The 144179-nt window shown below is 40.7% G+C and overlaps 1 protein-coding gene across 2 annotated transcripts; it reads left to right on the top strand.

The window, feature by feature from the left end:
- Positions 1-59627: 59627 nt before the first annotated feature.
- STAC (SH3 and cysteine rich domain) lies at positions 59628-134425 on the top strand. 2 transcript variants are annotated; one of them, XM_072851416.1, is made up of 11 exons: positions 59628-59744; positions 84706-84982; positions 105937-106037; positions 108122-108203; positions 109946-110061; positions 114492-114573; positions 120082-120146; positions 121053-121141; positions 124840-124891; positions 125021-125158; positions 134084-134425. In XM_072851416.1, exons 1-11 carry the CDS (start codon positions 59628-59630, stop codon positions 134180-134182), a joined length of 1218 nt encoding a protein of 405 aa, XP_072707517.1. In that variant the 3' UTR covers positions 134183-134425. The 2 variants fall into 2 exon arrangements, with proteins under 2 accessions (XP_072707517.1, XP_072707518.1); XM_072851417.1 differs by lacking the exons at positions 105937-106037; positions 108122-108203.
- The last annotated feature ends 9754 nt before the right edge of the window (positions 134426-144179 follow it).

Below are 144179 nucleotides of genomic sequence, written 5' to 3'. Positions count from 1 at the left end.
ATGTGGAAATAAAGTCTCTGGTGGACACATAAGTAGTATTTTGTTGTTTCGCGGTTGTGCCTTCATTCGTTTTCAGGTGTTTGTTTAGGGCCTGGCAAAAGAGAATTTTTTTTCTCATTGCACATTGGGAGTGATTTTCTTTTCATTGTATGATTTTCTTTGAAGAACAGGTATTGAATTGAGAATATAAAGAGAAGAGGGATGCAAAGTATGATAGGGCACAGCAGGTGAGATAAATGTTTCTTCAAATACATAAATTCATCTGCCTTGCTAGCTATTAATATAGCTATTGTAGGACTAGAACATCCTCCTACTGTAAACCCTGAACAACTTCTTATTGAAGATCCTAGTTTAATGGAAACTAGGAACTTTTGCTAAAACATTGGGGTTTTTCCCCTATAAAGCTTGTCGTCTTGTTTAAAAAAAAAAAAAAAAAAGAGGAGCAGGAGGGGCTAGGGGCTAGAAAGTGATGTTGCCCAATGAGGCTGTGGAGACTCCATCCATAGAGGTTTAAAAACCCAAATGGACAAGGCCCTGGGCAACCTGCTCTAGCAGATGCTGTTTTGAGCAGGGGGGGGTTGACTATAAACCTCCAGAGTCCTGTTCAACCTCAGCTATTCTGTGATTCTACAATGGCATTCACTACTTTGCCAGTTGTGCAGGATAAAGGGAAGATGACCTCCAGGCAGCACTGAGAAGCCTGTGTTCCAGATTAAACCAATGGAGATGATGCCAGCCTACCTTACTTGCCAGCAGACCTTATCTCTGAGAACTCATGTAATTTGTGGTAATAAAGTGGCTGGTCTAAATGCATTTGCAACTCTAAAAATAACATTTCAGTTCAAAATTAGCATATTTTCAATTAAGGCTCTCCTGTCTATTACAAAACAAGAAACATGCACATTAACTACTAATTGTTTTGTCATGGAAAAATATATAAATTAACCTGACAAATGTAGGAATAGAGCGCTCTGTAAGTACAAGAGTGGTATGTGTGAAAGCTGTGAAACAGAGCAAGAAGAAGATTGAAAATGGGTTGAATATAAGCTGGCACTGGAAGAAGGGGGGAAAATGAAGGAGGCAATATAGCCATCAAGGCACAGTACTGACTTTTTTAAGCACAGATCTTGGTGTTGGTTATCTTTCAAAATGTTAAGGTGTTCTGAAGATTTCTGAAGACAACCTGCTGAGAAATCATCTGTGTCACTGCTGCAGAGTTTGAATACCCAGAAGCTACTTGGAAAATATATGAAATTGTGCTGTGCATGCATTGATAATATGTGTAGTCAGCCTCAACTGCTGGCCAAAGATGATTTTGAATTTATTGTGAGCAGAGTCCTGTGTTCCTTTACCTTAAAATACGGATTTATATTCTGATCACTTTTCTTAAGCTATAGCAAACCACTTCGGGCTACCCTGTGCTATGTAGGTACTGCTCTGTGCTGGGGATGCTCAGTATCAGCCTGTCTAGATGAGCCCTGTGGGAGTGATGGTCTGTGCAGACCACTAGACCCCTTCAGGAGGTACCACTTCCCCGGGCCATGCCAGGTTTGGACACCCAATTCCATTCCCCCTCTCTAGGCCCACAGAAAAGTGGAGAGGATATTGGTAATTCACTAAGCCAAGCTGTCACTTGTAGCTGTGCCTTGAAATTTCTAGCTTAAATCCTATAAATGAATGCTCCCAAGACCAGACTTTGAGCTTGTAAATGGGTTCTGATTGTGGAAGGGCATGAAAAATTAACCTACTAATAAACAAATTATACGTCTTATCTGAAAAACTGGAACCAAGCAAAGAATAGCAACTATGCAAGAATTTTAGAAGTGAGGAAGAATGGAAACTTGGGGAAGAAAAAGGATAATCTGGTAATTAATTGGTATCTTTAGATTTGTACTTGGTCCTTGCTGTTACTTGAGCAGAAACACAGGCCAGGTTTTTATTTATTAATTTGTTTTGGAATTCTTTTGCGTAGTATTGTCTGGACTTTGAGATTATGCCTGTTAATAGTTATGCAACCTGTGACCGTTGTTGCCTGGATCAATCTGTTGTGGGTTGGGGGTTTTTTTGTTTTGTTTTGTTTTTTGTTGAAATGCTGCATGCCTCTAAAAAAACAAAGCTTCAGTGTTTAGAACCAAGCTTTCAAAACTGGAGATAAGATTACGGGCGTTTCTTTGACTGCTTAGGCTTACCAGCATCGAATACTTTATTTGTTGCAAATTATTTGCTCAGTTGTCATAATGAGAATAACCTTCATGATCTCTTTCAATGCAAATATGATCGAGACAGATGGTGACATCACCAAGAAACTTCTCTCTGAAAGGTTAATCTGCTTCCTAACTAGGAAACCTCATTAGCCAAGAGCTGTCATTCTAACTCCAAAGCTCGCACCTGTAGTAGGGGAAATTGCCAAGTGGCACATAGACTCGTAGACATTAATCACCTTTCAGCCAAATGCCTTCTTTCCAGTAAGTTCTTGCATTGCTGTTTCCTATCTGTTGCTAAGCATTGATATTTTAATATTTGCCCTTTGCAACGTAATTTATTGGCTATCTAATTTAACGTCAATACATTTAGACTGAAGCTTAATCTGGGTTCTGAAATTCGATCTACCTGTGCAAATAGTTATTTTTCCCCAGCTGAGCTCACACACACACACATGCTATTGAGACTAGCAAATTAAATCACGATGGTGTAGAAAGGTATGAATGACCCTTACTGTGATCTGTTTTAACTGAGCCACTTCAGTACCATTGACTAATCCATAATACATTCAGGCTGGGCAATACATTGCATTGATGCTTATGTCAAAACCCCAGATGCACATTTTGCAGGAATTTGATTTTTGTTTGTTTGCTTTCTCTAGCTCAGGCTTTAATACTCCGATCAATAAGTCTGTAACACCTTCACCTTTCTCCTTTAACGTTTACACTGTTCAAAAGATAGTACCCTCACCACCATTTCTTTTAGTATAAGAGGCATGTTTACAGGTAGTGTCAAGAAGATAGAAAAGCTAAGGACTAGTCATAGATACAAGGTGGGTGGATGGGCAGCCAGCCAGCCTAATCAAGCTGAGATCATAGGCACAAGATACTGCCCTCCTCCAGTGTTTTCTCACCATGCTACCCCTCGCAAAGAACTTCTCAAAATACACAGCATTATAGCACTGGGCTCTGAACTCCTAGTGTCCAGCTTTAACTGTGTTTGATTATCATGCTAAAATATCTATAAACATTCTTTCTAGGGGTGAAATAATCTGCACTGGAATAGGTTGATTAAGTGCTATAATACATATAATTACTTATTTATGCATTATATATGTATAATCAATTTCAGATGGCCAGCCTAAACTCTCCATGAGAAAAGTTCCCTGATCTGAATGTGACCTTCAAAGTGAATAATTGTAAAATAGTTATTGTACTTTTAATGTTGCTACTGAAAAGACTCTTGATACTGCTTTAATTAGTACTTGTTTGTTTGTTTATTTAATTGCTTACAATGGTTGTATGTTTCAAGATGAGCTTGCCCTCTAAGCAGTACTGTGCTTAGCTCTACCAACACTTTCCAGGTATGAGGTGGGGCTACAGCTTTATTGGATGATCTATTAAGATAGGAACAGCAAAGGCCAGAATTGCTTGTGAGGGAAGCAGAGGGCAAGTAAAGACTGGAAGGTTTGTTTGGGTTTTATTTTCCTTCCCTTCTTAGGAGAAAATCTGAGAGACCTGAGGAGAGAGCAAAGAGTTGAGAGGACTTGAAGAAGGTGCATAAGGTTAAAGAGAAGTAGGAAGAGCAGGGGCTCCTGCCAGCAGCTACTGTTCTTCCTAGCAGAGACTGGGAGATTCCATCTTTCACCTAAATGCTATTTTCTGTTACTAAGTGAAATCACAGAAAGAAAGACCAGAAGAAATAACCTGCTGTGCTGGTCTGGTGGGGACAATACAAAGAGCAGGCAGTCTGAAAATGTCAGATACTGCTGTTTTAAGAAATTTCAGTTTGGAAAAAGGTTGTGGGGAATGTTTTCTTTCAAACAACACATGAAGGAGGTAAACACAAACATACTTGATGGTAGTAGGAGGGCTGTTTACGAAAGTTGGTAGACAGCTGGCATGACTATAATGGGTCAATGTAGGCAAACTTCTGGATTGATCAAGAAGCAACTAAACACTTTATTAGATAAATAATTTAAATTTGGCTATTTGGTACAAAATTTTAAAAAAAGGGTGGGGGGTGGAGGTTTTTTGGGGGGGATGGGGGGGTCCTGTTTTGGCTCTTTACCACACCTGATTGAATCAAGCTCTCATATGTCTCTTGGCCTCATTTTTCTGCTTATGAAACCTCTTAGAAAACCGTGCCCTGGACTCCAGCTGCCAAGCTGCATCTAAAGCAACATGATTTATTAGCAGAACAAGTAGACCTCATTGGATTGTAGTAGAATGGTGAATACTTTACCTTCCTAAACATTGCCGTTTGTTTCAAACTTAAGGAGCATTTGTCCACGTGTGACACAATGTAATAATTGGTGCTTTTCTGTACATTTGGCGTTGGATTTTTTTAATGGTTTGCTTGGTTTTATCTACCTTGATCCTGATCCAATGCCCATGAAAGTAAACGGAAAGCTGGTATTCCTTCTGTGGCTTTTTTTCCCCCCTCTGCCACTCCTTTCAAAAGACTCATTTAAAACAAAGAATTTTCCCCTCTGGGTCATCAGGAGAGAGATATTCAGGGATAAGTGTCTCAAATAACATATTATTTTGGCTAAATGCCTTGTGCTTTATTTTAATTAGATTATAATTTTTAACATGCTTAAAATATCTCATAAAGTTTGGCCACTACTTGGAAAAGTTATGGCAAAAGTGTATCTGCTCACCCACATGAGAATTGAAGGCAGAAGTTCTCATGGGAGCAAAGTGGTTGCTGAGAGGAGTAACAGGTTCACCCTAAAAGATTTGTAAGAATAGTGGACTGATTGTTTAACTACTAACACGTGAAGAAAACGGCTCTTCCACACCTTCTCATTCCCCAGATAATAATTTCTGCCTAGAGGGTGTATAATATGTTTCACAGTGTTTTCTTAGGGCTTGGGTGCAGACATGTGATCCTCATACACTGCGCTCTCACTGGAATTTTCTTTGTAATGTATCTTACTGCTATTTATGAAAATCTGGAAGAACACACTTTGGATTGTTTCAATTTCGCTTATCATTCAGAATGGTGACTAACTAGACCCTGCTAATTTAGGGAGCTGTGTTCACATGGTCAAGTGCAGACAGCCTCATACTAGCTTTGTCCAGGTCCAAAATAATCAGGTGCAAATCAATTCTCCAGTCCTAGTTCTGAGTGCTGCTACTTGCAGGCCTTGCCCATGCTGTTAGCTCCTGCCCCCGGGGGTGCTTCGCATAGAGCAAGGCTGATGCTTGTAATGTGGTTGTGTGGAGTCAGGATGTCAAACTGGAGAGACGGATGAGGCTGATATTTTTACCTTATATCAAGTTGTAAATAACACAGACTTGTTGCAAACTAAGTTTCTGTCACTGCAGCCAACGTAAATAGTTTGGGCCATTTATAGGGAATGGGTGATGATGCACAAATATCAGCACTTCCAGCTCAACCGTTCAGTGACTGATACCACTTTGCTTTACTTCTGCGTGTAACTAGCAGTCAGAGTGAATAGAAACCTGAGTCTAAATAACTGTGAATGGATAAAGTCAAGTAGACAGACACAAATACCGCCATTTATAGAGCATCAGAGCATGAGAGCTAGGGTTACCTACAGACAGGATGTGCTAAAAGCTTTGTTAAGCTGCTAAGAACTTCAGTAGGTAGGTAACAGCAGTTCCCTCGTAACCTTAAGCACTGGGTGAAGGCAGAAATACTTTCATTAGGAATGTTATAGACCACCAGCATAGGGATGTTATCTTGTAGTCATGATGCAGTGCCATGGGGAGCATTCAAGTGTTTCTTATACTGCTAGGAAAATAAGCATTAGCAATCTTTAATGCTTCTGATTCACTGAATCTTAATACAATTGCTATAACAAGACCTTGGGTTTGCCTCATACCAACAATTTCTCAGTTTTATTGTCCATTAAAATGATTTTATAACTTGAAACCTCTGAGTCCATAACAGGAGAATTTAACTTTTCTTTTATCTACGTGTGTGTGCATGTTGTGTTCCACGTCTTCCCTGTCCTGTCCCTCAGAAAAATTTTCACAGTTATTGTTGCACGTGGTAGAAGTTCACTGTCAGTAAAAATGATGCAGAGTTAAGAAACAGTCACTGAACTGCAGTGTTAGATGTCTCATTTCTGAATAGATGTTACCAAAACGTAGCTTAAAATATTGTTGCACCTAGGAGTCTGAATGCTACTGTAGGCATACTTTTTCCCCCATCCTACAAAAACATTTGCTAAAAGATGAAACATAGTACACAGTATTGAGTAGACTTGGTGACGCTGAAAGAAAAATGAGATGGGCATAAGCAGGTAGTTAGTTTGACGTCTCTGAGTTTACAGATGATCTTTGTCAGAAACATGAACCACAATAATGTGTATGGGTTTTCTAATTTGAAGAAGTAGGGTAATTTGAGCAGTTGCCCAGACAAGAAACTATTCCATGATGCTGATCATGTATCATGACATCAAGACAGATGATTGAAGGAGTTAGGCTTGACACCAATGATCAAACTCATATATTTCCAGAGGGGAATTAATGACATATTACCCAGCAGTCTGATGTGGTGAGAGAAACAGGCAAATCTGCTCTGTGAGGCCTTGTACTAGTTCAGTAACACTTATGAATAAGATGAATAGAGTTGTCTGAAATGTGCTAGCCCCAAATCGAAGTGGGCCTCTTTTGTCGGGAGAAACCAGTAACTGTCACAGATCATTCCTACTCTAAGACCAAAATGAATTAGTATTTGAGGTGCTGTACGTACAATATCCTTAGTTTGCATACACAATTTATCATCTCTCTTGAGTTCTTCTGGGCTCTGCTAGTGAATGTTGTGCTACTGTTGCCTTGGTTTCTCACCTGATTTTCTCACAAGCTGAAGAATTTGGCTCCTTCGTGGACAGAAGAGTGCAGAATTTGTGCAAACCATGTGTTTTACAATATCCCTACCTTCTTTGTCTGCAATACTGACTTGGTAATAAACCAGTGCATTAAGTTGAGTTGTCCCTTAGCCATCATCTCGAACCTTCCATCATGTCTTCCTCTTAATATAAGCAAAGAATGTCCCAAGGCAAAGGTGGCACTTCTGAGTTCTTGCTAAATGATATTGCAGGTCACTTGCAGGGACCAAGTGAGATAAGCTTGTTATCTCTTGAACCTAAACATGGTTTCCTGCCTTCTCATTTCTTGCTGCACTGAACTCTGTCTAAAGTAATGTGCTTAAAAATGTTTGAATTGCATCCCAGTAAGCCCCTGTAAAGCCTGAAAGAATAAAATGCAGTGTGTGTGTAACTACACATACACACAATATAGTTCAGTAATAACTTGGGAGGAGTTCAGCATTAATTTTCTGCATCATGGAGTGACCTCTGCCACCTTCTACTTTTTACTTTTTGGTATGTGTGTGTGTATATATATATATATATTAGGTGCATGAATAGTTGTGGTTTTGCTTTCCTTCCTTCCTTTTATTTTTTGCTTAAGAAACGAGGTACCTTGGGTTACAGCAGCAGGTACAAGCTAGCAGTTAATTTGTATTCTGTCAGGGCGGGGAGAAATACAAACTTGCAATTCATAATTAGCTATGAGACACTTAGAAAACTATACTCAAGTTGATGGAATCATTTTTAATTTTACTCTTCACAGTGGTTCTACTTTAAATTCCTCTTTGGGCTCTGCTACAGACTGTGCTGTGGATCTCATACTAGGTTTTGCCAGGAACCAGTCGGCAGCTTGGGGCCCTTAGGATGTGATCCGATAAACCTTTGCTCTCCTCATAGTAGTAGGATTTGCAAAAGGCTGTCTTCAGGAGCTGGTTATGCAAACACATCTTTCTCTGCGTTTCAGTGGCCTGGGCATATACATACAGTTTGTTGTTAGATTTCAGCAGAGTTTCATTAAATTCTTAACAGCACAAGTACATGCTCCAATGTATTATCCAAATGTGGTCTTTCTATCAGTATGCCTGTGTTTATTACAGTTGTGGGTTGTTTAGCTGTTTTCTTTTTTGCCTTTTTTTTTCCTTTACTGATCTATGGTACAGTCCCAAGCACCCTTGTAGCTGTACACATATAAAACTTTTGTAACATTATATCCTAATCTTCTTCTAATGCTAGGGATATTGTAGTGATAAATGTTGTTAGATCCATATGGCGTATAGGCAAGGCTTATATTTTTTTGATTTCTAAAGACAAGTAAAGAGAAGTAGGTTTCTAAGTTTTTCTTCAAAATCATATTACGCTGCACCTGCTTGTATCACCTTACTACCAACCAACTACACCAACCAAGATTATCTGCTAGGCGACCTCTGGGGACTCTTGCACTGTCTACCCATGGAAAAACATGAAACGATCTTCTGCTCAGATAACTCTCTTCTAATTGCAATGTGAAAACAGAATTGTTGGGTGACTTATTTTGTTTTTCAATGAACCAGGAAGCTTAACATCCTGCTTTGCATTTTGCAGCATGCTTTCTATTGTACATGCCAGATGGGTCCAGGTGCCTGTAGGGAGCTTTGGTGAAGCTAACAAGCTTGGTGATGCGGAGATATCCAACAGATTAGGACCTCTGTTGAGACTGAAACTGTCCCAATGCACAGGCCAACTTAAACAGGAAATAATGTAATGAATTCCTGTCTTCTATGTTTATTTATCGTTGTGGGTTTTTTTCCAGAATTTTCTCTTTGTCTTTGGTACTCAAGCATTTAAGCATTTGCGTTGTATTTTTCAGAAAGCACTCTGAGTCATGTTCTGTGAACGCTGCTGTGTAAATCATGTATTTGAATTAACAGTTTAAAGCCTTCTTTCCTTAGAGCAGTTGCTAAAATTAGTGACACCAAAAAAAGACTGTCTGTAAACTATGATAATGTCTTTGAAATAAAACATTAAGTTATTCACTTGGAGTTTAAGTTTATGCACGCTATTCTGGTTTTGTTCAGGGTGGGTTCTCAAGGAGATTAGATTGCGTTAGTCCATAATTAATGAACATAGGGTGCTTTGAGACCTGTCAATGAAAAATAGCTGTAACAACTTCTCACTATTACATTTGTTCACAATCAGAAAATCCAGCATTTTACAATTAGTCTGGATGATTTCATTAACTATAATCTTGATGTGGAATGTTATGAACAAGAGCTCCAATCTGAGCGCTTTCAGAGTTCCTACTATAGAGATGATTAAGGAAAGTGTGTCTGTTTTGTAATGACATTTAAAATGCATTTTTACTTGGTTATTTTGCAGGAATCAAAATGAAACACTTCCATCTTCCAAAATTATGCAAAAATCTTCTACAATCTGCTGTTTCTCTTGTTCTTTCCTCCTTCCTGTTCCCATAACTGAATATATTAAAAGTGAAGTTAATGGCAAAAAACCTCTAAAACTCCAACCTTTCTGAAACCGGACAAAATTTGAAAGTGTTAAAAAAAAAAATTACATCCCAGTTGGTAGTAAGAGGAGAGAATGATTTGTATTTTACAATGCAATTCTAATTTTTTCTGTGCAGCAGTTCTTGGTCACGTTTCAGCTTCAGATAATTTTTTCTTTTCAGTAAGGTCTAATGTTTTCTGGCATGTTTAGTCCTGCATTGGTAGGAGGAAATTCCTATTTCTCTAGAACACAATTCAGCTTTTTCAAACACTTACTAGTTCTTCTTTGAGATCAAACATTCAGGGTGCAAGAAGAACTCTTCATTCCTCATTAAGAAAGTAATGATACTGAGGAACTAGTACATACCTTCAGCTGGCTGTTCTTCTGGCCCTTCTTTCTTTCTGAGCCCAGAACAGAATTAAAACAGCCGTTTTTTACCTTCCGAATACATCTGCAGGCTAAATCCCATCAGCCTAACTCTATTGTTGATTCACAGTAATGAGCCCAGAATGAAAAAGAGAAGGACAGCACAGTGGGCAAACACACTTCTATGATCAACTCACCTGAAAGGTAAGGTAATACTTTCCTGCTGGCAGTGCATTTCCTGCTGGCAGTGCATATACACAGCATGTGCGGTGGGGACGTGTGGCTGCTTTGCACACATTTTCCCATGCTTTGCTTTTCCTTGACTTTGAATGGGCTAATTGTCAGTGGGTATTCGGTTGAGCCTTGATGCCTAAAGGATTGCACAACTGAACAGTTGTCTATTCGAAGTACAAAAATATATTCCTACCCTTTGTTACGTGCATTAGAGCTGAGCATGCAAGATGCAGATGTGGGAATACACATCACAACATTCATCATGGCACACTGCATAACTATAGCCATCAGTAGCAAGAACTCATCCTTTGTGTACCTCAGCAGGCAAAGGACATGGCGAAGCCAACTGTTTTGCTCACAGGCTGTAGAAAGTTACAAATACATCCTCCTTAGTTGCTGTAATCTGGTGCAGAAACATCGATGATGATTTACACCAAAGGCATACCTGGTAAATTTGTGGTCTTTGCAGAGAGCATGCTTTCCTCTTTAGCTTTCATTTAACTCTTCATGGGGAATCGGAGTACTCTAAAGCTTTCTAGGCTATACAATTCATCAGTGGGCTTGACTACCATTTGGTGTGAGTTGGCATATATCAGACCGATGTGAAACTACTGTGCTAAATATCAGGTGGCCACATGGCTTATATTTATTATAGCTAGTAATGTCATTGTAATGGTACTGAACTTTCAAGGAAGAGCTCCAAAGTTTAATGTAATACCCATCTGGGCTATCTGTGTCATGAATATGGGACATGTAGTCAAGGTTTTCCCCATGCACTATGTAGAAATCCCTTTTGCTGTAAGAGGTGAGGTTTTTTGCAAATTACGTATATCTGTTAGTTGGAGCACCGAAGATGATGTCAAATTTTGAGAGAGAATCATGCAAGTGTTGTTGGATAGATGTGGAAAGGAAGGATCCTCCCAATTGTTCTTGTTGCAGAGCATAAGTAAGAAAGGGTGTTGATGAGTCTTTTCCTTCTCCCATATAGGTTAGATATCTGTAGACATACTGAAGATGGGCAGTAGAAGATGCAGTACAACACCTACTAGGAATTTTCAAAAGTAATTATCTGCATCTTTAAGTAACTAAATACTTCAAAAAAATTATAAACTTCTCCATTTCTTCAATTATTTTGATTTCTTTACTATAAGAGAGTCTTCAGTGCTGAAATAAAAAGGTCAGAGTGCCATAGCAACAGTTTCCGTTGTGTACTATAATGACCAGAACCCAAACCTGTGGAGCATTGCGCTATGTTAGCCTGTCTCTAGCCTGCCATTGAAGTCTTTCTCCTTTGCAATTCAGCAAGCCATGTTTGTCAGCTCGATAACTGTTCTCTCAGAGATTTGTGGCATGCAAGCCACTGTTTATGCCTGTTTAGGACACTGCTATCTATTGCCATACAGTCCTTAAGGATATTCCAGTAGAAGCATGCAGTCATTTTGTGCAGTTTGGTGTTGATAACTGTAGGTACTTCCCTAAGGCTAACAATCTCCATTTCTTTTCAAACCAGAGACTTCAAACATCAGCATGAATTTCTTTTGCTCTCACTTTCCTCTACCCTCTATAGTATTTACCGAATTATTGCATTGGGTAGGTGGAATCTTGCCTTTTCTCCCAGAGCATCTGTGACATCCATAGTAAAATGTTGACTTAGAAATTTTGTAATTTCACTCCTTTACTCTGACCATTCCATAGACTGGAGATAGCATGGCAAATTCTTCACAGGTGTGGGTGAGCACAAAACTGGAAACTTTAGGGAGCCTTAGGGATTTACACAAATATATACTATGACTCTGTAGTGTAGTATGTAGTTTGCATTAGGATGGCAGTCGTCCTGTAATGCTCCAGTACTCTAAAAAGTCATTAGTAAGTGCTATTCAGGCTTCTCCATCAATGTAAAGCTGCAAGACAAAGCATATTTGTTTGAAAAGAATTGCCAAATATACCCTTTTCAGTCACACTGCTGATCAGTCTCTTCTTTCCTATCAGAGTGCACTTCCCGAGAGTATGTCTGTGCAAACAGTTCCTGGAGCAAAGATCCAGCTAGCCCCACGTGCAATCTTTGACAGTGGTCAGAAGCTGATTCTTAGGGAGATATAGAAGAATAGGGGAAGTATGTCATGGTACTTCTTTCAAAGACTCTCTCAGCTTCCAAATAGCCTGGGGCTCTGCCACAAAGGGATTTTTTTAGTGAAGATGTCTTTTTAATTGCTCCAAATTGATTCAGTTTCCATGAACCTTTTCAATTAGGCCTTGAGCCTGTGCCAGCTTTTAGCACCTACAATATTGTGCAGCAAGAAGTTTCAGTTAATACATATGATCCAAGGCACTACTTTTTTGTTTGTCTTGAGCCTGCCGCCTGTTAGCTTTGGTCTCTGCTCTTGGGGACACTTGATGATTATCCATGCTTTCTCTTCATGCCCATCTTATTTAGTTAAAAGAGCTTTGTGGCAGTCTCTTCCTGCCTCCCCTCTGCCCATGTCCCTGCAGTGACCTCCTGGCTTGAGAACTTGAGCTTCAGAAAAGTAGTAAACACTTCTCACTCTGTCACAATTCTTTTTTTATCAGGCAATATGTTCATCATAAATGGTGTAGCTGTTTAAGAACGTTAATTGGGAAAGGTGATTAGGTTGCACCTAATCCATAACCACCTTAAATTTTCACATCATCCTCTCTATGTTTGTCAGCTAATGTTGTTCTGACACACTTTGAGTGATGATCACTGTACAAAACAAGTCTCTCTCCTTCAATGTTCATGTTTCAGAAACTTATTCATATGTCTCCCAAGGTTTTTTGCATAGTCTTACTCTTTTGACTGTTTTGGTAATGAATCTGGGTCCTGGTATTTGATCAGAGTGACTGATGTCTGCTGGGTTATCACTGGGAGGAGTAAAATGCACAAAATAAAAAGAGAATCCATAAGAAAAACATCAGGCTGGGGGTGGGTGGGTGGAGTGTTGATGCCCTGTCCCTTTATAGATGAGCTTTGTCTCCCAAGCAGGAACTGTAGGATAGTCCCTTCATCAAAGGGACAGCAGCATCCACAATCATTGTGTTAGGGAAGTAATAGGGCACCTTTCTGGCTGTCCCCTTTCGTTTACAGTCATGTTGTCTCCTAGAGTTTGAGTGTATAGAGAAACTCCATTGGTAATAAATTCTTTGTTCTTATCCAAATGCTCTCTTTCTAGAGAGCTCTAGTTCCTTTACAAACCAGGTATTTTCTTATTTTTAAGAGAAATAACTTGGTGGGAAAGGGGAAGGGTGGCAGGAAGGAGGAGGGGGAAGAGGGTGGGGAGAGAGAAGAAAGTCACTGTATCGTATGGCCTAACATAACTTTGTAACTGTAGGTACTGAATTTACTTTTTCCAGTTAAGTTTTCTTTCTGACATTATTCTGTTCCTTGTAACTTTCCTCAATATTATTTCACTAACATTCACCTTCCGTTTTTGTTAGGATAATTTACTTTTTCTTCCTCCCATCCCATTTTCATGTTTAATTCTGATACTCATAAACTAAAATTGCATTCTGTTTGGGTGTAGTAAGCAAACAACTCTCTAGTTGTTGTGAATTTAAGCAAGCTGTATTCAAAATACATTTCAGTAATCCTGGGATCATTCAGGTGGAAGGGACCTTACAAGGTAATCATCTAGTCCAACCTCCTGCTCAAAATGGGGTCACTATATGCCTTTTTCACTTCATTAGAGAATTTGCATTAGTTAAGCACAGGTGGATGAGTCTTTAGCCACCATACTTTGAGATCATGCATTAGCCAGTTTGTACAGGATAAAATTAAGTTGTAAATTTTGCTGGCATGGTATGAATTCGTCACTGTTGGCATCTTGGCTAGGATCATAAATTTGTGGTGACAACTCTCTCTGCAGTCAGCATGCTGATCTTGTGGGAGAGCAATTAACATATTTGCAGGGCCTGTTCATTATCTTCCTCCTAACTGCCCTCTTCTTTCTCTCTTTATCTTTATAAAAAAAGAACAGGGCATTAAATTTTCCTAGGGACCTTTGCACCTTGCACATTCCTAACTGGAAAGTGAGGTGGAAGATTCTAACACAACCATATTGTTGTCAGGCACAGGACAACTCCTAAGCAAGCTGCACACATCTCCTCATCCAAAGGGGTTACTTCTATCTGCCTAGCATTCTGAGAGAAAGTCATAAGGGAGAAGAAAAACAATTTTATATGCAACGTGACACCCACCTCAGGCCAAAGGGCTTGGTTAACTTGATCCTGAGGATGGGATGGTGCAGCATTAAATGGAGACATGTTTTACAGTTACTTAAGTCACTTTGCTGGTATCTTGGTTAGCTTAGAGCATATACACACTGTGAATCCACAGCAGTGAGTGCTAAAAGTCTGACTAGCTACAAGCATGACTGCAGCAAACTTCTTCCTTGCGCTTCAGATCACTTTCATTTATATTGCAGTGTAGCCGAAGATACAGATATCTCCAAGGACTGTGAGTATGCTGCTAGGAGCAGAGAACTGATACATTGCTAATAGGTTGTGTGTCAAGAAGAGGACCTTACTAGAATTGTGTTAAAAACTTCATAGGTTTGGAGGAGAGAAAGGGGAATAAAAAAAGCTTTGGGACTATGAAGCAGCTTCTTCGCAAACCACTTCCATATTTTTTTGACAGAGTTGCTTTGCAATGCCACTTTCTGTCTCTGAACTCCATTCAGCGTGGAGTGTGGAAGCTGTAAGGCAGAAAGACAGATTTCATATGGTTTTGCACTCTTTAATTGGCTGGATCTCCACTGTGCAATCAGCAGTATATTTCTTCCTGAGATAAAGAGTAAGATGAAAGGCAAGAGAAGCTCTTGCTCTGATATCTAAATAAAGATTTTTTAAAACGTGGAGCCCTCAGCACCAGAATACCATCTCTTCCTTCCCTCATTTGGTGTTTCCCCTTTGGAATTAATAAGGCTCTGTGCAACCCAATGTCGCTTTGAAATTGGCCCAGACTGTGCAGTGAGTTTGCATCAGATCACCTCCAAAGGTTCCTTCCAACCTAAATTATTCTATTATTCTAAAAACAAACAAAAAAAACCAAACAAAAACCCCTACCCCAAATCCCTAGTCTTAATCCTATCTAGTAGTGGAAAGTAGATGCTTTCTTATTCTTCTTTTTGCTTTATTTTACTGCAAAAAATTAATGCTTAGCCTAGAATTTTGGATACCTAGAGTTTTTCCAAGGACCGAGGGGCACAAGGTGTGAATCTAGAAAGCAGTCTAAGTCCAGAGCTTAGGGTCCCTCAAAGTCTGGCATTATATCTTGTCAAGGATGACATTCTAGGGAAAGCAGGTTGTTGTTTGAAATGTATGATAGCTGTTGATTCTAGCTTCTCATGCAATTCCCATATTGTGCAAAGGGTCAGGCAAGCAAAGAGGCAACTTGGATTGCAAGTCTGTTATGTCTTCTTCTCTCTGACCCTTTTTGTGAGCTGATATGAGTGTCAGAGGAAGAAGTAAATCTGTACCTCTATCTTTGAGTGTGTGGGACCTGAATTACGAGCAGACTTTTGAGCACATTTATCTAGAATGTACTGTTAGTTGTTCTGACAGAGAGTAGTTGGGAGGATGTTCCAGTGGATATAATTATATGGGCAATGGGCCATATGGGCCATTATATTCCATGGGCCATGATGAAGACAAAGGAAATATGGGGAAAATATTGAGGAAAGCTTATTATTTATTCAGTACATTATAGCATCCTAGAGAACTTAAAGCTTACGTTGGTACTTGAAGAAACAACAGAGCAGAGAGGTGGGGACTGAAGCAGAATGACAGCAAATCACTGAGATAATATTACGCAAGTTAGAAAGGCGGGTGCAAAGTACATGTAATAAAATAAAACTGTCTTGGTTGACTCACTCTTTTATTGGCTACTAGAAAGAAGTGGGACTTTACGGGTGTTCAAAATCATGCTGAGAAGTATTTGAATCCAGTCCTCCAAACACCTCCAGGGTATCAGCTGGCTAACACTTCCCAGATTACCTCAGCCTGCCTCTACATTGGCATCAGATCTGAAATGAGTAATGCTAATTTGGAATCAACAGCAACAACAAAGGAACAGTGTTAAAAATTAAGATGATTTTCAGCCAGATTGTAGTTTGAAGCATCTGAAAAGGAAAGTGTTCATCAAGCTTTCCAATGGCTGCCTTTACTACTAACTTGACCACTTTGTCTTCTGCCTTGCTTCTCAACAGGAAAAGTGGTCACTATGTACCTTAAGGAGTACATCTTGCGGCATTCCTAGAAAGTGTGGTTTGTCTTCCTTTCTTTTATTTCCTGCAGGACTTAAGGAGAAAAAGGTTCTGGCATCAATATTTTCCATAAACAGAATTTTTCTTTTCCTAGATCCTGGTTTCAAAACCTCTACAGCACGTTCTCTTGCATCTAATACTTGCAGGAAGGAATCATGTATTGAAGGATGTAACTTCAAAAAGCATATTGGCTCATCGAGAGCAAGGTATTTCCAGCCATGTGCTGCACTGTATAAGCAGCGCAGTGTACTTGTGGTGCCTACTATTTTTGCTTTGAGATCAGTTTTATTTGTAGGTGTCTAAGTAGAAAATACTTTCAAAATTACACATCTGGGGTAAGCAGCAGGAGAGAAGAGAGGAATGGGGAGAAGCAGAATTTAAGTGTGTGTCTGATCCCATACATTACTTGCCTACAATTCTCCATTGCTAGGACCTAGTGCTCTCATTTTAGAGGGCAAACATGAGAATGCCATCGTGCAAGAACAGTGGTACTTAATATCCACTTTGTACAAATGTGACTGACTATGTGAGATGAAGACAAATATAGCCTGAGCCTCTGCATGTGCAGGGTTTTTTCTTCCTACCCTACCAAAGAAAATCTGACCTGGGGAGTGAATAGAGCAGTGCTTTGTGTTTCTAATTCCTTACTTTCTTTTCCTGCAACATATACTTTTTCTTCTGAAAGTTTATCTGAACTTCTCTTCTGCTTGTGATCCTCGTACTGACAGATGATGACAGAACCATGTAAAATATTGCCAAAAATTTTTAATACATGGTACATCATCTATCATCTAGCGTTTATATGTTCTAAAGTCATTGCCGTTCTTTATTTAAATGTAATGTGAAATCATAGCTTTTTGAGAGCTATGAAATACTACCCACACCTTTTTCAATACTAAGGATGTAGTATGAGTCACTGTTTCATTTAATTCAGCCAGTGACAGCTGTGTTCATGCAGCCTTAAAGCAGGCAGAGTAATCTTACACAGTCCTCGAACAAAGCGCATTGTGGGAAGCGTCATAGAAAGCCTCTGTAGAGTGACTGGGCAGCCGTCTTGGAGGGCTTTGTTTGGGAAGTGGAAGAACAGCATCAGTTAAAGGAGAGGGCTTGTTCAGCTTTGTTACTGCAGCCGGTTGATTTGGTTGAGTAACCAGAGACTAGAGTCTGAAAAGCAATTACAAAAATGAACTTGTAGGGTGGTGCTCTGTGAAAACCCACTTTGCCTTGAAATTGTTTTTGTTGCACAACCCTTTTACAGAACCACCTGTCTTTCCTTTTAGTCATTGCTACTGGGCGAGTCTGGTGCTGTGGAGGTAGTTACATTACAAAGACATCTGGGAGGTAAGGGAAAGCACGGACTACTTTCTGTTTCTTTGCATTTAGGGGAGTCAGTGTTGCTCATAAGCAGGTAGCACTTGGGCATGACAGTTGTTCAGGTTCACATTCTCCTCCTGCAGCAAATAAGATGCTTAAAATATTAACTTCAGCCTCACAGAAATGCAGTTGTCGTGTCTGAGGCATTTGGGCACAAGACTGATGATGACTGAGGAGGAAGAGGCCAAGTGTATGTCTATACCTGGGACCCTGCAGGTACATCCCAAATACGTAGCAGGGGGGAAGTGTGAGGGCACAAGTGTACATGTAACCTCAGCAGACAAAAGGGTGATGGTTTTACTGCTTTCTATTAAGGAAATAGGAAATTATAATGGGATGTTCAGAGGGACACACAAGACTAAGGTTTCTCAGGCTCTGACTTTGCCTGGTTCTTTTCCTCCCACCTGAGACGTCTTCACTGGCTTGGTAGAGTGACTGTGGCATTCACACAGCCATTGCTAACCAAAATCTCTAGACCACTGGAGAAATTACACATTGACTTAGACTGGCCACTAGTGTGGCCATGGGCACAGAAGGTCTCACCTCACTGCTAAAGAAAATACTGAGTTCTCAGGTAGCATCCCAAACAGGGCACTAGTGGCTCAAGATAGGTGAGAAATCTTTTGATAATGGCTAAAATCCCCTGCAGTGTGTATGTGTTATTTATAACCGAGATTTTTTTAAACCCTACAAATTGACATATTTGGCTGCCTTGAAGATGATTCTGCTAAAAACACAGATTGTGTGATACAAAGATTTGCCTCATCGAATTTATGAATATCAAGTGTAGGAAAATCTGCTTTGCTCAGAATTTGTAATAATTCAGCATATGTTATTTTGTCACAGACTTTCATTTGAAAAGAGGAAATTGCTCTTAAACTGTTAGCATGGAGGGCCCATATATATGGATATGTGTTTGAGAAATAATTTCTATTCTTGTATGAGTTTTTTGGCTACCTCTGGGCTTATCTCTTTGGGTTGCCTGTTTCTATTACAGAGAATTCAGACAGGATATAATTCTATTATAGCTGAACTGTATTATACCTTTTTGTGGACTTTTCCTTGGTGAATGAAATGGCTGAAGTTAAGCTTGTTTCATTTTATTCCCTTTTTAAGGGAAGCTGAATGCTGGCTGCTCTTACACTGAATAAGTGTTCACCTATGGGTTTTAAGACTGTGTGGCCAATCAACATTAAAAAATATTCCAGGTGAACTTCCCTGACTATCCTAACATATATTAACTCTAATGTCTAAGATTTTTTTCCCATCTGGGAAGTTGTGGCATTTGTTTGCACCATTTTTGCTGGCTGAATCCATAGCTGCTAGTTATGTACCTCATAGTTCTGCTGTCTGAGCTGTCCATGAAATTGCTTTGTAGTCTCTTTAAAGTCTAAGTCAAGTTATCACAGACCTATGAATTACATTGTTTATTCTAATTAGGCTGTCTGACTGAGGAGGGTATATGTGCAAAGGCCTATGGTACAAATGTTTCAAAGTAAGCATGTTCACAGTTGAATTGTATTGATGGTATGGGATACACAGCATTGTATGTATAGACTGGCAGACTCTCACAAAAGCTGCATACAGACCAGGCCTGGATTCACTGTCTTCTGTTCTTTTCAGCAGTTTCTGCAGAGCTTTTATATAAATCTTTCCTCCTCTTTTCTCACCCCCAAATAATTCTGAATTTTTCCACTCTACAAGTATTTCTTTCCACCTCCACTTTCCTCCCCTCCCCAAATCCCAGTGCTGTGGATGGAGCTTAAATTATCTTTGCTATTTTTATTTGATAACTTGAGTCTGCAGTACATAGCACCTTATTTGACAAAACATCGCATTTGTGCACAAGCATCCAGAGTGATACCAGCAGAGATCTGAAAATAGTGTGTGCTTGCTAACGTTTTTATTAATTGTTAAAATCTCTTCCCATTACTCTCTCCCACCACCCATGGTCTTTATTAAGAAACAGTCCTCTGAAGTCTGAAACTTGGAAGTAATCCCTTAATAATTTTACTGATGGCTTCTTGTGCCAGTTTTAAATGGAGGACAAAGAAAAAATAGAAAAGAGCACGCTATTGCAGGTCAAGGTAGCAGCCTCTCTAACTTTAGACCTCAGTCACTTACTTACTTTATTTTCCTCTCCCTAGTTAGATGTAGAAGGCTCTGAGTTCTGGCTCATGTGCAGTTTGATGGTTCCCTTTTATCGTGCAGCTTTGCAAGTCAGAAGGTCTTGTATCCGCTTTAACTTTGGTACTGCTGGATTAAACCAGCAGCCCAGGAAGAGGTTTCATGGATGCCATTGCTGTTCTGTCCCTGGCTTAGGGGAGAGGAGTAAGAGAGGGGAGTTTTGGAAAGTTGTTCCAAATCTCAAATCTTAAGGCCAGCCCTGGCTCCTGGAGGAGTCAGAGCTGCTTCTAGTCTGTATTAATTCATGCTATAGAGACATAGTCCCAATTGATCTTGGTGCTGCCATGGATGTGAGGAATTCCTCTGCACCCTTAAGCCTGATACAGGTCCCAGTGGGAAGAGCAGAAGGAGGCTCTGACATGGCTTCCCTGTACTTCTAGAGTTTTCCACTCCAGCTGTTTCTATAATGCTTGCAGACTTCTTCCAAAACTGTGTCCTACCTCAGCTCCATGCTTCGAATCCAGGATGAAAACTGGAAAATATTTTGCAGTTTGATTGAAGGATAAGAAATTGAGAACTAGGGGTCCAAATGGCCCTCTTTTATTTAGGGGCTTGTTTGCAGAAGCTGAGCCATTTGCAATGGCTTTAATGGTAACACTCTTTTCAATTTCCAGACTACTCTGTAGCCAGTCGATCAATTCATGGGGAAAGAAATGAAAGTAAAAACACAAGCCTAAATTTTTTTCAAGTGTCCAAATGAGAAAGCCACAGCATCCAAAGTCTTGTGCTAGGCATTCCAGCAATCCATTTCCTGATTCAGAGTGACAAAACTCAGCCCTAATAAAGTACTGCCATGCAATTAGAGTCATCTCATGAAGATTAAGCTGTTCTGCCCTCTGAGCAACACTGCGTTTATCTCATTAAGGATTCTTGCCACTTTACAATTAATAAAAGGCAAAAGCTTCACCTCTGTTGCAGATGGAAAATAACTTGAGAGGAACATACGCAGTCATGTTGCCAGACAAAGGCTCACCTGCATTCAGAGGTATGTTGGTAGCACTGAGCTGCCAGCCCCTGCACTGGATGCAAGGAATTATGTGACTGTGGCTTCCACCAGAGAATTTTAAATGTTTTGGCAGGACTGAAATGATAGCAACTTAGCAACTATAATCAAAAGAGGTTGCTTTTCCCTATCAAGATTTTTAATTCAGAAATATGTTTTGTGACCATTTTATCTAGAGTACTCCCTGTCTCCTTTTCACAACATTTTTACTTCCCCTGTGATGAAAGGCATTGAAAAAAAACCGTGCAATATGCTAGCTAAAACGCTCTGATAGCGTTAAGTGGTGAGCATGGACTTTGATAGTACATGCCTCCACTGAGCAAACTGCTAATACTCATCCATTTCTTCCTTTGCCATTGTAACCCAAAACAAGTCTGCACTGATGGTGATTTCACCACAGGTTTACACTGCACTTGGGTACTACTTTGCAGCAAAGGATCTCTGCTACTGACTCTACAGATACTTGGAGCATGTACTAAATCTTGTCTTCAGCTTGTTTGTTTATGAAAGGAAGTAAATCAAACCAAATATAGTTCAGAGTGGTGAAGAACTCTCATTTTTTTATTTGGTAACACCTATTGCAAAGCATGAGCTTGTTCATGCTAGATGCAGGAAGATGCTGCCTCTGCTTACAACATCCTGTGGTGCAATATGTGACGTGCAGTAACCATGCATGGGAAGTAAGGAGAAAAATAAGGTCTAGAATTGAAAATCTATGTAGTTTACATTAGACTGCTCTGATCTAGAACTGGTTAATGGCAATGGACATCTTCCAGTGATTCGTATGAGATCTAGATGAGAATTCAACTGTCCACCATGAGGCTTTTGAATCACTTAAATGAAAAAGGTAGCCTTAAAATTAATGTTAGTGTATCTGTGTCTCATAGTATTGGATTTTTATGAACTTCTTATCCTATTGTTTGAATACTCTTAAAAATTTGGTAAAGAGTACTAAGATTCTTGTTAATGGTGATCATTTGATTCTTTGAACCTACACGTTGAACAATGGTCAGTCAAGTGTTTGAATATTTGTCCATCTTTCTTTACTGGGAGAAAGGATTAAGAGCATATAGATGGATAAAATTTGTTCATTTTGATATGATTTCAAGAACGTATATATAATTTCCTCCTTGTTCCATTTGATCCAGCAAGCTGGGGCTGTTTGTTGCTAAAACATGAATTAGACCATAGAGACAATTTCTTGAAGTTTTCAAAATGCAAATGGATATTGCAAACAGGGCAATGCTGTCCTTAAACATCCTGGTAGACGTGCAACCTCTTTCTGGAGATGAGATGTGAAATGTTGCATGAAACCTTGTGTGTATGTGAGCTGGAGGGGAACTAGCATTCAATTTCTATAAGGAAATCGGAGGTGTTTTAACAGGCTTTTGTTACAATGATTGCAACAATAAAACAAACAAAAAAATCCCACTAAATTGGTGGTTTGCTGTGGTTCTTAATCCTGATCTATTTCTTTTCATAAATCCAAGGAATTTTGCAGAAAGAGGCTGGAATATCCCCTGCAGAAGACATTAATTAGGATAATGAATGACACGACAAATACTTGACATACAAAATGCTTATGTTTACTACCACTCATTCACTGTCTGCCAATTCAAATCACATCCTGTCTTTAGATCATTTCATTTCCTGCTGGTACTCAATGTATACAAACAATTAGCACTTTGTAATGCCTTTTAGGCCTTTTGGTTACATACTGAGTTAATTGGTAGTTTGTTTCGATGGCCACCATGATGCTATCTTTAGATGAAGAAACATGCTTATTTTTAAGTCAGAAGTGGGACCCTTCAAGAAAACTTGTCCAATATTTTTTTACTGTATGTATAGTTAGAACATGCTGCAGCCTTTGATTTTGAAGATGTAGCAATGCTTATTCTCAAGTACTAATACAGTAGAAGAGCCATAGCTGATAATCAAGTTGGTCCTTGCATGGCGCCTTGGGAGTACAAGACCAGCTTTCTGGAAACTTTCAGAGGTACATATTACCTTGGGTATTTTTCTGGACTGAGCTACTCTGAAATCTGTTTCCCTCAGCTCCATTCCAGATGTAAAAGAGGTGGTTCTCTCTCTTGTATCTCATCTTCTCTGGTGATTTTTCACTGTTCTGCTAGTATTATCCTCATTCTATATCCAGAGAAGCATAAGTCTGGGTCAGCTGAAACCAAAGCCTCAGTGTTTGAGAACTTGCCCATGGGCACATCTTAAATAAAAACTGTTTTAAAGTGTCCACAGAAAGGTTTTCAAAAGAATAAAATCATATTTTTAGATTCATTCAGTAGCTACCATGATGAGCTCTTCTGTAAAGCTTACCATTTTTTCTGGCAAATGAATGCTAAACCTTTGAAGAAATTCATCCCCAGTTATGTCTGCTAAAATCTTTCAGATATAGATGATCAATTTAGCAAAGTATGATAAATAGTTAATCTAATCTACATGTGTGTCACTTCAATATTGAAGTGAAAACAGGAAATCTCTAACTGAGAGAAGATGCATGGCTGTCTTTTGTTCACAAACAGCATCTCCAAGAGTTGTCAACAAATTAGTGTGGGAGTTAGCCAAAAGAGTTAACAGGAAGTTGCTGCCAATAGTTGCCTATTAGTATAATCTCACACTTCTCTGTAACTGTTTCTGTGACAGGTATACTTACTTGGTTTTCTCTTTTACCATTTTTTCATTATACAGGATGCTGCTCCATAGCTGTGAAAAACATGGAAAGCCCAGATTTCAAATGCTTTAAGTACTGTGAAAGAGGTTGTAGTTGGTAGTGTTCTAAGTGTAGGAAGAGATTTCATGATTAAAGGATATTACTTATAATTCATGTGGCTAGGATCTCAAGGTACAGTTTAGGCTCACCTTATACTATATGCTATACAAATAGTTAGCAATATCTTTTCCCCAGAGTTTAGGATAGAAATGCAAGATAGATGAAGACAAGTTTGAAGATGCAAAGAAATACTTTGATGATGATGAATGGATTTAGCACATCTGTGGCCTAATATTCATGTTTAGTTGTGAATGTGTAGGAGACAGGAGAGGAATGGGCACTAATTTGTGCCTCTTTGTAACCATTGGAGTGAGAGTTTTAGGGAAGTCAGTGGAGGTGGATAAGAATGTAATACTGCAGTTATTAATAGGTTGTTCTTTTCACCCTTCAGATGTAGAATAGAGGAAAGGACACAGTAAGATTATTTTCCTATTTACCAGGGGAGCAGTGAAAGCCAGCAACATGGGCTGAGAAGTTACATCCCTCCTTGCTTGGTATGAAATTGGAGATGAAAGGTTGGGCAGGCAAGTTGAGAAGGAGCTGACTGAAAACAAGAGGAATAAGTTTTCCGGTTGTTACAAGACCAAACCATAAAGTATGGAGTATCACAAGGATAGGGAAGGTGACATGCTAAAATAAACAGGCTAGAAAAAATGTCTCTGTCTTTTGGTATTCTCACTAGGAACACATTAAGACTGTGCTTCTCTGGGCAAGGGATATGGTGTTTGAATTACAGACTTAACTGATCATGATTTTTGGGGCTTTGTTCTGGCAGCAGGAGTTTCATTTCCTAATAGTCCGTTACTCCAGGTATGTTTAATTTGACATAGAATAAAGGTGTCGTTGTACCCTATAATACAACTTTGTTTTCAATTTAATTTATTAGTTTCTAAAAAAAGACTGTGTTGCTTACACACAAAATTTTCAGTTCAGCCTGCTTATAAAAATGACATGGAAACTAGGTAGCTGTTAGGTCATCTTGATAATAAGTCTCATATCTCAGTAGACTTAGAACTTCAGCAAATTTTCACTAGCATGCAAAATGACATTAATATTCCATATTTCCACAGAAAGCATAATGACTTCCAGTATACAGATACACATTCAGAGCTCATTTGCTGTAATTCCTCCAGTGCATATAATGTGTTTACATGCAAGAACAAACTGCAGTTTTGAAGAGTGGCACTTACTGTGAGCACTAAGAGTTTGAAAGACAATTAAAGTAGTTACATGAAGCACTACGTGTGACCCTAGGGAACAAGAGTATCTCAGGACCAGGTTTGGGGAATGTATCAGCTGCATTAGGACAATTACCTTATAAAATGACTATTTAGATTGTTCTCATTGACTGCTATGGCTTATTCTAGATTGATGGAATAAGCCTGAAATATTTTTGGTTTTCTATTACTGTACACCATTATTTAAGTAACCTCTGCACTCTGACTTGTATTTCAGTGTGACGGCTTAAGTATCTGATGCATAATAGATGTTTAACTCGGTAGACATGTTTAAATATTAAAACCAGTCTCCAGAGACATTTTTTCCCTTTTTTTTAGTTTCTCGCCATACCCTACCCCCCCCCCCCCCCCTTTTTTTTTTAATATATTATTGGAGCCAGTTTCTCTGGCATGACCCAACTCTCTTGTGTCAACAAACACAAAAGTGACAGAGGAATTGTCGACAGCTCTGTGATTCTCTACTTGGCTGGAGACTAACCTTGCCACAGAATAGGCCAACTTCAAGACTTCTCTAAAACTGTCCAAAATTTGCATTCAAAACATTTGATGGGGAGGGGTCCAGTCTTTCCACCACACCCATCTGTTCATGCTCAACATATTCCAAGTCCAGACATACAGTAAATCAATCCTAAAGGACCTATACAATCAAACCAGCAAACTTTGGGAGTACCAGGATGACTCTTCTGATAATGCCTTGTTCAGTCACTGCTTTATGAATACTTTATTATTTTTTCTTTTAACATTTCTGGCCACATTTCTTTTTTTTTCATCTTACACTCTGAGGTACATTTTAAAGGACTAGCCACAATTGTTCAATAATATTAATTAAAGTATATCTTCTTGCAAGTGCTAGAATCCATGGCCTTAACCCTTTTCCATTAAATATATCAGTTTCTGCTAGCTTTTTAAGTCACTTATTCATTGAGAGACCACAACTTGAGCACAAGCATTGCATGCTGTTCTTTCCTGTATTGAGGCCATCGGAAGGGGCAGTCCCATGGCTGAAGGCATAGTCTAGAAATCAGATATAAACTCCACTTGCCAGAACCTTTCTTTGAGATTTTGGACAAGTCATCTGATGTCTTCTCACCTTTTTCTCAAACCCAGGTTAAAAAAAAAAAAAAAAAAAAAAAAAAAAAGAATAGCGAGGGATTTAATTGCCTGCTTCTTTCATTTATCTGAAGTGCTATTTTGATGCATGGGTATTTATGAAGAGAGATTTCTGATGACTTGGATGCCTAGCTGGAGACCATTGAGGGGAGTTGGTTTTGGAAAAGCTGAATGATCAAGCTCGTTATAAAGTGTTACAGATTAAATGTGTAAAATGGCTAATGACTGGGTTTTTTTCCCAAGATACTTTCAGTACTTTTGGTAATTAGTTTTCCTAATGCAATATAGTCAGTCCTCTCTGAAATTTTCTTTTGATGCCTAGGGACACATTATGTCAAAACCTGATGAGTGCTATAAGCTTATGTATGCAAAAGATGATTCATAGTCAAGCTCTATACCAACATAGTGAAGAAAGGAAGGACTAGAACAATAATCTTTTTGACATCCCCAGCAGGAAACCCAATTTGTTCTTCTTCCATTATAAGATTAATGTCTTACAATACTATGAACCATAGACATTTACCCACAGCCACTGAGCATGGCAAGTGTTTTCCATCTTTCACTTCTTCTGGTGGATCATCATCTGTGTTCAGGAGTGGATGTATCAGCCATGTACACTGATCTCCAGATAGCAGCTGGAGTAGAAAAAAACAACTATTTTTTTAGATTTTTTTTACAGCCAAAAATTGTAGCTTTGACTTGACCAAATTAATTTTTCAAATTTGTTTATTTTGCTGAACTGCTTGGAAAAAAAAAAAAGGATTAGAATATTTAGTTTGATGCTTCTTTCAGTGACATTTTCCAAACTGATAATACCTTATGTGTCTAAGTATACTTTGCTGTGAATAGCATGGTGAAAGCAATCAACTTTCTTTGATGGAACCTGGGGTTTGTTTGGGTTTTTTAAATTTGTTTGCACACTAGGGAACTTGCTGTACCCCATAAAAGATTGGAAAAGTCTAACTACCCAAAACAGAACTTTACCCAAAACAGAAAACAGAAGTGCTAAGTCCATCCCTTGAATATGTTAAATTGCTTTGTTAAATTATTTTAGTTGCAGCTTATCTTATTATACTCCTTGAGTATCTATCTAACTTGAAAGCACTACACAAAGGTTAATAAGATATTTCTATACATGCTTTCTAATGACATTGAAATAAAAACCCAAAGGATTTCTATCTCATAGAAAACTATAGGATATTTTGCCAGTTGGTGAAAGTGGAAAAAATGGAATAGCTGTGAGGTAAAAATTCTCAAAAGTCATCCAATTTAGAAATGCTTCAGCAGTTCCAATTAAAAATCTCAAAGATTGATTCCTTTGAAATTACACAATACTTTGAGGTAACTTATTACAGTACATATTCTCATGAGCATAAATTTTAAAAAAAGAAAAAAGTTTAGAATGCAGGTCCTTCTGGATCTCCATCCAGAGGGAGCATCCATCCCATGGGATGCATTTCCCATAATACTCCCATCCCTTGGGTATAGTGAATCAATAGCGTTAGATGGATGGCTGCAGGGGGCATTACACAGGGACAGCCTGAGGGTATGCTGCACTTGGGGCTCAGATCAGACAGAGATGCTCTGGTCCCCAGCTGCTCTTTCTGCTCCCCTGTGCTGATGCAGATTTTGCGGGACACAATGTAAATCAGATTAAAAATAGGCTTCCAATACAGTTGTCATAGTCTGGATCAGCCCAGTTATCCAGGTTAGAGCACAATCACCTGGCGGATGGCACGGGAGGCAGAGAACAGGAACAGGCAGGTGCTGGAACTTGTCATACAATTTTTGCTATAGAAGGAAGATTACTGTATAACCTTACCTGAAAGAATTACACTTCTAGGAAATGCAACACATGGGGAAAAAATCAGACCCTGAACTCTTTTTTCTCAAGTCTATGCTCTGATATGAGGGACACTTCAGTGTAATGTTTTATCAAACCAATATGCGGTTAATGCTTTTGGACGAATTGGATAAATTGAAATATTCTGGGTTGAACAGGCACAAACCACAATATTTCCTTTTCTTCACATAAAATCAGTTTTTTCTTGTTGAAAAACTTTTGACTTTTTTTTCCCCAAAAAAATCTACACTTTGTCAATAAGTTGTTCCAATAGAAAATTCCCCACTGGTTCTAATTAAGTAATCTAAATATAAAATATAATGGAAACATTAAATGAAGTTTTTAATGTTTGTGGAGCATTTGCCAGATCCAGTAAGTGTGCTCCATTTTAAGTGCAGAGATAGTGGTACAACTCGTAATACCCCTAAAATGGGAACGAACTAAAATGAACTAATTACAACATTGTTTATAGCAGGCAGAAAAGAACAAACCACAAGTATGTCAGTCAAAATGTTTTGTTTTGTTAATTTTTTTGGTTCACGTTAAGGAAAATAAGAACAAAGAAGAAAAGACTAGTCATTGTGTTCTCACTTGTGGACACAATCTAATATTGTGCCTCAAAAACAAAAAGCAAAGCAGCAGATTTCCTGAAACTGAGAAAATGAGACCTCAGCATTTAAAAGAGCTCATGAAAAGAGAATATTAAAGCAGTTTCTCGTTTCATTTGCATAGCACATTTCTGCAGCTGTAGCTCAGCTATATCAAGGCAGGGGTTTGTGGTGAATGGGATACAGAAAAGATGGGATTAGCAGTTAGCCTGTGGCATAGATATTGGACTAAGTGAGGGGCTGGTGCCTTGCAGTCTGGCTGTGACCCATATGTCCAGTTCCCCTTTCCATGGAAAGCTCACCAAAGGGATGGAAGACAGAAAATGGTCTTCCTCTAACCTACAGTGAAAATGCCACCAGGTTGAGCTCTCAGCGCTGGGAAGTGACTCCCGCAGTTTACCTGCAAATTTCTAGCCTCAGATGTCTCCTACACAAAACCACGGCAAACACTTTCCTTGGCGTCCTCTCTGTGCTGGATGTGGATGTGCGCTGAGGATTTTAAGGCAGTCTTCTTCATAGCATGAAACACAGTTGCTCAAGGCCGTAAACACTGTCAGTGTGGGTATTTTAAGTGGGCATTTTTATCATGGGTGATGTTCTTCCATGTATTTTTCATTCATTGACTCTCTTGTTTAGGGATATTTCCTTTTATAGATTTCAAAGGCAAGGAGGCCGGGGATGGGACATTTAGTCCATGAAGCTGAGGAGAGGATTAGTCTAATTGCGTTCCAAGTAGCCAATACAGTTATTGAGCACAATTTCAGTACATTTAGAGATTGTTACATAACATGCAAGAAACCCCCTGCTATACTTCACACCTTCATTCTGTAGGAAAAAGTATGGGTTTGGCACAGCTCCATTGCAACATGGGTCCAGCTGATCCTTTTTGCCCTTTGTACTGTTAAAGAAGGGGTGACCATTTTGCATTGCAAGAATCTCCTCTCTTTCACCAAGATCAAACTTCATTTTAGAAGCTCTCTGCCTGAGCACAAAAATGGGGAGGTTTCCTTAGGCAACCTTTCAATCCCTTAAGCAACAAATAAGTTCCCCAATTTTGGCCAGTGCTAAAAGAACCAAAATCGAGCTCCACACCAAAGATAAAGCACACAAAGGGATGGGGACTAGCTTCACTTAAAGCCTTGACTGGAAATATTGATGGTTAACAGAACTAATAAAGTCTTTGGCATTTACACCATTTTAGGCTTAGGGGGAAGAAAGAGCCTTTCTCTTATATCCTAACACTTTCAGATTTGCTCAAAAACTTGGAAAAAATGATGATCGGCTTAGCCTCTTAAATTAATAGAGGATCTGAGAGGAACACTTTGATGTAAACCCATTCAGCCCTCTCTCTACCAACACTGTGATCTCTTTAATTACAGCCACAGTATGTTTTATAAATCTTTGTTTACAGTCCCCTGCATGGAAGCACAGGGAAAAGATGGAAAGAAATTTGTATAATTACAGTTTAATGATCTGCATTTTAATTGAGATTTTACCAAATAATTTTGTAGGAAGTCAGGAATGCTCCAATAATGCTGATGTATGGTTAGACACTTGGAGTTTGAATTCTCCTGCTTTGTTATATTAGCACTTATAAGGGCATGAAGACAGGGCATTAAAATATTTTTTAAAGTTATGAATTTTTTTTCTCACTCATATTTGTGGTATTCTAGAAAAACATGTCTTCTTTTCTTATGTCTGGCTGCTTCTGACCAAAGTGCATTACACAGTGTTTTGAAGAAGCACTTTAAGTTGATAGTGAGGTCTTATACGTACTTGCAAAACACTTAGCTGTGCTTCTGTTACTCTCTGAGATGCCCTCTCACTAATTCTTCTTCTCTGAAGACAAAACCACACTTTATTTATTTTGCATTTGCCTACTCCTCCAGTTTCTGCCCTATTTTCCCAACTAATGCTTACTTGTCAGATAATTTCACTTACCGAATAGAGAGTTAAGAATGAGGTAGTAGAGGAAGCTGCCAGAACCACTCCTAAGATATCTTTTTGCCTGATTTATGATAGTGTGACAGTTGCCGTGTTGGCTAAGCAAGCAGGAATTGAACCAAGATCTCTAATGGCCTGTGATGCTACTATTTCATCCTTATTTGGAGCTGTAACACTCTTCTCCCCTGTCACTTTGGTCCAGAGGACAAACATACACTCAGTAATGCTAAAATTAATGCTCTCCCCATTAAATGGTGTTGGAGACTAATTTCCCAGAGGGTTTTGCTGCATTTCCTAGGACAACAAAGTGTTGATGATCACAAAGTCTGGCTACAAATCTCCTCCCTTTCACTTATCCCTGGTAACTTTGATACCATTATCAAATCTTAACCAAACTTGCCAGAAGCATGGAACTTTTTGTGACAACAAGCTGGGTGGGAAAGGGACGTCCAAGCTCGTGTCACTCTGGGAGAGGTGGTGACTTTGCTCTGTGTTAACCACATCTGTGCAGGTTCCCATACTTCAGATGCAGATCTGCTGGAAATCAGGTCTTGTTAGGTGAGGTATTGACAAAGCAATTACCATTCTGTGTTTTGCTGCTTTCATTATAACTCTTTTTTTGTGTGTGTGTCCATATTTCAGATCAAACACTGAGAAAAATACCAAATGAATGCAGCTCACTGTTTTCAAAGTGGTCCTCTGTAGTAATTCTTGTTTCCCTACTGCTATGTTCATGGGGCCAGGGTTATCAACTTAAACGTACTTCTTTTCTTTGTGATTTTTCTTTGCTGCCAACTGCTAAGGCCCACTTATCAATTGCTAAAAACACATGGTTTGTGATTTCTCAATTACTACAGGTGCTGGGATTTTTTTTTTTTTAATAGTATAATAACAGTAAATCAGAATGTTCTTGGCAAGTGCACCAAATAAAAATGCAGCTCTTCCCACCTTCAAGGATAAAACCATTTGAACATCTCCCTCTGGATATGGTCATTTTCCAGATGTGCAGAGGTGTTGCTACCCTTTTGGACTGAAAAGTCACAACTGGGCACAAGACCTACTGGGAATGGATTGAAAATTGTGTTTGAATTTGGTTTTTGTAGAGATAAGGTTGTAATGTAACTTTTTATGTGCCACTTCTAGTTTTCCCAGAAACCTTTTCCTCTTCAGTATCTCACCTCCACTGTCCAGCCTTGCCTTTCCTCTTGTGAGCTCTCATCCATTTAAAATAGTAATCTTCGTCCATGGAGCCATAAACAGAAAATTAGAGTATAGTCCCTTCTGGGCATCGAGATTTGCAATGTGTGAATATTCACTGAGCTCTACCATACCTCTCCCAAGTCTTAGAATACTCTTTATTTCAGTGCAGACTTGAGTGGCTAGCATTAAATATTAGACTTGGAAGAATCACCTCTGTCACATAAAGTACATGATGAGCAGAAAGCTTATGCTTATTTCTCTGCAGGTACTTTTCCAGCTGTGTGTGTGTGCATGTAAAAATAGGTTATGTACTTAAATTATGCATAGAATTCATCCATAAATAACTTTCTCTTTTGGTTAAGAAACATCCCTCATGCAATACACACATCTCTCTCTTTTGCATATAGCTTTTGTAATAGACGTCTAGGATATTATCCTGTACCTGATTTTACTGGGTATCTTTCAGGTTAAATATCTTTTGTGCTTTATGACCTTTCTCTGTGCTTTATCTTTTTTGTAAGATAAGTTTTTTCTCCCAGGCACAATGTATAGCTATCTCTAGGTAGATTGTAGCTGAGAGTCTCTGGCTTTCACTTCTTGTGATTACCTTTGTTTCCTGTTTTCCAGTAATGTCTTCTATGCTTTGTCATATGCTAAGCAGCCGGCCTGATGAAAAATATACAATCACCAAATAAACTGGTACTTAAAAACAGGAAAATCAATGTTGCAACTAATTATCTGTACTCTCATTTAACCCTATCTGATACTCTATTAGATTTTGATCCAAGCTTCCAGCAAGCGCGTATGCACCCCAGGAAACAATTAGTAGAGAGTAATACTGCATTCTTTTCCACAATGAAAATATAATCTCATCACTGCAAAACAGTATTGGTTACTATTGGTATTCCATCTAGGCTGATAAAAAGAATGCTCAGTTGTATTAAACAAAATTCAATGTCATGAAGGGTCTGAAGTGTAGTACCTTAGAAAGACATTTTGCAAAGGACAGGCTAGTCCATAATACATATTTTTTGCCTTTCTTTATATCAACCTACTGACCAGTGGTGGAAAAAAAGATAACGGGGTAGAGGGAACATCATTGTGGTATCCTAAAGATAATTCATATCAGATCAGACTAAAATATAACTAGTTGAACCGTTCTTCCTGTACTGAAATCAGCAGCAAAGTTTCCAGTGGGATTGGGGCAAAGCGGATGAGTTGCTTACTGCAAGCCATAATTCTTAGGAAAAAAGAGGGGTCAAACTATGACATTGTCACATGACTAAATATAGGGGAAAACGAAGCCTTTCTGTCTTGTTTGTACTATTGTAGATTTGTGAAATCCTTAGAGGATGAAAGGACAGATCTGAGTGTGAAAGCGCGTGATATTTTTCTGCGCGAGTGATGTTAGTTTTATGAATCTAAATATAGGGGGTGGACAGACTGCGTAACAGTCACAAACTCCTAAACTCAGTGTGAGAGAATTATAATTACCATGAGTGTAGAATTGCTGTTTATGTAATGTCAAGAGTCCTGACCCGCACCAGAGAGAAAGAAAGGAGCCAGCATTTTCAGAAAGTCTTATTCACTGATGGGAACTCCTAACGTAGGCAGAAGGATGTGTCCTGTCTCGTGAGAATGGATTTCCTACATAGAAGGTAGATATGTATAGAAAATGAGATGATGAGAATATGCAACTTTTTTCGAGGACTCAGGATTCAAAAGATTAGCTGCAGAAACTGAATGTAAACAAACACCACTCTGCTCTGAAATTGTCTTTATACAGAAAGCCAGATTGTATTCCAGAGCCTTTTAGACTTTTTCTCTCACTTTTCCCCCTGACACACATTTGCTGATACCAGGAAGCATGGAGCAAATTAATCTTATTCTTCTCGTCTTCTTCAGAGCAAGAATTAGTCTGCATGGAATTTTCTTCTTTTATGCTGCCTCCTTCGTCTCCTTCGATGCTATTGGTTTCACACTGAATGTTATAGTAAAGCTTGGGTAGGTTGCCTGAGAGAGTTTTGTGGGGAGGCATTGGCTTTTTGGTTGTGAAGATTGCATAGCTGTCAGTAAAGAAGGTAGATATACTGTAACTTTGCACAGCTTCTTACCCAGGGAAAACTATATAGATGGCCATAAAATGAGAAGTGATGAGTGTGAGAAACTCCCTTTCAGTCTAGGGGGAGGGTGGTTACTTCACACTCTAGTGGTCTTCCCTTTCGTGCTGCCAACAGCTATTTCTCTTCTATTGACAAGAGAGAGAAACCACGACTGCTCTTATGCTTACTGCTGTCCCCATTCATTTGTTCATACTGTGGGGAATCAGGCGAGAAGCTTTTGTTCCTCTTATTAAATGCAGAATTTGTCTGCCAGGGGCTGAGTGGGGTGATGTTGCATTGAACATACCCCACTGCTCTGATCCGTTGCACTCAGGGAGGGCTGTTGAATCATGTGCCTTTGAAATAAAAGTTTTGTTCCCTCTCTACTGCTAGGATTTTTTCCAAAGCCAACAGCATGAATGGCTAGTGAGTTTGGTGTGAGTTGCTAGTTAGAGAACAGTTAGAGAGAATTATTTACCTAGAGGGAAACTCATTTAAAAATCCTTCCAAACCAAAACGCTGTGTCTGTTCTCTAGCCCTCTTTTTTTTAAAAAAAAATTTTTTTTTTTACTTTGGTCATAAAATACAAAAATAATGATGAAAAGCTAAAGGGGAAACGTTGAGATGGTGAAAAAAATAAGTTGATGGCCCTAATGAGTCATAGCACTGCTTTGCTTATTATCTTTTCCAGTTTCTTATTAGCAGCCAAATGGACATACACACAGGAACATTTCCTCACACTGGTTTACAGCAGAGCTGTAAGTTCAGCTGCTTACAATCCGTCAGCCAGTCATCTCCTCTGCCTTTGTATAAATGAATCCTCAGGATGCTATTGCAATAGTTGGATGTTTTCGCCATTTCCAAAAATAATCCCGTGTGAATGTCCCTGAGTTTTTAAATGAATCATTTCAGACTGAATCACTCAGATGTGCTACCAAGGGAAAACAATAGCCCCAATCAGTTGTAGTTAAATTTACAACTAAAAAGCTACAAACCCAAGGCTTACAGAAACAGGATTCTAATTTGGTGAAATACTCCAAACCCAAGATGGAGAGAGAGGACAACAGCTGCCTCTGAGCACCTTATTTTCAAGCTGTATAAGCTGTTGTCTGTGGTTTGGGGTGTTGAGCTGCAAAGCTGTCCCATCCTGCTCTTAGGAGATGCAAGTCTTCAGCCTCCTCTTCCACCCGCTGTTTAGCAGAGCAAAGATGGGACACTCGCATCTCCTGGGAAGCATTCAGATCTTGTTTAATTCCCAGCAGGTGCAGCCAGTAATGACACTGATGGCTGTGACTTGGATGTGTATTTCAGGCATGGTCTAACGTGGCATCACCTGCTAGCATTGCCTGGCATAGCTGCAGCATGTAATTTGCCCTAATTAAGGCAAATGAGAAAGTGCATCTCCAAAAGAAGATTCTTTTGCACTAGTTCCATGAGTTGGTAACATCAGCCATAACCTAGTAGTGTCAGTTTTAATAAGATTGTTGACATCTTCAAATGGACAAATACAATAAAATAGTTCTCTTGGCTACAGAAATTGCTATGATTTATGCCAAAGAAGCTCAATAGGCCCCAAGGCCATTAGAGACTGTTTGAATTTCTGCTACACACTACTGTTCTTCAGCTTCATCAGTGAACTGCAGGTAAAGGCAGGGAAATGGCATCCTTATTAATTATCACTTTATATGTGTATGTGCTTTTCTCAGGAGGAACACATTATGGTGTACTTGCCATAGAGCACAGAGCCAGGATATAAAGGGTTTTATAATCCTTTTTATCCCCTCTTCTTTAGATCACAGAAAAGTATGGTTACACATTAATTGTCCATTTTATCTTCCTAATCCTTTTTTATCTCCTCCCAGCCATATTGGGACTATCTGCCCTGTTCCTAACTCTTTTATTAACCAGCTGCATTTTTGTACATTGTTACATACAGGTTGTTTTGGGGTTTTTTCCAGCATTGTAATTCTGTAGGAGTGGATTTTTTTCTGTCCTGGTATTCTGTAGACCTTCTTAAAATGCATGTCAGATGTGCCCCTAAATGGCATCTGCACATTTTTTAAAGTGCACAGAAAGTTAAGTGTGGGCATTTGTCTGTAAGCATATTTTATAAATACATTACTGTGTGTGGAGAAATGTGTTTTCTTCCATGATTCCTCATTTTTCATATATGGTATGATATTCCATTTAGAGGACCTGAGGGCCCAGTGTGTTAATGTCTGTTAGTGGGTGCTAATAAACTCTTGGGAATGTGCAATCAGAAAACACCAAAGCTTTTAATACACTTCATATAAATGTATGGTTACAGAAATACATATGATTTAGTTGGATGTTCGATTATGACTTGATTGAATGACATATCTGATGGTAGTCTTTAAGTAAATGTTAAGAAATCTGGAAAGTAACCTATGAAATGAGGTTAGGAGAGCTGAACTGGTTTTGACAAAATCGGATGTAATGTTAGATTTAGGCAAAAGTTTTCAGCCACATTGTTTACTAGCTGAAAAATCAATTTCTGCATGACCTAAACAATCTCCCAGTGGGGAAGTAAGTTCAGAAGAAAATTTCCTTTGGGAAAATTGAGGACCTTATCATAACATTCCTTTTCATATTTCATGCAGCATTTTCAAAGTGAAAACACTTTCTCTTTTGAAATCCACATTTTAGATTATGATAAATGAAATTAAAATTTAGGAAAGAGATAACCAATGCCAACAGAAAAGTGCAGCTTTAAATTCTAAAAATGTTTTTGCTTTTTTTATGTAGTGAGAAGTTGGAGAAGGAAATATTACAGTTCAGAGCACCTCATCCAGATTAGATTTTGTTTGTTGCTGGCTGGTTTATAGTTTCAGTCACTAACTCCAAATAATCAATTATTTCTGCAGTTCCATCTTTCCAAGTGCTATGCTGAAAAACAGCTTAAAAGTTTTGAGACTTTCATTAATTATTCCTACAGCTATGGACTTTTGCCTTCATACAGAACTTGTAAAATAGCAGAAGGAAAGCTGACAGTCTTGCTTTTATGTCTGGGACTAGAAGGATGAGTCTGAGAAACTCATGAGATGACCTATTTTACTAGGCATGGAGAACTTGTCAAAGTTGGACAAAAAAAAAAAAAAAAGCTGCAAGACCTTCAGAAGTATTCAAACAGCCTCATCCTGCTGTAACTGATTCCTGAGCTTCTCACCTTCTGAGATTCTGCCAACCTTTGATGAACTTGTTTCATTTAAGCAAAAATAACCTCCTCGTCTCCACCACTCCCAAAAGGAATCAACCGTAGGGAAGAATATAAATTGTTAACATATAGGTTTTTGGCCGGGAGTTCAAATTAATTCTTCCATGTGTTTTATTGCATTCCTCATGAAAAGAAATGCCATTTTAGAAAAGTGTTCTTGATTATGAACTGATATAAAATTTGCTATAATAGCAAGTCAGTTTCTTTAATCTTCTTTTTGTGTTTTTGTCCTAGTAAATACACTGTTTTGGCTATCTTAATAAAGAGTGAGAAAAAAAAATTTATAACAGGAATTCATCATACAATTTCCTTGTCAATCTAGTTAGAAATTATCTGTCAACTTAAAAAAAAAAAAGATAAAAAACCCAACACGCATTCATGCTAGCACAAAATAATACCAAAACACTAGAAGAGCTTATCTGAGACCTTGCTGTTTATCCTTCTGGCTGTGAATCTGTAGAAGTGAAAAGCATTTTGACATTTTATGGTAGTGGCTGTGTCTACATAGTCCTGTAAAGACATCCCCAGCAGCAAGTCAAGGCCAAATATCTCAACTGCCTGCTGTGAAATTCTGGGAACTGTCATGCAAGCACAGCACCTGATATGCCAGGAGTCCACAGAGGATATTTTCAGTGCACCTTGCCCCTGTTGTGCTGACAGTAGGAGCCGGTATGAACAGCATGGCTGATGCTTGCTCAGAAAGGCCACTACTGCTCCCTCCTGGGGCTGTGCACCCTTGGAGCACTGTGCTGACCATGCCCCTTGAGAAACCTTGGGCCTTACCACCCTTCGCCTTAGTGGGCAACGCACAGGGCTGTGGCAAGACCAGGCTTTCTGCTAGAGCCATGACTTTTGCCGGCGCCTTTCATACTGCCCTCACCATGGGAGAAACATGTCCCATCCACATGTCACCTGAACTTGCTTTGCAGCTACCTCCCATGTGCAACAAACTACCCTAAAGAACTCACCATTTGCAAAGGCGACTGGCGCACCTCTGAAGGCCTTTTTTACTACATAGGTTGCCTTTGCACAGAAGCTAGGTTTGTTTGGGGATCAAAATCTCAGTGTGTGATCCCAGGGTGGCATTGGGCATCCCCCTGTGCCTTTTTGCAGATGTGCTTGTGTACTTTATATTATATCGGGCCTATTCAGCTTCTTTGCATGGCCATGACAGCTGCCATCATCTCAGCCTTGCCTCTCTCTCTTCTCATCCTCACCAGCAGACCCCAATCCAGACAATCTTACTAGTTTCAAATAGGTACCAGTTTTGCTTCTGGCAAAGAGCTATAGAAAAGTTTAACCATTATAGTCTTCCCTGACATGCACCAGTCCCTCTTTGCCTAAACTGAGCCATGCTCATCTGCTCATCTGCTCCACTTCTCTGAGCTGCTACTGGCTTCTGCTGGCAAACTTAACAGCTCTGTCACCTTCCTCATAAAAACAGTTTCAGGAAAATCTCCTTCCACCTAATGGTGGTTGAAGTCAAGTAAAGGGATTGAGCCAGACCTACAGATGCCCTCAAGAAGCAGGGAAACAGACATTTGTTAGAAGGCCAGTTTTCTACCCCAACTTTTTTTGTTTTTCTTTTTTTAGTTTAATGAAATATTAATTAGTTTTAGAAGTGCTTGTATCTCTTGCCTGTTTTAGTCAGTGGTTCTTAGACCATTTGTCTTTGGGAATCTAATCTGAACAAAAGTTAGGTGGTCCTCACGTCCTGGGCCAAACTGATTTAACTCACGGTAAGCATTTAGGCACCAGGCTAAGAGGCTGGATTTTCGAAAGAGCTCAAGAAGTTGGATTGTGTAGATGCTTAAAATTCCACCACAAATGCTACAGCAGGAAGTTGTCGAGAGGTCTCTAGTTTTCAAAACAAACACACAAACAAAAAATAAATTATTTGTCTTGGTAAGGGAAGAGATAATTTGAAAAATCCTCCTATATTTGCAGACACTAATTCCTGGAAATGGTACTGGAAATACTCTTGGATTGATTGTCCAATATACTTGATGAAAACCCAGTTCTTCCTGTCACTAACAGAGAATTGCAAGAGTCCTGCGTGTTCTGGTAGCAGAGGAAGTTTGTATGGCCTTGTTGACAAGTTTTCTATATTTTGTTTGTCAGAATTTAAATCAAACTTGTTTTGCAATCCAAAAAAATGTTCAGGTCAGTGCATTTTCACTTCTAGTTTAATTGGAGGGCAGTGTATCTGGCTGGCTTTGTTTGTTTGATGGGGTTTTCAATTCCTTGAGGTTACAGTGATTTGTGATGTCTTTTACTTGTAAGTACTTAAAGGCACAGTCAGCATACAAGCTTTTTTTCAGGCCTTGTAATTCTAGTATAAAGCTACCATGTTCATAAAGGAGTCAGTGCCTATTGATAATGAGCAACAATCAATACTGTCGTGTAGCAAAGTCACCCTCTTCCTCTTCCTGTCTTTTTATTTTGTCTTCAAAGTCCCCTTCTCTCTCCAAATATTCCACTTGGGCTAAACAGTTGCTGGTGCTCAGTGAACACAAAAATAGTGACGCTGGCCTACAAGGTAGGATGGATCTCTAATGTGTCACTGGGAGGGCAAGGCTTTAGCATAAGCCATTCCCAACGTACAGGATTAGATTTGCACTTGGGATCACAGGCCAGAAGGGTGCTGGCAGCACGCTACAAGGTTAAGGAAAACTGTGCAAGTGTTGATGCTGGCTGGAAATGATGACTCACTCCTTTCCAAGCATGACGCACCACACTCTAATGCTGTTGTGGAGGATTTCCTGAGAGTCCCCTTGTTCTCAAATTTCCTTTATAGACTCAAGTTATATACTGCTCATGCATCATTACATGGGTATGTTGCCAACCCTAAAATAAACATTAACAGAGTGGCTCTTCAACTCCGCTTACAGAAGAGGAAGGTTTCAGTTTTGTATTGATTATAAATGTATTGTTTCCACAAAGTGGTAGCATTAAGAAAAAGTCTCCATCAAGCCACTAAAATGTCCTGTATGCAGCTGGGAAGGAATGAGGACTGGGGAAAGAGGAAATAGGGAGGAAGTGTAGAAAATTGAATCAGAAGACTATAAGACCAGAACTGAGTGCCATTTTAGTCCCTTTTGATAATTTAAAGAGAGAATTTTGAAATACCCACTCCTTTCCTTTTCCCCCTTTCTGCCTTTCCCCCTTTCCCCTTAACAAAAATCAGTTGTTCTTACATGCCCTGTTAGAGACTTTGTTCTGTTTCTTTGTAGTCTCTGGCACATTAAGGATCCTTGCCTTCAGTTCTTATAGCTGGTATTAACAGCCATTTTTCAGGAAGCTTTCTGTAGAGACATCCTCACAGAAACACTCTAAGTCTGCTACTCAGGAGAGAATTATCAAGCAATGAGAACAGCACAGCAGGCAAGCATTTCAAAATGGAGTCAAAGCTGTAGTGAAACATTTGCCTCAAGCTAAAATAAGCCAGGTAGACTAGAACTAAAGCAATCGCATGGTGCAGACACATGCTGAGTAGATGTAGCATTGCTATTTTATCATAAAATCTTCCACACTTCATTGTGTAAGCATAAAAAGGCATCAGCTACTCAGCACTATCATTCTCTACTCTCTCATGGCAGATTAGCACCATGTACTGGCCTAGGGCTCTCCAGGTATCATCCAGATACACATACATATAAAGTCACTCAGAGTGAACCCAATGCATGCTGGATATTTAAGACATACTGTTCATATGGAAGTTGATCCTACAGTGAATGCATCTGTGTTTCTATCTGGGACTGTGATTTAGTCTATTAGGTGGACATTTAGGTTATATTACAGTTGTCCCAGGGCAAGTCTGTCCCACCCAGGGCATCCAGGCTCTGTACCTGCGTGACGTATACATGACTGCTGCCTGTAGAAGGGCTGTCCAGACCTCTAGATTTTGGGTAGTCCACTCAGACTTAGTGCTTCAAGGAGAATTCTGCGTATGTTGAAATCCCAGGAGAGTAGCTAAATGCCCTATCTCTTCCTGAACAAAATGTATGAGGGACAAGAGGTTATGCCAGGAAAATTCAGACTCATGGTAACTTTGTCCTGGGAGAAACAGGTTCATCATTTAATATACACGCGTTCTGTATATTCACGATCTTTCTGATTTCAGAAGGATCATTCTTTTTTTTTTACATTTTTTTTTTTTTTAATTCTGCTGTTGTCTTTCTCTCCACTATTTGTTTTTAACCAAAACTATTGCTATAGAAATTTTGGCCAGAGCACCCAGCAGGGCAGTGCGGGTGAAACACGCTGATCTTCGGCTGAAATTAATAAGAGGGCTTTCAATAGCAGCAGGGATCCTGTCATGCTTGTCTGGCTCCACAGAGAAGCCTGTGAGCTGGATGCTGGCTTTTAAGTCAGAGTCCTGGTGTCTGGCTACTCGCAGGCAGTGGGAGTGCAATCTTTTTCTCTCCATTAGAAGTGCTCTCCTCCTTCTGTGTGTGGACCTGTTGTATGGGCAGCGGAAAGGGAAGAAAGCCCTGTAAGGGAAGAAAGCGGGATGTTTATCCTGCTTCCCCCTCATGAGAGTAAGAGTGAAGGAATAGTTTCTGAATGACCTAAAAATACAGGGATTGCTCTTGTTGGCTGACCCCCTCAACTGGCTGCTTGCAGGGACGAAAAGTCTGCAACTGAGAGATGTCAGAAGGGTAGCTGAGGTTGTTTTTCTCTTTTTAGTTGGCAGTATAGAGGCATAATAGCACTTGAGCTTATATCGTTCTGCATGATCTTTAAAAACATCATCACCAGTTAGCTCTGGAGAGAGACTTGCACCCTTTTACTGTAATGTATACATACATTCTTTCTGCATGGCAGATGAAAACAATTGTTTGTTTTAATTGTGCAGCAAAAGAGGAAGAAGTATGTATTAATACTTACTTTTACTACCTTTAACCCTCCTGACCATATATAAGGAGATGCTAGTATTTGAGAGCAATTGAGCTTCTTCTGGTCATACTCTAAATAGATGAGAGTAGTAGTCGTTTCTAACATTCCCATTCTTAAATGTTACAACAGTACTTGAAATGACTCAAAGTTCAGTGTAAATGTTATGTGCTGGCTGCTCTATGTTGATATTACAGTGGCATATTTTCCAGTAGCAAAGTAAATAATTAGCACATGGGAAGAGGTTATTTTGTTAATAAACACCATACAGTGCCAGTTCATCCAATATAAACCTATTGCATCTGTCTCTCTAGACAGCACATATACTCCACAGGGGCATGGCCTCATAAATTCATAAATCTGGCCAGGGTAAGGGTGGTTGCTAAGTGGCTGGAAACCTGGAACGATGCAGGAAGAGATGATTCAATAGTTGTGCTTCTTCCTCAAATTCACCAACGATCCAAAGTAGCTGTAGGGGATACTCTGCCTCTGGACATGGTGCCAGATTAATCACATTTAAAGCAAAGGCCTTGATGAACAACAGGCATAACATAGTCTTATATGCCTTGCCATGAGAGCGGAGTTTCCTATCCATCCCAGTAAGGATAATTGTATTAATGCCCATCTCAAGTTCTCCTTCCAGTCAAACTGAACATGATGCAGTATAACTGCCTGTGTAAATTGGAGCAGACCTACTTATGTCACACAGGAAAGGGCAGTTTAATTCAGCAGAGGATGCAGTGCAGAAGCCTTAGAAAAAGTTTCCTAGCAAACCCTGTAGTACAGCTGGATTTGGCTGAACGGTTGGTCTCTAACCCTCCTCCAACCTCTTTGAGAAAATGTGAGGATCTGCCTTTTCATACAGGTGTCATTGTCTGGGAGGAGGAGCCGGAGACTGGAGCCCACCTGCCTGGCAGGCCACCCGTTGAGTTCACTCTGTGAGTGCAAGGAGGGAGACCTGATTATCAAGAGTAGGGCTATCACCCCTTTTAAATCAATTCACAGTGATCCAGACAACATTAACAGAGATGTTTCAGCCCCTGAACTTCTCGCTACTTAATGATGAAAGGAACAAAAGCACCAGTAAATTTGGAGAGCATCCAGAGCCCAGAGACGCATGTTTTGAGTTGTCATTTGCCCAAATGTGAGACATGAGGAAGCGGGGAAGGTGTAATGGGATGGCAGTGAGGTTCAAAAGAAATAGGTGAATTAAGATAGCTCCTTTCCTAATAGAACCAATGGGAATGAGTTTGATTTTTCTTGAAGACACAGCTTTCCAAAATCTGTGACACTCTTAGGCTGTGGCTTCTTAGGGCTGTTTCTTTTTCTTTCCATCTGTCATGCAGTCATCATATGAAAGCGTAGTTGCTACAAACTTGAAAGTGAAGCTTCCCTTACCTTAAAAGTACTATTTCTCACTCGTCTTTGTCATGCTTTGAATCACTGTGACAAGCAAAACTGCTAACCTTAGCTCTCGTCCTCCTAATTGGGCAACAGTGTTAAAACTCGTTATTAATGCCACCCCTCCTGGGTGGTTGCAGATATATATACTTTCACACAGTAATTGCTTTCTGGCCCTCATTTTAATTGGAGTCAGTGGGGGGCCTGTGGAATTCCACTGCTTTCATCTCCAGCCAGCTCATTGTGCATGTGACACAAATTTAGAAACGGAACTACTTTCCAGGTCTGCATCTGAAAGAATGTGTGAGGGGAAAAAAAACAACAACATCACTGAGATGTAAGAGGAATTAGACTGGGAGAAAACAAAGTCTTTCACTTTTGTTCCTTTTTTCACTGGGGGGGGGCGGGGGCATGGGGAAGAAACAAATTGGTGAAAAAGGTTTTCCGCATTTCTGTTTTCTGGCTTTTGTCTCATGTGGCGCAGCTTATAACTAGGTTAACCAGATCCTGAAGGAGTTTAAAAAGCATGTAAAGCTAATCTTAAATGTTAGTTAAGGTTACACCTATTTTGCAGAAATGACCCTCAGTTTTCTGGGTCCTTGGAGTCTCAGACAAAGTGTGTAGGGAGAGGTAACATCACGGCACAAGGGAAATGCAATACACGATATTACAAACCCAAATATGAAAGGAATTGCTGCTCCCAATTCAGATTTTTTCAACTTTAGCTTCAGAAAAATGTTTTAGTTTTATTGAACATTCATATTTCATTGGAAATGGACCCCTGTTGAGGAGGGGAAAGAAACCATTTGCCAGAAGAAAACATTTCTGTCAAAGAAACTCCAACAAACAGCCTCAAGTTGCACCAGGGGAGGTCTGGATGGGATATTAGGAAAAATTTCTTCCCTGAAAGGGTTGTCAAGCACTGGAACAGGCTGCCCAGGGAAGTGGTGGAGTCACCATCTCTGGAGGTATTTAAAAGACGTGTAGATGTGGTGCTTAGGAACATGGTTTAATGGTGGACTTGGCAGTGTTAACAGTTGGACTCTATGATCTTAAAGGTCTTTTCCAACCTAAGTGATTCTATAAGAATATCTGTTCATACTTGATTACACAAAGTATACTTAGGGGATTTTTTATGCTTAGAGAGAATATAAGTTTGAGATATGAGCTTTAGCTAGATATCTCAAATGAAATGAATGGTAGTGAAATGGTAACAGTATTGTTATTATCAGTCTTCAGAGTTAATATATGCTAAGGTGGATGAAGTAATTAATATCCATCCAAGCTATTGTTTCAGTGACTGCAGACACTTCTACTCTGTATAGTGTTCCAATTAATGTTTTCTAAATTATAGTCATAATCATAAGGCCTGGAAACTATAATTATTCAAAAAAGTGTGCGGATACGACAGCATGAAAAGAAATTCTGTCTCTTATTTCAACATTTTTAAATAAGTTTTGTTCAATTCTTTTTATATTAAAACAGAAATAACTTCATAAAACTGCAGGAATAGAATTGCCTTTTTTGGAGCTTTTTTTTTTTCAACATCTCACACTTTTGACAGTTTTCAATTAATTCTGCTAGAACTTACATGCATCCTTCATTCTTCTTTTTCTCCTTTCTCAGGAAGGCTAGCTACTGGAGCACAGTTTCACAACAACCTAAAAATTCCCCAGTGCTGCACACACAGATACACATGGCTCTGCACCTGAGTGTCATTCAGTGGTAATTGCGGTGCTAATGTTTTGCTTCTTGTCTCTGATAAAAGGCTGATTACTGTTGCCAGCTCTAGGCACAGTTGGGTGTTTCTAGAGAGGACAGTAGCTCCTCATCCTGTCTGTCTAATTAGGCTGATTGGTTCACAGTGCTGAGCCAACCTGATTGAGAGGTGTGCTTGGCTCAGTGTCCTTATTTCTAACTGCTTTCGTCTTGCATTAAATGAACCTTTTCTGAGGCCCTTCATGAGCCACTCTTCCAGCTAGAAGCAAAGGTGCATAACCAATGTAATGCTGAAGAAGTAAAACCTGTCCTGCTGACATGCTGTGAGTAAGCTATGCCACAAATACACTGAGGTCTTAGTTTCAAGTTGTGGCTGCGTTGAGACTAAAAATGGCTGGTGGGGTTCGCAGATTAAGGACTTGGAAGGACCTTCACAAAACAGTGATCTGTACGTGGAGATTAGTGCAGGTTGATTAATCTGGTTTTCCATTTAAAGGTAGTTTGGCCATCCCAGATTGCTTTAAATCTGTATTGTAGAAGGTATAAACAAAAGACTTGAGAGGACTGTGCTTTTTTCAGAGGCTGTGAGGCTACAGCAGATGTAGTTTTGGGCCCCAGTTCTTGCAGCCCTTTCATAATTCAGTGATCCCATTCAATTCTCCTCCAGGGACTGAGGCATTTTGCTTAGACGCTGACCTCAGAAATGCAGCTTCCAGTGTTGCATAAGAAATAGATTTTGTTGTAGCAGCAGCATGAGGGTATGCTTGATAAGTTACAGTGGAGCAGCAAGAAGGATGGGATAGGGTTGTGCTGGAACGAGCTGCCTGACTTTTGTGCTGCAAAATCAAGAGGGAAGCAGGGGAGAGGAGGAGGCGACTGCATGGTGTGAAGCAGAATTCAGATGTTGGTTTGTCTTTTAAATCCTAAACTTTGAGTTGTTTAGATTTGTGAGATTTATTCACTCCATAGTGGTGGCCCAGGAGCTAATTCTCTGTTGGCTGTAATTCTTGTAATCAAAACAATTAGTACAGCACACCATGCCCAGAAAAGCATTTGCAGCATTCATATATATCTATATATAAAATTGGATTTTGAACTCTCTCCTAAATGTGGGATTGCCCTACTCGCAAAGAAAATGTAGCTCTTACATTACAGCCTTTAAATTATCCATTGATTCTGACAAGCAGTCACAGGAATGCTGTGATAACATTGAATTTAATATGGGCAAATGTTCTTTTTTGTTGACCCTTGTAAGGAAAATGGCTCTCAGTGTCTGGAAACCTAAATCTATCAGGTGGTCTACTGGGTTCAAGTTCTGTTACAGTTAAGTTGCAGTTAATGTCAAGTGCATCAAAATTTGCAGGAATCACGTTCCTCTAAAATAGATGAACCACCTGACAGATTTACATCAAAATCACAGACACATTTTTCAGTTTCATTTGATTGCATGTTAGAGTGTTTCATAATCCGATATTCTGCTGTGCAAATGTAGAGTGCTGCCATTAGCTTTGAAAGCACTGCAGTAAATTCCACCATCCGTGTATCTGACCCAGCAAAACTAAACCCAAACCCCACCTTCCTTGCCAAGATCTGAGTTCTTAATATTCTGCTCTTTTACCTTTATTTTTTCTTAAGGGATTAAAAAAAAAAAATCAAATTGTTCCATTTTGGAAGACAAGGAAGCTGATACAGCTGCAGCACTGTGCAACATTTGATCCATTTTCCATTTCAAATACGCATCTGTAGGTACAGCTGATGTCCAAGAAGAATTTTACATTCAGAATTAAAAGGTCATTTGAACACAGTATACCCAGTGCCTTCCCACCTTTTACAGAAAGACCATTGCTCATAAGCAGTTGCCTAGAAAAAGGCTTACTTCAGACACACAACAGATAAGAAAGCAAAGCATTTCTACAAGCACACTCCTTCCTCCTTTCATGAGCTTACATGGCTTGATCAAGCTCTAATGACTCACAGGTTTGAAAGGCTTTGTCCATGTCATAAATGATAAACACTGGAGAGATTTGCCTGAAGAGATAAGAGAAATTATGCACAACTTCCAATCAAAGGCTAAGGTAGAGTGTGGGTGGGAAAGAGTAGTTTGCACTGGTCTGAGTGAGGGAATTGGGATATATGGTTGGTGGTTCAATAAGTAGATATAGGTATTAGCCTTGAGAGTGTATTACCTAATGTCTTCATGCCAACATGACTAAGGCATTACAACTGAAAAGCTGGGCTTAGGAAAAGCTCAACAGTCATTGTCAGGATACTTTACGTTGTTGATTTAGAATTTCAAGGAGTAAAAAAACACTTATTCCTCTTCAGTTTGAATGACAGACCTTCATGCTAGCATCAAGCCAAAAGGGGCCAATGAGTCTATGGTGGATTTCTAATAAATAGGAAGCAGTTATTCTTCTCGCCTCCATCTAAGGAGGCAGCTAATCAGTGTCCAAACCCTAGCTTTTTCCTAAACATGTTCTGAAACTTGCCTGCAGTCCATTCCTGAGTCCACATGGTGTGAACACAAGCATACAGGTTTTGTGTAGACAAAATGCTCTGTAACTCCATGTTCTTTCCTTCCCCACCTTGGGAGGAAGGGAAGATCCTCTGGCCATGGCTCAAAGGGGCATGCTTACATACATTCAGAACCTGTCCCCCAAGAAGCCTTACTGTTGATGGCTCTCTACCAGGTCTGCAATGAGTCTTTAATAAAGGCCAAGACACCAGCAGTGCTCTCACTAAGCAGCAATTCGCCTCCTCCATGTTGGGAAAACCTATCCAGCTGGTTACAACACTGCCTAAGCTGACAACCATGCTTCTCTACATCTCCCAGTAAATCCCAATAGAGATTATAGTGTAGTGGTATTCTCTGAGTGAAAAAAATAGTAGGTTAAATTTGTTGGAGAGCCCTGACAAACTGTTTGTTAGATAAGGCCCCCAGTATCAAAGCTAGCCTTATGGGGAATATATAAACCATGTACATGTCCAGGACTGATACTGGAATATGAGTTGATAACTAAGGTGACTAATTAAAGCAGAAACTCCTTGTTTTCTGAACTAACATGTAACATTTGAAGGGAATTAATAGGCACCCCTGAGGGTGAAATAGGGACATGGCTTTTAAATTGTGCTGAGATGCGTTGGAATAGTTACACTTCTTTGTGACACAGACTATATAGAAAAATACAGAAAATAGGAAAGTGTGTGCTAAAAGCAGGGACTGTCCTTTCTGAGTAGGAATGTCTGACAGCTAAGACGAATTGATTTGGCTTTGTCATTTAAAATAGTAACTGATATTTTGTCAAGTTGCTCCCTCACGGGTAGACTTACAAAATGAGAGCGATGATTCCATTAATTTGTGTCTCTTCTGTGGTCCCAGGTGATGTAGTTAATATAGTTTCTGTAATGTCAAGTTAATGCTTATTCCTCCTTTTGGTGCATTCTTCTATATATTTGCCCTCAGCTCATATTATACCCTCTGGTAGTAGAGAAGTTGAAAGTTGAGGACGGAGACTTTAGGTGTGATCTAAAGAAAATTATAAGAGCTATCAAAATGAAACTTCTATATGTTTCTTCAGATGCAACTTAGGTTCTGGCTCACCTGCTTTCTAATGCTACTTCATGCTTCTAAACCCATTTGTGTAAATTAACACAGCTTCATAAATTCAGTTGAGCTATGGCTGTTTAACCCAGCTAAATACCAATCAATATCGGGCCAACCCAATACCTGGATGTTTCACAGAATTTTCCCTCTTCTTCCATTTACCTTTGTCTTCACTTTTTTTTTTTTGGAGTGCTAAATTTTTAAAGGAAAAAAGTGTGAAGAGCACAGTCCCATAGCATCGTGACTCATGAGAATGACAAGGTATTTCAGCAGGAAACCTTGGGACAAAGTTGCCAAATGCAAACCTGCTCTTGACTTGGATAATGGTCCCCACGAGGCTTGGAGAAATAGCTGGTCCTCAGTCCAGGGAACCTCTAGCAGGAAGATGGAAAGGAACCTAGTAATATTGGTCATCAGAAGATCTCCTAACTCAGCCATTTCATTTCTTGAATTAGGTGAAACAAGCCAAACATGTATGCAGAGAAAACTTATGTTTTCAGGAAGGAATTTCACCTAAACTTGAATTTCTGTTTTAGATATCAATCACAATTGATGAGATTAAATAGTTAACACAGCAGTTATTGATATTCTTCATGGCTCTAGGAATTTGTGAGTGGTCTTCTCAGAGGTGAAATGAATACTCGTGTAAAACTGTATTTCACAATTAATTTTGTATGTTTCCAGGGATGCTTCTTTCACAATAACTGAAAGAAAAAAATAACCAGGGTAACTTGGTACAGTCAGATGGTACAAGAAGCACTGGTAAGAGGTAAGCATTTGAAAGTAATATACCCCAGGACGATTTTTTCCTTTTTTTCATGCCACTTGAAAAAAGACCCCACAGTTAAAACAGTAAAAATTGATGTTGATCTCTCAGGCTAACATTGTCATGAGTGAAAACTTCAGGGAAGTTTGGCTGTATTCCATTTTTTCAGTTCCATGCTCTTTTAGGAATTTTAATTTTTTCTTGGATAATTAGATCTCTAACATTAGACGCATATAATTAACAGGGAAAATGGTTTGCATGCTGACTATAATAGCACTGTCTGATCTATTTGCCAGATAACTGTTACAGCCTGGTTTTTCAGAATCATTTTATTCCCACAGATAGCAGCAGCCATGCCTAACTGGAACCACCTGGATTTGTTTGCAGGGATGAAATCCTGGGACCTTTACTGATTTCAGCTGTTCCAGGATTTTGCATGCATCCTCAAAATTTCCCTTTAAGATAATCCTCTTTTAAAATATTTATTCTTTTGATAGTTGAATGGGAATGACTCCCCCTTGTCAATAGAATAATAGAACTGAAACTTCATGTGCAAAGTTGTATTGCTCAGGGAAGATGTTTTTTAGAATTGGCACAGAAGGTTTTACTGTAATTTTCAAAATGTGCCTCTCTGGGTGGGAGGGAGATGTGTTCTCTTTAAACTAAAAATTAGCTTTATCTGTCTTTTGTTAACCAAAGTTCAGGACTCAGGACATGAATGGTGTCATTCATGTCTTTTGGAAAATTGTCCCCAAGTCTTTTTTAATAACCTGTTTACCAGCTCAACACCTAAGCAAACAACACCTAACAATAAAGGACTGGAAGAAAAATGGTTGCAGCTGCTTGTTATCATGTATTTTATGCTACTTATAACTTTTTGCATTTAGATCAGATAAAGTTTTGATTCAGCAGAATAAAGCTTTCAATCCTGACTTTTTAAGGAGTAAAAATATGGACATGAGGTGAGTGAAGCCAGCACCAGATTACTTTTATTTTTGTTTTTGAGCATGGGGTCCAGGAGTAATTTTTAGGGGCCTAATAATAAAAAACCCAATAATAACAAGGAAAATAGACCTAGACTGTTTTGGACCAAAGTGGTGTTAGGATTTTCAGCTAAGTGCTCGATCATGGTCCAACTTTGCTGTCCAGGTCAAAGGAAGGCAACTTTCACATCTGTGGAAGAAGAGAAAGGTCCATGAAGCATTTTTGAAAAATCTCATGATTATTTGAGCACAGTGTATTTCAGTCCATGGAGAAATGGCTTTTAAGATATATTGCAAGCATCCTTATAACTCCACTGGCTGCAATGGGATTTAAAAAATATCCCAAAGAAGTCAAAACCTTTACCAGCTATCTGCAGTTAAAGCATATCATTCACAGCTCTGCACATTCTTTGCTTTTCTATGTGGAAGATAAAAATAGATTTCCTACACAAAGCTCTCATTAGGGGGTCACACAAATACACAGCAGACATTTTTTTCTAAATCAGGTCATTCTCTACACTACTACTTTTGATGTATGGAGTCCTTACTGCAGCGATCTTTCCCCTATCTTTCCTGAGCATTACTGCCTATTATTGTCTGTCATTCAACATGGCTACAATATATGAAGCCATTACTGTGCTAAGTATGCAGCATATGAACATATATTTATATATAAAAACCCTACTGTTTAGCTTCTACTTTTTTTACTTCAATGTCTTTGTTTAAGCTTTCAGTCTTGAAAATACCATTGTGGTTTCTTTTTTCATTTTTAAAAATGTTTTTATACTTCTTCTTCCAGTTTCTAATAATCAGTGCAGAAAAGCAGAACTTTGTTTATAATAACAGAATGGAGGCGGGGGAGCAGGAGGAAAGCAAAGGGAAAATTTTGGTGATAAAATCTTTGAACACAGCCAAATATTGCACAAGTTAGATTTACAGTGCCGCTGGGATTGAGTAGACACACATCCACTTTTTAAAATTTTTATTTGTTTGTTTTACTGTAATACCTAAGACCAGGCAGAAGGCAAAACTAGCTGCTAGATGCTATACAAACTCAAAATAGAAGGACGGTATCTAGCCTGAAGAGCTCACAATTTAGATATAAACTTTCTGTGTTTGCAGGAGTTCATATCTGAGGGCTGGTCACATCCCCTTGGAAAGACAATCTCATCTGTTGTATTCTAGCTCGATACTAGTACTTTCCTTTTCATATTTTCTCATGAATCAAAGTTTTTTTCTGACTGAAGTTGTATCTTCCTAATTGTCTGCATCTCTTGAATGTTCTGAGCATGTGGACTACCAATTCTGCTGGATTTCTTTGTACCTGGGATTCCAAAAGAATGCCCCAGTTTGAAACAATCCCTGGCATTATGAGATAATGGCTATCCCTTCTGCCATAAACTGCTGCTTTCTTTAATTGTTAGTCCCCTGAATTTCTATATGTCCAACCACCTGTGCTCAGTTCTGTTAGTTCTGCTTTTGGCTAAATTAAAGAATCACAAATATTAGTCCTCTCTAGGAATTTGTAGTAACTTGCTTTTCCTCCAGATTTCAGCCGCCCTGATGCTCATTGCTCAGCAGTCTCTTCTTTCCTCATGGTCCAGTAAAAGAGACTAATAAGACACAAAAGTATTATGGACTACAAAATGAAAACAGAATTTTAAAATCATACAGAGATATATTAGCTAAATCATCATTCATGTAACTTTGTCTCGGTTATCTTATCAAAATCAATGTGACCAATTATATGGATAAATCTACAAGATACTTCATTACTCTGCTTACTCAAAGACTGAAACCATAGAGCTCAGTTATTAGGCATTTGAATTTGAGATAACCCATTCTATGGAAACAGCAGGAGAGGTCCAGCTCTTACTGGGTCTGGTGTGCAGTCCCTTTCTGCCTGAACACTTCAGACACTTTGAGGCATCAGAAGGACAATTATAGAGTGGTATTACTGCAGGTGGTATGACTAACAAACATAAGGAAACCGTAAGTGATTTTTTTCTTAAATCCAATGAAGAATAGAAATAGTTATGAACGTGGAAGGTAAAGGCACTCATACTTTGGACCGTTTTCCCCTCATTTTTCTTTTATTTCTCTTCTTTTCTGACGTTGGCAGTTCTAAAAATCTTTACTATGTTTGCTAGTGAAATCATTTGCTCTTGCAGCTGAGCTTGACCCCTTTGAATAATAAGAGGCAGTGATATGTACTTATCAAAAGAAGCAATGACTCCAGAATGCTCTGTGTTGAGATTTCAAATGGAAGTAAGTGATCATATTCTTTCCTATTGCTTTAAGCAACAATATATAACAATTGTATGCACTGGAGCACTTTAAAAAATGGATGCTATTTCTATGAAAAAATCTGGTTGGAAAGGTTCTCAACTACAATGCTTAGTGGTCTTATCACTGCTTGTAGACTTAACAGTGAGATCTGATTTTTTATATGTAAATTGACCTGAATCCTTTTAAAAAGGTATTGATTATATTTGATAGGCTCATAGGATAGGGATAGTCTTGTTTTTACCAAGGTGACAAACTTATCTTCCTATTATAATTTTGCACTGGATTCTAAGGCTTTTTATTGCTTTAAATAAAATGATACAAATCATTATAGATAACCTCTTTCAGTGTTTTTAAGGTTTACCTTTATTTTTTGCTCAATTTAAATTTTACTTCCCATTTTTATTTTGAACTGGTAACTATGTAGAGAGGTAACAACTGATATACCATCAATATCTTTCAAATTTTGCATGTTATCAAGATTCAAGGAACAAAACCAACCTATTTGGGCTGTAAGATATTCACTTTCCCATCAGATTTAGAATAAGATGAACATTTATTTTCTTTATTCTTGTTTAAGAGCTGTAATAGATCATTATAATAAGTTATATAATTGTGGGCAACCTTCATCATACACACTTCTATTCCAGTTGACACATGCACTAATCTGATAGAGTGGAATGTTAATCTAGATAATAATAATTTCTGATATTTCTACAAAGCTTTTCATCCTATAGGGTCCGAAGGCATTTAAAAGATTTGCTCTGCATAACTGAGTTCTACCACACCCTGTAGAAAAGCCTCAGTTTCCTGACAAAGGTCATTAGCACACTGAGAAATCCTTTTTTCTTCCAAAGCAAAATATGATAGCACAACTGTTGCAGGTTTGCAGTTGACAGTGAGGTTCATTTTGCATTCAGCATGCATGTTTGTGCCTAAATATTACAGTGACAGGCACGCTGTAACTACCTAAGACAGGAAATACTGTGCACTCACAGCCTTTTAAAAATTGGTGCATAGCCATAATATATCTGTATGGAAAAAAATGTATATACATATCCTTGTGTTCACCACCAGCTATGCTGGGAATGTTTGCCAGATCTTATTTTGGATTCTATTTACAGTCTAAGCAAAACATTGCTCTCGATGCATTTTCACTGACATTAGTTAAGAAATAGCTCATGATGATGGTATTCAATACCAGGGTGAATGGAGAAAACAGGAACCTGAGACAAATCCAGTGAAGCCGTGCAAGCTGTAATACCCAGCTCATGCCTGGAAAGGCTAACAAGGAATTTAAGGGACAATTTAAGGGACAAAGGAATTTAAGGGACAATTTAATGGACAAAGGAATTTAAGGGACAATTCAGGTCAAGGAAGGTCTAGGAAAGCAAGAGGCAATTGAAAGCTCCCTTCTATCAAAAGCCTTTCAGAAAAAAAAATAAGCCCAAGATCCAGGGTGGTGACCCTGTGGGGGATTCCTCCTGACCCCACCCTGGAAAAGGCTGAGGAAAAGAGGTAGACAGAGCTGGCTGAGATGGTATGATTATATGAGACCCTTCTGAGAGATACTGAGAGCCATCACAAAGAATCTTAATGACTATCCAAAGAAACAGAAGTGAGGTTAAAGCAGAGTCCAGAAAGAGTGGAGGAGATTATGTTAATTATCATATCTTTGTTATCTCTCTAAATATTTGGAGCATGGGTACCCTGAAAGGATTTAGTACATGGCTAAATCACCACTGCAGCAACCCGTTGAACTGGTTCAGGGCATGCCTGCTACAGTCATATTGGACCGAGTCAGTAAATGGTTATTAAATGGCAGGAATTTCTAGGAGCATCTGTGAGTTGCAGGAAGTGGTGCTACTGATTCCACGGGCCTCTTCTTTTTATATCGCATTCCTATAAAAAGTGAGAAGGAATCATATTGCCAGCAGAGATGTAAAATCAGGTCGGGACTGTCGCTGGTTATTTAAAGGTATTGCAATGCTTTTTGTAAGACTGAACATATTACATGCTGTATCTTGGCTAAATTCCATCTTTCATAATTACATCCTCTTCTCCCCTTCTCAAACATTTCTTGCTGTCACAAGAGGATGCAGCATTCTTTTTTCTCCTGGTCTAGATGTCTGGGTAGCAGCGTTTCAATCTCATCATGATCTCTCTGAAAGACAGATTCAGGTTGCCCAAGATGCAATGTGATCTCTGCATCACTCCTGGTAGCATTGCTGTGGATTGAGAGAAAGAGGGTTTTGAAATTAATACTCAGGCAGAGGTTCCATTTTTCTCCATGCTTAAGTACAAGCACAAATCTGTTGGTTTGGCTTCCTCCACCGTTACTCGTTTGCTACAGTATAATCACTCCCTGGAGCAGTGGGAGGCTTAATACTTTAACTCTAAAAAGTACTTTGAGATCATTTTAGTCAAAATGCAAACCACCAGTATCCCATTAGTACTGGGAATGCTTTCAAAACATTGATCAGCTTGTGCTTCCAGCTTGATGAGGTGGTGATTGTAGCCCTTAGATGGCATTTTGATAAGTGGAATCCAGGGGGGTTGTTACTCTGTTAGCTGCTCGATGAACTGTCAAGATTGTACTGAAAGCAAACAAGGGGGGTGTGACTATAAACAAAAAAAAGCCACCTGATACTATTTTAATATCATTTTCTCTATGGGTACAATGCTTGCTGGTGAGAAGTGCCCACAAGCCTGTTACTTGGAAACACAGGCAGGTACTTCACTAGAGCAATGGCCTGGTCTTTGCAGTCTGGTAGCCAGCTGTGGGCGATAGTGGATATTTGAGAGCAGAGCCTACTGAAAGACGTCCGCCAGTACAACTGGCCAAATGCACCATGCCAAAAGTAAAATTCCCATCACAAATGGTACTAGATGGGTATCCTGTTGCCAGTTTCCACAAAGACAGAATTGAATTGACTAAGAAATAAAGCTACTATTCTCACCTGGAACACAAATGCAATTGAGGGACTTGGGGAGAGGCTGATCAAGCCTGTGCAAGTGCCACTGCAAGTGCCAGAACTACAACCTTTTTTCTGTGTCTAATAGTTTTCTGTGGCACTCAGTCTGCATCCTCTTGGAAGCTGGACTCTCAGTAGACTTAATTCCTCTTTCCTTTGAGGGCTCTGCTTTGGTGGCAACAGCTTGATTCCTCACTGCTATGTACATTTCTAGAGAGGGGTACATAGTGGTTTAAACCAGTGCCATTTATCAGTTGTATTGACTCTATATGCTCCTTTATACCCTCTTTGCTCAGGAGAAGTGATATGGTTTATGCACCAGGCAGTGAATAATGACAACTGTAGTTCCCTCTCTCCTTTTTACTTCTTATTTTTCTCTAGTAAATGCATGGGATCTAAAAGGGAATAACATCTTTTGATAAGTACTGATTTCATATCTTTCTTTTGGTGAAATCCAGCTCTACTCATGTACCTCTTCTGCAGAAAGATGCTCAAATATTTCAGAGGAATGTCTGTACCGGAAGAAGGTGAAAGAACGTGGCATGGGCCAAAACCTCTACATCAGCTTAATCTTGCTACTGTGGAGCTCTACAGCAGGTAGGACTTGGCAGTACAGCAGTGTGTATACGTTCCTGGTGCCAGGAGCCTCTGGGACGCTCTTATTGTGCGGGTTGCAGCCAGAGCTTAGGAAGAACTGCTGGAGCCCCGGTGCAGAGGAGTGCTCTGCATCACACGCTGTAACCTTTGTGTGTGTGGCCAGAGAGCGGGAGGGAGGGAGGACGGGCAAGGTGTAGGACCCATGCAGTCAGCCTCAGACCACCCAGCAGGGGAATGCTTGGTGGTGAATCCAGGCAAAATTCAAGTGCCTTTACACAGTGCAACAACTTCAGCTGGGGGCTGAGAATCGACTCTCATGTTTTATGCATACAAATTGCCTTTCCCCACTCCAGAAATCTACACTTATCTCTTCACTAGATTTCCTCTTGTTTAGCACTGTGCGGCAGTGCTCACATTTCCGCCGAGTACCTTCACTTGGAGACTGATCGGCAGTAATCACAAGTCCAACTTCTCAGGAGTGAAGCGTGGGAGGGAGAGGGAGATGTAGGTTCATCTAATTTGATCAGTCTGTTTTGTTATACCGAATGTTTGATTTTCAATAGCCAGCTCCTGTGGAAAGAAATAAAAATATAAGAAATCCAGCTTCTTTTCCTTTTTGCTTTTTTGGTAAGATTTTAGGTTTGACTCATCTTTCCCAGGCTAATTGTCAGGAAACTGACAGATCAGTCGTGGTTGACAAGTGAGTAATTGGGAGAAGAGAGGGAGTGCAGCAGGTGTTAGTACTAATTTGGTAAAACAACAAAAAAAAAGAGTAGAGAGTGGTATGATAGTCACTTACACAGTCATGACGTTACAAGCTTTTCATACAAAATGTGTGCAGGATTTTACAACACTTAGAGCATTAACTATTAACCAGCCACTCCAGGTCCATTTCAAACGTGACCTACAAGTTCACCAGAAGAAGATGTTTTTGAGCCTCTTAACAGGAAAGACTGGTTCACAACGCTGCTGGGGAACTGGACAAAAATTAGTTTCATGATTCTCACCTGTCACATTGCTGGGCACACAGAACAGTCCTTGTGGAGGGCAGACCCCATGCCCTGGCCCTGACTTGGCTGTGCTAGGCTGGACCATCAGGGAAGGATACCACTGCCAGACCTGGAGCGTTCAATTGCTGTCGCTCTGCCAAGATCTCCATTGCCCACAGCTGCCCTAATTCTCCCAAACTGTGACTCTGCCCAGTCCCCACTCTTTGCTAAGAGGCTGATTATACAGCAAAGCCCAAATCTCACTTGCTGAGTGGAAGAAATCAGCTTTGCACCTTGAGAATTCCTCCGGCTCTGAAGAGAACAGTCTAAGATGCTGCTGTATTTTAGAAATCAAACCCTTGGAAATAAATTCTTTTACTTACCTGCCAAATCTGCCCCTCTGAGCTCTGTATTTCCTTGCTTCAATCTCAATTGTCACTGACACTGCCTCAACAGCAACCAGTGTTCTCTTTTTGATCTCTGTAATGGTGTTAGCGACTACAGGCCAAATGATAGGTTCTACTGGCAGACTCCTAAAATGCACTTTTGCTCCGAAGTAGTTGTACAAATAGCTTTGCAGCATTTCATATTCATTGTCTGCTAAAGATTTCAGTATCTTATATGCTCTATTTCAAAGAAATAAAGCTTTTTTTCCCCATCTAACTGCCAGTCCTGAAAATTCACCATGGATTCAAGGAAAAGCTGATTTTTTTCCTGGTTTCTGCATAGTTATTAAGAATACAGAGGCTGCAGGGCAACTTCTGCTCTGGCTTTCAACCGTATAACCCCTACTATCTTGAAAACTTGCCTTCACTTTTGCGCATGGATTATTTGAGGTGGAGGGGGCCTGCAAGGCAGCTCCAGGTAGCAGTTTTGTTTCTAAGGGATGGGACTGGAAGGGAATCTGGTACCCTCTCCCAGAGCTACAAGGTACTGAAGCTCCTCTCTGACTCAGACCTCAGCAAATCACCTCCAAACACCTGTACCTCCAGTACAGATCAACTGTGCAACCATTTTTTTCTTCTCACTTTCCAGGATGTAAGTATTGCTTATTGGAAACGTGTTTGGGTTGCTTTTTTCTGTTTTCTTTAAATGAAAGAGGCATCTCCACCAGCCATATGGAGTGGCTCCCTCTCTGCAAAGCATCTGTCTGGTGGGGAGCGCATCCATTCAACCTTTCACAATACAGACCTTAATTCAGCAGGGAAGAGAGCTGACAGGCATCTTTGCAGCAGATTTAAATCAGAGGTAAAAACTCAAGCAATATAAAGCAAACTGAGCCAGCCAGCAAAATCATGCTGACCTTCTGTCGCTATTACTGCAGCCCCAAGCATGACTTCAGGTGCTGCATCCTCGGGAATGACAGCACTGGGGGAAGCCAGCAGGCCCTTCCCGACGGCTGCCTCTGGTCTGTTGCTGCCCGATGGAGTGTTATCACTATGACAACCTACAGGTATAGGATGTGCGCTGTAGCGGGAGCTCCAGCTGACCCTGATTGTGTGCGCATGGCTCAGAGCTGGGCTTCCCTGCCTGGGAGGGGAGCAAAGAACACATAGATCCACAGGTGACTCTCCCCTGACTCCTGTCCTGACGCTTGCTAGCAAGTTTGGGATATGAGGCAAGGTGGGAGCTTTAGAGACGCTGGGTAGCTAGGATTTTAAATAATCTTCTCTGGAACAAGGTAAGGGAAGACTCATTTTTCTCCTCTGTTTCTAGAGTCCTTCTTCAGGAAAGGTCTTGTAAGAATATAAAGCTGCCCTTCAAACTCTGCCTTCTCTAGCCTGTTAAAAGGTAGAATGCTTCCAAACCTCATATACCCTGCCTGCCTCTCTGTGTGGACGTGTGTGTGTGTGTGTGTGTGTGCATGCGCGCATTACTTTCTTTCACTACTATGACAGCACATGCTCCTCCAAAGCTATTCACAGCATTAGAAATACAACTCCTCCCTCCGGTGCCCCGCGTGTGTGCGCGTGGCTCGGGCTTTCTGCTTCAGCTCACTCCCTTCTGATCGCAGGGCTGACGGTCACGACTCTGCTCCACACCTCCAGGCTTCACACGGAGGGGAGGAGGATCAGGGAAAACACAGAAGCAGGCACACAACTGACCTACAGAGCCATCGATAACTTACTTTCCTCGCAGCAGAATTGCATAGGGGAGGGGAGGAAGGAAGGAGGGAGAGGAGAAAGAGGGGGAGGAGGAGGGGGAGAGGAAAAAAAAGAAAATCCAGAGAATTCTAGTCTTGCACATGTAGTGAAACCGAGCGGTCGGAGTTCATTTGCTCTAGAAGAGCAGAGAAGAAAGAGGACATTAAATGAAAAAAAAGCAAGAAAGGTCTGTAGCTTTTTTCCTCATAGTAGCAGTGTTTTAGAGGTAAAATGATTCCTCCGAGCAGCACGACTGAAGTCAGCGTGGATAGTGTGGAGAAAGAGAATGAAGTGGAGAGCACAGAGCAGCCCCCCTCTCCAGCATCAACTACCAGCCAGGAATCAAAGGTACTCAGAGAATGAGATCTTTCCTTTTTTTTTTTTCTTTTACTCTTTCTTTGTTTTGAAGAGAGATGTGTTGCTTTGATTTTTATTTGGACCCCTGTGCCAGGATCAGCGGTAGAGTGCTATGAGCCACCTCTGATTGCGGTGCCTGCTCTGACACTCCTACTTCTGAATTTTCCCTGTCACCTGGGCAGCTCAGGAGTCTGAACTGGGAAAATACCTGCCTTTTGAGATGTTTGGGTTTGGGGATTTTTGCTTGTGTTTTCTCCTCCTTCTTACAGTAAGGGCCTGGGGGAGTGGTGGGGCTCAGGGAGGGGATCGATGCCAATATGTGTTGTTAGCTATTTTCACACCAAGCATGAGATCTCTTAAAGGGTTTTGTTCATGGTTGGAAAGACTGATTTTTCTCACAGGTTCAGAGAAGAAAATTTTGCCTGGGGGCTTGGGGTGTTTCACCTGCCTTACCTTCTCTGGCAGACCCATCAGTGAACTTTCACTGTTTAACGAGCCAGCAGTTGAAACAGGATGTAAGTGACAGTTTTGGCACAATAATCCTTATTGTACACCACCCAGAAAAGGATTTTTTTTCACAGCCTTTTATTTATTTATTAATTTTTAAATGTGATTCAGTTTACCTTACTAAAAACCAACTTCCAGCTCAAATGGCACAGCCTCTGAATTTATAACTGACTTGCATATGAAAAGTTTTTCTGCTTACCAGTATGTTACTTGGAAGACAGAGAGGTAAAGGGAGAAAAGTAGTAACCTTACATAATGAATGTTCTTTGCAGCTTACCTGGATAATGTGCTTTTACTGATCCTCTATTACTTACTTATGACTGATATCATGCTAGCACTTGACAGATCTTCCTGTGAACTTCATAGTGCTGCTGTGTGCTGTGTAAACATGTAAAAACAGGGAGGTCCTTGTCACTAGGAGCTTACAGCTGGGTAGAGCCTTAGGAGATACTGTATGAGCAAAACAGCTGCTTGACAGGGAAGGTTTGTGCTGGCCTGAGTTTAAAGGCAGTGGCTGCCTGGGTCTAACGTAGGAAGACTGCTACATTATTCTGCAGTTCTAGCTAGGTTTCTGGAGAGTGAGATGAAATTATCTGTCTGTGTGGGTAGAGTTCTGACGTGGGCTTTGAGATTTTTTTTTTTTTTTTATTAGATGCTGTACTCCAAGGAGGAGAGCTAAGGTATTCCCTATGTAAAACAGCCCCTTTAAAAGAAAAGAGCTCTCCCAGCAGCAATAGCATACACTATTCACTATGCACATTCAGCACTACTGGGACACCACTACGGTATTCCTGGTTAATGGGAAATGAAAAGTAAATGGGTTATTGGTTTAACCCCAGGCTCTAAAAGGATCCGGTTGATCAGTACCTAAATCCCCCCATCCCCCCCCCAACCCCCACCCCCAGACCACTTGTCTGGAATTGCTGAATTGTTATTTGGCCAGTGGGAAGCTCAGCCCCCCAGGTGAGGTCCCAAAAGTAACTGGAACCTTCACTGCGCTGCCAGCACCAGCAGCTCATGTGCTGGGCTGCGCACAGGGCCTGGATGGCTGTGTGCTCCCCATGCTCCCAGCTGTGGTCCTCACCCAGTGCCGGGCAAGTGGTTATGGAGTTTGAGGTGCCACTCACATGGTCAGGCATTTCATTACAGTGGTGCTTGAGGGACTTTCCCACTTAGTCACAGAGCACTGTGCCCAAAACAAACTGACCAGCATGAATCCTAAACTGAGAGAAAGTGAGGTGCTGCATGTAGGGTTCCTTCTTGCTGTTTGTGCATCCATGCTCTTGCAAGGATGACAACAGGAATTAGGCACACCTGGCCAGAGAACAAATAGACTACAAACTGGTTTATAATCAAACATTATTATCATCAATCTTTCCAGTCTTGTGAGCATTTGAAACACTACACTGGAATAGGCAAAAGCTATGACTGTGCACTTGATGCCATTACTTGCATACAGATATTTTTAGTAAACATATAATCTGCCTATTTACATTTTAGAACTGCAAATATGATCAGAAAGCATGCTGTATTGTCGACGTAGATGGAGTCAAAAGAACCTTCTGATCACTGGGGTAATGAGATAAGCTTTCTTTTTTTGGTCCTAGTAAACAGCAGGATGGAAAAATTCTCAATTATTTCATAAAGATGTTGTTTGTGCTGGTTGTTTTTTTTTTTTTTTCCTAAGAGAATTGATGTACTTCAAAAGCTAAAGACTTTGACAAAGGCATAAGTCAGTGTGTGCCAAAGGCCTGTGTCCAAGCTCTTATCCCACAGTTTCCCCTGCTGAGGGAGCTATCCTGTCATTCACAGAGGGCTAAGATTTCTTCAGGTTAGGTTGCATAGGTTAACAAGTTCATGTCTGCTGCAGTTACTGCAGAACAGTTTGTGCAGTATCTGATTACCCCACAATGACTTGTTTCTGTGGCAAAACACTATTATGACTCCAAATATAGGAACAGAAACAACATGGATAATAGCAACCTTCAAAATGCATTTGAAAACACTTCAGTGGAAAAACAATTTTGAAAAACTAATGTAGAATTAATGTAGCAAGCTTACTTCCAGTCCTGTGTAATCGTAGATAACTGTGGCACATAGTCCCTTGTAGTACCAAAGTCCAGAAAAAGAGTTTTATCTATCACACTCCAGACTGTACTCAGAAGATGATACACAGGAGATATTGCAATTCCTGACTAGCATGAGTTTGAGATGCAGAACTTCGGGCTGCTACCAAGTAGCTGAAATTTGGAAGAATGACTCTCACGTGTTAGTCACACGCCCCTGCCACAGGAAAGCAACTCACTCTTTAATAAATGCTAAAGCCTCCCACCACCTTTTCCTATAGATTAGGAGCATAGTTACAGGTGAGCACACTTGGATGCTGAAAGCTGAAAGACTAGACTCTCATGCATGTCCTCCTCATCATGAACACCTTAACACCTGGACTTCAGTACAACTGCTCAGAATGAGGAAATTCAAATACAGTTTCAACTCACCATGTTTCCTGGGCCCTAAGAGCAAATCCATTTACATGTTCTAAGTACGTTTGCCTTATGGCATAGTGTATATGTATTGCTGTATAACGTGACTGTGTCTTTTGCGTTATGTGTCCTGAAGTACTTTACACATAGCACCTCCAGCGTACTGTCTCATTAATATAACTTCAAATAGGTGTTCAGAGGGTAGCAAACACGCTGTAACTGGGCCATCCTGTAGAACTATATATACTGCTACTGTGCTAAAAACCCTAGAGCTTGAATGGTTAAGAATGTTGCAAAACTAATAATTAATTTATTAAATTAATTTATTGGCTCTTGAAAACGTTCACTTCACACCTAAGTATGACTTGAGTGGATACTTAAAGTTTATTAGGATAATAATTTTATGAGGGTGTCATACAAATACATGTAATTGCTGATTCTATTACATGCATATGTTTGTAGTTATGGCTCCCACCTGTTTGGGTCCTTCACATCTGGCTTCCACAAAGGCAAATGACCAGTTTGCCAAAGACTTTTGTAGATTTACCACTCAGTGAGGGAGGAAGTCATTAGCTAATGAATCCTAAGGAAAATTTCTTCCTGGTGGTAGCAATTAAGGACACACTGCACACTTGTACAATCACTAACTTAGCAATATAAGCAGAAATCTAGTGGCAGCAATCAGAGATCATATTTCTGATGTCTCTTATATAAAGGTACCTTGGAATTTAGTAAAGAAAACTAAAATTTGAGGGAATATGTGTCTAAAGAAAAGATTCCTACACCTGGCAATATTTCTTTATGTTTTGGCATAGTTGGCACACAACCCTGTTAGCTTTATCCTTCTTATATTTAACTGGCATTTCTATATGAAGAGGAAAGAGCCCATCTGCTGGTTTCTTTAGGTGTGAGTCAAGTCATTATCCCTGTATTGTGAATAATGGCTGGGGGTATTCATAGACAATAAGTACATCTTAGAAAATTCCCTACCACTTTTAAGTTTTAAGGGGTCCCGAGCATCTATGATGTTTGAGCTAGCAGGGTTGCAGGGTTGGTCAGCACTGCTGATCTTTAAGCTATTAGTGTTTCATTTCAAGCATGTTAAACATCTTTCAGGCTCTCTCATACACCCCAGAAGGGGTATCAAGCCCTGCCCCTGCCATTGCAGGTAATCTGTCATGTAAAAGTTACTTATTTGTATATATCAGTGGATATCAGTGGGCCTGTGTGAACCTCATGAGGTTCAACAAGGCCAAGTGCAGGGTCGTACACCTGGGTCGGGGCAATCCTCGGTTTCAATACAGGCTGGGGGATGATGTGATCAAGAGCAGCCCTGTGGAAAAGGACTTGGGGGTACTGATGGACGAAAAGATGGACATGAGCCAACAATGTGCGCTCACAGCCCAGAAGCCAACCCTATCCTGGGCTGCATCAAAAGAAGCGTGGCCAGCAGGTCGAGGGAGGTGATTCTGCCCCTCTACTCTGCTCTGGTGAGACCTCACCTGGAGTACTGCGTCCAGCTGTGGAGCCCTCAGCACAGGAGGGACATGGAGCTGTTGGAGCGAGTCCAGAGGAGGACCATGAAAATGATCCGAGGGCTGGAGCACCTCTCCTACGAGGACAGGCTGAGAGAGTTGGGGTTGTTCAGCCTGGAGAAGAGAAGGCTGCGGGGGAGTCCTTATAGCAGCCTTCCAGTACTTGAAGGGGGCCTATAGGAAAGACGGGGACAGACTTTTTAGCAAGGCCTGTTGTGACAGGACAAGGAGCAATGGTTTTAAACTAAGGGAGGGCAGATATAGACTGGAATTCAGAAAGAAATTTTTTACAATGAGGGTGGTGAGGCACTGGGACAGGTTGCCCAGAGAGGTAGTGGAGGCCCCATCCCTGGAAACATTCAAGGTCAGGTTGGATGGGGCTCTGAGCAACCTGATCTAGTTAAAGATGGCCCTGCTCTTGCCCGGGGGTTGGACTAGATGACCTGTAAAGGGCCCTTCCAATCCAAAGCATTCTATGATTCTATGATTCTATATCTGTGAAGACCAAATGTTTTTTTCACAGCTTTGCCCTTTTCCATCTCCTTTTTATAAAGTCCACCTACAATTGTTATGTATTGCAGTCACACATCTTTGGTGTGATAGCTTCAAAATTTTCCTCTGAACCACAAATTCATGGGCCTAACAAATTGCTTACACTCAGGTCAGTTAGGTAAGTTGAGTAGCTGAAAAACCAAAAATAAAAAAAAAGAGGAACTAGAACTCCAAATAAATATAGCATCTGGACTATGTATTTCACAAAATAAATGTGTCTGTCTCAGTCTGACACTTGCATATACTGACTATCCAGTGGCCAGTATTCAGGGAAATGCAGACCATTATCTTCAAATTCAGGTATGGCAATTCAAGAGATGTAGCACAATTGTTCAAACACTAGCTAACCTGATATGTGTTACATAAAATGGAAGTTGCTGAAAAGTAGCAAGCCAAGAAAAGGATTAAGCATTGAAGTTCAAGATGTAACCTTCATTTATGTATATCCCCACATCGGTCAAGAAGATTGAACTTACTTTCCCCTGTCCTGCTGGTCCAATACAGCAATATTGCTTACATGAGGTTTCAAAACCAGGTGTTAATATTAGATATGGAACTAATGTAAACAGCTTGAAACTCTTTGGATTTTAATAGGATTGCGTGGGATTTAAATCATGTAGGATTTGTGCTATGCTGTTAAGCAGAGATCTTCCCCGCTTAAAGAGTTAATACTTTATGAGGCTCCATAGATGGTTACTCGTCAATTAATATTTTAAAAGGGCAGGGAGTATGGTGTACAGTTAGTGTTTCACCCTCCACACCAGTGATAAATATCCACTATGTAAACTACTCCTGTAGTCTTCAAAGGAATACCAAACAGCTTAAAAAAATCCTGTGAAAGGGGAAGAAAAAAAACGGTTCTCCTTCTTAATCTTACCTCCATGCCTCTGCGTAAAATGGTGAGTACATACTGTGAAGGTAAGACTAAGGGAAAGAAATGAGCTTAAGTATTTTTATGTGTTTTAATTAAGTATTAGGACAAATTATGTACAGGAAGATTTCATTAAGAGCAGGAAAGTAATACTCTACCCTATCAATAATTTCTTGAGCAGGCTTGTTCTTGTATTTACATTTATTTTGACTTTTCTCTCTTTCTTACTCTTTTTCTGACTAAAACACTCTGGTATTGTTTTCGCTTTGATATATATGTCAGATCAGTTCCTAGGCACATTGAGATATCTAAGGCAAAACAGATATGTGATCAGTTCATTCTCTTCTATGCACACTTTCGACGTAGCCAAAATGAAGAAAATGTCTATTACCTTTCAGCAACTAAAGATGACTGGACTGAAATCTGGTGTGGTAAAAAAATGGATTTACTAAAAACTGCAAATTTTCACTGAAACAAAACAAGTTGTTTTCAAAACTGGAAGACAGTCCAGTCCTACCATCTCAGTCTTTTGTGCTGTATTCTTTTTCATGAAGTAATCCTGTTGAATTCATGTTTTGCCACTACTTTTAAAAGGCTTTCCCAACATCTGGATGCTCTGATGCCTAAGGGATGACCGCTGCCCCTCGCCCCCTTCTAATTCCAGTCTAAGTTTATTTCTGGCCAGCTTATGTAGCATTGTAATTTTGATAATGTTGCTTTAGCTTAACATCTTTTTTCCATTCTTGGTCCAGGTTTCCATCATGTAAGAATAGACTTTTATATCTCTTCCCATCTTTTTATTTTCTATACTAAACAAGCCAGGCTGACATAAGATAAACTCTCTGTTCTTCATCTCATTCTAGTAGTAGATCCATGCACCTATTTCAATTTTGAATAATCTTTCTTGAATAAGGGTGGCTGAATTTGTGTATGGTATTCTACATGAGATCTTGTACAGTATCACTAATGCTTCACTAACTGTCCCAGAAACCGTGCTTCTGAAGTTTGTGTCTCCTTGTCACCCCTTGGTCAACCAGAGGTCGCCATGCTATTTCTCTGTAATTTCCAGTGGATCCAGGATAGATTTTTCTGTCCTCATCTAGAGTGGTTTGGATCAGGTCTCAGGTGCACAAGCTTGCATTTCCACAGCTGAATTTCATCACATTTCTATGACTCCATCCCTCAACCCCCAGGCCTCCTCAGTTTTGACAATGCCTCCAACCTCATGTCAGAGGGAAATGGCCTTATGACCTGCCTAATCTTTGCATCAAATTCAGTAATAAAAATACAGACAGCAAGATTGACCCTAAGACTAGGCCAGTGTTGTTCCTTGAAGAACTCCACCAACAACCTTCTTTAAAGCTAGTACTTCTTCTTTCAACAGTAACCATCTCCCATTGAACTTTCTTTAAAATTTCTTCACTACTTCCCATCTTTTCACTCTTGGCTAATAGATACCCTTTTGGTAGCATACTCAATAATTTTAATGAAATCCAAATAGAGGGAATCTGCCTTTGACTTAAAACATTTTCTTTGTCTAGAAAATTGTTCGTCTTATCCAAGACAACTAGTCTAGGAGGATCTACCTTTTTTTTTTTCTTTTTTTCATTTTTGTCAAGCATTATTGAGGTCAGATCTACAAATCTACATTTGCTGAGGTTGCTTTTCCTATTTCTTGAAACAGGCTTCTATTTTACTTTGTATCATTTCTGGCTTGATAAAGCTTGTTAAGAAAACTTGTTCCTAGACTTCCAAAGTAAAATTTTGTAACGGAGTTTAACTGGTTTCTTTTCTCCCTTTCACCTCAGCAGACACACTGAACTGCTTTTTTTAATGTCATACCATCCATTTCTGCAACCTCTTTCCTATTATTCCTATTATTTTGCCCCAGGATCATTGTTCTGGGAAGAAAGTAGGATGAAGTGTTTGTTAAGTTCTGAGCCAGCCTTTTATCCCATCCTTACTGTACCACAGCCTGTTTCTTCTTTTGCTTTCCCTAGCCTGAATCAATCCATTGACATTTCCTTAAATACCTTTTGCAAGGACTCACTCAGCTTTTCTTGACAATTAACATGCTTACACCTAGGAACTGTGCTTGAAAGCTCCAGTTTTATTTGCACACCAGGTTTTTTTCTCTTTTTCTTTCCTCTTGTTCCCCTCCCCACCATTCTTTGTGGACTCTTTGCTTATTCCAAATTTCCTTTTTGAGGTAACTATTTTCATGCAGTTTGCCAGGAGCACACATTCACAGAATCTTTTTATTTCTTTTCATTTCATATTCCAGGTAGTATTTACAGATTTGCTTTGAAGAAATTCTATGCCTCTTACACATCCAAGGACATCTAAGCATCTGACCATTTCTGATCAGTCATCTTTATCAAAGAAGCATGTCCCTAACCTGATACCTCAAGGCTAGCAGAGGCCAAGGCTGTTCCATAACCCATGGTCATCTGGGTTCATCAGCACTCAGTACTTGCTGAGAGCCAGCACTTGTTAGCAGATGCAGTGACCTGCTTACGCAGCTGTGCTGCTTTCCAGACCACAGCTAAGCCCTTCATGTCTTCAGACAGACACTAGCTTAGGTCCTTCTGTGTCACACTCAAAAGTGTGATGTGGTCTAAAATATATCCCTCAGGAGCTGAGAGTGCTGAAGGCTTGGAATTTCTTCAAGGGAACATAGCACATCAAAGGCTATCCTCTTGAAATCCAAAACTTGGCTTAGAGGTTCATTTTTCTTTTACACTTTATTTAATTTAAATGGAAGTAAATCATAAACACCTGGTAGAAAACTGTAATTCCTTATATGATGAGCATTTCTCCTATCGCCTACCTGAGTCATTGTTGTATACTGTTGATAGGTAGAAGACTGCATATTTGATAAATTTGTGCTCGTGTTTGTCAGGCAGAGGATTAATCTTTCAGATGCGAGCACATGAGTTGAATGTTCTTAACACAGTATGCAGTCCTGCACAACTTCCAGTTGCATATGCAAATGGTCATTCAATGTTAAATGAGCACTGCCTTTTCCAGGCAAGCAAATGTCTATATTCTAGCTGAAGCATAAGCAGACTTTGCATGTTCATTAGCAAAGAGGACTAGCTGTGAAAATGAGAAATCTATGTGTGAATGACTGAGCTAACTTGATCTTGTTTTCCTTTCCTTCCTATGCCTCTGCTCGAGGAAACTCCCTTGATTCAGTAGACCAACTGATACAATACATGTTCCTTGTCAGGGAATTCAATTCAGGAACCCTGCAAAACATATTTACAATGGATGTCTAAAAAGCAGACTTCTTGTGTCTTTGACATCAGCAGTTAAAGATGACAAATGGCTTGCATATCTTCTTATTTAAAAAAATGAGTCTCATGTCTGTAAGCCTCACATAAATGTGCTAGATGCTCATAGAAGTTTTCCCATTGACAGGTCAGCGTTTCTTAGCTGACCTGTTTTTAACTGATGAGAGTAGTTTGCTAAGCACTGTCAAATGGAAGTGTTACAATTTAGGGGCTGCAGTGGTGAAACTTAAAAATACCATAGCATGAATAATTGTGAGAGAGAGGAGTTTCCCAGCCGCAGGAGGCTGCAAGTTCAATATGGAATTGCAGACAGAGTCCTTTAGGCAAGTAACAGTGACAACTTGAATGCTTTTCTTTTCTGTAGACATAATATGCTCCATTTCTGAGTGCCATTTAAAAGCTTTATTAAAATGCCACACATGCACTGCTTTATTAATAAAGATCATTTTAGCAGTCTAGTGTTCTGAAAAGCAAAATGCAGCTGACCTGTATAGTAACTGATGATTAGGTTTAATTCAGAAAGGAGCAAAATACTATAAACTGGTATTCACAAAGCCATTAAAATCAGCATTTAGAATATATTTTTTCTTAGCTTATTCATCAGAGTGAGACAAAGAAATGTATGCTATGGAGGCACAGCTCAGGTGAGAGAGCAAAGTCAACCTGACAGGTAGTTATAGCAAATACTGTTGAATATGATCTTAGGGACAGACTTGCATCTCCATTACCCCAATATTTAACTTCATTTGTTTTTTACAAAAATTGCTCATGCATAGTGAAGGGAGGCACTGGCGCTTGTTGGCCAAGAGTCAGATTTCTGGCGTAATGCATACAAGTCACCTCCTCAAACATCGCATATATAGCTATACTATTCGTTATTGATTTGCCAGCGTTTTCCCTGCCAGTTTAAATGCTGTGGTAGTGATTCTCAGAACCAAAGTGTCTTGGGATTAAACTGAGAGGCTGAAAACTTTGACCCAGCCTCACTTGCCTTTGTGCATACACAAGGTGAGAAATGGCCTTAGACTGGGCATCTCTGTCCTCACAAGTAAACAAAATATACTAAATATACTAAGCAAATTTCAACATGGTAAACTTGGCAGAGTGCCACTGACTTCTGTGCAGGTAAATTGACGATCCAGTTGTTAAGACATTCAGGTCCATGTGTGTTTTTAAAATGCACCTACTCTTAAGTTACCAACCAGTATCAATCAACTCAAGGATGCAGCATACACAATTTTTGTTGTACCTCAGTGTACTTATTTATATTATTTATAAGTCCGTGTAGCTCATTTCTCACTTATGTTCACACATCCTCTTTTAATTCAAATTCTCTAATTAAGGAATTATTTACAAATAAATATAAGGTGACTTGTAATGATTTGCCAGACATTTCTGGTAATGAAAATTCCAGTGAAATGTGTGCTTGTTGAGTGGGGTTTTTTTAATGCCTTTTTTTAATATGTCACAACTTCTGTTTTTGAGGAAGTGTTCAGTTTTCTTGATTGTGCAAACTTTTGTCAGGAAGCTTTCCCTGGTTGCAGCTGAAATTTCCAGTCAAAAGAGGATAAAAATGCATCCCAGGTTAAATCGTACAGCCTTAGCTGTAATTAGAGACCAACTTTAGGCAGTTAAGTTAGTAGTTCAGTCTCCCTGTGTTATAAATGGAACACAGACCGAAATTGCTTTATCAAAGGTGATTTAGAGGAAAAGCGTACCTTATGTGCTCTAAATTAGCCTCTCTGAGGGGAAATCTTTTTCCATTGACCATAGTAGGCAGCTACAGCTGAGTTAAAAGCTTGAATTTAAGTAGGGTGAACACCACTGTGAATCTGTCAGAGCGAGGTCTTGAACCTTGCCTACAAAAACTGGTCAGTCATCTGTTCCCCTGACAGGTTAGTCTGTCTGACTTTCCCCTCTTCTGCCCACAGCTCTCTCAAAGACATTTTGAAAGGCTGCAGTTGTTTTTTATGTCAACGTGGAACAAAATCATTCAAACTTTGAAAATTTTTGCTAAGTGGAACTGCTGTTTTCCAGCCAGCCCTATAATGGAAAGTTATGCACCTATGACAAAAAGAAAGAAAAATGTGAGCCTATCCAGGCTTCAAAATGTGAACTGCTGCTATTAAACTGTAGCCGCAAGATGAATCATGTACCAGTTTCATGAAGTATGGGCACACAGGAGTCTTTGGCAGCTTCACAGCAGTTAGATCTGTCTCCTGTAGTTAGTCGTAATGACAAATGGACTTCATCCTCCTGGCTGTTAAAGATCCAGGTGAACAGTTAACTTTTTTGCTAGCTCACCCACTCGTGCTCTGCCTTTCAATGTTTCTGTCTGTCTTTCCTCTTTGTTCCTATTCTCCCTCAAAATGCTTTAATCCAGGACCAGGCTCTCTGATACAATGAGCCAATGCAAGGTCTGTCTTTACAGGAAAAAATTCCAGGTTTCCAAGCTTAGCCAAGTTTAAAGATTCCTGTTAAGAAAATGGATGGTGGCTCTTCTGTTAGGGGGAGGGACCTTTTATAAACACGGTGTGGATGCTGGCGCTCATGCCATAAGTATGCTTGGAAAAAAGCAAACCCTACAGTTTGCACTTTCCCTTTCACCTATACCCAAGCCATGCTTACTTTATTGACAAATAAATGTTTTAAGTCACATTTTAGTTTCCTTACATTGTCTGGTATTATGCGGTCTGTTCTTTGCATGTGGATGCCTGTTTATCTCTTGATGTAACCTTATGTTTTCTTTATATGTATATGCAGGAAACTGTACATCAATTTAAAACCTAGGCAATGAGGTAACAGAAAACATTCCTTATGAAGAAGAAATTAAGCCCTCTTCTTAGTCTCCCCTGTCTTCTTAGTCTCCTCCTTTCTGGGTAGGTAGTTGAAGACCAATGCAACTCAGGAGATCCCTTTTCAACTGCACTGCCAGCGGAGGGCTTTTGAGCTCCTGCCTTCCCAGCAGCTTAGGCTCCCACAGACTTCCCTGGGCTGCAATTCTGTGCTTCGACAGCACTGGATTTTTAGCAGTTCCTGCCTGGTATCCAAGAAAAATGCTCTGGACAAATGATTGCTTAGAGATTACCAAAGCTAAAATGAATGCCAACAGCTGTAATAGACCTACTTGAATCCTGCTAGAATGTAGATAAATTAAAAACATTTCACAAAGGTTAAAAAAATGACAGCCAAGCCTTAAAACAAAAATCTTAACAGTGTGATTTACCTTTGAGGAGAACTCAGCTATGACTAGATGCTGGCCATAAGAAGTAGCCACTCAGTCTGGTCAAAAAAAGTCAGACCTTTTTTAAACAAGATGAGAAAGCTAACCTATTTTTTCACACTGCAATAAATACAATATTCCTGAAGTAGCAATACAGGCAACATCATTTGGTCTTTACTGCCAGCTGCTGAGTTCCAGAAAAAAAATCTCCTTTCCATGAGTTATCATCCCGCCAGTACAGTTGTACTCATAGCCACTACTGCATATAAAAAAACCCCAAAACCTACTGACAGGAGAAAATGGATATAAATCTCAGAAGTTAGCACCGTGCTTGCTCTTCAGTTCAGCAGTGGTCAGGAGCTCTGATTCCTGCTGTAGTATGTCATGCTCCTTATAAGTCAGTGCTACTATGTTGATACCAAGAATTGTGCCTGCTGTGACAGTAGAATAGACTAGAGAAAGTGAGGCATTTCATAGAAATTCCCTCTCTTACACAGGACTCATATTCATATTCTTTAAAACTCTCTCTGTCCTAACTAGACTTTCCTTTCCTCTTCCTTGCTCTATTCTCCTGCTCACCTGCCTGCCTGAATCCCTCATGCAGCCCCATGCAATATGCAGTTCCTGTTGAAGTCATTGATCATTTTTTGTCAGACAAGGCTTCACAGTTTCACTGGTTCAAGATCCCTCACTTTCCTATTAAATAAGTAACTCCTATTAAATCGGTTGGTATCTTATGTCAATACCAACAGCTCTTTTCTCTCTCATCACCAAAAATAGGAAGTTTGGATATACTTCATTTATTAGGTAAGCACAAGCTCGTGACAGTGTTACAAGCTTTTTTCTTTTTTTATTATTAGCTGTTTGTGTGCAGGATTTCATTAGCAACAGTTTAACTTCAGAGGATTCTGAGGGACTTAAAATATATTTTAGCATTCAGAAAAAAAACCTGAGGTCTTCAGAAAGTTATAGTCTTAAATTCTCTACCTTTCTGTTTGTGGTATTCTGTATGTAACTCTTTTTACATTAAGCTAGCTATCTCAGTATAAAAACACATTTTTGCAGTTCAGACAGTCATTTTAATCTTGAAACTTCGATAGAGGTAATTTGAGGAGGAAAGTTGTGCAGCTGGTGAGGATAAAAATAAAATGTTTTTGTTTTGCAGGGTTGATCTTGAAACAATAGCTGGCTAAAGATGTTCAGCATCTTGGAGGTTTAGGAAAAAATATAAAAAAATGGATTAGCATGATGCAAAAGGAGTCAAAGATGAGATAAATCTCATACGTAACAACTCTTGCCAATTAACATCTTGAAATATATGTATTTACATTGTCAACTTCTTGAAGCAGTGTTTAGGCCTTCAAGCATCTTCATAAAGTGCCAAGTAACTGTATGTCATATATACGACAGTATCATCAAGTTAAACAGATTCTTCATGTGGAGAATTGGCCTATTCTTTATGTAGGACACTGAATACAGTTTTTGCTGGGCACGACTAACATGTAATAACAAGAAGACAAAAGACAGACTGAGATGGAAACTTTCTGTACTAGTAACAGGTTCCTTGGAAACTGGTACTACAGGCGTAATTTTGCCCAAAATGATTTGGAAGTACTTTTTGAAAGTTAGACAACGACTAGAGTAGACGTGTTGAAAGGGATAAATGCATGCCATAAGTTACACTTTGAGAAGAGCTTTAGCAAAAAATGTGCCAGATCTGGACTGGATCTGGAAATAAACAGATCTCTGCCATGGTGGACAGTAAGATAACTGGATGCAGAACAAATAACAAGGAAGATGTTATCGAGGTAGTTAAAAATTTTAATTGGCACAGCATTTGTTATGTATCTGGTAGCTGCTGTAGGACTTTAGAACTGGAAATACGAGATGAAGGAAACTCGGTGGGTACCAAGGTGAAGCATGAAGAAGCCCAGAGGAATTAACTAGCTTTGTTCGACCTGTGCTGTCAGCAGTTCCCCCAGATCCAGGGCTTCAGGCCAGAGTGGTGCCAGGGCAGGGACATGGCTCCTCACCAGGACCATATGGGTCCTGTTGGACTTGTGGTGTCAGAACAGGCAATGCCAGGGCGACTGCATGCCCCGGCCTCCAGAGTGGCTGGCAAGAAGCACTGTTCACAGGATGGGACAGTGTCAGTCTTTGGGAGAGAGAAAAAGAAGATGGAAGGCAGCAAATTTGCTACCAGATTGCAAAAATATGCACAAGAAGGGGAAGGGAACTGTGAAAAAGAAAAATTGGAAGTGAACCAACAAACATTGCTAATATTCTGTAAGGCATAAGTTCCTACCCCATCTCCCACTTAGAAGAGTTTGAAATGGAAAGATGGAAACAAGTTGTAAAATTTCGATCTGAATCTCTGTGAACAGGCAGCAAAGAAGGGAGTGCAGAAACCTGTGGGATCAAATAAGCCAAAATGTCTATGTTTGGGGGCTTTTTTTAAGCCAATAGGCCATATAGCACCCTAATTCTGGCATTGTGTTTCTGGTTCTTTCTTTGATCAGAAAACGAGGTAACATCATCTCAGAGTTAAAGCACAATAGCTGAGCGAGAAGTTTGGGCAGAATTAATTCACACAAAGTATGAATTTGAAACAAGTGCCTAGGAAAGACAAAAGAAGCAAGAAGCATAGGTGTCCCCCTGCTTCTATCTACATTTGGTTGTGGAGGAGCAGAGACTGACAGAGATGGTTTAAAAAAAGAGGGAATTGAGAAGGGTGGGATAAAGTCAGACAGATAACGGGATGCCAAATGTGGCCAGGTGTTTTTTCATGCTGCATGCAGAAAGACTTTGTTTTTAATGCACAGTGTAAAACAGTAAAAAAAAGTTTTGTTTCAAAACAAAAAAAACAACAACCCAGCCAAACCCCAAGCCTTTACTCAGGAAACATGCTCACTGAAGTCAGCGGGAGTTAGCAGTAAGCAAAGACCTTAGGATTTGGCCCAGTGACAACAACTTTGTTGTAGAGCTGAGCACTTACATGTTTTCATTGCGAAGCAATTTTAACAGCGTAAGTTTGGAACCCCAGAAGTAGGAGTGGAAACACTGACAGAATATTAACTATAACAACTCCCAGTAGATCTCAGTCTTCCTTTTTGTTTTAAGACGGTACAAATGTGATTATACAGTATGTGGGATCTGGTGCTGATGTTAATTTGCCCTCAGTTAGTATCAGCCTCCTTGCCAGATGTATTTCCATATTTGCTTCAAGAGACATACTGCCATTTAAAGTATTATAAAACAGCTCTGTTAAAAAAAAAAAAAGAGGAAAAACAAATGGGTAAAATAAATCTGTGGAAACTATTGCTATAGGTAGACCAGCACTTTTTAGCAGAACACTGTTTTATTTTTTTTTTAAAGGTCCACGGGTGTCGTATTGAGCGTTAATTTCTCATAAGATCAATAGTGGAAAATAATGATGCACACTTTGTAGATGGACAGACACGAGATACAATCAAGGATGATTAATCTTACATTCACAATCACATTCACTGCAGATTAGTCATGAGAAGGAAAAGAAGCAAAACTCAGGTCCTGTTATTATTATTCTTAAAGACTCTCAGCAGGTAGATACCAGTGTAGCTTCCTTCACCTCAGCAGGGCTGCCTGGATTTACATTACTCTGAAATCCAGCCTTTTAATCTCCAAATTTCATTGTGCCACTTCCACTGCAGCAAAGATTAGTAAATGACTAAATCAGAGGTTACCAAAGGGAAATCACTGTTCCATTTAGAAGCTGAAATGGAAAAGAGATATCCAAACAGGGCAGCAAAATGCAGGATTCCCAGAAGGGACCTCAGAGATAACAGTCCAAATTCCTTCTATGTCGAGAGGCAAGAGATAACCACATGCGTGCCTCATCCTAATGGGGACAAAGTATGGAGATGACCGGCTGCTTAGCAACCAGATGCCTGAGGTGAAACCCAAAGTACAAAACAAGATGTTGTAAACACCTACTGGTCTTGAAACTGAAAGTACAGGGGGATTTTAAGAAAGTGGAAGGACTATTCCTAACTATCGCTTGCTTTCTTCGTGAGCTTTCCTGTTGGTTTCAGGAGGAAAGGCTGGAGACAATTCAATTGCCAGACCATGAAAGAGAGACAGAAGCCACACAGAGGTTTGCAGCTGGTTATTCCACCAGCCACCTTTCATAACCTGAATTATGAAAGATCTCCCGCAGCTGGTGCCACCCATGTTGGAACAGCTGTTTAGCAGCAGGGAGAATATCATCCTGGATATAATACAGGATTTGTAGTCAGCTCTTCTTTTGCTAGGTGAGGCAGGAGACAAGATCAAAGGGACAAAACATTTTCCAACCCTGATATAAAACAAGCAACAGGCTTTGGTCATGGCTGAAGTGTTGCTTAGTTTGATTTGTAATGTGTTTTGATTTATGCATATGTTCACAAAGGAGGAAGAATTGACGATCATTGAGTTCAACACAATGAACCCAGCAGATCTTACTTTGGGGCTGTTAATCTGATTTTCATGAATCAGGTGACAAACTTCGGAAAGCTACAGTAAAGCTTCTCTGAAAGATCTCGTGAGTTGTTAGCTTGAAATGCTGCAAATTTGAGAAAGATTCACTGTTTTTCCTCTCTGCTAGAAGCAGGCTGAATACAAACCATGGTTGAGTGATATTGCAAGTATTTTCCCCAAACTAAACTTGAATCAAACCTGTTAGGAAATTTGAAGAAATACTAATAGAGACTAGATCTCTCAGGAAGAGAAATGTAATATGCACTCTTTTCTTTCTAGATTACTCTTTCTAATATAGCTTGATTAAAAGAAAACAGAGGACTACACCAAAATAGGGCTATTCAAAAACACAACAGCAAAAAAGCTGTTAGATATAAAATTTGAGAGTTTTGGCTAAATAAATAAATTTATTAAATCTGTTGGGGGGATATTTTACTTAGTTTTTTATAAAAAAGCCTTAAAATTTTCTGGATTTGACATGCATAAAGGTATCAGTATATTTATTTTGCATATGTTTCCTCCTTTTTACAAGCTGTTTTAAACGACTGTGAGTCTTTTGAAGTTAATATGAAAATATATTTGGCAGGGAAGGTAATACAAGCTCAGGGTAAGTCACAATTGCAGAGTATCTAACACAGAGTTTACTCTTTTTATGCCTCAAGACTAAGTAGACAATTCTGAATATAATGGAAACAAAAAAGGATTTCCCTGAGAATCTATGGCAATTGTTATAGTTAATAAATTGTTTGTGGTTCCTCAAATCTATCACTCCCTGGACTGCGTTACTTTGTCCTGTCACATCTTATGCTGAATTTTGAATATATATAAAGGAATTTGGAGCACAAGGGAGACTTTTTCATATTTTCAGGCCTTAAAACTTTCAGCACTTTATTTCACATTTGTCGCACATATTTGCTAATCCTGGTTCCGTGCAATATTAGAAGACGACGTACCCAAAACTGTAGGATAATTGCAAACCAACTGCAGGAGCAATTGTTGAGAACTAGATGAATTTTTCAGCTTGGTTTAAACCAAACCAGGGACTCATACAGAATGAACAGGTCTGCTAAGCAAACACACTGTTTGGCTACACGTGCAGACTGTACCTCTTGATAATTTAGAGGTCTGCCAATTAGAGATGCAAACGCACAGCTGCCAAGGATGTAGTATATCAGGAGAGGGCTGAGAACGTGTGATTCACAGTGACATTCGTGGGAGCAGTGACAACTGAACATCCCTTCAGATTTCATGCTTTCAAACCCTAAGGTTCTTTCAGGGATTTTTTGCTGTTACACTCTGGCATGCCAATCAGCATTTTATTGTAGTTAGGACTCTACGTGTGAAACAAAATCACAGAAAGAATGCTGCCTGAAAAGGTTTATATCCTAAATAGGTTTGAGGATCAGTGAGTGGGTTTCAAAAACAGTATAGGGCAGGGAGGAGAATCTGAGGATGACGACCAGAGCAGCAAGAGCCAGCCAGAGTAGTTGGAGGTACCCAATAAATCACTGACAATGTTATTGTTAGGTATTATAGAAAATGTCTCCCCTTTGACTAGTCCAATACAGTATTCAAGCAGACAGTTTGATTTATTTATTTTGTTACAACAGTAACAAACATATTTGTTCTAATCCCAGCTATGCAATCTGTTTGGGAAAACACACAAATATAATACGTAGCAGATTCTGCAATAATGAACACTCCCTCTTTGTCTGTAGTGGATTAAAAGGATACAGCTTCCAAGAAAGTTGGCTAGGGCAGACGCAAATACATGATAGGGCCAGATTCTCAGACTGTATAAATCAGCTACAATTGAAGTCAGTTTAGCTAATTCAATTTGTACTAGTAGAGTATTTGTACTATTTATTATTTAGAAAAAAGGTAGAAAAGGAATCAGCTTTGATCACAAATTTTATCATGGATGCTTTGCCAGTAAACAATACCAACCGCTTAAGTGTTTGAAATATCCTTTCATCTTGTTAATGCTATAAGACATGGTACTTCTCTCATCAGCAAGCAAACACACATATTATTTATGAAATTGCGTACTGGCTTTGGGCATGTCATAATCTTATTTTTCTCATTAAAATGCCAAGGCAGCGCATTTTCAAATCAAATCCAGAAAAAAACCCACCCTTGTCTGTGCTCAAAAATCACTTACTTTTGTATCCCTCAGTTTTAAGAAGAAAATCATTAGCCTTCATGCTCACAAAAAGTAAGCACTCTGAGCTGGTTCCTTGTTTGCTCTTAATCAGCATAGCTAGCTGAAGCCCAGCAATGCTGCCAGGCTAGCCTACACCCTGGTAACATCCAGTCCTTCAGCAAATCTAGGTAACATCTGAAGTATGTTCTGCAGGTTGCTAATACAAATTGAATGCTCCTTGACCCAGAAAATGAACTGTACTCAGTAGAATAGATGCCATTAATCAAACTTTTGTTCTTTCCCTTATTTGAAAGGCTTTTTGTCTGAGTCCCTTTTGGTAATATCCCATGTCCCTGACATGCTTTCTAGTGAATCTACACAACATCATCTGGGTCCTATGCATTTAAGTCCTTATTTTATAACAACGTGAGAGTCAAATAATTTAGAAATTTACTCTAAGAAGCTGAAAGGAAGAAATGCTTCCTTACAAAAGGTGGGTGTTTATCTCACAGCAGAGTGAAATCTGCTGACAGAGCATTTTTAGTCTGCATAGCTAAACAAAATAGGTACATTTTTTAAGAATTGCAGGAATCAAACTGGCTTGATGGCTCATTCCAACTTTGTTAATACCCTGTATTACTTGTAATCCATCTAATGATATTGTTAACACTAGTGTAAAGAAAGGGATAGAGAAGAGCAAACGATCTTTTTTTATTGCTAGCACAGTAGGAATACAGCAGATAGCTAATATCATTTTCATGAAGGCTTGGTTATATGGTCTGTCAGTAAAGTACAGTTGATAAGCCTCGTTCGTTTGTTCATTTCTCCTGGAAGATAGTTAAGAGTGGAAATGTATAAAAATAATCTCCCTGTTGACCTCACGCTGTACAGGAGCCTCTGCTGTTGGCAAGGATGGTTAGCAGTGGCTGAGAAGGGAACAAGACCAAGCTTGTTGGGAAATAAGCTGATGTGGGCAGACTCCACGAGGGTAGCTCTGAATGCCAAAGCTGATGGCCCAAGCAAACTAATATAATATAATATAATATAATATAATATAATATAATATAATATAATATAATATAATGTAATAAACAGTTTGTCCTCCTCCTGGTAACCACCATTCACACTGAGATCACTAAGGAGCGAGCTTCAGGAAGAGGAATGAAGCATTTGTGGGTAGGATGTGGAGGGAGTGAGGCTTTCCCTGAGCTTTGAATGGTGAGCAGGTGTGAAGAAGTTGTGCTAGAGAAATGGCGATGGCATAGGGGGATACCTGTCTTAGCATTTTAGTTCGATTTGGGAGTGTGGTTGCAAAGCAAATCTCCCAGTTGTTGCTGCTCATCCCACTTGTTGTGGTGCATAGAGCACAGGCTGCATCACTTGGGGGTTTGCTTGTGCTCCAGGTGTGCACATAATGCACGCCAGGACTAACAGGCGGGTCTGGTTCAGAGTACTCTGTGCCCTGAAGTGCATGCGGTGTGTATGCTGGGTCCTCAGCAGCCTTTGTTTCATTCTCCAGATCTGCTCCTACTGAGTCACGCTGACTGCTAATGTAGACAAGCTGGAGAGGCAAGGGAAAAGGAGTTTCTAGATATCAGGGAGCCGTTAGGAGCCTGAATAAATTACTCTTTGCAGGGCGGACGATTATCTGTTGTAATTGCAAAGCTATTATAAAACAGTTCAATTCACTGATATCTTCCCAACTTCCATGGGAAGTTCTTAAACCAAAATTGTAGAAAAGAGTTGTGTGCTTCCAGTGCTTAAGTCAAATAAAGTCTTAGTGAGGGCAGGTGCAATTCCTATTCATATCAAAAGCAGTGGCACCTAGTTAACCCTAGGGATGAATTTTAATAGGTGTCCTTTTGCTGCCTCCTGTTTTCTGGTTATAGCAGCTAAAGAGTTGTAGTATAAGGGAATTAGGAAAAGGAGAGGTGCTGATAAGCTGTGGTGCATCAGAGCTTCGTGATCCCTTGAGGCCTGAACATTCAGTAACTGAGGAAGATGGAGATTGTGCTGGAAGATACTGAAAAAAAAAGGTTAATCAAGCTCTGAGGTTTAGTTATTGCACTTATCTCTACCTTGCCTGTGGGGTTAGTATGTGCAGTCACTGAAAGTCTGTGTGACTGATAAAATGCTTTTAACTAGAGACAAACTTTTTTCCCTGGCTCTAATTTCAAACCACAGGAACATCCTGGATTTGATATCAAGGGTTCATGTTTCTAAAGTGTCAATGTTGTGAAAGAACATAGAAAAACTCTTGTGCTTGTGGGAATTTAATTTTTATTTTTATTTAAACGAAAGCTAATTTGTAGCCCTCATTGCAGAGGAGAAAGTGTGAAAGGCTTAGGAGATTTATCTCAAATATGTTTCTTAAAGCCTTTTGTGCTTGGTTTAGGGGTTTTTTTCAGTCCCAATACATGATTTTTCACTGAAGTGTTGAAGTAACTATTGAGTGCAGAACAACCCTAGTCGCAGGTTTTTCCAAAGTTCAGCAGTGTTTCTTCCTAAGATTTAACTTTGGACTCATTAACCCTGCAGAAATAAATAATGAATAGTAAAATTTGCATACTTTCCTCTCTGTTGATAGAGCTGATTCCTGCCTCAGGTGAATGCTGTAGCAGCTCTATTAGAAGCCAGTGGCATCACAAGTGCATTAAATCAGTTTATGGCAGGTCGAAATCAGGCATATATTACATGCCTGTATTTAATTACATTTGAAATCTTCCAATAAAAGAACAGGGCTGGGCCACAGCAAACTTCAAAATGAGGACATGGTGATATTTAAGTAAGGGAAGTGGTGCTCACTTGACTGCAGCATAATAATCACTTAAGCTTTTATGTTTTTACAATTTATACTATTTGTACAACAACCTGCCCTTGCCCTTGCTTGGGCCAACTTTTCCTGAGTAAACAATCACATAAGAGTACCCTATTTCAAATTCTCCCGTGAGCCTACTATGAGAAAGGAAAGTTGGATCAAATTTTAAAACCTGATGCCAATCTTCTATTGCCATGTATACTCTCACTTATGCAAGATGGGTGTAAAACACTCTGATCTGAGAGGTACTTTTTAACGGTACTGAGCAAAGTGTGTAATTAGCTGTGCAAAATGCTAAACCTTGCCTATGTTCTGCATTTTTGCATAGTCACTTCTGTATGCATATAACCTATTTGGGATATAATAGCTGCAGACTTTCATTGGTGTTTGAGGTATGCAATGCAAGCCAAACATGTAGGTGTCTTCCAGCCTGAATGTAAATAAGCATGAAATCTGCATTTGGGTAACAACAAGGATGCCCACCTTGTCTGGAAATTATTTAACCACATTAACACAGGAACAGTGCTCAGGGAATCTCAGAGAGGACTATTAGCTTCTGCAGAGATGCCTGCCAAATCTGTGAATGTAACTCGGTCAACTCATTCTTGAATATGTGTCCTGCTCTGAACATTGTGGTTGGAGATGCATGGAGTATGCACAGTTGCATGATTACCTTAGTGTGTATGCATATGTTTGGACATGCATAGCCTGAATGCTGGACTACCCCTCTTTGGAAAACTGTTGACTTTTCTGCCTGGGGGAGGAAAGGCTGCCGGTACATCTCTTGACTGGCAAATGGCTATGCACAGGAGAAAGGGATAAGGATAGTAAATGCAGAGCTCCTTAAAATATACTGTGTGCATTGTCCAAATTAGCAGGACAGTTGTTTCATGATAAAACAAATACTGTATTGCTCAGCTTAGTCTTCTTTCTGTGGCAGAAGCAGCGTTTTGAAATTTAATTAACTTCATGTGGCACTGTAGAAATGGATGGCAAATCAATAATGAATGTCATTTCAGTCACCTTGTGGTGTTGTAATTCTCTGTGTTTTGCTATACTAATTAGGTCTGACTTCAGTGAGAAGCATTTCAGGAGCAAGGGGGTGAATTATTGCTGAGTTCCTGGCTGTCACTGGGGAGATGAAGTAATCTCAGTACTGAGTAACCTCAGTGATTTCAGGAGCTGGTGACTTAACATCCAAGCAGAAGAGGGAAGATCTCACATTTTGTTGGTGCTGTTGTGCAGTGAGTTTTGGGCTCACCTAGCCCATGACTTAAGTTCCGCTGAAAGAGCTTCAGAAACCAGAAACCGCTCTTACCTCATAGTTGGCATATAGTGACTTAATTGCTCTTATTTACACATTCCCCAGAGACTGAGAGTTTCTTGCAAACAGGTGACTATTTCCTTCATTTGGATCTGGGGCTGCTCCCATGAACCCAGAGAAAGTTGTGCGTGAGAGTGGTGCATGTGGGATGGGCCCCTGGCTCTGATCCCTCCCTACTCCCAAAGTCACTGTGGAGAAACAGCTCAGGGAGCAGAATGCAGTTTGCTTTCCATGTAGCAAACCCAAACACTGTTAACCAGAGGCAATGGCAGCTCTTTGCCTGTTTATTGGACTCAGGGAGTTTGTTGTGAAACATGGGGAAGAGAGCTGGAGTGTTTCCCTTCTCCAAGAACAAGCTGGCCATGTCTGAAGGTAGAAGAGAGGCTTCCCCCCGGGACGCCTTAGGGCTCCTCTCCGACAGTGTGCTTTTGGCTGCATCATAAAGAAAATGGATGGATCAGGAATAGAAGCTGAGGAGAGCAAGTGCTCTGAGGCCACTAAGTCAGTGTGACAGACCAGTGGCATGCTTTTTTGGGAAAGTATGTGAACTCCTTCTCTTTATATTAGAGTGAATTATGATTCCTGATCACCATTGCTTCTAACATAAACAGTTTCTAATATAAACCATTCCTGCTGGTTACCACAGACAGCCTGAGCGGCATGGAAAATTTCAGTTGTTACATCACGTTTGCCCAGAGAATTGCAGCAGTGATTGAAATGATTTTGCAGTGGTTAGAATAATGCTGAGTGAAAGGTGATACAGAGGTAGTACACTTCAGAGACAGCAAACATGAAATGGACACAGAGCTGCATTTCCTTTTACCCAGGCTCTACTTGTGGGCCATCCAAGTTGACAAACCCACAAATTTGTGTAGCTGATATTCTGGTAGCTTCTGTGCCTCACTTAGCACCCTTCTCTCAGCCTTATATAAAATTTGGGGGGGCATAAGAGGAGCTCTGATAAGGTATGAGACAGTTTACAGGTAAAGGGTTTGAGTTAACAAATGTAAGTTAATAATGCCTTATTGTGGTGCTTAATAGTCTGACAATCAATACACAATACAATATACAAGAATATATGTGAATGTGTGTTAACTAGTATTAATTAATGCATGAACTATCAATTGGCTAGTTAATTATACTGTTACTGCTCCTTAGCCTTCTTTCCTTTAAAAAAATAAAACAAGAATTTCTCAGTCAAAACTGCATACAATCTCTGTTTCTGCCAAATTAAATAAATTTATGTATATCAAATATATTTACTGAATTCACTCCTCTTGTAATGCCATTTAACAGCTGTTCCTGAAATGGCTTTACAGGCTGCTTAAGGACCATGTGAGGATGAATAATACTCTTAAGTTCTCTCATGCTTGAACACAAAGGATATATTCTCCAGTGCGTGCAACTCTCTGCAGTACCTCTTTGCTGTCATACATGAAAGAAAAGACCAACAGAAGCATTCATTAGGGCTATCAAGTTTATTGTCTATCAGAAAGCATACATAGAGTAGTTTATTTTCTGATTGGGATCTGTTTTCTTTGCTCTGAAATTGCTGGTTAAATTCTAGTCAGTTTTATTGTTCAGGTGGTTCAAGGTCTGCCAGTGGCTCCCAGGTTCACTTGTCAACAGCACACCCCAAAACCAGGAGCCTTGCCTTGCTGTTGAAGAGGAAAAGGCAGTAATTGTAACTGGCTTATTTATTGCAGCTGCAGAAACTGAAACGGTCACTCTCCTTCAAGACCAAAAGCTTGCGGAGTAAAAGTGCAGACAATTTCTTCCAGAGGACTAATAGCGATGTGAAACTGCAAGTAGACTTGATGCCTGAGGTGAGCACAAGCACAGGGCAGCTCCCCAGCTCAGAAAGCCAGGCGTCCTCCCCCACCAGAGCCCAGCAGCTGCCAGAAAACAACAAGGCTCACATCTTCCAGGAGCACATCTTCAAAAAACCCACCTTCTGCGATGTCTGCAACCACATGATTGTTGGTAAGAAACTATTTTTTAAATCTGTGTGGGTGTCCGCGCTAGAATGTGCAGGATGACCTTTGCATAACTTATGTGAGCCCAGATGTCTACTTGAAAATATTCATGCAAAAAGGATCTGGACTTATGTCACATCTGCTACAGGCTAATAAAAGTTCTATATTTGTTGACAGATCTCTTGCCTTGTAGACACATACTGTTATCACAAATCACAGGTGAGGGTTTTAGCCAGAGTCAAATTCCTCTCTCATTCAGGTTATGCTGAGCACCAAGCACAAACTCTGTTGTACGTCACACTAGAAATAGCAGAAATCCGTCTTGCAAATTTGTGTCCACTATCCTTACTCTTTTCCACAGCAGTAATTCTAACTCTCTTGCTCCTTGTGTCTGCCTCCACATTCTGCAGTGCCCCCAGTTCCCATTCACTGTGGCAACCGTGCCTACCTCCTCCAGCTGCCTCACATCTCTCCTAAGTGACAACTGGGCAAGAAGTAGCATCTGCTGGGTGGTAGGCTCCAAGCTGCTTGTGTGTGCATGTTGGCTATCTAGGACACATGATTTGGGAGATGAGGTCAACAGAACAAGTAACAGCTGAATTCACACTGCAGACTTTCTTGGGATTCTTCTGCCTGATCCCTGCTACTCGCAAAACCTCACACAAACTTTATACCTTTGAAAGATCATCCTGTCTTCTCTCTGAAACTGTCCATGGATATGTAAGTTACTGCCAGGGACTGACTGACAGACAGACATAGAGGACAGAGCTAATCATTTATTATTCTCTTCAGTGTGTGGAGAATAACTCCATACTGAGCCCTGCTTGTAAGGTAATTTTCAGTGCAGTGTGGAAGGCCTAAAAAGACAGCCTTCATGCTGCAGATTATCTATGGGGCTGTGCAAGGAGAGCTCAGGAAAGAAGTGGTAGCAGGTGGCTGGAGGTGTAGAACATGCATGGTCACCACTGTGGGAAGCTGCGGGAGTTGCTATTCAGAAGCCTGGTCCTAGAAATTCACGTCATTGCTGCTAGCTTGTTATGCACATGATTTGGTCTTCTTGCTACTTATCATCTAGTTGTCCCAGCACAGTAGATCAGGGATAAATTCAGTGGCGGTGTACCAGTGTGGAAGTGAGTGACGCAATTTCCAGGTTTTTAGGCAGGACAAAGATGGAAACATTGGTTTAGCTTCATGTAGAAGTAGTGCAGGTCTTTGAGTACAAACTATTGTCTGTAGTTTGTCTAGTTTACTGTAAGAAACTCATGTCCCTTGGCATGGAAGTCACTGCCTTTCAGATAACAGTATGGTAAATTCTAGAAAGATGCTGATAGGATTGCTCAGCCTTTTTCAGAGAACAGTACCTCCTTTTCCACATGAGGATGCACAGTGTCCCCCACTTGTGTGGGGAGCTCATATTCTTTGGAAAAGGCAGAAAGGTTTTTGCTGTCTGCAGAACATTAAATCTGATGCAAGACAATCCTGCTTCCCTATATTAAAGAATTAAACACAAGGCGTGATTTCATTCTCTCTGCGCCACAGCTCTACTGAATCCAGGGAAACAGAGGAGTTTTGATCCCAGATTTTTGCTGTTATTTTCCAGTCTTTTAAGGTTTTTTCTACTTTAAGTGGAAGAACAAGTCAAAGGGAGAAGAAGTAAAGAATCAGTATCAGGGAAGTTCGTAGTCCAAAGATTGAAAGGAAGTCTGGAAGACAGTCAGTTAGTTGAAATAACTTTATGTATGGAAGCAGGCCCAGAACTTGTCTCCTTCTGTAACGTGGATGGACATTCCATCAAAGCTTAGTTTCACAAATATATACTGCAAATATAAGTCCTTCGCATTTCTGACAGCTTCTTATGAAGTTGTATGGAGATTAGTATGTATCATCACAAATCTGCACAACTCAGCAATACTGTTTCAAACCATTGCTGCTCAAGAGGGATTATTACTGGCAGCAAATTTTGCAGGGAGTAACTCCAGTTCATAAACAGCCGTGCCCTTCTCCTTTGCTAGGCAATCTGTGTCCCGTCTGGGATAGCAAAGTCCTGAAGCATAGCTATGAGCTTCAAAACATCAGCTTTAACCCTACCTGCCTTCTCAACTTTTTCTGTTCTTTTCTGTCCTCTGAGGGCTTTCCTTTTCTGTTCTATATCTTAGCCACTTCATTAGAGAAAGAAGCCTTTCATAATTGCTGAAGAAGCTGATGCGACCTATTTTGTCTGGCGGCAGGCTGAGTCAGGTGAATTGCTCTGACCTCCTCCAGCACATCTTTGCTTGTAGGTATGGCAGACAAGATGTTAAGAGTTTTACATTATAATGCCTTGGAGTCTAGATGCCCTGATTCTCATAGACAGACATCTACTCTATTCTTGTAATCCTCTCTCTTTGATCCTTACTGCAGTCATGCCTGGTTTCGCTGTATTGTATTTTAAGCAGCATGGGAGATCTGGATGTTGCTGTTTGCAGCTCAATTAATCCATGTAAGTTGTGCAACTGTGGTTATGGGGACGGTGAAGCAAAACAGGCAGGTTTTCAGGAAATGGTGTCAAGCCTGCTCCCAAAGGCAGTCTGAAAAAAATGCACTTTTCTGCAGGGACTCTGAATGTACATTCGCAACATGGAGCCTATTTGTTCTCTCTATTTGCATTTTTCACGGGCAGTGACATTTGAGAGTAATGAGTCTATGGCTTTAAATTCCTTATTGATGAGAATAAAGGCAAAGACAGATACATGTTTTGAAGACCGGGGGAAAGAGTCCAGGAAAATCCCGGCTTGACTTTAGATGGTTTCAATTTTGCCACCAAGAATGATTCCAGGTTCACCTTAAATGGCTCTCCGATCTATGAACTAAGCAGCTCTGTTTGGTACAGGGCAGCATGATGAAGTGTGCATAGCATGAGTGTGCAGTACGCACTTCAGTCTCACTAGCGTGGCAGAATCTGTCTGTAGATTCAGAGCGAACAGGACACTTGAAGCTGAGGCAGCAGGCTCCCTGTGCTGCTCTTTTCACAGCAAAATTAAAGCAAAGGAACGTGAAACGTTATCTTCCTACAAAAAATATGTGCATCATCTCTCCTTGATTATTAGGCACTATGAGCCAAATTTTGCCTTTGGGATGCAGCACGTGTGCCTGTTTGTTCATTTGACAGCACAGTCATAAGATAAAGGCCAAATACATGTAATCGGTTTCAGCATTCAGAGGAAGATGTTTACTAGGATCAGTATAATGCAAACTTACTCATTCAAATACTTTTCATGCATCCCAGAGTGCAATGCAACATATTCAAAATAAACTCTATTTATTGGTTCAATTTCAAAAAAACAAGAACCAGTATTAATAGTGTGCTTCATACCTCACATTAAAGACAGGAGTCAAAGTGTTCCTACTAACTGTACTAGACTGGGGCTAAAGTTCCACCTTGGTAAACAGAAGGTAAATTTGATATAGAAGCAGTAGTTTTCTGCCAAATGAAATATGGGAGAAAATTTCAGATTCAGGGGAGCTCTGAGGAGTGCATGAAGGATCCATTTTAGATTAATGGGGTCTTCTTGCAGCATCAAATACTGCAATACAATCGTCGGTTCTAACACTGAAGTCAACAGTAATAATTCACATGATTTCAGAGCGAATCAATAGTATGTTGGAGCAGACTCTGTGCTCCTTTCTGCCATTCACTGCCACTGTGAGTTCCAAGTGTTGGTTAGTTTAGGACTGAGGATTCAGGTCCATGGTGTGTTACATATTTTCCTAAATATATCCACCCATGAACATCCTCTCACAGTATGACTCTTAGAAACCCGTTCATTTGCTCTTCTTACTAGTAGTATTTATTACTATTTTAATATCTAACCCTGGCAAGGGAAACTTTTGCAAATCAAAGTATCTTGTGGAATGTATCACTAGATCATTATTTAGAAGACACTGGTTTATTTATTTTACATCACTGTGAAAAGAAAATCAAGTCAGAACACCTCTGATTTTGCTTCTGAGTTTGCTACTATTTTCTGTGTTTAGCAAGAATGTGGTAAGCTTTGGCAATGTCCAATAAGGGGAGGCAAAACTGCCTGGCACCAGCAAAGATAGAAACTATTAAATTAATGTTGCATCAGATTAGGGTCTTAAACTATGCTGTTCAGAAGCAAGTTCTTGCTCTTCTTCAGTCTCTGGTATATCATCAGTCATCTCTGTGATACCTTAGTTTTGAAAAAAGCATGATGTCAGTACTCTACTCCTGAAAAACATTGTGTATTTTTAAAAAACCTCCATCTGTAGACTTCTCAACATTTTACTCATTTGCAGTTCATTTCCTGTGCTGACTCACATGGAAAAAATGTTATTTTCCTCACATTCCAAGCATATTACATGCAATTAATGTATTCCCATCTAAATCAAATATAAGTAGTGTAGCAAAAAAGTAAGCCACTTTGCTTTTAAAAATAGCTGACTTTAAAATCAATCCTTTAAAGCTGTGTTTTAAAGAAATAGCTGCTCATTTATGACAACATTGTTGTACCTTTCTTTGAGTTTCAAAAGTGTACTTAGCAGTTTTATTCCATGCTTACCTTAACTCTGACACAGAATTTTGACCAATCACCTGTTTTATTGACATACCTGTTGGGGTATCTTTGCCTGGAAAGACATGCTAGAGGCCACAAACTTTCAGAAAGACCAAACAAAATTGTGGTCTGCGATGTCCAATAATAGTCAAAACCAGGTCCTTCTGGATCATGCCATAGCTGTCTTAGGTACCTGAGATATAAGCATTTATAGTTGGTTTCAGGGCAATCGAGATTCTTGTTTGGATGCAGATTCTTCAGACCTTTGCAGCTCTGGAGGTAAATAACTCAGTACCTGCCTTCTCAGGGAACTAACTAGGTTCCAGTCAGAGAAACCTGTAGAAAACAAACAAGCAAGCAAAAAGATAAAACTAATAATAAACCCCTAGCACAGTTTACTTCCCGTCTATGAATCAACAGTGCTGAAACAGTGAAACTGTGCTATCCCTTCAGTATTGACTCACTCCTATCACTGTCTGTTCTCGTTTAGCCATTCTGGAGTTTCAAACAACCAGCAAAGTGCCATGAATAATTCTTTCTGGCCACATTATTTAAAAACAGCCTGTATTTCTTTATTTCACTGTGCTGCTGTGGTTCCTAGAACTTTCAACCACTTTTACCCCAAAGCTGTAATACAGCATCCTCCATGAAACTAGGCTCAACATTGGTAAATTGGCCCAGCTTTTCAAATGCAGGAATGAAGGAAAGAAAGAGATCTGGGTTGGAGCTATGGTCCCCCATTTTTGTTAGTCGCTACATCTGAACCTGTTCTCTTAGACTATCAGCAGCCGCGACTAATGAGTAATGGAAAAACTCCATAGTTTGAGGAAGTGTTTATATAACTGTAATTTATGTGGATGTTTATTAAAGATAGCAAAATTTCACAGGAACTATGACACAGTGCTTTCTGCTCCAGTATGATCAGCTCCCTCATAAAGAATATTCTTGACTTTTTTTAAGCTTGCCACCTCACTCCATTAAGTAGGCATTCTGGTTTGATCCAAGCCTGCCTTTATTCAGCATTATCCAGGTAGGCAAGGATGCGATAAACAGTCACAGGTTGATCACCACTGTTTGGCAGCTAGGCAAAGTAGAAGTACTCCTGGGAAACATGACAGTAACTAAAGCTGTGTTTCCAAGGCTATGGTAGTTTGGAGGACTCCTCCAGAGCTCTTAAAAAAAAAAAAAAAAAAAAAAAGGCATTTTTATTTACTGAGGCTTTTTTTGCAGGATAAAGGAAAAAATAATGTTATTCATTGAGTGTTCACCCTGCCCTCCACTCTTCCCAGTCTCTCTAGTATCTCCCAGCCCAGTTGACCTTGTGGGAAGAGATTCATGTTGCCACTCCATCAGCATGGGAGTTGTCCCCTATAGAGAAGGGTAAAGAGCTGCCAGTGAGGAGGAAGTGCCCCTGGAGCAGCTTGCAGAGGTGGCTTCGTGTCCACTTCTCCAACGAGCTTGTGCAGTCGCAGCTGAGCCTTCCCAGATCTGTTTTCCAGATGATAGACTATTACAGTATAAAATTGTGTGTGTGAATGTTGTTTATTAATGCAAGAGGGCAAAGAGGTTTTCAAAAAGCAAGTGGAAAGAGGAAAGAGGTTTTCAAAAGCAGCTGAATCCAGCCTCCTTTGACTTTAATTGTGAGGAAAAGGGGCAGATGTGTAACCTTGTCAGTGACTGGTACCAGGTGCCATCCCGTATGTTATTAAATGGCCTAAGAGCCCTATTTGTCCCTCCTCCTTCCCTCCAGTAAACCCACTCCTGGATTTAGGAGACTTAGGTTCTCTCTCCAGCTGATGCTGAATGGCTCTGGGCACCTAATCTAGCACTTTCGAGAATCTGTGTGAGTGAGAATTACTTCAGTCCTCTCTGACCTGCTGTGATAAGGTTTAAGGCAAACAAAAACATTGTATTTTTTAAACCACATCTGCAAAAAATTAATGCAAAATAATAATTTTAACATATCTATTAGCTTGAAATTGAACGTGGCTTCTCCTATGATTTCTTTCTTGAGTTAATAACTCTCCGTAAGTGTAGACCTTCCCACTTTTGAGAGGAGCCCTGTAAGAAGAGCTAAACAAAAGCCTTCTGGAAATATGAAGTTAAGTACTACATTAATCAAACTGTACAGTATGTAGTTAACTGTTAGTTATAGACTAGTCAGGTATAGATAATGTCATGTGGACTCTGCAGAATTTCCAGAAAATTGATAGTTTGTCAATTAAAATACATAAAGTGGCGATGAACAGATGAAAAGAGGTAGAAACACATATGGTATATGCAGTATAGGTGTGCTCCATCAGTACGTCTCCTATTTTTAATAAGCATGACAAAAAGTATCCAATTCATGCAGCCCCACATTTGTAAAGTAGCTACAGAGGGCCACACGTTATCCCTGCATTAAATTAATATTTTTCTTTGGTGATAAAGAGTTAAACATACTTTAAAGCAAATATTGAAAAGCAAATATTTAGTCTGTTTATCCTCTGGGAGGGCTTCCTCCTCTGAGATGAGACAAGAATGTTATCAGTAAATTGGATAATCAGGAACTGCTTAGCTGAGAAAAGAGGGTGGAAATATATTTTAAATTCTAATTTGTCCTTGAACAGCATCAAGCACGTTTCACATTTGTTACTAGATAATTTTCAAGCTCACTGTAATTTTGGGAAAATTGCTATTAATATGAAACTGCAGTTAATCCTCAGTGAAAAGAGACTTTAAAGATGTTGACCAACATTTGCTGCCTAATTAGACAGAAAACAATAAAAATTTCCAGCACATCTACAACCAGTATTTTAACGTGATGTTAGCCAAGATGATTTTTGACCAAAAAGTACATTGAAAAACACCAAACACCCTACTCAGTAGCGGCCATTGCTCCTGAGATCAGCCCTAGGGAAGAACATAATGGTAAGCTTAAGGTTTGTTAAAGACCTAGGCATGAAGCAGAATACAAGATTTCTTTTTTAATGTCCTGTTATGTACTTTTCCTGAGCTCATATGGGACGTCGGGTGTTTTCAGATAAGCAAATTAAATGCATCTTCTTTGAAGCTGACCTTCTAGTAAAAACATTATTTTTCTACTTAGAGTCTTTGTCTACCAGAGTGTCACTGTTGTGTGGATAATTACATTGCCACATAGCTGACAAAAGCATCATCTAGAAGGGAAATTATTAGGAGCTTCACCTTAGTATAAGTTGCAGAAGCCATAAAATGAGGCAATTAGCAGAAATGCTTTTGCAAGAAATAGAGCATTGCCATCATGTAGAGTAAAATGCCTACCCACAGTTGCTTGTTGCTGTCCTTAATATAGAAGGATGTCTCAGAGAGCAATGACCTTTGTGGCTCACATGGAGCATTGCATGCTCTTTCTGCTTTGGTCATACGAATGCAAGTAAACACAACTTCAGCAATTATCTTCTCTAAACTGCCTAAATTTAGTTTTCCAGGTAGACACAATCTATAACTTTTTTCCTCTTTGACTTAAGTTTATCTTACATGCTGAAGGATGCTGCACACACATGGATCCCTTCCCTGACTTGTAATTCAGAAGACATGCTCTGCAGTTGAAAATTGTGATTACATTGCAGTTTCCTTTATAACATGCAGGCAGTGATCTCGAAAATCTTGAAATATTTTGTTTTGACCACTAGGTTATTTCCTGCTTAATAGAAGGGTTGGAAGCAAGCAAGCAAGAAAAAAAAAAAAAAGGTGGCTATGTCTTCCCCCCACTCCCCGCAACAGTTCCACTTTCGGAGCCACAAGAGGAAATGGCATATGGCTGGTATAATCCCTGAGCCAATGTGAACTACATCATAGTCAGTATGTTTCCGACTGGCTTCCTCGGCAATCACAAAAGAAAAGCTGTAGATTTAATGCACAAGAAGATCCCTCCAAATGACGATTGGGTGTATTGATGAGGGAACTTTTATTTGCAGTGCCAATATTGCCTGTTTTTCTAGCTGCACCTCTCAGAGTGTAGCAATCGTTCATATCCCAAGATCTGTGGCACACAAAACTCTCCAGACAGTCTTTGTGCTGCCCCAGGTCTTTTTTTGTGAAGCATGGGGATGAATTTTTAAAATTGCTGGTTGCTTACAGAGCTCCATCATCAATGGGCTTGAAATGAGCAGCCTCATTTTGTTCTACCACTTTGCCTTCCTCTGTAAGCCCAGGCACAGCATATTGGCATCATGAGGGGTTCATCTGCACATCTGTTTACAGCTGCAAGGTGAGATGTTGTCTGTCTTGCAGTGTTTGTTACAGCTAGCAAATATGGAGAGGTTACACCAAGGTGCTTGGTGTGTTTTGCTAGATCTGGTCCCTCAACACAGCTGAGCATGGAAGTCCATTTTCCATTACTAACCTCTGGATGTGTGTCGTGGTTTAACCTGAGCTGGCAACTAAGCACCACACAGCTGCTTGCTCACTCCCCCACAGCAGGATGGGGGAGAGAATTGGAAGGGTAAAAGTGAGAAAACCTATGGGTTGAGATAAAAACAGTTTAATAATTGGCATAAAATAATAATAATAATAACAATAATAATAATAATAAATTGTAATGAAAACGAAAATAACAGAGAGAGAGAAATAAAACCCAAGAAAGACAAATGATGCAAATGAAAACAATTGCTCACCACCGACCTATCAATGCTCAGCCAGTCCCTGAGCAGCAGCACCCCTGCCAAGCTTCCCCCTAGTTTTATTGCTGAGCATGACGCCATATGGTATGGGATATCCCTTTGGTCAGTTGGGGTCAGCTGTCCTGGCTGTGTCCCCTCCCAACTTCTCATGCACCCCCAGCCTACTCGCTGGTGGGGTGGTGTGAGGAACAGAAAAGGCCTTGACTCTGTGCAAGCACTGCTCAGCAATAGCTAAAACATCCTTGTGTTATCGACACTATTTTCAGCACAAATCCAAAACATAGCCCCATACTAGCTACTGTGAAGAAAATTAACTCTCTCCCAGCCAAAGCACAATGGGATAAATAGCCACTGAGTATGACGGGTCTCAAATGTCACCAGAGGGGAGGTCACAGGATGGTTTATCTTGGAGAGCAGCAGATGAGCAATAGCCTCTGATGAGCAGTTGTTCTCTGTAGTAAGCTGATGACAAGCTCTGGCAGACTGAATTGCTTAGTGGTGTTCTCCAAGGGCAACAAACTCTTTGTTAGCTGAAATAGAGTTTTTTCTGAAGAGCAACAGAAAATTCAACACTTAAGATGTTACAGAGTTTGGGTGCGTCTCTCACAGATGCTCTTTCAAAATGCCCCATCTGGAAATTTAGGCTGTTTCTTAACCAAAGAATCAAAAAGGATGCTGAGCTCTTGTCAAGGGTGAGACAGCATAAATGCCAATGTGGAGAGGATCTACATATCAGGTTTTATTGAAGAATCAGTGACATTACAGCTTTTACTCTACTTATTCTTTATCACACTCCCTCGCTACCAGCATTTCATTCCCTAGGTCTCCCTTCCCTGCAGGGAGGTCACTGCTGGCCTGGGAAGGTTGGGCAGAAAGTCATGTCAGTTCCTGCTGTGATGCTACTTGCAGTTACCCATCTCAGGTGCCACTGGCCAAGGTCCCTGGGCATCCCCTGGCACTGATGTCCATGGCTTCCTCATCTCCAGGGTCTTCTCCCATTTCCCAGACCTCTCCCCAGGCCAGGATATTCACCACCTTCTTTCTGGGCCCCCTTCTTCTTTCCAAGACCACTTCTTCCTTACAGGAACCCATCTCTTGGCACCAGATCTTCTTTCTGGAAACCAAGCTCCCAGTTCCTCCAGTCTAAATAGTATATGTGCATAAGAACAGCACATGATCAGTCTCTTAACTAGTGGGTCAGTCTCCTGTCTCTTTATTAATTGGAGGATTTGGGATGCTTGGGGATCACTTTTGTTTAGTCAAAGTGTTATCAAAATTTCCAAGCAGCCCATACTGGTTGCAGCTTGCAAGTAGCAGGCTCCTGTCTGAGAGTTCAGGAGTTCAATTTCAGACATTCACCCATGCACATACACACAGTTATCTGCTGCCTGTTCACGTTCGCTATTTCAGCTATTTTTTGCCTATGACAGCTCCTAAATCTGAATATGTGTTCAGGTCTCTGTTAGTGAGTGCCAGTAGTGAGTCTCAGCTACGTGCCAGTGCCTTCTGGCACGCTGATCTGCCTTTTTTTTTCCTCCACTCCAAATCATGCCTTCAGTGACTTCCCACCAACAGCTCCTGTTGCACTGGAAATCATTTTGCTAAAAGCAAGGTTATCTGATGGATTTTGCTAGACTTTCATTGTAGGTTCTATCATTGTACAGGCCAGACAGTTGTAGCTACCAAGCCTATTACTACCCCTGTGGGTTTCCTTATCTCTAATAGAGGTAATACAATTATGGTCAACATTAACTAAGGCTTTTGGACAACAAACCACGTAGTCACATTGGTGCAAACCACATGTATAGATGAGAAAAGCTATGGCTTGAGTTGGCTTGGCTTGTTCCTACTTTAATCCAGGGTGAATTCAGATAGAGCAAATACTTTCTAACCATGGGCAGTTTATGAGCGAGGCATTGAATTATTACTGTTGATAGACAAAATCTTAGAAAGCAGATTTGGGGTATTTTTGGTTTAATGATTTAAATATTTAGAAATAAAGTAAAATTTCAGCTTAATGTCCACATTTTTTCATTCCCCAGATTGACCCCCTGCCTGTAATAAGGTAATACTCTTTTTGCATTGCTGAGCTGCAGAAAATTCTGTACAATCATTTGACAGAAGTTTTTCTTACTCATTTAAACAATAATTGATGCCACGTGGAAGTGTACTTGTATGTGTGCTTTAGGCCACCACTGCTATGTGTCACTATGTGAATTCACTATGTGAATGATTTCACTGAAATCAGTAACTATTTCTGGAAAAAATAAATTTAAAAAAACTTGCACTTGGGTTGAAAGGTTTCATTTGAATGTTTTTCCACATTTACTATTTCATTTTTTTGTTTTCAAAACTGCTGTGGAAAAGAAACTGAAACACTTTGTTATAAAATGTGATTGTAAAATTCTGTAAGGAAGCAACACATTGTGACTAACTGTAAAAATAACTTCCCTGAAAACTGATCCCACCGAACTGGTATAAATGCCCAGTTACTTACGGTGGTGCCCTGAATCATCTCTAGTCTGAGCAAATCATGCTGTCACTTACACCTCTAGCTTCTGATGAAGTCCTCCTCAGCCACATGTGATCCAAGGGAAGAAATGGCTTTGGAGCAGAAGCCTGTGTGTGGCCAGATCCTGACCATGCACTACATTTTAGTGGAGACACGTGTAGTTATCTTCTGTTGCTCCACTTTCCAGCTCTATCACTAGCTCCTGTGAAATGGGCAAAAGAGGGAGGGAGAGGAATCATGGCCATGGTGAGTCACACATCAGCATTTTGTGTGCGAGGCCCATCACTGCAGGCGCTGCCAGTCAGTCTGTGCTAACAAAGACCAGGAACAACGCTGAGAGGTTGCGCTGATGAGGGAGCGTTTTTGCTACAGGAAGAAAGACCCAAAAACCTCAGTAAGTTTGAAACAGCAGAAGGCCAGAGAGCAGCTGGCTATTTACATATCAGGTTTTGGGGTTTTTTTTTGACTAAACCTTTTATGGTCCTAACTGATTGTCCTAATCTTCTGGCATATAGCAGCCTCTCATTTCAAGCCCATTGATGATGGAGCTCTGTAAGCAACAGGCAATGTTAAAAATCCGTCAGCAGCCCAGAGATGATATTAAATCCCTTTGCTGAGGGCAGACTGTTCTTTTGTTCTGTAACTCTTTTCCCACATTTTCAGCAAGCCCGGAGCCCTGCTCTTCATCTCGCAGCATAGGTTTTGTTCAGATATTGTTTTTCTGTTTTCCAACTTCTCTATAATGGTACAAGGCCCTTGAAAGATCAACGTTTCAGCACATGTAAGTGGCCCTACAAAATTCAACTGCTTTTTCAAAGCATCTCAAAACACAAAAAAAAGGCTGTAACTGGCTTTTCATTTTAACACATGTAAGAGCACAGGTACAAATAACCTGAGCCTGCCAACATGGAAATCTTGTTTGAAATCTGACTTTCATCATCTTCATCTCAAGAAGAGTTACTGAACATACTAGGCTTACTAATATTACTGAGACCAAGAACAGCCATTGATCTCTGCTTGTCCTCTTTTGGGACACCACACCAAGTTTAATTTCTCCATGTTCCCTTGTCCTGTTCAGCTCTGGTACCATCATCATGTCTGGAGCAGTTCAGCATTACCTCCCATAGGCAAATCTATGCCTATCTTCTTTGAGCTATTTTCCATCTCAGCAAAGCAACACGGTGCAAAGATCTACAAGCACAAGCTCAGCAGTCTAGAAAATTGTCTAGAAAAGTATGTATTGAGATATCAGTGTCAGTTGGTTTAGAGCAAAGAACATTAGATATGATTTATCGTGTTTGGTTTTTAGAGGACTGGGACTTTTTCTTTCCATAATAGCTGTTAGTTTATTTATCATGGCGTTCCAGCATCTTAATTAACATTTAGATGATCAAAAACCTGAGATGGTATTTTAAGAAGTATGGAGGTGGATATTTCCTTTCAGGGACAGACATTTATAGCAAAGCTGCTGAATATGTGAAAAGTGCATTGCAAAAAAACCTCTTGTGGCCAAACTTTTCAGCACAGGGCAGTGAGGTTCAACCTGTTCTGATCACTAGACATCAAGAATGAGAATCACTTTTGCACCAAAAGACAGGAAAGGCCTGTTTGCATTTTAAATAAGTCTCTGTTCCTGAACCACAGAATGAAAGGTCTGGCAGCGTTGGAAGTTCTTTGTCAAGGAGTTACAGAGTTGATTTGCAAGAGGAATAAAGGCATTTCCTCTTGCTGATATGTATGATTTAAAACCATGAAGTTAGAAAGGACTTTATTTTAGCAGGGATATTTTTCTTCTCTGTAACAGCCTTGAAGAAAAGCCTGCCTATTACTGCCTCAGTTTTTTCTCAGCATGTCGTTTCTAAAGAAAACCATGTCACTAGGAAGTCAGTTCTAATTTTATGCACTGTTTTGTAGCCTGCCTGCATGCAAGGCAACTTTTCTTGCTATTTAAACACTGGATATTGTTATGGGGAAATTGGGTGGGGTAGGCACTCAAACAGACCCACACCTCTCAGTGACATATAATCTAAAATGTATTAATTTGGCAGGACAGGTACCATGGTTGGATATTAAGTCCTGTTCTACAGAACATAAATATACATGTCCCAGCTTCTCCCTACTGGTTTAGACTGACACAAAGTGGACTCAGGGGAACGGGACAGTCCAACCAGTCAAGGTGTCAGGTCCAGACCTGGCAGCTCGGTCCCAAATGGAGGGGTTCCTCCTCTAGCTCCCACATGTTGCTGGACGTCCCTGTACAGTGTACCCCCATCCCAAGGAGCTACTGATTTACTACTACTCAAAACTCTGCACATTTTGAACTGGCAGATTTAACTGTAAAAAAAAAGCCAACACAAAAAAAAAACCCCTTACTAAAAAGTAAAACCTTTGAAGTCAATCTCATGATGCCATTATTCATGAAAAATTGCCTAAATAAGATTTTTGCCTAGTTTTCTCTGTGTGTTTTGAACTTTTTCATCCTACACATCTGTTATTCATGCATAGAGTGTCTTTGCCAAAGTGTTCAAATAAGTGTAGACTATCTAGTTAGGTCAAAAGAGAAGGGTATCCATAAAGTGCAATTTCATCTCCTTAAAAAAAGAAAATTGATCCTTTTGAATTATCAAAATGACAGTGCCAAGAGCTGCCATAATACATCTATTTGTGGGCCAGTTAGGAATGACACACAGCAGACCACAAAATTATATCCTCTTTCTATTACTTTTTTGAACAATCCATTCAGTCCTGTATTTAGCAGTGGAAAGTGCAATAGGAGGATTGCTAATAGTACTGGTAATTTTATGTGAGGTGAATATTTGTGTATCAGTCAACGCACCTGCCAACTCTGTGTCCATCAACTTGCATTATCAGTCAGGCATCAGACAGCAATGACTTCCAGCAGTCGGCCGTCTAGGGTGGCTGGGGAAATCTGGGGTCAGGCTTTGATCTATAGCTCACCTGATGACCAGCTGAGGATCTGCGCCTCTGTCATCTCCACAATGTCAGCTGGGGCAGGCGATGGGGTCCCAGCATCAATTAAGAAAAAGACGCAGGAGGGTGACAGGTATTAGGGCAGAGAAAGGGGGCCATTCCCAAGGTAGCGGGAGGTACCCGAGGAGGCTGAAGGCCAAGGAAGGGCAAGCAAAGGGATGCCCAGCTCATCCTTACAAACCTAATGATTTGGGGGAATTAGGCTGAAGATTTTTAACTTTAAAGGTGTAGATGTCCTGTATAGAAAATGCCATTCTCTGATCTACCCACAGCTCTCAACTGAGGCAGAGGGGAAAAGGAGGAGGGCGAACACTTGTCCAGCAGCAGCCAGCCATGGGGGCAGGAAGTAGCCATAGAGGAATTTTTAAAAATAGTCTCCCTTTCAGCATCAGAGCTTTTACGCAAAACCAATTAATTAAAAATGAGGAAGAGGGCAGGAGAGGAAGTTGTGCAAAGGCTTAGAGATGACTGCAGGGGCACCAGTGCCATTTCAGGGACTTTTCTTTCTCCTTCTAAGGTGACATCCTAAACCCTTCACTGCTACAATACTGGCCCAGCTTGCTTACAAGTCTCCATTTCCCATAAATTCTGGCATAGAGACAGCTTTCTGGTGACAACTGCAAATGCGCCTGGGGAGAAAGGGGCAAGGCACTCATTATTTTTATCAGCCTCCCACAGCAGAAGTTGAAGTTCTATGGAAAATATGCAATTTTAAATGTGTTTATTTATGAAAGTTTTAAATCAGAACAATTTCTGACTGGCACATTCCTCTCAGCTGGAATGATAAAAAATAGTGGTTGGGTCATAGCTGGATTAGCTGAAGGTAATAGTCTCTCTGTGCCTCTTTCTCTTCTTCTTTCTCTCTTTTATAGACCTGAGTCTTTTTATCCTCTCCCTTTTTTTTTTTTTTTTAATTTTAGCAGAAGTGCCTGATATAGTTATCTTTGTACAGTCAGCATGACGTCATGTTGTTACCAACATTTGCAGTTTTCTTTCAAATTTCTCCAGGCTGTAGGGCTCATTCCCCCTCTCTAGCTATTAATCTTATGTTAAGTCTTGAAACAACAGACAAAAAGCATCAGCTAACAGTGCTACATCCATAGCTGTGCTGGCCAAGGGGATGATAAAGGTTGCCTTCACATGTGTGTGACAAACATAATTCTCATTTGCATTTCTTAGGATAATGTCACTTTCCTGAAATGCAGAGTAGTTACTAAATTACTTTTATAAGAGGGACAGACATAAAGACTTGGAATCAAATTCTGCCCTGGCTCCTCTGTCTCTCTCTGCCTCCAAATCTTTCCATTCACCTATATTGAGGTGTTCTGTTTCCATTTAGGCTTCCTCCAAAAAAGGCTTAGATTTACAAAAGTGATGCAGTGCGTCCTTTTGGTAGTATTTAAGGTCAGATTATCAGAACAGTTTAAGATTCAATTTTCCATGGCTGTTCTGGAAAACCTAGCCACTGGTTTAGATATTCAAATGGGAGCTGACCCAGTAGCAGAGTATTTCTATCAAGGCTTTATTAAACATGACCTGCTTCTCAAAACAATGCGTCCTTCCAGTGCCCTGCGTCTGGATGCATTAGCTGGTATCTGAAGAAAATGGCTGTGGCAGAACCTCATTTCTAAGTTTATTTAAGAGCTACTCAGGTATCCTGATATGAAATTTCCTGATTTGCTTCCAGTGAAACACTGTTTCTTTTGTCAGTTTTGGTTTTTTCATTTGCAAAAGGAATACCAGCCTTTACAGACTGTGAGATAATTAATAGATAGATAGATTAATACATAGGACACAGAGGACACATGTGCAAATGTATGTGTAAGTGGTTTTTTCCTATATGAATTTCATTACTACATTGACAGTTATGTTTATGGGCACTATGAGTCAGCTAAACACATACAGTACTTTCCATTCTAAACCCCCAGTTTTAGCAGCTTGCCATTTTTACGACTTAAACGCCAGCATCTGGGCCAAATAGTGTCGTATTGGTGATACCTCTGACAGTTTTACCCATTAGTCCCTCAAATGGGAGACATCCCATCCAGGTTTTTGGCAAATGTGTTCATATTGCAAGGCATAAAGAGACAGAGACAGTGAGCCCATAGGAAAGCCTATGAGGCTATTAATCACCTTGTGTTTGGAATTAGGCTAATATGGTACTCAAGAGATGATGCTTAAGGACGCACACTGACCGATGAAAGTAAAAAAGAAGTATTGAATAGAGCTGCCCATTCATTGAACACTGTCCACCCTGTTCAGTGAATGAAGTAGTGTGCCTTAATAAAAACAGTGACAATCACGTCCCTAGATTGCAATCAAAAAGTGACTGAGCAGAACCTTTGTTCTGGTACACTCAGCATTTAACAATTTGATTAAGTAACCTTAGTAAGGGTCGTTGGAGGAGACGGTGGGAGGGTTGATTACTTTTTTAAGGTAATGAGAAAGAGTCCATCAAAGGTGTTAGTCTACTTCCCCTTTGAATGAAAACCAGAGAAAAAAGTAGTTAGGGTACTCCAAGTTTAGCTTAGTTGCTTAATTGCTTAGTTCCTCTATTTCTGATCCACCACAAATTGAAATGATTCCAGGTGGGCTAAGACATTTCAGTGACATTTCAGTGAGTACTTTATACCAGTAGCTTCCAGCTGTGCTTTAAGGTTGGCATAGGGAAGTATCTGCTAAAGGGAATAAATGGTAGGCTGCAATCAGACTGTCAGCTATTTAAGGGGGCAGGAAGCAAACAAGAGAGTGATGGTCAGGCTTGCAGGTCATCAGAGTATGTTCAGCAGAAGTCCCTGAGGAGAGTATTTTAATATCACAGACTTCACTACTTCTGCAGGAACACTGCCCCTTCCAGACACTGCTGTGGCCATCTCAAATGTGAGCTCTCTCCTTACTCTTCCCCTTCCCCATGCTTCAATCTACAGAAAGATTAACCCAGTGGGAGTAAGCACACCACAGAGAGGCTTTCAACTTCAAACGTGCTCTGGTACCCTATGGCAGATAAGTGAAATTATACAAATTCCCCTCAAATAGGCTGCCCCATTGTGTTGTTGTTGTTATTACTATTATCATCATCATCATTATTATTGTAAATGTCATAATTTTTTACTTTTAGTCATTAATACCACTTATTTTCTACTATTTAATGTATGTTCAGACCAAATTCCTCGCTTTCTCTTGCTCTCTGGGGGAATTTATTGGCAAATAATATTTCGACACATTGCTAAATCCTGTGCCACTACTTTAGGTATAATGAAATACCTCTCTTATACCGGCATGACTGTAAGACTCTTACCGTACTCACTCAGCTTTACATAGCTTGTTTGCAAGATCCATGTTCTGCCTGCTTTTTCCCTGTTTCAAACTACCAGGATGCCTTCCAAAACCAGCCCCATTCAGGCAACTGTAAGGTCAACAAGCTTGCTTACATGGGAGGCCAAAACCTGATGCAAAGGGTCAAACCCTGGTCTCATTTACACCTATACCGAATGTAGATCTGTTCTTCTCCATAACGTGAGCTGTGGCTGTGCCTCAGTTCTGAATCTCAGGACCTTTTGGGTCAGATACATTGCCAATATGTAGTTGTCTAATCTCTGGCACTCAGTTTTGAAATAGCTTAGCCATGATTCTTTGAGGAGGTTTGATTTAGCGTGATGGAGATCAGAAACTGAAGAAGAAAGGATTATCCTGGGGAAAAAAGAAAATGTGTCTTGTAGAAATGCCATTTTCAGAGCTTGAGATATGGTAGTTAAGTGTAAATACAGAATAAACGCTTCTTCTTTAAGCCCTTTAGTTATTCCTCAGTGGGAGGCAGGGAGGTACATGCAAATTATTTCCAAGCTGCCTAGTCCCACAGTAAACCAAGTACTTAGAAATGACAATGAATTAAAGGTTGAAGCTTTTGGTAGTTATAGGGAATTTCATTTTGATTTACAAAGACTTCTTGTAGACTCAAGTGTGTGACTGAAACACTTTTCCTCTCTTTGAAGCCACTACTTACCTACCCACAGGTAACAAATGGTATTCAGCAATGGAAATACAGTGTTGCTCTTTTGTAATTTATTGTCTTACTCATTTTCACATGACCACAGATTTCTGTTCTGAAGAAATTGGGTTTTGTTTTTTGAAAGTAGCACATATACGTTGCATTCATTTCGCACATCATTTAGATGCGCAGTTATATTGACAAATGTGTATCTTCTGTGATCACATGGTTATAACATGTAAGAAGCAATATCCACCTTGTAATGTTAACACTAAAATGGCTGGAAGAGCGTAACACAGCCAGCAGAAAGGACTGTGAGACTGACTGCCTTTTCAGCTGAATCTCAGGAGTAACTTGGTAAAGCAAGTAAGAATTATGCTGGTACAGACCAACGTGAGAGGAGAATTAGACCTAGTGTAAGCACTGACGCTAAATACGTGTTGTATAGGCAAAGTATGATGTCATTTTCCTTTTTTTTCATTCCACCCTATAAATATAATAAAAAAATGTAGAGGAAGTCCTGTTTTCTCACTGTGTCAGTTGTTGACCATCAGGAAGGGTGATTCAGCATTTCATCATCAGTAATAAAAGCACAAAGCCACAGAAGTCAATATTGGTTTGAACATGTGTTATTGAAAAGAAACTATAGCTGAAAAAATCTTCACAGCACAGTAATCCAAGTGCAACCACGCAGAAAAAACAAACAAACAAACAAACAGGGATGTGTTCTTCTAGTAAATCCCATGTTTACTAGGAAAAAAGACCCCGGGAATGAGGCTAGACATCTGCACATACCCGAGCAGTGAGGCATTGTGCATCGGCTCAGCTGAGAGGGGCCAGGCAGGCGACAAGCGGGGAGCAGGCGCTGGCCCCACTCCATGGGAGTCCCCGGGGTGCACCCCACACTCAACCCTATTCACTCACCATTTCTCCAGCAGTCTCAGTAGGAAGGTGGGGAGGATGTCCAGTTCCCTGTCCTACAAGAAGCACACAAGTGAAATGTCTGAGCCTGGCTCACTGCAACCACCCCCAGCTCCTCCAGCCTGCCTCTGTCTGGCTTGAAAGTGGCCACTTCAGGGACCTCTTCCCCTGAAAGTGGTCCTGTCAGGGCTCGGGTTTTGTCACCAACTTGATGAGCCCTTCCCTGAAGTGCTTCTTTCAGACGTAGCATTTCACTGAATGAAGTCATCAGCGTGTACATGGAGTTAACTAGTCAAATAACCAAGAGCTACATGAGTACTTTCAGATGCAGGATCCTTCTGACTAATATTCCTATCATGTCTGACTAATGAGGGCCGGTTAAAATGTCAAGAGTTTTGGGGGTTTTTTTTACTACCTTGTTTCTTACTCACTCTCACAGTAGATGATAATGAACTGACATGTTGTTTACTCATTCCATTTATACAGTCCTGTGGGGATAATAGAGTTGCTGCAGCTTAACTGCTTCTGCGTAGTTTAGGAAGTCTTACAGGTGTATGAATAATGGTGACTGTTCCTGCCTGGAAACAAACCGACTCGGCTTTGTCATGTAAGAGTAGGTCCACGTTGAAGATAATACAGAACTACTGTTGCCCAGGTGGGAGAAGTCTGCTTCTGTAAGGCAAAACTTCTTCTGGAGCTCCCCTACCTGCGGGCACTGAACTATTCCACTGCCAGTGAAGGAGAGCAAGGTCAGACCTATGGCATTCTCACTGCCCTGCTCAGGGACATGCAAGGAGTTCTTCCTGCACCCTCTGAGCACTGGCCCAGGGAGGTGAGAGCACCAGTCCCTAGGCACATGGGTGGGCAATGGTAAGGGGGCTGCCTTAGCCCTCCCACACACCCCTGGAGCTACCTCTCACCCACAAAACCTGGCCCTCCACTGATGGCCTGGCTCCCCAGGGCAACTCCAGAGCTGGGTGCTCCTTCAGTGGCTCCCTCAGCCATGCACAGCTCTCATGCCAAGCCCTTTCAAAATAGCAAAGAGATTTTGCTTGATGTTCATGAGGCAGAGACATCACTGATAAGACTATCATACAACAGAGCATAATCCAATATACATCTAAAGGCAGTAATAGCCTAGGAAAGAGCCTGGGGGAGAAAGGGCTAAAATGGAGGGGCTATAAAGAAAATGCATGTGTAAATGTACACAAAAAAAGTAGGCAAGGCGAGGAATGCTGTCAATATTTACTCTACTGCAACCGACCTCCCCATCAATTCTTTCAGGTCATTTGTTAAATGTATGGAAACTATTGATTTTGTCTAATTAAATCATTTCCGTGCATTTCACAGGGACAAACGCTAAGCACGGACTGCGCTGTAAGGCTTGTAAGATGAGCATCCACCACAAGTGTGTAGACAGTATTGGACAACAGCGTTGCATGGGCAAGCTGGTAAGTGAGCAGCTCAGGGCAGCAAGTGCGGTGTGAGGCGCCAGGTTGTGCTGGAGCCACTTGCTTTGTGTGCCTGACCCCCTGGCTGGCACTTAGCTGGTGCATTAACAGAACTGACACCAGGTCACTTTACTGAGGTGGGAAAAGTAAAGCCAGGTGGTGCCCTATTATCAATTTGGGCAATTGCTACTACTCAAAAACCTGAACAAAAATGAAGCACAAATCTAATCTGCATTGTGGATGTAAAAATACAGTCACATAATCCAGATTTAGCTAAATAACAGAATTAATTCCCTGGATTTAAACTGTGCTTGCTGTAGTGTAAATCTCTCAGGGAATGCTATAAATTAGTCAAAATATTTCAATGGAGTTTAACAAATGAAAAATCCTTCAAATTATGTTTTATTGTTTTTTCCACTGTTAGGGCTTGAAGAAAAACCATAATTCATCTTAAAAAGAAAACCAAAGGATACTCCACAGTGAGACACTACAGAGTTTGAAGCAAGCTCTCAGTAGGGGAGGCTAGGAGGAGACCTGCCCCTGTATGGACATAGCACCTTAGTGCCTGGGTCACCTTCTGAGCAGCAAATTCTCATTATTGGCAAAGGCAGGCCACTGTGTTTGAGACAATTCTAACCCAACTTGATGACTTTTATTGGAATATGGTTCTTTTGGTTACTCCTAGAAAAAGAACTTGGAAAAATGACCATTTGGAATATGAAAACTGAATACATATATTCATGTTTCAGATGTTCTCAGATTTGTTGCAACCTGAGGGCACCTGAGACAAATACGAGCTAAACCCAAACAGTTTCACTGTGTTAAATGGCAAAAAAACGCAAGCATTGACTTCAAAAGGGCTAGAAAACCCACCTTTCACTGGAAAGATCTTTTCTCTCCAAGAGTATTCAGTGAATGCTATTGTTGTTTATACACCTGAGGCAACTCTTTATACATTTAAACCATAATCGTAGCCCTAGTGTGAGGCATTCTGGTATAGGAAGTTGTCTGTGAAGAGCTGAATGACCTCATTGCAAGGTTTGGACAAGCCAAATATTAAATCACATGAATTTTTTCATGCACTTCTTGATTCCAGCCTTAGCTCTTGTGGTCACTAGTTTAAAAAAGCAGAAAAGTAGATGCTTTTTTAGCAGCAGGAAGTCATCCAGCAAAGTCATGGGAGTTTTATGAGCTCATGTTGTGTCTGAATCTAGTTTGTTTGGGGGCAAACTGAGGCTGGGGAATCTGGAATTTATTCCTCTAAGAAACCTAATTTATCAAATCCCTCATTCCTTCTCAATCTGTACTGCAGCTCATTAGCAAAAGAACTAGTTGTCTATCATTTTTTTGTGTATACAGAACATAGGACATGGAAAATATGCACATCCCCATGAGGCATTCCCACTTCTCACTGTGACTGGAAGATCTCACAGCCTGCAAAGATTAGAAATCTGAGAGACCATTTGTGAATCTCTAATATCTTGAAGGGCATTTCCAAAGACTTAGATGTTAGCACCTTCATTTTGGATACCCATGTGGTGGTGACTTGGGGAGTTTTTTGACCTTTCAAGACAAAAAAGCAGTGGAAGCTGCAGTCAGTCAGCAGCAAACCTGAGAAAAACCTATAGAAGGGCTCTAAATTCCTTGGGTTTCACAAGTGTATACGTGGGAACATGAGGATTTCGAGTTAGGGTAGGGGAAGAATAGTCACATGTTTAGTAAATGCAAAACAATGCAAATTCACATTACATAAGAAGACAGGGAGAGGGAAACTTCCCAGAACCTCTAATGATTCAGCACTTCTGCTGCAATTAATTAGTGCTGCTTTTGTGTAAGACAAAAGAAAAAGGGAGGGGCTGAAAATGAGTCCCTCCCTGTTCCACATAAATACAGGAAATTGTTTTTTTTCCAGGAGAAAAATCAAATAAATCCCTGGTCTATAAACCCCACAGGACTCAACAACAGGAGGCAGATTTCCAGCCTCTCTACACTGTTATGCCACTAGCCGAAGAGCTGAGGTTATTTCTACTACATCAGTCATGGCAGCAATGCACTTCATTTGTTTTTGCTTTCTCTCCCTCCAGCCAAAGGGATTTCGACGGTACTACAGCTCACCACTACTCATTCATGAACAGTTTGGCTGCATCAAAGAAGTGATGCCTATTGGTAGGTTTTGATTGCTTTTCCATTCACTCTCCCTTTGGCAGTGCTCTGCAACAGCAGCGGCAGACTTCCAGCCGTGGTATTTACCCTCAGCAGCCTTCCAGCTCCTTTCGGTGACTGGATATCCTTCTGCCATCTCAGGAAAGGACCACTTCAAAGATACAAAGCTGGAAGAGGAGAGGGTGTGTTTATTGTGCGTTTCACTCAAAACCCCGTACATATAACCTCTTAGTAATCACCCTGTTTATAATAATAACTACCTGAGCTCAAGGTAGGAACTTAAAAAGGAGGAAACACTGGAATATTGAGGTGAAGGTCTGAGCTGGGAAGAACCAGATAAAAGACAGAGAGATCAAAACAGCGGGAGGCATTCAAACCACTGGTCTGGCTTTTGAGGGACTTTGCTAAGTTCCCGTACTTTTTCACCCACACTTCTTACTTTCCTCATATTTTTCCTTATTGACCATGTCTACACATTGTCCAAGTATTTAAAAGACCAGATTTTGCTCACTGTAATACCAAATTCCTGAAAGGAAACATTTTGAGAAGTTGAGTTGATTCTGGAAAATATTTCTCCCTGCCTGGCAAGCCTGGCAGTACAAAGAATGAAAGCCAGAACTAGGCAGTCAGTTTAAAATTACTTGTCTGAGGACATTTACTTTGTTGTTTTCGGCAGTTAAAAAAAAAAAAAAGTTAATTACATGGATTTCATCCATGTTTCTCCTTCTAAAAAACATCTGTAATTTTTGTCAGAAGTAATAAAAACATTTTTAACAAACTCTGGCTAAAAAATGAGGAGTGCTTTGCTCACATCAAAATTCAAAATCCCATGTATTTTCTCAGTACTTTGGCCAACATTTCCCTCTTTCTGTACAGTGCTACAAATGTACTGTATTGTACGTGTCTACTGCCTTGTACTGCAAGGGAGGCTGAGGTCTGATAATGCGGTATGTAGAAGAAGATTTGAACTGGGTTTGCTTATGGTAATTGAAGACATCCATTTCTCTGCCATGGGAGATGACTTTGGGGCCAGCTATGAGGGAGAGTGGGAGTGAGAATTGAATGGACATACACCAGTGGGGGTGGTGGACTTTCTGTCTACCCCTAGACTGAGCTGAGCAACCTGGAGCACATTCCCAACAGCAGGTACCTACTCACACCGGCCTCCAGATCCCATGTGGCCCCACAGTGGGGATGTCAGTACCTTTCAAGGAAGATCCAGGCCATCCTGTTTATCCAAATTAGCCAAGCAGTAGCACTGTGAGGGTAGACAGATAAAGGTGATGGCCCACCCATACCACAAGGATGCTCAGGCACAATGCAGGGTTTTTCCCTTCAAACATCTACTGTTGAGAGCAATCCAAGAGGTCAGTGTTAGGAACAGGCAGCAAACATGGATTAAAGCCACCTAGTACTTTGTCTTCCTTACCTCAGTGTAGGCAGCATCAGTAGTGATTAGAGAAGGAGGATGGCAGGTGAAGAGAGACAAGGCAATGGTGGGGACCCAAAAAGCCTGTATGAGAGGAGGTTGATCTTTACGGGAGCAGAGAGGGAGCAGCAAATCGCTAGCAAAAGCCAATTCCACTAAGTTCATCAAACACTTTTTATCAGGATAATCTCTCAACTTGTGTCTAAGCATACACCCCAACATGTTGGTAGAGGCAGGTGTTTCTCCAAGTGGAGCAGGAACATGACCAGAAATATCTTCAAGGGATTGATGCATGTTTTGCTTCCTTCTGTTGCAGCCTGTGGAAATAAGGTTGACCCTGTGTATGAAACTCTCCGCTTTGGGACTTCCTTAGCTCAGAAAACCAAAAAGGGCAGTTCTGGAAGTGGATCTGACTCTCCCAACAGAAACTCTGTAAGTATCCCACATCTTTCTTCCATTTTCTTTGTGGAGGAGCAACAGATATTAATTCACAGGAGTTTGTATCAGAGTTCACAAAACTTGTATTTCAAACTGTAAAAACAAATAATCTCACTCCCAGCTTCCAAAATGAGACCAGAAAACACGTTATTTTTGCAAACTTAGGTTTTAAGTATCTTTTAGATGGCTCTCATGAAAAAGAGAAAAATACAAATTAAATTAATAATCTTCTTTTATCAGGTTGGAAAAGGAAATTATATTCTTTTGATTTTGCATATCTGTGTAAAAGTGGAACAGAGATATTTAACTGTCATGCTGAAGTAGACACATCCTACCTCTTGGTGGTGGTGGGCTTTTACCCTTCATACAAGTGCTAGCGATGGGTTGGAGTCCTCAGAGCCTAGATTTAAAAGTACAAGCTCCACGGTACAAGCCCAGCCAAAATTAAGCCACTGCTGCTGCAGCAAGGCAATGGACTGGCACCTCCATCCCTTCCCAGTGTAGACTCAGGAGGGAGGCATCACAGAGTTGGGCTCCTCTTTCCAAAACCCAAATACAGGCAGGTTGTGCTCAGTTTGTTGTATCCAGATGGGGACATTTTCACCTTCATGTTAATCCTTGTCATTCACTCTCTCCTGTCATAACAGTCACTTCTTCAGGACCATGGCAGAAGAGCTGGAGAAGGAGGACAAGGGAAACAATATTTCCCTTAGCCCTGCCTTTGCTAAATCCATACCTAGTTCAACAATAACGCTTACCAATTTCTTCCTTATAGAAATGGTTATTTCAACAGTATTGGGACCCATGAGATCAGGAGCTCATGCATGGTGTTGAAAGAACATTTCATAGCCTCTCACCTCTCATAAACAGGCACTTAAGCCTGTGCTTGAGGCTTTCTTTTTTCCCAAGAAGTCCTCCCCACTCTCCCCCCCACCCCCCCAAAAAATCGCACCTGAGTACACTGGAGGCTAAAGCTGATTGTCATGTCTAAAAGTCAGGCCCACATTATCTGACAATCTCTCCTGCACTCACCTCAGAATAAAAATCACCAGGTACAGAGACATGATGAGACTTGGTCTCCAGGCCTCAGAGCAAACACACGTTTAATTTAAAGTTGGGCTAGAATCTGTTTATGTATGGTACAACATTTCCCTGGCATATAAATGGGTGCTCACTCACATGGCTGAACTGTAACCTCAGGTGGTATAGGTGGCCTCTAAACAGACGTTCATTTGTGTCAGATGGGAAAGAAGACAGGCAAATTTAAACAAGAACTAAGTGAAATCTGCAAGGGAGTTATTAAAGGACATGTCCTCTATCCACTCTTGTTTGTGCCTTAAAAGGAGTTTGGTAATTTCCAGTCTTTTTTAAAACCCAAAGTGACTCTACCTCCTGTCGCATTGTGATTACAAATTCTTTCTTTACAGTTCTTTCTTTCAATTATTTAATTTACTTTGAAACAGAAGTTCTACAAATGTAATTATTGCTTTCTAAATCAATAAAGCATTATGTTGAATTATGAATGACAACTCAAGCGTAGAAATCACGAATGCTGTGTCAGCTTGCCTAGGGAGCTGATCATAACTAGGTGGGGTGTGGGTGTAGAATGAGGAACACAAGTTCATTATGGGAATTTCTCCAGGGTATTGAGGCTGAGAGAGAATATAACACATGTCAGAGTACCGAAAATAGAAAACATTAGAGAACTGAATAAACAGACATGTGAAACCATAACTTCTGCTAGTGCAAGCCTGTGGATTGAGACAAGGATAAAAACTAGGGGCAGACACAACCCTGATCCAAATAATGGGGCCATGGAGCTTTACAACTGTGATGTGTGACCCGGGAGCAGGCACCGACCAGTGACCAGAGCAGGGATGTGACACAGAGCCCTTAGAGCCCAGGTAAAAATGCACCAGAGCACGTGAGCTAGCAGCACATGTGCAGTTAATAATGCATAGGGACTAAGATTTTTCCCTAGTGGTCCTCACTTCTGTGCTGCTCTGCTCCTCTCAAAGCAGAAGCAGCAATGCAGCTGCGAGGGTCACAGCAGCACTGGGGCTTTGTGGCTGGACTGTGCCCCAGCCCCGGGAGCTGGGGAGTTCTTCAAGGTTCTACCATGTGACGAAACCAGGGTCACCAGGGACATGGTGACACCAGGGATCCTACTGCACCTCGCAAGTGGTGTCCAGGCTGTCAAAGGGCTTGCTCTGGGTCAGAGCAGCATAGCTGCTCCTGCTGAAGGTAGTTAAAAGCAAAGGCGACTAGCCTAGGAGCCGTGCCCTGCCCCTACAGCCATGAAGCTTCCAGGATTGCAGTTCATCTCTCTGCACAGAGTAGTGATAACCCTCTTGCTCTGAACTAGCCAAGATATTTTTAACATGACTGAGCAGTGTGGACGCACCCACTGTGATTTTTCAGCCTGGATTCTTCATTTCCCATAAAAGAAAGTGGCCATATGCTCCAGATTTACTATCTACTGCTTCCTTCAAAAATGTGCTTCTGCAACCCACATTTATACAGAAAGTCACTTGAGGTGATGTAAATGTGATTCCAGTTCTTGTTAGTTTTTTGTGGATCAGCTCCTCTCAAAAGCAGCTTTGTACCTCTATAATTTCTATTAGACCATTTGTCAGATAGCTCTTAATCATTAAAGGTAACTGAAGTTACTTCAGGAGGTTTTGGATGAGGTATATACTGAAGAGACAGTCACTGCACATCCCATATGCAGTAGCACCCAAAAAAAAATGAAGCTAATCAGCAGTTATGAAACTAGTCTTGGCTTCAGAAGCAGTTATAAAGACTGAGGAACATGCCATAGCAATGAGCTGAAAAATAGCTGGGGCTTACTATTTCAACAAAGCCAGTCTTTCCCTTCCCCACCCAGCAACTAGAAATCCCTAGATATGCTCTACAGTGACTCTGTGTTAGCATTGCTATTGCAGTGCCTTCTCATCCAGGGGTGACCCATTTGTGCAAGATGCAAGACAAGCATGAAATGCTGCGAAAGGCTGAGTCTAAAACCAAGGCATAACAGAGCAGTAAAGTAGAAGGCTCTTAAAATAGCAAGGGAAACAAGACAACCACAAGATACCTGTGGCATAAATCTACTTTTAACCTCTTTGTTCATTAGTATCCTTGGATGGAGAAATAGCTACGAAAGTACTAGATAGGGGAAATAAAATTGTCAAAGCACTTTCTAAAAAAAAGCTTTGTTGTCAACACTAGTAAAAGGAGAAAAACATATAAAAATCTGTAAAGCAATTCAGATTTTGTGCTCCCTGAACAAAGGCAGTGAGTGTTCCTCATTTGGCTTTTCTTCCTGTAACACAGCAAAGGTCTGCAAAGCAATGGACAGAGCTATGTGTACAGTATAATTCTGGAGTGTCATGGAATAATTAAGTTAAATTCTTCCATGTGTCTTAAAATCCTGTTTACAAAAAATAAATAAAGGTTAGGAGCATATAAGGATTTACAGTCTTTCAGATTAGAGAGATCACCTGACTCAAGTTCAATGTTTGGGGGTTTTATGGTTATAAAAGACATCTTACCCAAAAGAAGTCACATGTGGAGAGTTCAGAAACTGAAGCTCCATAAGGTCCGATTCAGACAGAGTTGGAGCAGCTCCTGGTTCCTGTTGGGGTATACATGGAGAAGCCAACTACCCAACCAAGGAACCCAGTGCCTTATGCAGAGTATACTTCTGAGGCTTGGGATTATGTCATCCCATGTTTTCCTACACCCTAGAACAATGGATCCCTAATCACAATTGACATTAATATGGTACAAATAAGAAATCATAGCAATTCTAATAGCAACATTTGGGTTTCATTTTTCCCTAACCATACCCAGCCAGATGACTGTTTAAAAGGAAAGTGAGGGCAGATATTTAAAGACGGACGACCAACTCCATCACACTGCAGCTCCTTCTTTCACAGCATCTTAACAGAAATAAAATCACCCTTACATTACAGTTATTTTACTGAATAATGTATTCAGGGTTAATAAATTAATAGTCAATAGTTTCAATTAATGTCCAGTCTCCTTGGTAGACAGCTATTTAGTATACTTGCAGGATCTACAAATTCCCCCAAGCCCCTTCTATTTTATACAGAGAACCACATTGTTTAACATAAGCCTTTGTTCCTTGACTTTCACTTCATTTTATACTGCAGAAATCTTTTGTACTTCAGACTGGAAATTTGGCCTGGAGTTCTTTCTGGGCTTTCACTGCTCCCTGTGGAGTAGGTGTTTGTTGTGCATCACCAGATACAATGTTTTCTGCAGTCCCATTAGGCTGACTTGCGCTGCTCTGATAACACCCAAGTACTACATTCCCTAAAGGCTCTTGTGTGGTCTTACTTCACCTCATCGTTCACTTTTTCTGGTTTATCCCATCTCATTTGCTTTTTCTGTCCCTGCAGACAGCTGACCTGGCAGAAGTTCCTGAGGAAGGCGATAGCTCTGCAGGCACCCTTGACATAAGCAGGAAACGCAGCAACAGCGGTGAGTGCTGCCAGGCCAGGATAGCATCTTAAGATATATAGGCCTGTGCACAACCTATTTCAGATGGGGTTTTTATGACATGTCCATGTTTTAGCAGCATTCTGGTTTTCAAAGTGGGAGGTGAGTGGGGCATGTAGTTGGTGCAAGAATTTGGGGAACGCTTTTTGCCATTCAGATGAAGTCCAAGCCACCAGTTTTCTTAATTTGTTGTGTCCAGACCTGACACTGAGCAAGGTTCAGGTCCATTTCCTACCTCCTACGCTTCATGAACATGACTGTAGACTAATCACTTAATGTGCTTCAGTTCCATGTTGGCAGAGTAAAACAAAAATAATACTTCCTTTCTCTTCCATATGTTTGACTTGCCTACATGTCTCTATATACCATAATCTCTTTGGGACAGGAAATGAATCATATAATATCCATATGTCTGTAAAATATCCAACACAATGAATCCTGATTATAATTACAGCTTCTCAGTACGACTATAGTATGTGCCCAGTAATATTAATAGCCCAATTCTTTTGTCTGCTTGCAGTACAAGAGTAATGTTTTTACAGCATTGGTACGATGGGATTTTGAGACCATCATACTAATCGAGAGCTTATTAATGAAATCTCAGCCACTGAGGGATAGTGTTTGTGACCCTGTTCTTGAATTCAGTCATGGTGAGGGCAGTAATAAGTACAAAGGGTTTTGGAACACTAAGCAAAACTTCAAGCCCAAACCATCAGAGCAACTTCTCTAACAGCACCTGAAGGCTGCTTTGCTGAATCTCACATGAGATGTACACTACAAAAATAAATCACAGTGAGCATAGTTTTCTTCTCCCAGTGCTCCTTACATTCTGCTAGCAATTCATGTAGGTGAAATGCCAGCTTCAGCTGTCCATTCCCATTTTATGCTACCTCCTTATTCCTTTCCTCCCCTCCTGGTCCTATCACTTCTCACTGTGTTCAGTCATTTCCTGCCTCTCATTTTGCGAACATCCCATCTATGTTATCTGCTTTCTCCTGACAATTTATTTAGGTTTGCTGTCTTGCAAGTGCGAGTTGACCTCACCTGGTTAAAGAAAAGGAATTCAGTCTGCTTCACATTGTTTAATCCTGCCCACCTGAGATTAATTTGGCCCTGTTTGAGTTTTCAGATAACTTTTTATTTCATTGTCGATCAGTAGTTTCATTTCTGAAATCCAAAGAAACTTTCTTCTCTGAGATCTGCATTCACTGAATGCACTGAGAGGCATTCAAGGAACTTACTCAAAGAGATTAGTTTAAAAACTCAGCATGTGTCAAACCTCCAAATAACTTCCGCGGCACATTAACGATTCCTTTGATCGGCACTGGCTTTTTTACAATCCATCCTTCAGAGGCTCAGGGTATAAATTATGCATCAGTCACTCCAAAAATTTCCCCTTGGTAGATTTTTAATAAACTGCCTGCACTGTTTGCACAAGCTATGGAAATGGTAAAATCCTTTTCAGACTGTAAAAATACCTGCCTTTTTTTTTTTTGCCTGCTGCTGCTAGAGCAAACAAATATGAAAATAGATGGATTTCTGTTGTGTGGAGACATGAACTACATACCTCTATGGCCTTCAGATTCAAGTGCCTCTTCGTAATATCCAGAGACCATGAGCTAAACAGAGATTAAAAATTTAACAAAGTAAATTCAAAATGTTGTTACAGGGTGATTAACACTTCTTTTTCCTCAGTTGACCACTGCCTCTTTAGCAGGCAGTTTCACATTAATGCCTTGATGAATCAGGTCCATGCCAGTTCTTTTTTTTTTTTTTCCATTAAAAAACTGTCTTCTGCAAATAAGATTTTAGGAAAATGTACGTTTGAGACTCTTTGCTTAAAGGGAAACAGTCGAAAAGACACAGCCTGCAGAAGGGTGAAAGGACCTAGCACATGTGCAACCATGTAATCACTTCTATAGATGCCTATGACAACAACTTCAAGGGAAGATTCTTTCATTCTGGCCCTGGCATACATACTATGAAACAAAGCTTCCTAGTTTACAACTGTAAGATGGCATACCTAATTTCCAGCCCTTCAGCCTCCTGTACGTCAGTTATACTCCTTCACAAGCCAAAATGTACTTTGTGACACGTATGAGCCTGTTATCAACAGGGACTTGAGCACTTTCCCCTCGAGTCAAATATGGGATGTCCTCCCTGCAAATCAAGGTTTGATGAGTGCTTCTTGGCAAACACAAGGATACAGTCCAGCTCCCTCCCCACCTGCTGGGTCAGCTTCACAGCTCATGAGGCTGTACACTAGTAACGCGGCTTTATTTTCTGTCACTAAGCAGAAATTACTCCAAACATGCTGCTGAAATAGTTCCACTTTGTCTGGTGGATGACTTTCTGCAAGTCCAAAATGCTCCTGGTTACCCAACACTATTCACCAGAACTTTTTCTATTTGCCTCCCTAACTGTTTTTCCTCTGGACACAAAAAACAAAGCATAGTAATTTGAGTAGGACTTAAGCACTGCCAGATTGTAACGGCAGCATTTTACATCCCTTTGTACAGATGACAAATATACATATACTAGAAGATTCAGGAAATTAATTTTATTTTTAAGGTTTTCCTTCTGGTACTCGTGACAGTTTGCAGGGTCAGAGTCCCTCTGCAACAGGACTTGGTGAGGAGCACAGTGAGCCCCCCAGGTCAGCTGCAGTCAGACCACCTGGACACAACTTGGGGCATTTTCAGGTTAAATGCTGCAAGTATCAGCTCACATGCTGTCTTCACATTCACACATTGGACTGTATGACTACAACATTGTCCTACATTTTATCAGAGAACACATGCTTGTGTGTGCTCGTGGATGCATGTCACTTTGTACAAAATCTTTCTCATGCATGCTGTGGCTGCCGTTATAGCTATCTTTTTTCTCCAGTTACAAGAACACTACATTTTTTCAATGTCTAAGTACAACTCTCTACTATCAAGGAACCTTACTACTTCATTCATAAAACTTCTTCAAAGACTCTTTGTTTGGTTGTCATTTACAATGTAGAATAGCCACAGAAATTCAGCAGTTCGGTGTTCCCTGGCACCTTGTTTCCCCTGAACACATGTAACTATATCACAGAGAAACAAGAAGAAAATGCTCTTAATCAGCCTGCTACTTATTACCATTTTGGGGATTTCCAAATTGTTAGAGACTACAAAATCCAGCTTCTGCTCAAAATACCTGCAGAGGTAAATGGTGGGAGAAGATGCTGATCGTTCTAGCTGCTCAAAGACTCCAGCTATTAAAATAATCTTCAGACTTTATCCAGAAGCAAGAAACACCAGGCAATTCTTAAAATGTGAAGGGGGAATGCAGTCAATGTAATGAAGCCACTGTGGTTTTTCTAGGGAGATAACTAAGGACAGGCATCAGCCAGCTCATGAAGCAATTACAATAGAGGGTAACTGATTAGATACCAAGTATGTTCATTGAAATCTATAAGAAGGTCTTAAAGGAGGATCCAGGAAATTATAGGCCGATCAGTCTTACTTCAGTCCCTGGGAAGGTTATGGAACGAATCCTCCTGGGGGCTATCACAAGTCAAACGAAGCACGTGATAGGGAAAAGCCAGCACAGATTCACCAAGAGCAAATCGTGCTTGACAAACCTGATAGCCTTCTACAACAAAGTAACCTGCTCAGTTGATGTGGGGCGAGCGGTGGACATTGTCTACCTGGATTTCTCCAAGGCTTTCAATACAGTTTCCCACAGCCTCCTCCTAAAGAAACTGATGCATTACAATCTAGACAAGTGGTCCATGCGGTGGGTGGGGACCTGGCTGACAGGCTGCACCCAGAGGGTGGTGGTAAATAGCTCCTTTTCAAACTGGCAACCTGTCACAAGTGGGGATCCCCAGGGATCAATATTGGGCCTAACGCTGTTTAACATCTTCATAACTGATCTGGATGATGGGATCAAGTGTACCCTGATGAAGTCTGCTGATGATACCAAATTGAGTGGGGAAGTGGACACTTTGGAAGGGAGAGCCACCCGGCAGGAAGACCTGGATAGGCTGGAAGGACGGGCTAACAAGAACCTTATGAAGTTCAACAAAGACAAATGTAAGGTCTTGCACCTGGGAAAACATAATCCAGGAGTGCAGCACAGGCTGGGATCTACCCACCTGGGGAGCAGCTCTGTCAAAAGGGACCTGGGGGTCCTGGTGGACAACAAGCTCAATATGAGCAAACAGTGTGCTGCTGCGGCAAAGAAAGCCAACAGGATGCTGGGTTGCATCAACAAGGGCATCACCAGCAGAGATAAAGAAGTCACTATCCCACTCGACTCAGCACTTGTCAGGCCACACCTGGAATACTGTGTTCAGTTTTGGTCCCCGCTATACAAAAAAGATGTGGACAGGCTGGAGAAGGTCCAGGGAAGGGCCACAAAGATGATCATAGGACTGGGAAGCCTGCCACACGAGGAAAGGCTGAGAGAACTGGGTTTGTTCAGCCTTGAGAAAAGAAGGCTTAGGGGAGACCTTATCACCATGGTCCAGTATTGAAAGGGTGGCTACAAAGAAGATGGAGGCTCCCTTTTTACAACAAGTCACATGGAAAAGACAAGTGGTAATGGGTACAAGTTAATCCTGGGGAGATTCCGACTGGACACAAGAGGAAAATTTTTCACAATGAGAACAATCAGCCATTGGAATAATCTCCCCAGGGAAGTGGTGGATCCCCAACATTGGACACTTTTAAGGTTCAGCTGGACAGGGTGCTGGCCCATCTTGTCTAGACCATGCTTTTGCCAATAAATGTTGGACCAGATGATCCTTGATGTCCAAGCTGGTATTCTATGATTCCATGATTAGGTGCTGTGACCATTGTCTTATTCTGTGAGTTTCTGATTTAGTAACTTTGAAGCAAATTTTCCCACATATAGGCCTGTGTCTCAGGTAACCCATCCCAATTTGAAAGCAGTTCAGGTACCTCCTATAAAATCAGAGAGAGGCAGCATATCCAGTGCCCCCCAGGCAGAGACGACTGTAGAGAGACATCAAAGAAGGCTATCAAACATTTAGAGACAGAGGGTCAAAGAGGGGGAAGAAGGGTTTTTGCATACAAACTTCCCGCAATATTGCTCATATGTGGTCATCAGGTTTTGCAGGTGCTTTTAAATGGAAATACTGCTCATCCTAAACATGAAAATGCAGCATTCAGTGTGAGAAAAAGGCTGCTGGACTTTAAGTAGTAATGCAATTAGGGGACCTAGGTTCTATTCCCAGTGCTGTACTTGTGTATATTCATCTGATCAAAATGGTTTATTCATTATAATTGTAAATTCTTCAGGACAGAGATTGCTTTGTGCCATGTGCCAGTGGTATACATGGTTTTGTTGGGGGTGTAGAAGGGTTCAGAGGAGAGCACAAGGTATAAAAGAAAGTAAGGGGGAAAGGGAAGAGATTAACAAAATAAAAGTGATCCTGTTGAGGTGAAGAGTCTTAAACTACTCCTAAGATGTCATGTGTTTGCTTTATTTCAGTGTTTACATACTCCGAAAATGGCACAGAACACTTTGGAGAAGAACCAAAAAGTATACATTCCCCGGTATGGGCATAAATTTTGTGAGAATGCAATGGGAATGCGAAGTCATATCAAAGGCTTGTTTTTATGGATAGCTGAGGACCTTGAGTAGGTCTGCTGGGGCACTGTTCTGGAGAAGCATTGATATATGACTGTCATGTTCTTATACCATTTCTGGGCCACTGGACACAGTTGGAAGCAATATACAGGACTGGATGGCTCTTTGGTTTACCTGTTATGGTCCCTTTTATGTTCTTCTGTTTATTACAAATTGATATTGTCAACACAAAAGATCCAGTGGGGAGGCCATGTCGTTACAATAGAACTGCAGTAACGTAAAAATCACAGATTTCATTTGGAAAATTATTTGGGGTTTGGTTTAGGTGCTTTTTTTTCTCCAGACTACCAGTGGAGAAAGGGAAGAGAGAGAGCAGCCAGTCTTCTCTGTGGGAAGCCCAGTGCAAGCAGCTTTCTGTTTAAGAAAGTTATTTTCCCACCCTGTTTTTTGGACCTGTGCACTGTACAACTCTAACTCCATCCATAATGAGGACTGTATAATAGACGCTTTATATCATGCCAGTAACACACTACTGGGCTCATAAGAGTCATACATTAACAGAAAGCAAAAGGCAGATTCATTTTTAAGATCTCACCCAAAAGACCAACTTGTGCAGATTTCTGCTTGTGTTCTTTGGAAGCCTGGAATTTGATCTTGGGGTTCAAAGAATCTTATTTCTAAACGAAGATAGTTACTGCCTTAGTGGCTTGCAGTGTGTCTGGGCCATAGTCCTCCAAAACTGTGAAAGCAATGAGATGATTCCAGCTCATTTCTTGGAAGATCAGGTGCTGGTTCCTCAGTCTCTAACAAAGTGAACCAAATTCCTGTACAGGACAGATATTTACATTTTCTCTTTCTCTTTTTTCTTAAAGGGACCATTTTATAAAAGCACATTACAAATGAACACCTATGTTGCCTTGTACAAATTTGTACCACAAGAAAATGAAGACTTGGAGATGAGGTAAAGCCCCAAAATATTTATTAGTTGATTTGACCCATGTGAACTGAGTCTCATATGGCTGTATATGACTTCAAGAGAGGGAGGGTTCATTCTGATGGTTGTACTAAAGATTTTTTATAGAGGTATCCACTTGTAGATACAAGGATATTCACATAGATAAAAAGCTGGTGACCAACTTCTTTGGCAAGGACACAATAGATAAATCATTTCAAATTAAAGTGACATGTCACTTTAGGAGAAAGATGGCTTTCAGCTAGAAAATATTCAGTATTCAGTTGCCTTGTTTTTTCAACCCGAAGTTTTCAACTAGGAATTCCTCACCAGCTCTCATGCTAATGCTGAACATTTTACCAGTCCTGTTTGATTTTCCCTCACATTCAGATTATGTCTGAGAAAAGAGAACAATATCCAGCTGCTGGATGGCAGTGTTTTCATGTGAGAAAGTTGCATTCTGATCTTTGCAAAATAACCTTGTTAATTATAATTTTTAACACTTCCTTCCTCAGTTCTGCGTCAGTTGCTAGCACTGCAAGGTCTAATCCAAGCCCACTGAAGTGAAAGGACATCTTTTCTTTTAGTGCAATTAGTTTGACTCATGCTACTCACATTTTGCATGGTCTTGTTAGACCTCTTGTCATAAAATGTGTCAGCCCTCTTCAAGGCATCCCCTACATTAAAATAATCATGCACATGCCACAGAATTTAGGGCAGTGCCAGAGAGATGCCCCTCTCATCAGCATCTTCTTCACTGAAAGCCTTTTTCCTGTTCCCAGCTGCGTCTTCTCATTGCTCTGGAACTAATGGGTGGGATGTAAGGCAGAAATTACAGGCTTCCCTATCATTCTGCTTTGCTGGCATTTCCTGATCATTATTTTAGGAATGTCAGCTCTTCAGGAAATAACCACAAGGTATGGTGACCTTTAGTGCAACTTGCTAGCTATTCTGCTTGAGGGATTCCACTTTGCATCCTGCTCCTTTAGGGGTGTATTCCAGCTTGCACATTTGTTCCATGAAGGGGAACACCGCTCAGACTACTGCACTGGACTACCATCCTCATCAAGACATAGCAACCCAGAAAACACATCATTCTCCAAAATTCCCCTGTCCCTCATATTAGGGGAAAAAGCAACCTGTGGTCTGCAGCCTGGACTGTCATGACTAACAGGATCTTTCCAGAGACACCAGCCAGGTTTTAGACTAGTGTTACTCAGCTGCAGCAGCATTGTTTGTCCCATGGCCAGAAATTCAGTAATACGTGGGTTAACACTGGGATGCCAAATAGCTAGTAATGTTATTTGGTCACTGCAGAGCCAGGCAGGATTCAGCTGAGTTGCATGAATTTTCATGTAAGGTAGTTGAGTTGCTGGAGATGGGTTCATCACAGCAATGTTGTCAAGACTGACAAACACTGTCCTGGGAACCCAAGTCAGGGACCAGCCGGACATTGATCAGCCCTAACATAATGAAGGCAGGTAGCAGGGGAAGGAGCTGAGCTGGGAAGAAGAGTTAGGGGAGATTTCTGGAGATCTCAGCTCACCTCTGAGGGGATGCAATGGGTGGCAGATTACTGCAGCCCTGATTTCAGCAGGAATTAGTACTTGCCACAACCTTGATTTCTTCCTCAACAGCAGGAGCAGCCAGTCAGGTTTTCCAAAGCTCTGGCATAAGTAAAGTAGGACATTCCAGTAATATGCTTATTCTAAGAGACAGCCTTATTTTACAATAAGTAGACAGTCCTGGAGACAGGCAACCCCAGGTTTCAGATGCTGCAATGAATAGAATAGAATAGAATAGAATAGAATAGAATAGAATAGAATAGAATATTTGGAAGGGACCTACAATGATCATCAGTGGTTGTCTGGCCACTTCAGGGCTGATGAGTGCCTATCTTGCCACCTACTGAAATCTAGAGCACTGATGTAGAGCAGACAGCTTATCCAGGGTTGTGATTTGCAGAAGAAAAAGATGAGACCTGAGAGTGATTTCAACCAGTAGTAAACACCAAGCAAGTTGCCCCCTTTCAGGCATTAGCAGCCTAAGTCTAGGAAGCAAGAGTAACATAGGTCCAGCTGGGACTTCTATTTTGAATCCTTTTTGGCGATCAGAGACATCTATGTTAGCCCTGTGTTAAAAAATATCGGAAAGGAAAATCGGCAGGTCTTGCATCTAAAAATCTCAGTGCTCAGACCACTGACATGGAGAGACTTTAGGTTCAGTTGCCATCTTTCTCTGACAGCCAAATAAATTTATATTTTCTAAGTTATTTTTCTAACAACCAGGCTGAAGGGTATTTGGAGGATGGGGCTCTCTAAATCCTTCTTGTTGAAAGAGTTCTTCCTTGCAGTGTAAGGGCTCCAATGGTATTACAGCCTATTCACTTTGAAGTGCCAAGATGGGCTCCCTCAAAACCTCTTTAAGTGTTTTATATTAAATATTAACTGGAATAAGAGACTCAGATGTCCTTTCCCATGGAAGAAATCTTTTACCACTGGGATACCAAGCTGTCCTTTTTCTCTAGCTTCCTTTCTCACCTCAGCAACATTTAATTATTCCAAACACATTGGAACAGCTTCCTGAGGAGGGCCTGAGGATAATCCTACTCTGTTGCACTATTGAAAGTGCCTTTCTGTGAAGGCTGGAAAGCTCTGGTTCAGATCGCGCAGTGTTAGAGGACTAAATGCCTGTTTCTCCAGTTGTCAGCAGCAATGATAACCACTGGTCAAGTGGACCAAAGAGGCCCAGCACCACCCCCACCTCCAGCTGCATCCTAGACAGGTCCACAGCTTCTATGCATGCTCTGACAGAGCCGGTTAAATTGGACCCATTATCCATCACATGCTCCAGATGTGTTTGCAGGCTCTTGTGCTGATACCTCAACAATACAGTGAGCCTAACAGGGAATGCAAGGAAAGCTGAAGGGTTCAACCATTAATTTTATTAAGATCAAAGAAATGCCTCTTATCAAGCAGACAGAGCTTTCTGAGGTTAATCCATTTGGAAATGGGCTGCCCATTGCAGTGGTATTGTAATTACATAATAACGTTGATGAAGTGCCACCAATGGGGGGAAGGAGGTCAAATAACTGTTCAGCTACCTGCACAAAATCAGCTCAGCACATTTCGCTATTAGCATTTCCAGCCAAATTATTCTCCTAGCTCTGCTTTGGAACTAGTCAGCTGGATGCTGATACTTAGCAATTACAACCTTGCACCACACATTATAAAGGTAAATATGTCCCATTCAAATCAAAAAGACATTCCTGGGCAGCATTATATCCCTGCTGACTAATTGCCTTTGTCAGTTAAATAGAACTATTTTCCTGCTGCCTTCCTTCTGCAATCACAGCTTGAAAACACAGATGATAAAGTGGTGTGTCCCAACAACGTGAAATGTCTTGAAGTAACAAGATAATGCCTGTAACAAATAGGGACTGTATTTTAAACAGTTTCTTATTAAACAGGAAGCAAAAATTCCAGTTCACAGATACCGTCTCAAACTAAAGATCTAGCCCCAATTTACTCTCTACATTACCGTGTATGATTGAATAAAACCTTGCTGCCTCATTGAGTTTACCTGCAGCGAATGCTCAGATAAAATGACCAAGGAAGGACCACCTTCCTATTAGAAGGTAACTGTGGAAGCTGATGCAGCATAACAATTAAGAGTCATCTTAACTACTATTCCTCTTCTAATTACAGGCCAGGGGATATGATCACTCTTCTGGAAGACTCCAATGAAGACTGGTGGAAGGTATGTGCTCATTATTTTCTACCTATCTGTTTTCTTTCCAAAGGGGAAAATATGTTATTTTCAATACTGAACTTGTATTAAAGCTACTAGTGTTAACAACCTTCTTCTATCAATATGTTTTCTCCACAGGGGAAAATTGACAACAGAACTGGGTTTTTTCCTGCTAACTTCGTTCAAAGAGTGCAACATGATGAGAAGATTTACAGGTGTATCAGGACATTCATCGGCTGCAAGGAACAGGGACAGATAACTCTGAAAGAGAATCAGGTAAGTTCCCCTGTCCCAGATCCCCACCAGACTTTGGCATCAACAGTCTGACCAATGACTGGAGGGAAAGTTGTGCAAGATGAGCACAGGCAGATGGCGTTCACTGCAATTTTACTACAAAATTTATTTGTATGGTAATAGTCTCTAGTAGCCAGTTTTGAGCAGTGTTGGTCTTGTGCAAATGCAGGCCATTTTGAGCAGTGTTGGTCTTGTGCAAATGCATACCCCCTGCTTAAAATAGCCTAAATTTTCAGTCTCACAGACGTTCATAGATACTTTACATATTATGCACTCTCCTACTGAGTTCAGAGGGACAGCTTGAAGAAAACACATTCTTAGAGGTAGATCTTGTGTGACTGAAAAATGGTCCAGTTTTCTCCTCACTATTAGAGCTAATCTAATAAAAGACAGTGGCTCCTCCCCCAGACCTTGCCTTGCCTAAAGATCTAAACACAGCTCATTGTTTTGGCTTCAGCAGGAGCAGAGTTAAGACAGCACCAAACAAACATATAAATCTTAAATTTAACTCTTATTCACCAGTTGCAAAGTATCTTTAATCATTAATTACTTGCGTCACCACTTACACACCCTCTCTACAGGCTGTTATTTATTCTAAACTAGAAGTGCTGCTGTGAGTTCAAGTACACCATGTACAGTGAAGACTCACAGGGTCCATTCACCCCGGTGTACTTTCAGCAGCTCCTTCTACTTTGTGTCATTCAAGTGGGTTCACAATGCAAAAGCCATGGCTGCCATTATGGGGTGTGTCTATGATCTGAATTTAAATGTGATTTTAAATTTTTACCAGACATTTAGTGCATCCAAGTGTCAAGTCTGGTGATTCTGCTTGACATAAAGGGTATAAATGCTTGCTGAGGTAAAGTGAGAAAAGGATAGGGCTCAAAACCTGCATTAAGGGACAGGTTTGTGGCATAAGCTCATGTGAACAGGAGGATGGTTGACTAAGGGTGATGCACAGCCTGGCTCCTCTGACACCTGGATGAAATAGAAAGCTAGATTTTTCTCACTGCATCTTGAGAAGCCTAATGTTCTTCCACCTCATTAGGTATTTCCTTTCCTTTGGCAACTGATGTCACGTCACCAGGAATTGTTTGCCTTACAGTGCCTGGACAACCACTGATTTTAATACAGTAGAGCAGAAGTCAGCATCAGGGTGGACTTCAGGGCCACAGGTTTTTCCACAGGGAACTTCTGTAACACTTCACTCCACTGGTGGATAAGAAGGTCAACTTGTACCTTTGCTGCTGCTGCCTTATGGGATAGCAAAACATACAAGTGCTAACAAGTGCCTTGGGTATACACAGCTTTTTAAGGAAGGCACAGCAATACAGTGACCAGAATATATTTTAACTGCCCCTGTGCACATAGTACAAGCCCTGAAGGTGCTAGAAAGACAGAAAGTACTTCATTTTTTTTTTTACCCAGCACCTCTTTTGATTGTTTATATATGTGCACATAGTGGGAAAAATATTACCAAATCAGAACAAGAGGTTTTGCACCCTTTGTGTTCTAGAATAAGCAATGCACAAGGGCAAAGCTTGTGGAAATGGTAGTGTGGGAATACAGCGTGCCAGCATGAGGGAATGGTCAAGGTCTGAGTCCCTTCTCGTCAGTGGGCATACGAGATCCTCTCTGTTAGTGTGGTTGCTGCTGAAAACAGTGAGGGCCCAGTTTCTTGTCTCATTTCTCACAAAACCATGGTTTCCAAGCAGGCAGGTCTGGCAGCTTCATCTAAACACAAGGACTTCCTATTGTCCCTATTTCATAATAGGCTCACAAGGGAGCTCGCAGTCAGGAGCTTGTCGTCATCTCTGGTAGGGCAAGAGGTAAAGAAAGGGATGAATCCATCCTGTCTGTCTACTACTTCCTCTTTTTTAGCAAACTTATTTAGCCCTATCTCAAACCCATGCAAATGCTGAGGTTGAATGTGAATGCTGTCAGGTCCTCACTCCCTGTGGGAGAGGCTTCAGAGGAAGAAAGAAATAAATAATTAGTGTAAAGCAGGGGGCAGAGATCAGACTGAACAAACACACGAATGCAGAGACATGAGAAGAAAAGAATGGAGCCAAGAGATTGCACTCCACCCTTGCACAAATTATGCAAAAAGGGGGCATTCAAGTAGCTTCAAGGCCATTTTGAGTAATTTCCAGGCAGGACAGTCACAGCAAAGCTATGGATACTCATCTGCTTCCCTCTGCACCCCCATGCAGTGTTTGAGCCCCCCATAATAGCCCCAGTGAGAGCTGGCAGCCTGCACAGAGCCAACACGTAGCAGCAGTATGGGGACAGGAGCACAAGGACTCCTTAACCTAGCCTATGGGACACGTGCCCACCATGGAGATCACTGCCTGAAGGGCACAATTTTTTGTGGGTTTTTTTTAGCAGAACAAATTTGCCTTCACTGTGGAACAACTCTGATTGTGAAAAACATTTTAATTTTTATTGGGAATTTTTTACTTTAAAAATTTATTCTATATTTCCAAAGTCAAATTTCCTTTCTTCTTTCTTCAGCCATTTTGTCTTATTTTCTGTCCTTTATTTTCCCATTGTTTTCCATGTGAAGCAGAGAGAGGGGTGCAGTAGGGAAGACATAAAAAGAAGAAAAATCATCTGAATGGGACTTCTGGGAAAAGTTTGTCAGAATTATTTTTCTTTTTTTTTTTTTTTGTTCTATTTGGGGATTTCTGTGGGATGTAACCAGCCATTTTAGCTGTCTCTCGGCACAGTGTCCAGAGTGCTGTGAGCACGATATAAGTACTATGTGCAAAGCACTGGCTTGTTCCAGATTAGCAAGAAGGGGAGATTATTCATTGCTACCAATCCCTGTCAAGTCTCACTTTAGCTAGAAAAACTCATTAACTGGTCTAATAAATTCCTGTGATCATAGTATCGCAAATTATCTCCATTTTACACTGTTAATTCACTGGGTCAAATTCTGCAGGGTCTAACAAGAGTCCAGAGCCATTCTGACAACGAAGGCAAGGAAGATATGCCAACAGGAAAACTTACCCAGTGACAGTAATATGAATTTTCAGTATATTGCTTCATACCATCCACGGCTTATACTGCAGGTCTCTATCCCCTTTGTGCCTTATATGAATGTTCCCAGGTAGAGAGTCTATTCTTGTAAGGCAAAAGGCAATATATTCATATCAACAGAGCCACAAGAATACCTTAAGAAAAGCCATTTCAGGCAAGCAGAGACATTTTCAAAGTTTGAAGCACAGTGGGTGAGGCTTTCTCTGAAATCACTTGCCAGTTTCATGCCCCGGGAATAACATTTTGAGCTTCAGCTTCATGCAAACCTTTCTGGCAAAGCCAATACTCAAGGAGAGGACTGAGGAAAAACAAACACAATTTGCTAACCCATCTTGAGCAATATGCACAAGCTAGTCTTCACAAAGGATCCCTTGAAAATTTCATTATGAAATATGAAACTCAGCCTGGGGGAGAAAAAGTGTACTGCTTCAGAGACATCAACATCTTGGAGTTTAGGGTTCACTGACGGATTTGTGGGTCCTGAAACAAATTTAGAAGATGACTAGGCACCACGGGATGCAATCGGGATTCTGTGGGAGGGAGGCAGAATTAGCCCCTGACATCAATAAAGGAAGATTATTAACAGGGAAACCAAAACCAGCCAGTTTCTGTGGCTTTCCACTCTTTTAAGCTGTCTTACACACAATACTGGCTGCATAATTTCCAACTCTGCTTGACTGTACCATCACTTGGATATATAAAGTTTTCTCCAGCCTGTAACTTCTGCTCTAGCCTACCCGAATTCATTACCACACATTATACAAATGCTTCTTTGCATGACTACAGGCTCTGATTTGACCTCTTTTCACAAAAGAAAAAGTCAGCATTTTGAAAAGATATACCTAATATATCATCCATGTTTGGAAAAGCATCTCTTAAAATGCCTCTAACATTTTTGATCATCCTTATTTTTAAAGAATTCATAATAATCTATTGTTTGCATGTCTGTTTTTACTGCTCTTATAATATCCTACTTAAATAAAGGAAATAACTCTTTTTAAAAAAATAAACCTACTCGCATCCTTCACTGGCAGTCTCTCTGACGTCTACAGTCACACTAATACAAACCACTTTAGAGTTGGGCTTTTTTTGATTAAATAACACAATTGCTTTTAAGTTGCACAAGTGATCTTGTGCAATAGAAATTACCCCAAACCACGACATTTTCAACAAGACTGGCAATCAGAAACTCTCCGTCTCATCCAAATGTGGACTGTGAGTTTACATAAAGGTCAGTGCAACAGATCCATTTTGCAATGGATGTGTTTTATGAATGTCACTGATGTAAACTAGCCCTGTTACCGAAAGCATCTCCCAGCCAGCTTCTGTGGTGACTGCAAATGGGCCACTGCTGTTGTGATGGCCACAACCTCTGAACAAGAGCTGTCAGCCTTGCTGTCCCCTTGGCACCACAGCTCAGGGGACAAAATTCCCTCCTACCTCAACACCCAGTCACACGAATTTCAAAAAGAGTGACTTTTAGGCACGTGTACATTAGCAGCTATGTGCTGATCTGATCCAACCACCCCAGAAGAGCCTGGCAATGGACTTAAGCAAATCCATGAGGTTAGGCTTAACAAGGCAGGATTGCAGCCCAGGTCTCCAGCCCCAGGGGATCCACCTGTCTTAAGTCTTCTTCTGATTAGTCTGGATGCTTTGTTGCTACCTGGCTTTTCACCTCACTGCCTAGGAATTAGTTTATGTCCCCACATTTTTCATCCTGGGATACTCTAAAAGGAACTGACCTTCTAAGAGCATGACTCAGCTGCCTTTGAAAATCAGTTGCATCACAGTGACTTATGCATTTGGACTGAACCACTTAGAACACAAACCCCATGCAGAAAGTGATGTTGCAGTTCTTCATGTGCTCCCCAGCTATAACTGCTGCACTTCACAGTTAGGCTTAAGGGGAAAAGGGTATTTTTTGAGCTATCTCTGATTTTCATTGACGTCAGTCTTGCTGAACAGGGAGGGGTGTCCCCATTCATTCAGAGATACTGAGTGACACACAAGTTTTGCAAGAGTCCAAAACATGGGCACAGCCCATTATGCATCCAGTTTAGTTGAGGTCATCTTTAAAACCCTAAATAAGTGCTGTAGGTAAAATAAACTGGTGTTCTCGGTCCAAAAGCTAGTGAAACAGCTGACATAAAACCTGTCATCATCATTTGCACCATGGTTGAATGAGTATGAAAACTGAACTAATCATTTCCATCCACAAAGCTCACGTAGGCAAGAACTTCAGTGCACAGGCAGCAGCAGATGTAGAAACTCACAGTGTCCCTGTGCTGTCATTCTTACAGACAAACAGAAGACTTGAGCTTTCAAACCTCTTGACCTGGCACTGTCTGCAGGCTCCAGGACAGCTCTTGAAACTGTACTGTCCTCATAACCAAATTCCTACTTCATCAGAACCAGTCTGTGGCTGACAGATGGGTTAAATATATGGGAGAGAGAAGATAAGCGAAAGACAGCTGCAGAAAATGAGAGGAAGTTCAAAGTTACTCCTGGACAAAGATAATTTGCCACTTGAGCCCGAATTCAAAGCACAGGACAGTACTAATGACCGCGCAGCTTAAAGGATCATTTCCTAATTGCTCATCTCCCCCATCTGCTTGGGGCTGACTGATGGCTAAAAAATCCTGAGGGCAGATGTTGAGAAGTTCAGACAACAGTCATGATCCGAACAGTTGTTTGTTTTATTTTTAGTGTTGTTTTATTTTTTTAAACAAAATTAGATGAAAGAATGGGGAAGTGACTTTATAATATTAGATCCAACTTTCAGCTAGTTCTGAAGATGACTTGATGAGTGAGAAGTAGCCTGAGATGCGGTTTCTTACCCTGTGGCTTACTCTACTACTAACCTCTTGAGCCAGGGCGCAGGGAAAAAAAAACCCATTTGTCTCCATTTGTGTTGCTACCAAATTCACTGGAGAGTGGCTGCTCAGTGGCTCACTTACAAGTCAGGCCAGCAGCCTTTCCCCCCAAAACATGCCAGCCTGAGTAGCTGCCATTTTAAGCAGTTTCCAATTTGATACAGCAAACCATGAGTGCCTGATGGTAGCTGTGGCACCTTGTGCCTTCACAACCATCATGTTTGCTGTCTGTCACCAGGGCTAGTCCTCAGCGACAGCTGATTCATCAGGTGGAGTCCAAAACTCTGGATACCACCATGCATTTACCTGGGGTTACTCCTAATTTACACCCACCTAAGAAAGTCAAGAGCCAAATTCCAGGGCTACAACTTGTGGGTGAAATACTTGGCAGCACTCACAAAAGGGGATGAGGACAAAAGTGGCCAAAGATGGTGTTGTCTTCCCTCTCCTCCAAAACTGCAGAATTTGGAGCAGCTCCAGGGCTTTGCAAAGCTCCAGCATCAAATCAGGACCTCCTGATTCACACAGGATTAGGAAAGCGTGGCATATTGTTGCCAAGATCACTCTACCCCCAACACATCCCCTTCCTTCAGAAGGAGTGGGAAAAAACTGTGCCAGCCGGGGACCAGCACATGCAAGGCTTAGTGTATTAGTGTGAGAGAATTTCAGCTGGAATTTGGGAGAATTCATATCAATGTATTAGTATGTAGAGTGAGAGTTCTTACAGAAAGGCCTTGTACTCCTCATGCTCAGTGAAGATCTAAAGCTATTGCTGTAGTAGAGCACCCCAACTGATATCAAGGAGCACTCAAACCAGCAGCAGAACCAAAAAAACCCTGTAAAAAAAGACCAAATCTGCCATCCTTTTTCACTCCAAAGATAAAGAAAACCAGCGTTCAGAAAGTTCAGTATTTTTCTTTTGTCCACAAATCAGTCTCTTGACAGTACAAGACATCAGGGAAAAGTACTCTGGTCTCGCAATATGTTCTGCACCACACCAGGGGTTAAGCAAGATAGGCAGCATGGCTAGTGAGCAGTGCAGACCTGCTGCAGGTCCCTTCTGGAGATCTGACTACTTTTGGGGTTTCTTTGGCCTATGCAAAAACCTAGAGGTCTTGCAGACATCTTTAGTTAGGAGGAAAGCACCAGCCAGGTCTATTTATAGAGAAGCTGCAAAGGCTCATTTTCCCACACAGCAGCAGGGATCAACCGAGAAGGGGCATCTTTCAACCAAGATGCTATTTCCTACTCTTGGATACTGTGCCATGCTCAGCCATCCTTAGTCTGGTGCTTCTTTGTAGGCTTTTTCTCTCATCATTCAAGTTTTCATAGTCTACCTCAGAGACACAGACCAACATCTAGCAGTAGTCGGAAACACCTTTCTGTGTACATGTGCTTTACACCTCTCTGCTTTGAATGGGGATGTGACTGGAGAGGGAGCAGCTGCTGTGCTAGGGATTCACGACACAAATGAGCTTGGCTCTTTTGCAACAGTACCTAAACTAAATGGCATCAATTCCATACCTCTCCCACGCCTTCCGTTTGATTTAGCCCAAACAACAATAAATTATTTTTTTTAATTGCATGTCAACTCTGTTGGTATGCTCAGTCATTCTGCCCCAGGGATCCAATTCAGTTAGTGTTAAGTGGGTAGCTTAAGTAAGAAAATTAATGAGTCCATTTGCTTTCCAAACCTTTGTTTGCAGGTACAGAGATGCACCCGACCATTTCCAAATACTGGAGGTGGCAAATAGGAAGCAGCTTCACCTCCTTCTTATGACCTTTCATTTCCCTCTGGCAGCATCAGTGTTGCTAGTAAATTTTATGTATGTAACAACAGGAGGACAAGCTGGCCCAGAATTCAAATGTGGTATTTAGGTGTCACCATACAATCCATAACAGTCATGCTGAAATGCATTTAGCCAGGAACGTTTTCGAGCCATTTTTATTCATTTCATACCCTCTGAATTATTGTAATTAAACACTGTAAATACCTATCAGACAGAGCCTTTGTGAGTGTTAGTCCAGACAGAGGGCTTTAAATACCTGGCCCTGACATCATGAGAAATCAGTGAGTTGGTCTCAATAGGACCATCAGTTTTATGGCTATTTTTTAACCTTGTTTGATTAGTAGGAAATACATAGTTCCTTGGCACAGATGTTTGAAAACAACTCTTTATGATGTTGTGTGGCTCTGTGCTCAAGTGCCCAGTCTAAAGTACCTGCACCACTAGGCTTTCAAATGGCTCACCATTACCAAAAGTATCTCGGGATGGGCACTAAAATGGAAATACCTGAGATCACAAAGGTCTTCAGGAAATGCAAACCTTTACCATGATGTAATATTTGTACTATTGTAAAGAACATACAGTTTCACCATAATTGCCTCCATTTGGAGTAGGTGTTATGCAAACACTCGCAGAGCTGGTTCAGATCAAATACTTTGGTATCCACAACAGGCACAGGCACCTGTAGGTGTAAGAGCTGAGTAAATAGCATAACCCGCGGCCCATCTGAGAAGTACCTGGGCTCTTTAAACATGCAAAAGAGAATATGCTTGCATTCAGATCAGCTGCTACGAGTGACCCACCTTGGCATCATGGTTACTTTTCTCCACCAACTGTTGAGGGAGCCAGCTAAGCTCATGATCTGAAATACCAAATCCTCTCGTACACAGACAACTAAATCATAGTCATTACAGTAGGCTGAAGTCATAATTCAAGTTTCAAAATCTTTGATCCACTACAAAGTTCTTAATGATTTTAATGTCTCTCATGTATATGTGGCACTTCAAGAAGGCAGGGGGAAAGGTAATTCTCTAAATATATGCATTTGAGTTTCTTATCAAAGCAGTGGGAGTCTAAAAAGGATTGTTCTACTTACAGAAGTAACTAGCAGGATGTCTAACCCATCTGCTAAATAGCCTGGAATAATTTGTCGCTTAATCATGGCAAAGAGTTTATTATTTTCATACCTTCTTTGCATTCAGATTTGTGTGACTTCTGAAAAGGAACACGATGGCTTTATCAAAGTATACAGCGGGAAGAAGAAAGGCTTTGTCCCCATAGATGTCTTAGAAAACATCTGATTTCAACAGCCTGCTTGCTGCAGTAGGAGCCCTTTGTTGGCAATGCCTGTCTGCCTCGTCTCACACTGTGTCAACCCAGATGGGCTGTCCTGCAGATGTTCAGGGAAGTAGTGAGAAAACTGCAACTACAAGAAGAAAAAGACATTCAGATTGCCACAGCAACACTAAGAAAAAAGAAAAGTGGAATGATTGAAAGAAAGTATAGTCAGAAACCACTAGGGAAATGAGAGGTCCTTGGATACTAACAGGAATAAGGTAAAGAAAAAAAGTCTGGGCTGATTTCTGGTGCAAGATGGCTGTTATGACCCTGATGGAGACAGACAGCTTGTTCTGAAGGACTAAATTCACGTCCTGTTCTTGTGTCTTAGAAAACTGTTGGACTGCTTTCTTGTTTGAAGTGTGTATTTAGGGGGGAGGGGGGAAAAATACCATTCAAACTGTCCTCGTACTACAGTCCAATGCTTGTAGTAAAGTGTGGCTGTGGTTCTACAGTTTTGTCCCCAGTATCAACCGATCAGTTTAAGCGTTTAATCCTGGTGTTTAGTCTCATAACAAAGCAGTTTGGAGACACCATGTGAACGTCAGTCCGAGAAATGCACTGTGCCCTGGAAGTCGGCAGCTTTCTCTTTCTGTGCAATCTTCCCATATGAAAGAGTAGCAAACTTGTGTGTCCTTTGTTTTCTCTGTATATGAACAAAAGCTCTCAGCATATGTCGGGTATGATGGCTGCTCTCATAGCTCACAAAAATAGATGGTCCTCCAATTCACGAGCCTTCTTGGAAGCATCCCTCTGTGTTTCCTGCACCTTTATCTGGTGACACAGAAAAATGGGCGAAATGCTGGGAGAGAGCCACAGGCTTGAAAAGTTTTATATTTTTCTGTGTTTATTGCACTTAAAAGATTTTATATATTAATCCTATTTATAAAAAATGAAAGAGTTAACTAACACCCTGAAGACTGAAAATGCTAGGAAAGGCCAGACTGCACACAGAAGTGAAGTCTGTAATTATCGAAATCCAGAACTCGTGACAGAAAAGCACTGAGTGTCTTAGCATTGTGTTCACACACCAAAGGTGTCTTCTTCACCTGCTAAAAAGAAGTTTTGCAGATTCAGCAGGCAGTATACACTGACATTAATTCCTCCGTGGCATAAACCACCGTCAGCATCCCGTACATCTTCTCCATCCCAGTGAGACTGTGCAGACAGGTCTATTTTGTCCATGTAAGCCTCCATCTTCAAATATGTTTTGGGCATATGAACCTTTTGATACCTGGAGAGCAGTCTGTGGGACCTGTGGATCTTGACCAAATTATACATGTCAGCCAGTGCCAATCCTGTTGTAGAGCAGGGGCCTTATACTGTTTAAAGACAGGGAACCTAATTTCCAAGTATTTAATTGGATGTAATTTCACCAAATACACTTAAACAGCTTAGCATGTATTATGACGTAGAGATTAAGTCCTATCCCAAAGCTCCCTGCTGAATTCATGCCTTATTTGACCAGCTTGAGACTGAATGCCAGTCTTTACTGCAATTAAACCCAAATTGGTGTCCTAAATCCTGATACTGCAAGAAGAAATTCAGATGATGCCAGGTTAGTATAGGCCTTTGCAAAGTTGACACTATTTCTAAAAACAAGGTACTGGTTCTGCTTCCATATACTGAGGAAGTTTGAGTCTGTGTTGCACAGTCCAGGTCTCATAGTTGTGTTGCCCTATTTAAATAGCTGATCTTACACAAGGCCTTATGAAATCCGGTGCAACTCTACACATGACCAGAAGTTCACAGAGCAGATCAGTCTTCAACCTCTGAGAGACACATTTTGCAGCTCTTACGTATCACTTAACTGCAGAGGAGGAAGTTGCAGGGTTGTCAACTGCTGAAACGTGGTCCTTCGTAACGTAAGTGGTCTATACCGATTATTAATGTCCTCCTGGCTGATCAAAAGTATCTGATTTCATATCTTCTGTGGGAATATCAGCAATTTATAAATGGGTTTTTTTTCAGTTCAAACAATGAACATTTGCTCAGCTCATTTTCCTAAGTAATGAATAAACTCAGCGGGAGGACAGAGGATTCTGATAAGCCTTAAAGATCAAGAGGAGAAGCAGTAGAGACATATTAATCCACTCTGCTTTATAAGATTATTTTTTTTACATTCACCCGTTCAAAGGAAAAACTCAAGTGTTTGTTAGAATTAAGATATTTGCTACTTTTGATCAGGCCTGTCAAGTGGGCAAAGGGAATCTGTATTAATCTATACATATGTGCTGTTGTTTACATGATTGCATCATACTGTGATTCCATCCTATTTCAGTCTTCTATGATTTCAATTTATCCCTACAATGTGCATCATACTATTCAAAGAATTATATGAATATTACCTACAACTCACAATGGCCTTTAATCAATGTCAGTTTGATTCCTTTTGATACTGAGCAATAAATAATAAAGTGACTGAGTGAAATCAAACCAGACCTTATGTGGACTGTATTACATCTGAGAAAGCATTGCTTCTGAACCAAAGCTTTCACGGTTATCTTTTCTTTGTGTTTTTTTTTCTTTTGTCTTTTTACTGGGCTTTTGCTGCAGTTTGACATGGAGACGTAATTTATGCCTAATTTAGCAAGAAGCACATACATGAGTCTTACTTTAAGCATGTGATTCATTGGCTATTTGCATGCTTAAAGCTGAAGCACTTTGCTGAATTAAGGTCATTTTCCTCAAATTTATTTTGGATGCCTTACTCTGAATCCAGATGAGTATCCCATAATTTTTTTCCTACCATATGCAGTTCGCAATAGATACTGCATTAGCAAGCAGTTAAAAGTCAGACAGAAGATGGAATGGACTTTATCTGACGTATGCTCAGAAAAATTGAATTTTAGGAGACAAATGCTGTTCAGATTTAATTTAATATTCTGCTTAATAAAAATTACGCGATGGTTGGAAGGAGAATAGAAGTGTATGTTTCTTGGCTTCTTTGCATCAGACTGTATCATTTTCAGTTATCCACCTTCAAGAACATTCAGTAAACCCATCAGCAGCAGATGTTACTGAGCATTTCCCTTTAAAATCTACAGCACTTGCATTTGCCATGTTTTAGCAAACCATTTCTAAAGTAGTTCTTCTGCAATGTATGTAGCTTGTGTAGACTCAGAGTGATGTTTTTCTGGTGGGGCGATCCTGAAAATTTGTTTCTGGCAGATCAGAATGTGTTTTAAGCCCTTCGACATCTCATCACAGCATAAAACTGGCTACAGAATATTTTCATAAGTGCTCGGAACAGTTGATCAACATGAGTTAAGGATGAGCTGCCTGATTCATGATCTCCTCCCATCTGAAAACAACACAGTATCTCAGTTTATTGTCATCTTTCTCTACACTTGGCATTTTTGACTCAATGACTTCCTTTGGAGACAGATGCTGCAGTGCACCATCAGCTGTGGACTCATTTCACCAGGGGAACTAAGACAGTTATTCCTACAAACATTGTTTATCTTTAGCATTGCTTACAGGCCTTTTTTTGTAATTATTTGTTGAGATTCAGTTGACTAAATATACACCCGGTGCCATTGTAGACAGCCTAGGTTGTCAGAGGAACCTGCACAGGGCCAGCAGGCAGTGACACTGGAGATTTGGAAGAGCTGTGACCTTCTAAAGAAGCCACCGGAGACCATGTAGGTTGTCTAAAATGGCACTAGACAGATGTCTTTGGAAAATTAACCTAACTCATTTATTTTAAATATGTGCAGACAAGTCTGATTTATTGAGCACTCAAATTACATCTTTCTTTCCCTAAAGGACACTGAATAAATGCAGCAACCCATATCAATCTTGTCCCATTTAAGTCCACGGTAAAAAGAATCCTTGAATGCCACAGGGACTGGAGTTCAGCTATTATCTTGGAAAAGGCTAGTCAATGTTACTGTTCTCCCAAAAATCTATGATGTAATTTGTCTGATCTAACTGTAAATGTCTACAACTAAGCTAGTAAATCCATTTGCTTTCCCCCTTCCCCAGAAAATAGAGTAACATGCAATTCAGTACTTCGGTTCTTCTGACCGACTGAAGACTTCTGCTTCTGCAGATTGTGCCTCACAAGTGCTTGTTTCTACCGTCACAGGGAGCATTGGATAGCTGGGTCAGATGTAGACCTCTGCAGACGTAACATCTGTATCACGGCAGAAGAATTCCTAGCCCTAATTTCTGGATGTGTAGGTGTAACATATATATCTGTAACATACATCTGACTACCACATGTCTGTTTGGTATGTTTTACAATGCCTCTGAAGTTACTAGTAATGGTTATTATTAGAAATGAGAAGAGAGGTGCATTTTTTACCCCATTTTCTTTCTATAGAACTTCCTTTACTGACTGGTGGACGAGGGTGGCTTCCTCAATAGAACATTTTGCATTTAAATACAAGCATAACTTTAATACTATATAGAATTGATCCTATTAAGGACATTTTAATTTAAAATACTGAACATGAAGAGTATTAGCACGGCCCTATCCCTGCCTGCAAGAATAGTGACTGTCCACAAGTTCCCAGAGCAACAGTAGCACGCACTTACTGTATGCCTAGGGAGGTAGATTCATGTGTGGTTCATTTTCTATTAACATTTCACAGTGTTTCTGCTGGACAACATTCTGCTACAAACTGCCAGAGTGAATAGCATTGGCCTGGGCAATCAGACCAGGGTGGGTGTTGCTGTGCTCATTCATACATAACAAAAAGCAAAATGCAGATATGTACTTCCTGTTCATTGGTGATACGCTTCTAACAGTTCATACAGCAATGCAAATAAGCACAAAAGAAAGTGAACAAGTACAAAGTATGTCAGGTTCTGTCTAAAATATAAGGACGGAGGAGTGTGAATGGTATTCCCATACATACTCCTTCTGTCCATTGCTCTACTACAAATAGGGTCAGACCAACACAAATGTTTAATTTCATATTTGAGATATTTCATAAAAATGTAGGCCCAAATTATCATCCAGATTGAGCACACTACGTTTTGTAAAGCAAGGCAAATAAGTATTTTTCCCCAGTGGGAATATATGTCATCACAACATTAAGTTTTCCATGGCTAAAAAGAACATCTGAATCTAAGAGGTACATGAGAGTTATTTTTAAAACCATTCTTTATATAGAAAATTGCTATGTGCCTAGGGAATGAACGCTTGGCAGGGTCTCCACAAAAGAGGCCCAGGAAAACTATAGTAGTACTGCTTCAGGTCAGCATGTTTGTCCATTTCCTGAGTGGCTCAAGGAACTCTGTACAACACCTACCTAAATTAGTGTCATTTGTTCAATCAAATAAGCTTAATTAATTTCATTTTATTTATGTACATACCAGCAACACATAAACATTTATAGATACATACGTATATCTTACATTCATTAACATCAACCCAATGGCAAGAGCATATGCCCTTAAAAATCTGTCCTGACTGGTTTTTTTTCCTTATCTTAATGTGCTCAGCACCTAGTTAGGACGGTAATTGGTGCCCGACAAGTACTGAGACAGATGGCTATGCAGACAGAGAAGTCTAGCCTTTACAAGTTTTATCTGTGTTAGACAAAGCATATAACATATAAACCCAGAGTTACAGGCAGTTGAACTGCAAATATGCAATACATTGAGAACAGTCAAGATACTCGCTGCTCTGAAATGCATGTCATTCATCAGGCAAAGTTAGGATTGCATGCCACATACAAATTGGCAGCCTGAAAACATCGTCAGAACAACATGTAAATCATACCTCTTTGACCTGGCTGTCTCACAATAATGAGATATTGAAAATAAAGAATAACTTCTCCTTGGAGGCCTAAAGGAGAGGAAGCCAGGGAGCATTCCTATGGGCTTAAAATAAAATTTTTTAAAAAGTGCTAGTCAGTCCCACATACACACCATGGGAAGGGCACATAAATTTACCTTCATTAGAATGACGTAAATCAACGTCTGAGTAATTACTGTGCTACCAGTGGTTTGCCAGCTGATAGGGTCAGAGGCTGACAACACAAAAATGAAAGATTGTGAGACTTGTTTCAGCTTTGCATCACAAGCAGGAAAAAATGAGAGGTAGCTGTGGGTAAAAATCAGACTTTTAAAAGAAACAGTCCAGTAGTGGTACTGAAGCAAACTATTCAATGCGTTTTATCTTTTCCACGTAGCCCCCTCTCCCTGGCGGGGCTGGTCCGGTTGGCCGTGGCAGCAGCTCCCACCCCACGCTCTTGCTCTAGTGCAACGCTGCAGGTGCACCAGCACAATCAGAGCAGACCTCTGGGCTCTTCCCAGCATGCCCAGCCCATGCCAGCAGAGCCTCTTTCCAACTGCTCTTCCTTCCACAGATCATGCCAGTTTTGTTGCCAGCTGGCCACTGCTTGCCCTTGTGTCTGGCAGGAGAAAATAACCAAAATTATCCCAAGCAAACAGAAGACAAACAAAGCAGCCAGTGTGGCAACAGTCCCCAAAACCTCAGAGTCTGGTCTTCCTGCATACCCCTGTGGTGTTGCAAACTACACTGCAGAAAATGGTTGTTCTTTTGTGCCTTCCTGCAAGGGGTTGCTCCCCTCCACTGCTTGTGGTCCTTGTCCGACTGGGCAGGCTGCAGCACCTTTCTCACCAACATACCAGCCATCCTCATTTTACACCTACTGAGCCTCACTCTCTGCCCTGCCAGGAAAAACCTTTCAGGCCCATCCAGTGCATCCGCTCTGTTAAATGCTTGCTGTCTGTACTAAATCAAGCAAGTTGTCCCAAAAAAGGCAAGGCTGGCATTGGCCTTAGCTCAGCAGCCTTCCCACATGGGCATCTTCTACAAACTGTCTGGAAACCCTCATTCGAAGGAATATGGGGCTGCTGTGAGATACATCCCCACCAGCACTGGGGATGAGAGGGTCCACTCCCATGTGAACAAGTATGGAAGGGGAAAAACAGACACTACGTCATTTTAACCCTTTGGAAGAAGTCTGGGTCTCTAAGGCCCAAGTGTTACGTGAGTCGTACCAACCATGGGAAAAAAACCTTCTGTTTCCAGCCCTTTCACCATATTTATTACTCTATGTCTCCACATTTTGTTTCAAAAAATGCAAAGCGAATGCAAATCTCTTCTGCTCTCTCATTCACTCACTCCACATCTTAATCAGCTGCTGCCTTTGTCTTTGTGCTCAGTCTTGCAAAGGTCTCCCCTCCATGGCTTTTCTTCTCCTGCCAAAGGCGATGCTTCCTGTGGATATTATCCAAGGTACAGTGAGAAATTCCCCTCTGCAGGATGGTGGGGCCAGGCTTTTGTATGTTGATAGTGTCCCCTGGTAAATAGCAGGTCCCTGAAGACACACTTGCTCATCCTGTGAACACCAATGCCCAAGCAGAAGGAAGGGAGGGAGGACAATGATCTTCATGAGCGCTTTTGTGTTTTGGGCAATGCCTGGAGTGAATTCAATGTAAAACGCTTGATCTCCAGCTGGGCAGCATCCAGCCCCACTGATGTACCCGTACCACAATCAGGTCTGAAGATGGCCAGCACAGCAATCTGGTTTGCAATTCATTCCTGCTGCAAGGAAGTGTAGGGTCATGTTTGGTTTGTTTGGTTTTCTCGATCCATAAGTAGACCCCTTAACAAGAATTCCCTAGACCCCAAATGGGTATTGGGAAGATAAATTATTTGGCTAGCGGGACTGAATGTGGTCAGGCTCCTAATCACCCACAGCAGACTCACTTGCAACTCTTTCATGCTTGCAGGCAGGCCTAAAGTACGTCATCCTCCATTAGTAGGCACGGGGGAGACTAAGCTGACAGCACATGTGGTATGTATTACCTAAGCGCAGCTATCCGCATTACTAAGTATTGGCTGAATTGACTAAGCCATTTGATACTCAGTCCTGCCGGGAATGAGGTATCAGCTGCACAGGGAAGAAGTAAGCCCAGGCTATTATAGTGTAAAGAGAAGGTTACACCGTAAAAATAGTACCTGGATCCCATGGGTTCAGATTCTTGCTTAACCATGGACAAGGTACTTCATTTCATGGTACTGGAGCAAAAAGGAAAGTTAATATTGTGGTGGGACAGTCTAGAAAAGCACACTGGTGTAGGTATGTTTTTTCAGTATTTATATAGCTTGCAGCATTTTACTATGTAAATAAAAAGGTAAATACACAAAAATAGCCCAAGACAAAATTATTAGCTTAGTCCTACCGATCATCTTACACATGCAGCTCTTAAACCGTCTGCTGTAGTTTTTCTGTAGAGATGTGTACAGTCCTGTGGCCTCTAGAGGCTACTGTAATATGAATTATGAGTACAAATGGCAGGCAAATCTGCTTTACTGACATCCTGAAACAAACTCACAGGTGCTTTATGGAAGGAACAGAAAATCAGTTTAATTCCTGTACATAAATCTTCATTGGGCAGTAAAAGACATTTCTTGCAGTCTTCCTTGGAAGGGCAAAAGGTCCCACATGCCCAGACTGGAAGAGATAGATAGATTTCTTCTTAAAGCCTGCAGCACCAAGACCATTGCTATCCTCCACATTGTTTTCAAGGCTCTGCTCTTTAAAGACCTCAGAGACACCACAAGGAAGCAGTGATGGCCTTCCATCCGAATACCAGGAGTGCAATGGGACATGCAAGCCTGCACGCCATGTTAACTGGGACAGTCTTTGTATCCTGTGCACTTACATGCATTTTGTGCAAAAAAAAGGTGGCACGCTGGGCATATCTGTATCTACAGCATGCTCCATGCAGGCGTAATGAAGCCTTGGTTGTAGGCTAGGTCTCAGCTGCTCTGCAGCACCACTGGTGCACAGGGTGAGTGCACCAGTGCAGAAAGCTGTGCAGAAAGCACCACTTCCCAGTCTATGTTCAGGCAGTGTCTGCCTAGTATTGACCATACTGTTTTCAGAGATCACGATGCTCTAGGTTGGTTTCTCCAAAATCCCAGTGGCCTTTATGTTGACTTGTATGACATTAGTAAGGGTTGCAAAAATACAGTCTGCTTTGCTGTATAATGCCCCCTTCCCACCCCCAAACACACAAACCCAATCAACATAACGCATCAGCTGAGAGATCAGATGCTGGAGCAGCCACACAGTCCTTCATCTGACAGCACTGTACTTACCCAGCCTTTAGACTTCAGTTACACAAAAACTGCTAATTGAGAAGGAAGCACCATAATTTCTCGAGTTTTAAGAGATCTTTAAGAAGTCTTTCTGCTTCAGTGCCCCAATTAACCCCCTCATAGATTTAGCACACTAGTCACATTTAATGCTAGCAATTAATGAAACAATCTGCAGCAGGCCAGAGGCATCAAAGAAGCCTCTTGCCTGCAGTGCCTTCTCTGTGAGGGAACTCCTCTGCCTGCCGGATCAGTGCAGCCATGGGTGGCAGAGGTAATAGGAATGGTTGTTTTTGCTCTCATTCCTGCAGGGTGATTCCACCTCCAGACTAAGCCAGGTCATCCTCAGCCCCAAAGAGTCATTTTTGCAGGCAGGCAGCACCAGGTAGTGCTCTTTGCATGCCTTAACTTAAAAACCAGGGGGATACCCCTTGGCCCTTCAGAGTAATACCACTTTCATAACCAGCTTTCAAAGAAGTTGCTCTCTTGGAAGTAAGGCTTCACCCTCTTTTATGCAGTATCACTGTGGCTTTGGTCTCAGACCAGTCAGGGAAAGACCTGACAAGTAGATGGAGCAGCATGTAATGTAATGTTGTAGCCTCTGAGTCTCTCCACAGAAGATGAAGATTCAGCACCTGCTTAGTGGAAATCCAAACAGGGATGGGATAAGTCCCTTCCCCCCACTGTCTTGGGAGCAAGGGAAGGAAGAGCTGTCAGTGCTAAGGAGATATAGAGCAGGTGATGTAATTATCATCTAAGAGCCTGAGTAGCATGAGACAGGTGTTGCTTTCAGGGTTCATTGCTTTATTAGCAACACCTGCTAACCAGCTTACATGATAGCCCCCTAGCCACACCAGATACAGCCTAATATA

The sequence above is a fragment of the Ciconia boyciana genome, chromosome 2 (assembly GCF_034638445.1).
Source record: "Ciconia boyciana chromosome 2, ASM3463844v1, whole genome shotgun sequence".
In the NCBI taxonomy this organism is placed as follows: Eukaryota; Metazoa; Chordata; class Aves; order Ciconiiformes; family Ciconiidae; genus Ciconia; species Ciconia boyciana.
The sequence above is the reverse complement of the archived record's forward strand: the minus strand, read 5'-3'. Positions and strand labels throughout refer to the sequence as shown.

What these genes read in the sequence shown, in the direction of transcription:
- STAC (XM_072851416.1), top strand. Translation starts at nt 59,628, where the DNA reads ATGATTCCTCCGAGCAGCACGACTGAAGTCAGCGTGGATAGTGTGGAG. An exon ending in ACTCTCCCAACAGAAACTCT is followed by an intron (nt 110,062 to 114,491) that starts GTAAGTATCCCA and finishes CTGTCCCTGCAG; the next exon opens with ACAGCTGACCTGGCAGAAGT. An exon ending in CAAAAAGTATACATTCCCCG is followed by an intron (nt 120,147 to 121,052) that starts GTATGGGCATAA and finishes TTTTTCTTAAAG; the next exon opens with GGACCATTTTATAAAAGCAC.